This window comes from Strongylocentrotus purpuratus, unplaced genomic scaffold, assembly GCF_000002235.5.
Source record: "Strongylocentrotus purpuratus isolate Spur 01 unplaced genomic scaffold, Spur_5.0 spur5_scaffold_1, whole genome shotgun sequence".
In the NCBI taxonomy this organism is placed as follows: Eukaryota; Metazoa; Echinodermata; class Echinoidea; order Camarodonta; family Strongylocentrotidae; genus Strongylocentrotus; species Strongylocentrotus purpuratus.
The window spans coordinates 50,457,893-50,602,071 of NW_022145594.1; the positions used below are offsets into that span (position 1 = coordinate 50,457,893).

Genomic DNA, 144,179 nt, shown 5'->3' on the forward strand with positions numbered 1-144,179 from the left:
CCCATGCTGCGCCGCTGGTGACAGGATTAGAGATATGTGTATATTACATCCTTTAAAGAGAAGGTTGAGTTCTGGGAAGAGGTGAAAAATAATTTGTGAGCGTTATCATTCTTATTATGCAAGTGTGGAAGAACATCAGATAAGACATGTTCCCTGAAAAGCATGGCTCTTCAAATGCCTTTATATTCTAAATATGTCATGTAACTCGTAAAACTCGGGGGGTAGGTTTTTTTTACTCCACGTGTTCGTGTAGTCCCATATATATCTTTCTGTGTACAGTGTTTGTAACTTTACCTAGACTTGGCCAAATTTCTTGTCATTTTGATGATTCCAGAACCTTGCAATACACACACATTCTTATATGCTAGATGATCAACCTTTTCTGGTCGATTTCACACCGTTTCTTTCACAATGCAATCGCATGACCAGAACTCAACTTCATCTTTAATACCATGAGCACAGCGAGGGTTGAATATTAATCTTCCTTCATCTTCATCTGAACCTTGTCTTTTAGCCGAAGCAGAACCGTGTTTAGTATACAAACGACTTTAATCACAGCTAGCATGGTTATTATGAACATGAAAGACGATCGTTCCGGTCTCAAAAAGATAATTAAATGGCGGGGTACAGTGATTTCTAATCACAAAGGGACCATATTTTAGCAGTAAAACACATAAAAACCTATTTCTGCGGTCGTTATTCTAAGAATGGATATTACTCGATTATGACAAAAGTACGAGTTACGAATCGATAAGAGTGACAGGATTGACTCAAAATTAGCTGCTTTCTTCAAATATCAATAAAATATGTAGATTTTGTTGGCCAATCGCAGCAGACACAATGGTTTTATCTTCGGAAAACCTGTAATAGAACAAATTCGGTTTAGAGAAATAATATAGACTGACCACTATGTCGACGTGCGAATCTAAAAGTCCCTAATGACGCCGCATGTGCCATTGGCATACAAGAAACTTCAGTAAGGGACCCGTCATGCCTCAGGGCGCAAAAATGGCATGGTTAGGGTAAGTGTGTTTGTGCGCGCGCGCGTGTGTGTGTGTGTATAAGGGGGGGGGGGGAGCTTAATCACCGTGATCAAATCATTATCTTAGAATTTAATTTTTGTTTTGTTCCATTGCCTCCCCAGAAAAAGAAAAACGTACAGAAAGTAATAATATGTAAATAAGATGGACACTTCAACGGCTGAAGTAAAGATGAAAAAAGAGGTCGATGTATCTTCACGAGGGACTACTTTATGGCTTTGGGGCATAGTCGCTTTGGTAATTCAAAGTGACATGATCAGTATTAACAATGCATGTGTTTGTCATCATCCATTGCAAGCCGTGAAACACAGATGTGTTTCCGTCCCTTTTTTTGCGATGCGAATCACCCAGGGACGGATTAAAATTCCATTAGAGAATCGACTTGGGTAGAAGACACTTTTATGAGATAATAATGTATTAAAATGTCGTCTTAAAGAGATTGTCATTATGACATAATGTCCCGTGTGGAGCTGTTACTGAATTCGGTCATCGGGATGATATTACACTTATAACATATTTGCACTTAGGAAAGGGCTAGATAAAGAAGATATCGTTATCATTTTTAATCATGAGGATTATTATAATTTTTCATGACGCTGACTGACAGAAGATGTAGGTGCAGCTTTTCTTGATACCACCTTGTACACGGGTGCGACGTCAACAAATAAGTGTGCCTCTGAAGTCAGGTGCTTTGTCAGGATCACTAATAATTATATGCAAGAAAGCAGATGGGGTCCCAACTCCTACCCCTGGGGGACGCCTGATTTCACTGGGACAAAGGGTGAACTGCAGTAACGAATCCAGACAAGGTAGTGCCTGCCTCCCAGACAACTGAAGATCTATATCACAGGGGAACCATGCATGGACCCCTTAGCAGTGGGGCTAATTGTGACACGGTATTAAAGGTACCATGTCCAATTTGCTGGCCAAAACATAAAAGAGGTTAAATTCTAACGGCATTTGAAAGACAATACTAATTTGGAACTTCCCTCAAAACGAAAGGGCTTGAAAATGGCCTTTAGTGGCAAAATAACCACCTTAGGTTATCGTATTGACTTAAGTGATTGCAATCACCTAAGTAATAGTCTGATTCCGTTTCGTACTGCACAAAGATTCATTCAGTTTAATTTTGGCCCTTACAAGTAGTGGGTTATTGATGTAGACAAAATAATGTTCGTGTACCTTTCATATAGCTCATTTTATGTATGTTATTACCAAGGAAAAAAGATGTCAGTCAGTCACTCAATAGCATCTGACATTGAAGTCTACAAGGTAAATGGGTTTTCTTGCATACTCTAAATACTAGGACACTGCTGATGTTTAAGTTTCACATATATACACGACATATTCATAATTCCTGCAAAGTTCTACAGAATTTGACGGTGGCTGCAAAACGGACATAGTATCTTTAAAGAGATATGGTTCATCCGGTCAAAGGCCTCGATTAATTTAATTTACAGGATGTGTCTCTGAGCTCCTTCAGGAGTTATGTTAGTTCCACGATAAACTGAGTGCCACACGTATAATAATATTAATAATGATAATAGGATATGTTTTAGAGCTCATGTCTGTCAGACTTGACACTCCACAAACCCCTAGATTTAGAATGGCTGCCGATTTGCATGGCGCTTTAGCATGTCGCCGAATGCTCTTTATGAAATCCTGGATTGTTTCCTAGTGTCTATACACGGTAGGTAAATTAAACTACTGACTATTTGTTCATGTCTTAAGAATTTATAACTTGAAATGAATTTAAAACTTTATAAAAGCTATTTTTTCGTGACAGCTCATCAATTTTAAAAACTCATTTTGGAAAATAACAAAACGGGAATATGGACAAGAACGAGACAATTAAATATTTGTATTTTCGTACGTTAATCGTCAGTGTTCTCATTATCTGCGTTAATTTCTGAACTTTAAAACGCAATTCTCTTGGTATTTTTCTACAACTAGTAGGCCTACCCCCCAAAAAAGTTATGTGGGGTTTATTTTTTTAACTGTTATATTGATCAAGATCAAAATGGCTGTAATTTGGTTTTGCTTACTTACACAATTACATATCACTTTAGATTACGCTTCTCTTTTTGTTTTAACCTACCCTTTTTTGAAGTTTTTCTCTAATTTAGATCATAGGATATTGATCGAGCGGCTTTGCCATTTCATATTAAACACTTTAATATTAAATGAGATCACACAGTGTCGATAGGCTTTACTTACATATTAACCAGGCCTTTAGATTGGGGTTAACACCAGACTTTGGTTTGCTCCTGCTTGTTATACGAGCCCACACCACACCCACCACCTGTACATGTGTGTGGGTGAGATAAGGGAAGGGAGATTGGTGATCGGTGTCTCTTAACATATAACCAGGAAGCACGTAGAGCAACCCAAACTCAAGGTGAATCGTAGAGGAGGTCGTACGCTTAACCCGATATTGGAACATGCTGTGCTTTCGAGAAATTTTAATTACACTGAAAATCTAAGTTTAAAAAAGGTAATACAGCGGATGGCGAAGACAGGAAACAGGGTCACAATCGTGTCCAAAGATCTCCCCGGAAAATCAAGATAAATGATTGAAAAAAATCATTAGATCATTTTGTAAAATTAAACGAGAAATGTGCCAAGATATGGTGGTTACAGACGAGGCCGATTAGGTAAGTAACTACACGGAGGACAAACATAATAAAGCAAACACGAATTCAACTAACAAACAAAACCACAATAACGAAAGCTGTGGAAATGTACAAATTCCAAAAAAGTAATTGAAATATTATCGAATATAAACGTTATTAAGTATTTATAATATCTTCAAAAGCATTCAATTAGCATGAGCACTTGTATTATTCTCAAAAATCTGAAGATTTAAGTTATCTTTATTTTCGATGATGATATCTACAAGTAAAGCACTCCAAAACCGCGGTGTATCTCCGTAGCACTTTTGTCATCTACACGTGTATTGAGAGGAAAACATGAAAGGCAATACCCCCTAGGCCTCTCTGTAGCGTTGTAATTGAGGGTATGTAGGTTAAACTATACGTCAGGCAGTACCCCTCAAGCAAAACCAACTTCTATTTAGAACACCCCCGTCAACAATTTCACTCATTTGCCTAAATTTTCCCCATCGTTTGCTCTTATTTCGTGCCCATGTCCCAGAGCAAGATACAGATTTAACCTGCACTTGAAAACGGCAATGAGCTGATTGGCAAATATCTATGGCTGTATTTAGAGGTTTGATGGCGCATTATGAGAAGCAGACGTAACGGTTGAAGGTTCGGAACTAGATCAAAGCCCTAGAAATTGTTAAAAACGCAATAGACCTGAGTGACGATACTAGCCTATCTGCACTAGTTTGGCCAGGAGAGATTAGACCTCCCTGCATTGAATTTGCACTGATTGGAATTAAACTGAAGGACAATGGCAGTGGTAAAAATATGTAGGGAGACAGGATAGCATGATTCTTAACCAAACCACATTCCAGACTTTTGGCCCTCCAACAAAATATCAAAGCGGACATATCGAACAATTAATATCACTAGAATTTATCCGAAACATGATGGAAAACACCTGTTATTTGCAATAAAACACGATTATTGCAACCTATAGAAAGGCTTTTTCATCGTTCTCACTCATTTGAAGTCCATCGTCAATGGCCGAAGTTTTTAAACATACACAATGTATCCAAAATCATTCTAATTGTATGGTTACAATGTGAAGTCTCGCTTTTATTCTTTTTTTATTTTGCAGAAATTGAAAGTGATGCATCATAATAGAATAAAGCATTAATTACGTCAATCAGAATACGCTTGCCGTGTGTCTGCATAAAATATGTTCGTTTTAACTTTCAGGAGAAAACACACATCTAAATATTTCATCATTTTGTTTCGCTTTGTTTTGTATTGTTCTTATATGCATTGCGTTTTTCTGTTTTCGTAACGTATTTTTGTCATGACTTTGTAATCTGGTTCTTACATTTATATTTTGATTATACATGAATAGGGCGGCCACTAATATGGGTCACTTCCTGTCTTGCTGCCACCTACCAAACAACTCTTATATTGTTTCACAAATGTATATACATGTATTCTATTTTTGTAATGTAATAATGTATAATTCTATCTATGTTATTTTTTAATTGTTTTGGTGAAATAAAATTGAATTCAAATTCAAATTCAAATTGAAAGTGCTTGTTGCTGGTGATGGTGGTGAAACTTCAAATATAAAGCGCAGCCAAATGGCGTAAACAATGCCACCTGTTTATCCAAGCGTGAACACATTCCACACAAAAATGATACCAAATGATTTGGGATAAAACACTCTTTCATAAGATGTATAATAATTTACTAGTCATAGATGACTTTTAAAATACCTAGCAATTGTCTAGGTGTAACCTTTTTTGACTCACACGGTATATCTTCTTTAGGTCGGCCACTAATATGGGTTACTTCCTTTCTTGCTTCCACCTACCAAACAACTCTTAAATTGTTTCACAAATGTACAAACATGTATGCTACATGTATATTTGTAATGTAATAAAATATACTTCCATGTATGTATTATATTTTTTATTTGTGTTTCGTAAAATAAAATTGAATTCAAATTCAAATTGAAAGTTCTTGTTGATGGTGATGGTGGTGAAACTTCAAATATAGAGCGCAGGCCAATGGCGTAAAACCGCGCATGCAGTCACGGCACAAGACATACCTGTCTGCCCGTTCAGCGGATTCATACACGCTGACATTTGAAAAAAGGAAACGCATAGTTATCGGATATCACTGCTAAATATACGCATTCTCTATTGAAAGCCAGCCAAGCTCGCAAACCATCCAAATGTAAACTTATAACGTAATATATTCAGCGAACTCCACACCCGCCCTCCCCCACCCCACCCCCGGTTCTCTTCCGATCTTGATCTCATTCTCGCGCCTTTTTCATCATCCTTCTTCCCTTCCCCTACTCGCCTTCCTGTTCTATTTTCCACATTCTCTTCGCCTCTTTGCACCACTTTCTTTGATTCTTTATTTCTGTATGTACCCTAATATAACATGATCCAATAATACTATAATGTACCCTCATCTTAATTTTGTTGCGTTAGAGAAACACAAATGAGTATCATTTCTTAATTTCATCAGAAATGTTATCAGAAAGCATGTTCATGCAAAAGTGAAACATAAATCATGTTACAAATCGATATGAAAGTTGCCTCTTCGGAATTTGCGTGAAGTAGTGTCACGTTACATGATGCAATGCACTTCGGTTAGAATAGATAGCCTGCATGGTATTAATGGTTTGTTATTACATGCAATATGAATTAAACATTTTCTGAACTAAAGTACCTCCAATATCCCCTTATTATGAGTGATATCATATCGCGTGTCGGTGGGGGAGACTAGCCGTCGTGACCTTTATTGTTTAGAACCTGAAAAGAAACGCTCGTCACATCAATTTGATCCAATCTGTGATCATTATTCAATCCATTACCATGCCAATCCCACTCATATATCAAAATTAACCTATTGTTGATTATACTCGAGGCTCTAAAATTAGACCATTGTATTCATAACACGCGTCGCTATGATTACAATTATGTATTTATTCATATGTTTAGATGGACCCCTTCAGGCTTACCTGTCGTTTCATTTAGACCGTAATCAATAACGAAGCCTGCATCATATCTAATTGTCTATTCGGGAAAATGCCGAATGGGAATGGTCATTTTTGCTGTCTCCTACTTTATATTGGATTATTTGAGCCGTTTGTATAGGATGGGCCCTACTGTTGATCAAAGGTCAGAAGCGGGCAAAGCCATCCATATACAGAGTTTGGCCAACGCTGTTCTACATGTGGGTGGACACATACGGCGATTGTTGCTTTGTTGGGCAATACAAAATAAAAGAATATGCGCCATGCTGCGTCGAACTTATACCAAGTTGGCCAAACTTTGTGTAAACATAGCTCTAGAATAGGAGGGGGCGAGGCACCATTCTTCTTTCATGGAGAATGAAATGCAAAGGAGAAACCTTGGTAAGACTAGAGGGGTGAGGAATCGAAAGGGAGCACACATCCCCTTCTTATGTTGCCTTCCCTTTTTATCTCGTTTATTTTCATATTAATATTCATATTCATATATTTATTAATTATTATATTTTGATGGGGAGGGTATTATGCCCTTTCTCCTCATCATGTCTTCTGAAGCCACTTAATTGTTGCCAACCTGAAGCGTCATACCTATACATCATCTAACTCTGAGATGAAATCTTCTATCACTAATGAATGAAATAATATGCAACAGAGACTTGTTTGCTATATATAAAACTATTGATCCTGTATTATTGATCATGGAAGGGAAGACATCTTCAAATCCAATTTAATTGAGTGCATTGCAGCTGGATATTTATTATTTTAAAAATAGCTGTGGTGGTTTCCATTATCAAATGCCCTCTGGACGCGAGACATCACATTGGTTGCGTCATTACCAGCGCTATCATGCAGCCAATTTTGGCATTTAACCTTTGCACCCGTAATTTGTAGAAATTATGTATCCATCAGTTTGCATTCACCCTGTATGCGACGTCATACTTACAAGGAGCATCAGAGACCAGGCGCGCTACTGACGCAGTTTTACGCCAAACTAATGACGCGTTGAATGCAACAGGTACCACCGACAGTATAGAGAGCCGCAGTGTGTGCAACAGTTTTCCATAGTGCAATTACTCCTCGCGGACGCCCCCTCCATTTCAGAATCCTACAGCCGCAACCGAGTACATGGGGATATCATTTTGATATTGGTTGCTCAAAATGAAAAGAGCGTCATTACTCTCGAGTATAAGGTTACCGAGGAGCGCTATCGCCTGGGGCTAGATGTGTAGTTAGTATAGTTTCCCTTGCGACTAGACACCATATTATTTAAATAGCGGTCAATGACTCCGGTTAATCTTCCATTATGTCAATGTATGCACTGTAGCTTGAATCCAGTCTGTGACGTAGGGTGTGAGGTCACAATGAAGAGGTGTCGTTATTGAGTAGAATGGTTTGAACACTTGTCGCAGGTCATGGGTCCGAGACCTTTTAACAGGTCTATGACGTACAGTGTAAGGTCGTCTTTATAGGTGCTGTTATTGAGGCTAGTGGTTTGGACACTTGTCGCAGGTGATGGGTTCGATAAATTTAAGAGATATGTAATTAGGGTGTCATGTTATTCTCTGTACACACCTGAAGACTAAAGTACTCTATATAGTGCCAACATCCGTGCAGTTCCCGATATGCTTTTACAGAATAAAGAGTATTTACCTGTGAAACGAATCACCGTTTTATGTCAGCCATGAACAAAATAGTATACATAATCATTTCATTTCCCTATAATTCAAATTTCGATTAGCCATAATCAAACGAAGTTTTTTCAAGAGATCCAGCTGTTGATGTAGATTTTTCTGCTTCATGTTAAGCGATTGTATAAAACAATACTCTATATCACATCATAACGATTACCACAACCACAATAGCAAAAACATAGAATCTGTGGCTCACTAGCTTCTGAATAGCCAGGATAAGAAACTGTTTTTGCGGTTGGAAACCAATCGTGGTTTCGTGTGTTTCGATGAACAATAAACCGCAGGGATGATGTTATCTTCCTATAATAGTAATTTCGATTACTCAGAGCTCTATGAAATATGTCTGTGTATAATATGCAAGCTTTGGTTAATGATAATTGATATAATCATACATAACAGGAAGTCAATACAAACAGCAAGGGAAGCGTGAAAGCGTTTATCTCCAAGCAAAACATACATTATGTATGTTTGCTATTGCAGGCTTTATTTCTATGCTTTTTCTTGGGTGACATATTTTCATTCTATCAGGTTTAAAATACTCATTGCTTTACGTTTAATGCAGGAAGATGCCAAAGTATATCATAAAAAGTGTGTTCATTACTTAGTTCATAATAAAATTTAAACCCTAAGAAGTAATATTTATTTCATTATTACTTTAATTTTGTATTCAATAATCCATTGATTTTCCAAGTAAAAAGTATCAATACAAACATTGAATTGAAAATCTAACTGATTGAATTTTATGTTACATGTAGTTTTTTTTTACTTTTCGTTCTCTTAAACCAACAATTTGTACCAACTGACAAGATTTAATATTAATAAAATATTTTGGTTATGGTGATCGATGGCCTTTTAAATGTCTTTATTGCAACTGCACTGTAAGTCTTGTTATTACAAATCAAATAAGGAACTATAAGCGATCAGGTCGTTTTGGACGGACGTGACATTTTATTCAGTAAGGAAAGGGCACTCTCAGTTATCTACTCTTAAAGATATAGCTGAGTACTGGGACCCGTTTCACAAACCTTTTTTTTTTCAATGACAAATTACAAAAAATACGTGACAAATCTGCAGATAACCAATCAGAAACAAGGATTTCAGTAGCTTATAACAAATACTGGCATTTACTCATTGATGACAACTTTTGTAAAACGAGCCCCAGGTCGAGGCATATTTGATTTAGTGGACACTAAACAGAGAGGGTTTAGAATTAATTAGTAAAAAATAAGAAATCAACGCAGTTTTCCTGCGAGTATTGTACTGCATACAGACATACGTATGTGGGAGTATAGGCACACATGTGGCCGTTGTTTCTCGTCATAATATGACAGCATTTCAAGAGCAGTCCTTTTCATGGGATAAGATATCTAACAAATTATTTTATCTTTAATATAACTCAAATTTCTCTTAAATGCATCGCTTAACAATGTTAAATCTGAGATACACGGCCCTACGTTATCAGTTTATGTGATATGATGCAATATTGAAGCCCTAAAAAATTGCGCTTCGAAATAATCATGAAGTGCCTCACAAAACTAAAAAATGCTTGGGTGAACGGTTTTACTATACTCATTTTCCCCAGTAGACTGTAGTGTTATGAAAACCGTTAGGAAAACCGTTAGGAAAACGGAAAATGAAATTTCGATTTTCAATCATAAATATCTTGATAATCAGACAGGCGATCGGCTTGTTAATGGCATGGGATTCCTGATTGACCTAAAAGTTAATAATTATGATTGCAGCATGAGCTAAAAGCCAGGATTTTGTTTCAGAATCTGAGGCTATGTTACCGAGTCACTTTAAATCTCACGCTATTTTCCCTCTGGAGGTAGGGAGGGGTAGTTTTAAATACCCCTCATTCCTTTCCAGACGAAGCCATATCCACTTGTACGATCATGATATTTTCTAATCCCCCAAAATTGACAATCCTCTTTCAAAAGAGTGACCTTTAGAAAACGTCTTCATCCAATTATCGAAAATTTGTCAGCGAGGTAATTTCATTTTTCCAGATTCAATTTCGTTTCATGAACCTTTATGGTGCAGCGCAGATTTTACGACGATCTTTCTTCCGTGCAAGCTGTTCTAGCAGATATTGTTAACAAGTTTGAATGTGTTTTTGTATTTAGTAATGTTCTTATGACGTCATTATGTAAGTTGTTTCATTATGTCGTTTTGCACCTCTCTCGCACGATACGTCATTCCTCATTCTCACTTTCTATGCATCATACTTTGCCGCCTTAGCATATATATCCTTGATTGTGCGTACACATGCCACTCTTAGAACTTTAAAAATGATTTTTTTTTTTTTTTTTTTTTTTTTTTTTTTTTTGCTATCATCATTTTAACAATCAATATTGATGTTGCAAATATTACCAACACATCGCATATGAAATAATCAGTAGTATTACTATCAAAACGGCGCATATATATTCTGGGATATTTTCGTATATGTAAGTGTGACAGAGTGTCATAATCTTATCTTAGCCTTCTGCAGACGTCTCTATCTTTTTCTGTTCTTTCAAAGGGCAACCATCTGCATTGTACTGTTCATGTCAAGGAATGAAGATATTGACATAGCACAAAATATAAATATATAGTTCAGGTCTAGATCTAGTGTTGGGATTTCATTGTGGTAGATACAGTCTGGAAACGATTGGAACATATAGATAATGTTTTTGATTGTAGCATATTACGATAAAGAGTATTGTGTGAGGTTTTGGAGTCATGTACATGAGGAAGAAAATGAAATAAGTCTTTAAATATGTGTATATGGGACTACAGAGTTGAGTCCAAACACCTTATTTATTTCGTGTCATATATTGGGGCACTTGAAGAGCAATCCATTTCAGGAGACATTTTCAACGATTTTAGTTCACACCGACATAAGAGGAATAAAGTCGACAGTTTTCTTTCTATGATATTCAACGAAAATTCTAGAACATGTTATTTTCACCTGTCCCAGAACTCAACATTTTTCTTTAAAACATGCATATATGGAATATTCATATAGTTATCCAGAATAGACAGACTCACGAGTTGAGGACCAAATCAAGCGATCAATCCATCTAACAAAGTGTTCTCTTTCTTCGGCTGGTTGCAGAGCGGCAAACCGTAGATGAGAAATTGAATAAACCGGTATGGAGGAGCATCAAATATTCATGCAGAGTCATTAAGTTTTGGTCATGGAGTGATGCACCCTTTCATTCATCCGGTAAGATTAATGAGGGTTCCTCACGCACCCCATACCTGGACTGGTATGACCCAATTTCATTAGGTAGTTACAGAGAGAGAGAGGGGGAAGAGAAAGAGAGAGAGAAAGAGAGAGAGAGAGAGAGAGGGAGAAAGAAGAAGAAGAGAGAGATAAAGTGAGAGAAAGAGAGAGAGAGAGAGAAAGGAAGAGAGAGAGAGAGAGAGAGAGGGGGAGAGAGAGAGAGAGAGAGGGGGGGAGAAACAGACATACAGAGAGGCATAGAGTGAGTGGTGGGTGAGAGAGAATGTGTGGCAGACAGAGAGATATACGGAGAGTGGAGAGATACAGAGACAGTCGGTATGGGACGAAAGAGAGACAGAGAGAGAAAGAGATAGACAGAGAGGGAGAGAGCTGGTGCTTGTGACCATTTTTATACTTTCAAAAGGCTAGGCGCACCTGATTAATCTTTTGCAATGCTATGAACATGATGAAAAACGCTTTTTGATCCCATTACGTGAAGGACAAGTTTGTGAATATGTCATCTAACTTTCATTGTACATGTTGTACACGACACGCTATTCATTCGGGCTTGATTGCACCAAACAATTCAGTAATTATTAACAAAAGATCTAATAATGGTCGCTATAGAGAATATACACCTAGTTTGATGGTTAACCAACGAAGGTTGCTAGAATTAACAGTAATCATGCTTTATACATTCCGTACATGTATATGAACTTTGAGTGAAGCAGGTCATAAAGGTTTAGTGTCAAGTATTCTAAAAAGTCAGGCTTGTTCTTTTATTCTAATCGGCCCCTGTACCTTTACCATTTAAGTTTTCATTATCAATACGACAGTCCTAGATTTTGTACACGGTTATATCAGTGTTTTGTGAAATATGAAAATAGAAAAAGTGACTGCAGTTCTTTTTGCTTTAATTCAAATTGGATAAAGACTTCTCGCTCGGGTTATCATGATAAAGTGTCTATACTGTTTATTTTTTCTTCCATTAATTGGATCGTGGAGCGCCAGGAGTGTTACAATTGACAGACATGAGTGCTACGCAAGAACCCTCTTTTATAATTATTTTCATTATCGTTCTTTCTGTTTTGTTTTTAATGGGGGAATATGGCAAACCCCTATGTGAAACGAAATCCTTGGTAATTATGATGATAAAGATATCCAATCATAGTTGAAAGTAAATATCAACTTGACAACATTAAAGAACATAAACAAACTAGTACAACTTATTATTTCCCATCTGAGCCTGTCATGTACCGTTGCTCGTCATTATTGTTTTAGTATACTGAATTCGTGTATTTTATGATTGTTTTATTTCTTTATTTAGAATAGTACTAAATCGTGGGCGTATCCTCGTATGTAATGCATATTGCCGACCGGTCTGTTTCAATCTTAAGTGTTCGTTCCCCGAGGCGCACACACATCCGACGTGCATCCCCAGACGCACAGACATTCGTACTCTCTAAAAGCAGAGGGGTGCGAATCACCCCCCCCCCCCCCTCTCTCTCTCTCTCTCTCTCTCTCTCTTTCTCTCTCTTGTCTCTCTCTCTCTCTCTCTATGTCTCCCTCTCTCTCTCTCTCTCTTTCTCTCTCTCTCTCTCTCTCTATCTCTCTATCTCTCTCCCTCCCAGTAGATGAATGCATGGATACACTGGGTTCGTACACCATGTAAAATTACCCATGTGAGGGATTATTGGAATTTAAATATTTATGATTTAGCAATCGCATAGAAATTGGAAACCGAGAGATACAGTTTATGAGGAAGTTCAATTGATTAGATAAATGATAATATGAATACAACATCTAAAGCAGGGTAACAATTGGGAGCGCCAGGAGTGTCAACTCTGACGGATGTGAGCTTTATACAAGAACCCAATATTATTATTATTAACTTTTGATTCAAAGCCATAAAAAAGGACACCAAATGCATAAAATAAAGGGCAGAAATGTATTCACATATTGTATCTAATTTTTTTTTATAACCACAGTGCATTTGACGCCTGGTATCGTAAAAAGGAAAATAAGGCTTAAAATCCTTAAATTTGTGGTAAGACATTGAAAGCTTAAATTCGCTTTTTTTTTAATTAATATGATAAAATGTCTCTTTCTTGATGCTTGATGTGAAGTGGTCTAGTGGATAAATCAACGAACAGCGGTTCATGTGGTTCGCCCCTAATTCGCGCCATGACAAAATTATCATTTAGGAACGTATTAATATAAATTTGCCAGTCTCAAACTAGGTGAGGTAAATGGTACCTGGAAGAATTCAATTCCTTGAAATGCTAGAGCGCCAGGGTATTAATCAGGAGCTCCAGGAGTGTCAATTCTGACAGATATGAGCGTTGTGCAAGAAATCTCCATTATTATTATTTTGTTTAATTTTATAGTGCATTACGGAAGAGACCTATTGGTATCTCGTATTATTATATCAATGTTCTTTGGAAATTTGTTTTGTAATTCATGTTCATTTCAGTTTTTAACTGCCAGACACAAAGATCTTAATAAGATCCATTTATCTATTTATCTATCTATCTAAGATTTGTTTCTTTACTTCAAAATATTCTAAAAGCGCCTTTACTTAACAGCTTACTGTACCAACATTTCAACACATGCACGTATTTTTTCTCGAATTGCCTTTTCGGATATCTATTCCATAAAAGTAAATGTTTGTATAATGGTCTCCCATTTACGGATTCGTTGGTTCGCCGTTGGCATTGCCATTCGTGCAAAAGAGATGCACCAAACAACTATCTGTATTTGTGGGTCTGGCAACTACGGATTCTTGAATAGAAAATATCTGTTGGCACCATGTTGTTGTCTGACCTTAAAGCCCCTATAAGGGATTTGCAAGCCCTCAGATTGAATTTTTAAAATGTATCTATAGCAGCAGCATGAGTTTATGAAAATATTGAACAGTTATGTTTTAGACTCGGCTTGACTTTCAACCAAACGAGATAATGTATTTAGGACTTGCGTTTAATCTGTCATGTTGTATTGAGAAACGTCTCTCTAGGCAAGAGCCCTATTTGTTAGCGATGTGAAGGCTACTTAGTGATTGAAGTCTGAGTAGTATGTTTCTTTATTGATGGTTGGTAGTGATGAGATTTGCTCAGTAAAGTGAGATTGTTTGCTCAAGCTTGCACGGACCGGCAGGAATGCCCGGATGAAACCACCTCAGAGGAGATACCGGGACAAACATGTCAAACGAAATATAGACGTCATCAATGGCCGATCAGGGATTATCTTGGCTTGCAATTGGGGGAGAGGGGAGAGGGGGGGGGGGTTCCAAACTTACCTGACCTTACGAGGAATAAAATATGAATACAAATTTAAGTAAAAAAGATAGCGAAAGAAAGAAAATGATATAACGAGATTTTCCCGTGTGGTAAATATTAGTCAGGAGACAAGGAGGAGAAATCTACACGAATAATGGAACTTTTTACAGGCATGAGGGTACACCCAACAAGCTCCTCCCTTCCATACTAGACATAGAAAAGAAATGAGAAGGAGAAGAAAAATGCATCTCTCAACACAACACCCTCTTTAAACCCCCCCCCCCCCAAACAAAAACAAAAAGACAAAAAAAGGAAACAGAAGAAAGAGAATAGAATATTGAACAAATCCCCTTAAAGTGACTCGGTAACATTGTTGAAGGTTGAAGATAAACTATTATTGTGTCACTTTTGTATGAAATGTTTCTTATTATAGTCCTAATCCTTTAACTGTACCAACTCTCTTACATGCAAAAAATCCTTTAACATTCTGAAAACCACAAAGATATTCATAGTTTTCTTTGAAGGTGTCACTGTGCGTCACCCTCTAATTGTAATTCTCCCAACCATATTTAAATTCTCCCAACCGTTTTTTCATGAAAACAAGACATAGGCTTAGTCCTTTAAAAATCGTTCAACTCTTAAATATCTGGAATAATATATACAGCAAATTCATTGCTTTGTGTTAATTACATCTAAAATGTAATTTAATTGTAATAATATATTGGAAGAATTAAGGGATCGATCAGATGAGTTTTTTCCAATTTGTATCAATATATTAATATTCCGTTTTCACTCAATCTTTCAGATTATTTTTAATTGTACATTTAGCATTGAGGTCCAGCGCTCAAAATTCACGGGGGCGATGGGCGATTCGCCCCCGTGAGCTCCATAATCGCCCCCGTCAGGTTGCCGACGGGGGCGATTGCATAAAAAATCGCCCCGTGGAATTATACAAAAAAGATTATCTTTTCTTGTATAACTTTAACACAATATTGAGTATCAATTTTCAAACCTTATACCAATAAAATGGAACTTAGATAGCGCTTTCCCTCCCATCTCTATGAGTATTACCGATACAAACAACGGAAGCTCGCAGTGCACAGCTAATGCGGCCGTCATACTAAGCCGGTAGTAAGTACCGGTGTGCACGCTGACGCCCAATATCTGCTGGAGCTGGAGACGATCGCGCAAGGACTGAAACATGGAGAAGTTTTTCGTCGTGAAAAGTGTGAATCCTCTGAAATCTGGTTGTTCTAAAAGACCAGCAAATAATGTAACTCGACCAATAAATCAATATTGAGAAGAAGATCAGCAAAGATGTTGCAGGGGTGGATCTAGGCGGTTTAGGGGGTTTAATCCCCCGATCCCTCTTGGGCTGCCAAGTGAAAATGTGATGTGCATAGAAAAATGCTATCATGTGTCCAGACCTACACAGTAGTAGTAGATTTCAGTAGATGCCAGGAAAACATCACTAACGGGGGTTCAAAATAGCACCAAAAAATCGCCTCGCCGCTTCGCGGCTCGTGGACGATTCTCCACATCGTATCTGGTTTACCCCCCCCCCCCCACCCTTAGCAAAAAGCTAGATCCGCCCCTGTGTTTTGGAAGGATATGGTAAAGACTAAAAGTAAAGAAAGAATGTAAATACGGTTGCTCCGAATAATGAAGAGGACATTATGTGCAGAACGGGAAGAAATGGAGAGAATGTCATCACGGGCAGGCACGGATCCAGGATTTCTTAGGGGGGGGGGGCAAATTTGAAATTATGTGAGCCAAATATTGGTACGTAATGGTGACCAGCATTGACGTAATAGGGGGGGGGGGGTGCAGGGAGGGGCGATTTTCCCACTCCCTCCTCCGCAAAGCGCCAAAGCTTTGACGTTGCATTAAATCATTAGTGAAAGAAGGCGATTCGTTGCCCGTTCTCGAAAATAACCCTCGTCTGAATTCAGTTTACCCCCCCCTCTTGCACGAAGCGCGGAAGCTTTGACGTTTCATTACAGTATTAGAGAAAGAAGACGATTCGTTGTACCGTTCTCGAAAATAATCCTCGTCTGAATTCAGTTTACCCCCTGCCGCGCAAAGCGCGGAAGTTTTTACGTTTCATAAAATCATTAGAGAAAGAAGGCGATTCGTTGCCCGTTCTCGACTCATAAACTTCGTCTGAATTCAGTTTCCCCCTCTAGCGCGATATGCGGAAGCTTTGACGTTCCATTGAATTATTAGAGAAATAAGACGTTTCGTTGTACCGTTCTCGAAAATAATACTCGTCTGAACCCGTCCGCGCAAAGCGCGGAAGCTTTGACATTTCATTAAATCATTAGAGAAAGAAGACGATTCGATGTACCGTTCTCGACGGTATTTCCAGATGTCATTCCAGCATTATGTGTAAACCACCGTTATGGAATTAGAAGTAAACCACGTTTGAATTTTATTTCCCCCGAGCCCCCTCACCAATCAGTACGCCAGTGCCCCCCCCCCCCCTGATTTACACTTTGTTGGCAACTGATCTCCCCTGCGTTTTTTCTTTCTCTTTTTTTTTGTTCTTTCCCTTTCTCTCCTCTTTCCCTTTCCTTTCCCTTCCTTCTCTCCTTCTTTTAGGTTTTCTATCTCCCCTTCTTTTCACCCTTTTTTTCTTCTTCCTCTCTTTTGGTTCCTTTTAGCTCTCATTTTTCATTTTCCTTCCTTCTCTCTTTTTTTTTTAGCGGGGGCGGGGGGAGGTAAAGGCCTTTTGCCCCACCCCCATCCCGATCCGCAACTTGTTGGCGGGAAAATTGCAACTGATATCCCCTTTCTTTTATTTACTTCTTTCTCAATTTTCCTTCCCTTTATTTCCTCTTTAGTGACTGTTCCCTAGTGCTAAGCCAGTCACAGAGAATTCATGATTTCAACTGATGCCTGTCAGTACATTGTAAATTTGATTTTTCTTCAAATTTCATTTAAAAATCTTTTCATATTGAGAAATATGGTGCATTGGCGTATGGCCTATGGTTGGAGCGTTGGATGCGTTGAACAGCGTTGGTGTATTTTGAGGATTTATCATATTCATATTCTGAATATTTTCAGCGAATTGAATAATATTGAAAAGGATGCAATTCATAGTTGTACTCGATAATTCTCACTTAACATATTCTCTCTCTCTCTCTCTCTCTTCCTGTCTTGCATAAAGAAAATATGAAAATAATATTTTGCCTTGATTAAGAAAAATTGAAATGTTATCAGTATTAAACAGGGAAAAGGAAAGGGGAGAAAATTAATCAAAACAAACATTGAAGAATCCAATTCAGTGTTCTTTCGTGATTCATAAGAATGAAAGTACATTAAAAGGTGAAATAATAAATTGAAGAGCGATTATATGATAATATAATATTTAGGAACCCGCATTGACAAGGATTTCAGTTGGAACACCAATACTCAAACCATTGTGTCAAAAGTTAACCAAAGGTTATACCTCCTAAGGAAATTGAAAACATTCAATATCAGAAGGGAGACTCTTCTCTTCTTCTATGATAGCATCATCAAACCAATTATCTCCTTCTCCTGTCTTGTCTGGTTCTTTGGTCTTACTTCTCAAAATAAAATGAAACTGATGAAGGTAATGAAAATTGCAAGTAAGGCAATTGGCTTACCGGTTAAACAACTCGAAGAGATAGCTGAATCAGCTGTAATCGATAAGTTCAATTGTATCGTTGAGGATGAAACCCATCCTCTACATAGACATATTTTGTTCAATAAATCAGGACGGGTCAGGCTTCCAAAAGTAAAAACAAATAGATTTAGGGTGTCATTCCTCATACGTGCCATGACACTACACAACGACAGGTTCAGGAGGTAATTGTTAATTATTTATTTATTATTTATTATTAGTTACAGAATCAGTTATTAAGGATATATGGATGTACTGCAGATTTATTTAAACTCTTGTAATTTGCCCATAACTGTATAATGATATCACCAGTTGTAATTTGTGTGTAATTATGTTTCTATACCAAAGCTTACACTGTATACCAGTCTGTACTCATATTCTATTGTGTGTTATATTTTTTCCTGGTTTTGTACTTTGTATAAATTGATAGTACATGTATGTTAATTGATGTTATATAAATTGAGAAACAGCCGGAAAATGATTTCTATGCCATGTAAATGTGCATGATCAATAAAATTGAACTTGAACTTGAACTTGAACTTAAATAAAAAAAATAATGAAACAATATGGTCTGAAGGTCATATATCTTCGAATATTAGAAAGTTTCATCCACCATCGTGTTGTTGAACACTATTTGCAATTTAATTTTAATGCGGTGACTTGTCGGTTACGAGCAGAAGGTCATTTCAGGCTTCTATATTCTAATACTATCAACAGATATCTGGATAGAGACATCTCGTCACATCAAGCTACGAGAAAGTATATCATCATCTTACAGAATTCTACTCGAACACCGCATCGAAATTCTTTTTACCCTTTTTTTCTTCTTCCTCTTTTTTGGTCCCTTTTAGCTCTCCTTTTTTCCTTTTCCTTCCTTCTCTCTCTTTTTTTTAGCGGGGGGCGGGGGGAGGCAACAGCCTGGGAGGCAAGGCCCTTTCGCACCCCCGATCTCCTTCTTCCCCCTTTTCTTTTCTTCTTCCTCTTCTTTCTTTCCCTTTCTCTGCTCTTTCCCTTTCCCTTCTTTTCCTTCTCTCTCTCTCTCTCTCTCTCTCTGTCTTTTGCGGAAAGGGGGGGGGGGGGGGGCAAGGCCCGCTCACCCCCGCTGGATCCGCGCCTGCATCTACATTATATCTACTAACGTTAGACCCTAATAATAGATCTAGAAGATTGATTGACCTGGTCTCAGTGACGGGTAAACTTTTTTTCTCACTTACTAGGTCTATAACCATGAAAACCGTCTAATTTTACTTTAGATTTTTAAACAGTAACAGTTACGACCTAAATTAGGCCTAAGGCCAAGGGCTGTACTCTACATTTTAATAACAAATTTAACTTTAACGTTAGACTTAACTTAAACTGTTGTTTCTCTGTGATACAAGTGGGATGGGAACCCTTTTTTTTTCAACAGCAAAAAAAAAAAAAATATTTCCCCCTTTTTTTTTTCCTTCTTTTTTCCCCTTCTTTTTTCCCCTGGATCCGCCACTGATCACGGGGATAAAAGTATTCAGCTATGTAACAAGTAAATTTCTAAGAGGGAAAATGCCGACTTAAATAAATGATAATGATAAAATACTAAGGAATTTTGGAGTTTCATGGGTACCAATTCAATGGAAATTTGTATTAAAATAAGAGCCCCCGTGGACAAAAAATTAATTTGAGCCCTGTTGGAGTCACTTCCTAAGCACAATTTCCTCTCATCTGAATAATGTTACCAAGTCCCTTTAAGGTGCCTTTCTGTTCTTGTTTCTTTTACCCTGGATGAAGCGGGGACAGGAGATATATGCACACATATCTAAGCACAGTTTTCGTTGTATATTTAAGGCTGAGATTATTCGGGAAGCCCATGCTGCCATGTTCAGAATGTATAAACACCCCCTCCAACCCGCCACTTGCCGTTCTGAATGTTTGTGAAGCGCCACGAGTGTCGAGTCTGACAGACATGAGCGCTTTACAAGAACCCACTATTATCATTAATATTTTCTACACACCATCATAAATAAGATGATGAGCTATTTCAAAAGTTCTTAGACAAACAATACTGACAATCCCGAATCGTTATTCATGTTAGGTGAAACAGCAATCCCTTTTTAATAGTACGTACTTTTTTTCTTTTTTTAAATATTATACGACTATTTTTCCGATATGCGACAGGACGACATATAATTATGTAAAAGCTGCTTTTTAACCAAACTTTAAGATGGTAAATTGAAATGTAAACACGTCAGCTTTGGTTGAAGGCCTCAAGAAACGACATGTTTCAGGCAACCCTTGTTGATCTAATTCAAATGTTCTCCTTATGTCTTTTAAAGACGTTTTAAACAAACATGTATAGTATACAGGTTCGTATATACGTTATGTAATTGATTGTCGCCATTAATGGAATCCTTTGGGAATTTCACGATGATGACTAAAAGGGTCACGGAAGACTCAATTTCATCAAATAAATTGATTTACTAAGCTGGTTGAGTTATCTTGGGATTACATATGGCCAATCCAACTCGTAAATTTATTCCGTTTTTATTGGAAAAGGATCTTGATCTAGTTATTTAGTATGCCTAGCAAGCTGAGGGGAAGCAGATCGTGCTTCCCCCCCCCCCCCATTCCTTGAAGAAAGTGCGACGATAATCATAAAAGTGAATTGAAAAATCAAACAAACATTAGTTTTAAGAAATACAACAGCAAGAACTAATGCAAACACAGTTCAAATGATAAATATCTCGTATTCACGCGTGCTGATTTTTAAATTTGGCGTATTATTTTCGTTACTGTAACAAATTAACTAATTTCCTTCTTTAGATAGATTTTCAAATAGATTGGCATTTACGAAGAAAGGGTGCGTTAAAAAAATGGTATGTATGTGACTGTTCATAAATAGAGAGATTGAGAGAAAGGGAGGGAGAGAGATACAGAGAGAGAGAGAGAGAGAGAGAGAGAAAAAGGGAGAAGATGGGGCTTTTTCGCAATCGTTGGATCGATGTATTGAGCGCTATATAAACACGGAATATTATTATTAATATAACACTATATACCGATACAAAACATTCAAATTGACAGACAGAACTGATTAGAACAAATCGGCGAAAAGTCAAAAATATTTGAGTAGGCATTTAAATACCATCTGTAGAAAAAATACCAAGTGGGAAAATATTTAATCCTAACAAAATCGATCCGTCTGTGGTATTGATGTCCGTATTCGCTTTTTAAAGAGCTATTCAGGCCCAGTGTTTCTTTTACTTCGATGGAAGCTGAAACAGAAACCTCGCGAATTACTTTTAATGCTTACTAGTACTCTTTACAGTCCTTTGTTAAGGTTAAGTTTCATTTGTTTTACATTAATATCATATGTAGCAGCCAGGATATTCTAATTTCTGAATTATGTATTGATTAATTGTGGAAACGGGACTTGACAGTGTTTGATTGCCATCATTTACAGCTTACTAAGTCAACAATTGGACGTTTCGCGATGTGACGTCATTCTCAATATGACGTCACACGGTTGCCCCATATTTCTGTTATGTTCGATTGAGATTTCAAAGGAGGAAGTAAGAAAAAAAGTGAGAGGCGGACGGAGACAAAGTTATAGCGAAAAGGTGTTAATACCTTATTGTATGTTGATAATCAAAGTGCTCATTGTTAAATACAATGTCATTTCAATACATGACGTTTGCGTTATGTGCAAAATAATTTTTATAAAATGAGGGCTTCATTTTATTATCTATCTATTTTTCTCTCACTCTCATTTTTTTTTCTCTCTCTCTCAATCTCTCTCTCCCTCTCTTTATCTTTCTTTTTCTCTTTTTCCCTTCTCTCCCTCACTTTCTCTCTTAATCTCTCTCTCTCTCCCTCTCTTTCTCTTTCTCTCTCTGTCTTCTCTCTCTCTCTCTCTAATTCCTTTTCTCTCTGTCTGTCGCTCAGTATCTGTCTCAATAGTCCATCCACCTTACTCTGTATACCACCCCCATGCATGCATGTTCCTTTTGTCCAGTAAATCCTTCAAATAATCCATCATACGTTGTTTAATATTTCCTTGCCATATTCGTCAAAAACATCAATTTTCTATGTTCTATCAACATTCACAACCCGCCTTCCAATTCCAATTACACCTTTAGTGTGTATTTACATCTTGCGTCGAGAATATACAATTGCGTGGGTCATATGCGACCTAACAGCTAGGTGAAAAGGATATGATGTCCCTTGTTTATTATCCTGTTATGGAATGGAATTAAGTAAAAGAGGGAGAGTAATAGAGAGAGAAAGAGAGAGAGAGAGAGAGAGAGAGTGATACTTTTTTTCCTGGCGACATTTGCTCTTGGCTTTATTGCTTTAGGGCTTAGGTTGCGATTGGGTTTTGCATGGGCTAGGGTTGATCATCGAAATTGCTAAGTTCAACTAGCGTTTAGACTGCCAAACAATCTTCTTTAAAATCGAAGGAAGACGGTAAAGGTATGTTATCATAGTATTTTTCAAGATGAGTATGAAATTTGAAGCTTAGGTCAACTCCTTATAAATTTAACACGTGCATAAAGCAATGATAGAGCTGGCACTCTGAGTGTGATTAACGACATATTTTAATCCATGGATGTATATTGTGTGTATTAAGTAATGAATAAGCACGTGTGGGTGCGTGAGAGAGGGAAATAGAGAGATAGGGGAGGTCTGGGGAGGGGGAGGGGGGAAGTGTGATGAAGATTTTAAAAACGGTAATGTTAGGCCTATATAAGAAAGGGGGAAGTTGTGCTTCTAATGTAAATGCACGAGGTTCTAATATAATGGCAATGAACTAACAACGTGTCAGACTTAAACCCAATGACGTCACGCAACAACACTTGAACATTTATGACGTCACAGTGACAGTGCGCTTGTGTAATGCTGATGGACATGCGATTGCGATCGATGGCAACTTTTCGAAGGTTTTAATTTAATCAGTGAAAAAGCGTCGCCCTCCATCTACACCAAGTAATAATAACAATCCTCTTTTCAATTAGAGAGTCATGTAAATAAGCACTATTGATTTCCACCCGTGCTGCTAGTGAAAGGGTGTGGAGTAGACGCGTGGTTATTTATCAGAGGCGATGAATTGAATTGCTATATTTAATCCTATCAAATCTCTCTCACTTAGTTATCAACGCAATTTGATTTCTATTGTTACCTGAGACGGTTTAAACTCTGCAAACACATTAGCAGTATGAAAATTCGGCATTATTTCAAAGCAGAAATTGACGGTACTAATTACGTTCTTGTACGCTGTGTTAAAACAAAGTCAATGACAAAATGATCCTATTGATGGAGACAGCTCTCGTTAATTTGCTTCTTGCTTTCCCACCTACATGTATTTGCTTTGACACGTCGTCTGTTTTCGAGACAAAGTGGCCTATTAAGTCTGTGCTAAAGCGTACATGTATGTACATTGTACATGCATTAATAGAGAACAGTGTCCTTTAGACTCGTTAAGGGGATCTATAAAACACAATACCGATTTGAATGTGATATCAATCATTCATGAAAATATTCATATCGTTCCACATAAAGTCCTTTCAAAATGTATTAAAATGATATTAAGTATATTTTACTTTTAATTAATTTTACATGTTTTTTAATTATTTTTTTTGTGGGGAGAGGGGGGGGGGGTGGTGGTTGTGGTAATACTATTAGCATCGAACGAGGATTCACTATTTGTGCCATCTCATTAACAGTTGATATAGACCTTAATTTTAGACCGCCGTCAATCAACAATTTTACGCCATAATGAAATAAGTAGGAGAAAAAATGTTAAAACAAGGACAACAAAAAGGAGAAAATGGTATGGTATTTATTGAATCATACTGTACATCGCAGTTACATATACTGAATTGCACATGGATATACATTGCATTTTTAAAACAAGTGTACAATTTAAAACAGTATTATTTACATAATTATAAGTACACGTATATGTCACATGTTTATTCTTAATTGTGTACCAAATGTCAATAATATATCCACAGTTCAGTTCCAAAAGTAAGATTTAAGAAAAAAAATGCATGTAAAGTTCAGTAATAAGAAGTTGATGCTTGATGCTAAACAACGCCCTCGTACGGTGTTTGAAAAAATACCAGCCTTCATGAGAAATGGGAAGATAATGTCGTTGCCACAGTTACAACTCTAGGAACAAGAGCTTTGTCAGAAATATCAATACGGTATAAAGTTGTTGAATTATAGTGTGCATTTCGCACGAGCTAGATGACTATCCAACGCCAATCATGCGTGTATAAGATATATGGAAATCAGTATCAATTCGTTTATAGGCATGTTGTTACATATTGTTTTCATATTAAAATATTCGATTGCTTCTTGATTTAGCAAGGGAAGCAAGGGTCATGTGCAGGATGACCAGCCGAGTTCAATGACTGAAAATTATTATTTGTGAAGTAAAGTAGAAGCGGCATGAAACGGACAAACAGATGAGCAAATTACAATAGCCTGATTAAAGGAACAGAAGAGAGGGGAGGGAAGGAATGAGTAAGAGGGAGAGAGAGAGAGAGAGAGATAAAAAAAAAAAAAGAAACACACAATGAATATAAACTTGAAAGGGATAAACAAGAGAGAGAGAGGAGGAAATGGAAGGATACAGAAAGAGGGGAGAAGATATTACAGAGAGAAAAAGAGAGAGAGGAGGGAGGGAGCGATAAAGAGGAAGAGTGAGAGAAAGAGAGAGAGAGAGAGTGAGAGAGAGAGAGAGAGAGAGAGACAGACAGAGAGGGGGTGAAAAGACAGGAATGGAGAGATATAAGGAGAAATAGAAAATGGAAGGTAGCGAGAGAGCGAGAAGGGGATTAAGGGAAAAAAAGGTCCAGGGGAGAAATTAAGAGAAAGAGAGAGAGAGAGAGAGAAAGAAAAGAAGGGCATGGATAGCAAATGAGATAGGAAAAGGCAAAGCGATGGGTAGAGGGAGAGAGAGAGAGAGAGAGAGAGGGAGAGGAATAGACGGACAGACAGACAAAAGTGAGAAAAATTTAGAGGCAGATTATAAAGAGATAGAGAGAGGGAGGATAAGGTAAGAACTCTAGATGGAGATTGTATTTAGGGATATGACAGGAGAGCCCGCAAATACGATCATATATACGGAAAGAGAAAGAGAGAGAGAGAAAGAGAGGGAGAGAACTGCGATGTAATGAATCCTCACCACTTACTGCATCGTAATGGAATTTGAGCGTAGTAGAATTAGATTCCGGGACAAGGCACGCGAGTTATTGGATCCATAACAACCTGCTTCAAAAAGACCAAGAACAGGATTTATTTCATTCACTCAATGTTGATTAGAGACAAGCACACGGACAATTGATCTCATTGTCTGTCAGTTGTCAATCTGAACTTGTATGACCCTTTTTGAAGGCCTGTTCAGATATGGCGCGGTTAACCGGCGCCGCAAACAACCCGCCGCGTTTTTTTTTTCTTCGCGTTAATAAATGGCAACCGCGCGCAACGTCGGCGTACTTGCGCGTATTCAATAAGTGCTGTGTTATAATGTACAGGCAATCGAACCGCTGTTTTACGTGTTTTGTACGTCGTGAAAGAGTTATAAAAAGAAAACTTCCCGGTTTTGACTGCGTTATATCCAAACGAGCCTTTAAAGGAAAATCAGACATTGAAAGAAAGACTGTGATAACAGTGACAAAACAAGCAATAAAAATATTGAGCATGCCAAGTGACACATTTTTCTTTGAAGCTTAATGAACCTCAAAGGCAGGCTACCATTGCTATTGTTTCTAAAAATATTTCCCTTGTGTTTACCTTACCTCACTATTCTATTTACTATTTATTTTTATTGGCAGTTGTGATCATTTGTGTTTATTAACTTATTCCAATTTCAATTTCACTACATATTTTATTTTGTTGCTTATTTTTGAGTTTGAAAATTGAAAGATCAAAATTTTTTCGGGAATTTCTCCCATTCCTCTCCATAATAATAACTGCCACTCAATAATGTATTCAATATTAGTGTATAGAGTGAACCAGATGTAGGCTTTGATAAAACAAAAATGTTATTTAGATTATTGACAGTACCACCTCTAGCTCATTATTATTAAGTTGTTCTGGTTTATCTCACTGTCCATTTATTTCTTCATTAGGCATATTAAAAAAAGATGTTGTATTGCCCTTTGCGACCGACCCAAAAATATTGAAATCTACCGTCGGCTAAATTTTTAAAAACCGTTTTGTGGTGAAAACAAATATTAAAGCATTCAAAACTAAGAAATATCAGAATTTTTTTCTCCAAAAGTAAAAGAAGTTCCGATCGACCGACCCATGTTTTGGCACCTAAAGGGCATTACAACATTTGTTTTGTTGGGCCTTAGGTACATGTAATATACACTGACCTTTGTAGCGCGTCTTATCGCTAATTCATTCAAATCCGTTTAAATCCGTTCGAACCGATCTGAAAATCTTTCTTGGAAACCCTGGTTCGAATCGAAAAATGAAAATAAACACTTTAAAGTAAATCTCAAAATTCAATTTTCTTTACATTTAATTTGATATTCATGAAAAGTATAAATTTACATTAAAAATGTCATTACAATACAATTTGTATGTTTGCATGATAACTTGAACATGGCAGTGAATGATATATGCCCCCTTCTCCCTCTCTTCCCCTCTCTCTCTCTCTCTCTCTCTCTCTCTCTCTTTCTCTCTCTCTTTCACCATTAACAGAAAAGGATGATTAAGAATATATTCCTACAATACGATGTCTTTTGTATACATCCGTTTCTGTTTTCGCTGTTGTTGTTTTTGTGTTGCAATTGGTAATTCGTACAATTTCCGGTTGGAGTATTTTGGTTGCAGTGAAAATACAGCAATTGGCACAAAACTATTTTGGAATAAATCATGTTTACGTCAAATAACAGGGATCTAGGAGTTTAGGAATAATTAAATGATGCAAGTTTGCATTCGTTTATCAAACGATCTATCCTTACTCGAATTGACTATATATAGAATACAAAATGAATGAACTCATTCGTATGCATCATTTGTATACTTTGTAACATCACACTTCGATTCTTCCATGTAAATAGCTCCACGAGGTGAAATTCCAAGTCCGTTTTCCGAACTACAAGTTCAATATCAATGTGTCTCAAGGGGCATATCCTGTATTCCTGGAAATCTGGGGGCGGGGGAAGATCTTTTTCTTTTCCGGGCATGTCCCCCTCGCAATGTATCCGGGATGTTAAGAAATTAGAGGCGGAAAACTAGGGTTGGAGCAGACTCTTCTTCCTTGATGATTCCCCAAACTTGTCAATTTTCAACAACAAAGCGTTCTCAAAACATATTAATGATGCTATTGGTAGTTATTTTTGAAGATGACGACGATAATAATGATAATGATAGGCTAATAATAATGCTAATAATAATATGGATAATAACGGTAATAATGATGAGAATTATGATAATGATAATCATGACAATGATGATAATCATGAGAATTATGATAAGCACAATAATGATGATAATGATAATGATGATAATAATCATAAAAATAATGATAATAATGATACCAATGAAGTAAAGATGATGGAGCTGATGATAACAAAATACTGTTCTCACCCACGAACTGATATTCAGATTCAGATTCGGATTCAGATTCAGATTCAGATTTTATTGTCCACGTTAAAAAAAAAAAAAAAATTGGCCTTCATTGGCAGGAGATAACAATGAATACCAGTATGAGATTGGGGTGGCCCCTTCGACCCTTGTTCTACCAATGTGCATCTCCATTCCATCTCCTCCACCAAGTCACCTCCGTAGCCTAGGGATCGCCTCCTGGTAGAGCTTCGGTTACCCCTCTCAATCCTCAAGACTGTCAATGTTTCTGTAATTCTAGTCCGAGTGACTAACATCCACGGGTTTAAATGACTGTGGTGATACGACCTCTGTCTACTTTCTATCTTTGACAGGGAAGGTAGTATTGTTTAAAGCGAACCACCATCCGAAACAGACAACATTGTATGCTTATCATGAATACATTATGATCGTTCCCGTAAGATTCTAACGAATTCATGTATGATCTAACATTAAAAGTAAATTTAATAGGTTTGGAAAGAAAATTAAACTGGAGCATAAGAAAATGTGGACCAGTAAAATGTCTGTCTCAACCGGATGTTGTTTAAAAGTGTACCCCATGTCTGAAATGAACGCTAACGTAAACAGAGAGTTATGTTACCATATGTTCTTGTACACAAATGATGAATAATAAATCCTAAATGCTTTTAGAGTATAAAGTTGGTTAGTTAGAAAAGAATAAAGTTTATACCATTACTAGATCCAAAAGGATCATTGTAAGATGATAAGGCATGAGTTTAGTGAGGTAAATGAATATCTCTCCTTTGCCACCCCCGCAAAATAAAATTGTCGACCCAAGTATAACTCATAGATGCCTGAATAAATAATATGCAACAAAACACAAGCAAACTTGTCTTTGAAAAATACAATTACTATGTGATTGGGTATTCTGACTATTACGTCACAATGGACTCCTCGCTTACGTCATCGATGTTACTTCTATGAAAAAACAAACACAAACACATATCGGGTGACTGTTTGTTTCTATTTTAGGACACATATTAGGCAAGCTGTAACTTAGGAACGGAAGTATGACGAAAGGACTGCTTACACAAAACTTTTAAAACCACTAAGATGTTGATGCAATTAAGTTTCGTCTTGAGTAATCTTTTGAAATACGTTTGATTGATGAGGTTGAAATTATTTCAGACAGAAGAAATGTAACGAAATTTCACATTATTCTGTTAGAGCGAGTGAGTGAGGAAGATAAACAGAGAGAGAAAGACTAAAAAAAAGGACACGCAGACGAGAGCTACAGGAATAGAAACGATTAGTATGGTTATGATCATATAATGAACGAAAAGAAGGTATTGACTTTCTTGAAGAAGAAAACAATTCAAATTTGAAGAAAAAAATCAATGTTTTCCTTATTTCACTGGTGAAGTATAACTGTTTTGCCAAGCACATTCATTATTAAACACGATAGATAGGTTTCGGCTCTTTTTTCTAAGTTTTCCTTGTTTTAAATATTAGGTCTTCAGTATGGGGACGTAACCAACCATTGTATCGTTAAAAATAAAGTTGAGTTCAGGTCATGCGGTTGCATTGTGAAATCGATCAGAAAATTTTGATCATCTAGCATATAAGTATTAATGTGTACTGCAAGGTTCTGGAATCATCAAAATGATAAGAAATTTGGCCCAGTCTTTGTTAAGTTACAAGCACTATACACAGAAAGATGTATATGGGACTACTCGAACATGTGGTATAAAAATCCGTCCCGAATGTTATGATGTTCCATGCGATATATAGAATATTATTAAAGGCATTTGAAGAGCCATGTTTTTTCAGGGATCATTTTGTTATTTGATGTTCTTCCACACTTGCATTTACAATGATAACGCTTTAATACAAATTATGTTTCACCTCTTCCAAGAACTCAACCTTCTCTTTAAAGCTAGGCCTGAAATCAATTGAATTCATTAAGTCTGCATGACAGCCAGGCATGGAAAGTGCAGTGTTGTTGCTCAGTTCATACCATGACCACATTTGTGTTAGCACTCAGTGATTTATTACAACTGAACAAGCGCAAGCAAGTCATAAATCATATAACAGTTATAATTAAATCTCTTGATAAACATGGTATTATTCGTGAAGCAGATTTTGATTGGAAAGCTAGAAGGGTCTAGTTCATTGTAAAGCATCCAATGAATTATGATTATTATTGTATCATCTTATTGTATTATTATATGTTGATGACCACCTACTCCCTTTCTTCTTTCTTTTCCTCGCCTCTATTTTTATATTTCCCTCTCTCCTTCCCTCTCTACCTCTCTTACTCTCCTATATCTAACCCCTTCTCTATCTCTGCCAATCCATCTCTCTCTCTCCTATATATATCTCTCTCTCTCTCTCTCCCTCTCTCTATCCTATCTCTCTCTCTCTCTCTCTCTCCTCTCTCTCTCTCTCTCTCAGTCTCTCTGTCCTATCTCTCTCTCTCTCTCCTATCTCTCTCTCTCTCTCTCTCAGTCTCTCTCTCCTCTCTCTCTCTCTCTCTCCTATCTCTCTCTCTCTCCCCTCTCTCTCTCTCAGTCTCTCTCTCTCTCCCTCTCTCTCTCTCTCTCTCTCTCTCTATCCTATCTCTCTCTCTCTCTCTCTCTCTCTCTCTCTCTCTCTCTCTCTCTCTCTCTCTCTCTCTCTCTCTCTCTCTCTCTCTCTCAGTCTCTCTCTCTCCTATCTCTCTCTCTCTCTCCTATCTCTCTCTCTCTTCTCACTCTCTCCCGCTCTCTCTCTCTCTCTCCCTCTCTCTCTCTCCCTCTCCTATCTCTCTCTCTCTCTCTCTCTCTCTCTCTCTCTCTCTCTCCTATCTCTCTCTCTCTCTCTCTCTCTCTATCTCTCTCTCCATCCACTCCCCTGCCTTACTTGCAGTCTTTACTTCCATCACACTATATTATTTTGAGCCTTCATCTTTACACCCAATTGTACTTCTAATTTAATAGTAGACTCACATGTGCTCCTTAATATTATATGAATGAATAATCTACGATTGCATACTGTTTACTTGTATTATAATGATTTATAGTGTATTTTTAACATGTATTACTAAATACTTTTGCAAAAAATATTGTACAAATTCAGCCCCTGGGCCGTGCTGCGATGCATATTCCTTGAATAAATTAACCCTTATTATTATGACGAACAGTGTAGATGAAACTGGTGACGTTGTATTCAAATAACTCAAAATATTACTATTACTATTACTATTACTGTTATGATTACTATTATTATTACTATTTTTTTTAAACTTTATTTATCGATATTACTATTACTATTATTTTACCATTTAATAATGATAATAATATTTAGCTTTTATATAGCGCTTAATACAAATTTCTCTAAGCGTTTTACATTACTTTATATTACTAGTATGATTAATATATACTAGTTTTACTATTATTACCATCATTACCAATATTACTAGTACTTGTACTAGTAATAGTACACTTATTTTGACTTTTAATATTACCATTTGTTATTCTTACTACTATTAGTGTCATTATTATCATAATTTTATTGTAATGATTATAATTATCATTTTTTTGTATCCATATCTTTTCAGTGTAAAGTGAAGGCATACACGCAGTGTTCAGGTGGCAAGGCTCGCAGCAGGGGACGGTGGTTGTGCGATTGCCCCGAGGGATATAGTTGTGACTATTCACCAGAGAATCGAGCGTTCCTCTGCATGCCTGACGACCCAACCAGGTACACAAGACGCATCATATGGTCTCGAGGAGTGCTATAATGAGGGTACGACCTGCTAACAAAAAGGGAAACCCGCTTTTAAAAAACGACCTGCTACCAAAAAGGGAAACCCGCTTTTAAAAAAACGACCTGCTACCAAAAAGGGAAATCGCTTTTAAAAAGTTAAACCACTTTATAAGAAACTCGTTAAAGAAAACTACATTTCAAATACTCAAACACTTGGAAAGTACAAACTTTTAATTAACTTTTTGGTAATCTCATAATGGTCTTGAAGAATTGTATTAAAAAAGGTACGACCTAGTACACAAATTGTAAAATTAGAAGGTTACGGCACTCAGTTAAAAGTTCCCTTCTTTTTCTTGCTAGCTCTTAACGAATATAAGTAAATATTCAATAGTAAGGTCATTAAGTAAATAAGATAACACTTGTAGAAGTTTTTTTATTCAGATTAAAAGTTGTAACATATCAGTTTATCTTCCATAATAGAGTATCACATGTAGCAAGACAGGTTTCACACTTTTAAAACTCTCTCAAGTACTTGTTATCGAAGTACTTTCCGAGTGTTCTCGCAGCATGTTGCATTTTATACCTTCAACCAAAATTAAAATGTTTGTGCGGATCAAGAAAGTTTGCTTCATGCAGAAATATCCCAGATATATATTTATATATATTCAATTCCAAGGGTTTCTTTATAAAGAGGGGGAATTGACTTATCTACTTTTTAGAAAGATTCAGTTTAACTGAAAGATTTTGCATTATGTTGACACACACATTATGAAATTCAAAAAGCGTTTTAGAAAGTATTGTAGTGAAATCAAACACAAGTCTTATCTAGTTTTGTACATCATTAACAAATCAATACGTTTTTAAATGATAATAATGTTTCTGACATTCCTTTCTTGTTATGTTTGCATTATTATTTTGCAGCGATTACGATTCGGTTATTAACCGGATTGCCTGAACCCACCAATCTAAGATGACGGGTAACCGTACTTTCAACATTCGATGGATCCGTTAGGTCATTTATTCATCATATCTTCATTATTATTCCACTTGGTATACCTTCGCCTGAACTGTCGACCTTTGACCTTTGACATCTGTATGTGTTACATTAAAAATATACTAATATTTGTGTTCAAACACGGTTGTTCAATTAATGGACTCATGGCATAGTATAAATTCAGTTGATTCTTTTTACGGAATGTGGTCATCTCCCAAAGTCCCCAAAATAAAATTGTATTAACAAACTTGTTGTATTTGCACGTATATGAAATTATATTGCCTCTACATTAGAAGCAGAGGAAGGGGGAGGGGGGGGGGGGGGCAACAGTCAGTTTTTTGGAAAACTCCTTGATCCCATATGTTCTGTTTATTTTCCTATTTTGTAACTAAAACAAATTTCCTTTTGATTTTGACCAAAATATGATGCCCAGAAATCCTTATTCATTTCAAATGTATGATTTTCTTGTATATAATTCCATGATATTTCTTGGCACTTTGCCAATTATTGCAAATTATGTAAATAATCAAGATGTTTACGTTTTGTCAAGCACGCATTTAGTTGAGCTATTAATCAAATTCATGGTTAGGAGAGTAGGCTAACAAAGCACCTATTTAATTTACTAAAAATATATTTGTTCTTCAGTACTAAAATGGCATTGGATATGAAGTAGAGTGTTATAGTATAGTCAATGGCAAATAACACTTTTAGTTATTAAAGCGTCTATTAAAGTTGTTGTGTTTTTGTTCTTTGTTTTTATTTTAACTGTTTAATATGTTGTTGCAATCTATTTAATCGAAAGCTAATATTGTATATCATTCATTATGTCTGTTACCATTTAATAGCTCGGCCATATTTGTGTTAAGCAAGCCATTTTGTGAAGAATCTAAACTACTAAACCTATGGAAGTTAAACGTCATTGATATGTTTCCAAACGTGCAGTATGCATAAGATCTTATAACCCGCTACATGGTGTGACGTCATTTCGAAGGCATTGTTGCTTATCAAGTCACTAACGCATTCTTACTAGCGCGTAAATAACAGCGCAAGTCACTGACGCAGTCTTGCTAGCGCGTAAATAACAGCGCAAGTCACTAACGCAGTCTTGCTAGCGCGTAAATAACAGCGCAAGTCATTGACGCAGTCTCTTTTGTAGCGCCTAAATAACAGCGCAAGTCACGGACGCAGTCTCTTTTGTAGTGCGTAAATAACAGCGCACGTCACTGACGTAGTCTCTTTTGCAGCGCGTAAATAACATCGCAAGTCACTGACGCAGTCTCTATTGTAGCGCGTAAATAATAGCACACGTCACTGACGCAGTCTTGAGTTAGGTACATGACGCCTCGTGTGCAGTGGATGCATTAGTTAGAAATGGCTCGATGGCTTGTTTATAATATCATATTCCAAGCAACGTCGATGAACAAGATATGAAAGGATGATTGTGTAAAATGAAAAAGTCAAATGGTTTTAATCATTTTAGCGAAGATACAAGGGATCTCATTGGTTCGAGCCCCGGCATGACATACGTGTACTGAACGTGCATGTCATTTATACTCACAACCAAGAAGATTGGAAATGTGGGATTGACAAGATTCCAAAAGCGATCCTAAACATGCTAAATGAATAACTTACATCATCATGGTATGGTGTGTACAATGTGTATTGTATTTAAAGCGCTTTGGAGACATTAGTATCAAGCGTAATATCATATACCCTCCAAGGCGTTAATTATACGATCTTATCGCGGTTAACTATTAAACAAGGCAATAACATTACTAGTTCTGACCGTTCAATTCAATTAATGTGTGGTATCTTTTTCGAGAAATTTATCCTAAAGATTAGAGAAGGCCTTCTATTATTTATTAAATATCGATGATTTAAACTTCCAAAACACAAATAAAAAAATAGCTCACTCAACATGGTCAGTCGAGCTTTAGTCCATACGTTGATTTAGATTTTCTAATAAAAATGCATTTTAATGTTGTGTATTATCATACATGGTGTATCTTAGGTTTGACATTGTTTGTGACGTAAGCATTCTTCATTTGTTTGCTCTTTGTTCATGGTGGTTCATTATATTTCAAAGAAATAAATGTTATTTGAAAATAAACAATTTTAAACTTTCAGACCTTTCCTGTTGTTTTTCCCCATCAGGTGATTTCTGTCCGTCCGTCTCTCTGTCTCTCTGTCTCTCCCTCTCTCTGTCTCTTTCTCTCTACCTCGATCTCTCGCTCACACACACAAACACACACACACACACAAACACACACTATCTCTCTTTCTCTCTTGGGTTCTCCTACTCTCTCTCTCTCTCTCTCTCTCTCTCTTCCCCAATCTATCCCAATTTCTCTTGACGACTATCTATCTAACTCTACCCCATCTCATTTTTTTCCTCTCTCTTCATCACTTCATCCCTCCCCCTCATCTCTCTCTCTCTCTCTCTCTCTCTCTCTCTCTTACTGCGATTAAGATGTGTTCTCAATAAACTCAAGAAAACCTTCCAATTCAAATTTTAAACTCTCTCATTCTTTCTCTTTTTTCTTCTTCTCTCTCTCTCTCTAATTGCAATTATGGGATGTTCTCAAAAAACTCAATAAAACCTTCCAATTAAATTTTCAACCTTTCACTTTCCCTCTTTTGTTTTCTTCTCTCTCTCTCTCTCTCTCTCTCCATTTAAACTCAGAAGACATACTTAAACTACTTTTCCCTCATCATCAGGGTCAACGAAAATTATTAAAATGAACAATAATTATATTGACTTTCTAACTACATTTATTTCTGGAGTACTAATTCAAAGTGGCATATATACTAATTGACACCTTTTCCGTAATAACCCCGTGGTGTAGTAGTATTAGACAGGTGTCAAATCGTCTTGCTGTTTAGATTCCATCCGCTCCGCCTTGTCCTGTTAGGTGATGAAGAAGAAAAAAATATATATATTTTACTTCATTCAAATAAAAATTAATTAATTTCTACGACAACTCCCAATATATGTAACATATATAAGGGGAATGGCAAGGCCAAAGACGTATGTGAGGTACCGGTTTTGTGGCGTAGTGGTTCGATCACTAGTGCTATGGTCACATTACCCAAAAGTAGCCTGCTCGGCGGCCGAGCGGCGAGTTTTTAACCAATTCTGCCAGGCGGCTGCCCGGCCACCGAGCGGCGGCCGCCCAGGCACCGCTCGTTTTTAGGGCATCGCTCGGTCGCCGCTGAAGTTTTAGCGCGGAGTTAAAATTTGGGCGGCGCCTGCTCACTTTTCACTCGCCGCCCAAAATACGCTCGGTGCCTGGGCGGTCGCCGCCCGGCACCGACCTAATTGCTGGGCGATGCCTAATTTCCAGCAGCGACCGAGCAGGCTACTGATCGGTCGGTCGCTGCTCAGATTTGTGACCATTGATTGATTGAAAAGGTTTTATTGATTGCACTTCGCAGCCAGATGGCTGAATTATGAACAATTTACATTGGCAATGAATTATAATACATACAAATGTGGTTGACATTGTCACAAAGTATAATATACAGTATATAACAAAATTCATAACAAAGTTCATAACTAATATGACTAAGGCAATAACAGGCAAATTAATTCACGTTTAAAATATATTTTGTGAGGTGACACAAGAGTAGGTCAAAGGATGAGCAAGCAGGCCCTTTGCTCTTCAATACACGCTCTCATTCCTATACACGCTCCTATTCTCACTCCTGTACCTTGGACACTCTCATAAAAACTCACATTTACACTCTTATACACACTCCCATTCACACTCTCATATACACTAGCTAACGGTCTGCTCGCTCATCCCTGGACCTCTCGTGTCAAGGAGTGTCGGGTATTTAAAAAAAATATAAACAACAAAACAAGTAAGCTCCTTCCCGACTTTCGTAAATTGGGGATAAATAAGCAAATGAATTAAAAACTTGAACACCATTTGATCTGAATTGCCATGTCATGATTGCTACAAAACCTTATCACTATTCAATGTACATTTTAAAAAGATGTTACAAGTAATTATGGAAGCATAGAATTTAAAATTTAAAATGCGGAATGTAAAATGTAAAAATGTAAAAATGTAAAAATGTATGCAGACAATGAGACACCGGACCATTCAACAGGTAGACAATTAAGATTCATTCATGCATTCAACAGGTCTATTAGGTAGGGAATTGAGCTATTTCTATAGCGGTTCGTTTTACAATGAAATTGACGATACTTGGTCCTTCTTCGCAGTGAATAATCTACATTATTGTTAACAGGTAACCAATGTTTACAAAGTGGGTTGTTGACAAGAGATGAAGCAAAATTAGTGCATAATTGTTTGCGTCTATCTGACAGGGTCTGCAAAGAACACACTTCAAGAGCTTTGTCATAATTAATATATTGATCACCTAGTATGGTCCTACATGCTCTTTTCTGGATTCGTTCCAAACTTAAGATATGACTTTGGGTGAGGTTTCCGTTAAAAACAGGTACTCCATAATCCAATATTGGGCGAATATATCCCTTGTAAATTGTTACTAGATCACAGAAAGGCAATCTGTATGTTTTGAGAATACGAAGCATGAAAAGTTTTTTATTAGCACGGCATAAAAGGTCTGAGATATGACTGTCCCATTTCAAATCGGACTGCACAGTTATTCCTAAAATTTTTGCTTTTTGTACACTGTTTAAGCACTCATCCCCAATAAACAAAGGTCTCTGATCAGCTATATTCTTAGAAAAAGAGATAAACATACAATGACATTTCGATGGATTAAGAGTCATGTTATTACGAAGAGACCATTGATAAAAATCAGATAAAGTATTTGGTAATTTAGACGGTTGTGATAATGTACGACTTTCAACTAATGTCAGATCGTCTACATACTTGAAGTAGCCTATGGTACTTCTGAGTTAAAACAAGCATCATTTATCATTATTAGGAAAATAATTGGTCCTAATTTTGTACCCTGTGCTACACCGGCATGAGACGTTGACCAGTTTGAAAAATGACCAAGATATTTCACACGTTGTTGACGGTGTTCAATAAAATCTAAGATCCATGAAATAATACAAGGCCGAACATGAAGGTGGATTAACTTATTGGCAAGTATATTATGGTCTATACGATCAAAAGCTTTTGAAAAGTCTGTAAAGATAAGTGTAGATATGGACCGAGAATTTTCTGCATTTTTATAAATCTGGTGAAGCAAACGAATTAAGTAATGATTAGTTGACAGACCTTGACGGTTTCCGTATTGATTAATATCAATTTGAATTGAAATGTCTTCGAGTAACCATTTACATATATAAGACTCAGCTATTTTCGCAAAATAACTAGTTAGTGCTATAGGTCTTAAATTCTGAGGTATTACAGGCTTACATTTAGGAATTGGTGTGATCTCACATCGTTTCCACTGATATGGTACCACTGACAACTGGAAAGATGTGTTTAAGATATCAGTAAGAGGTGTACAAAATTCCAGTGCAAACTCTCTAAGAATTCGCACTGGTAAGTCTCCACTTATAACAGACTTTTGTTGGTTTAACGAACTCAATTGTTTAAAAACTTCATAAGGTCGTACAATCGGACATGTTTCCTGAGCTGGTAAGTAAGCAGGTAAATTATTCCTACTAAGACCTGGTAGATCGGATGCCACCGCTAAAAAATGCTCGTTTATATAATTAGCAATATGTTTGAATTTGTCTGGGTCATTCGGGTCAATATTTGGTACTACAATTGGAGTATGTTTCTTTTCAGTATTTGTTAAAATCCGAATCTGCTTTAATATACCAAGCTGCTGGGCTGTCACTTTTTAAGTTGCGAACTCTGGTGTTATAATATGAAATCTTCTGTCGTTTTATCAACCGTTTAACTTTGTTTCTAAGATGATGCCACAAACTTTTTGATTTGTTATTAAAAGCTTGCTGTCTTTGGCGGATAACATCTTTAACTTCAGCATTTATCCAAGGCTTATCTCTACAATGCAAACGAATCTCCTTAGTAGGAACATGTATATCCAACTGAGACTGAATTGTATCCAAAAACATTTTACATTTCATAGATGGGTCTTTTACACTGAACATCTCTTCCCAAGTATACTGAGTTAACCAACTACCAAATGACCATAGCTTTAGCTCTCCAATCCAAGGGTTAAGGGTTCGAATCTCAGCCCCGCACAACCGTCTTTTGGCATGCCATTAATCCACATTTCCCACTCTCCACCAAGGTGTTACATGGGTACCCTGGCTGATACGAAAGTCGTTGTAGTTGGCTCAGAATTGTGAGCGTCTTAAAAATGGCGCCTGACTTGAATGCTCCCAAGGGAGTGGGGAATGTTCATAGATTTATGCCTAGGAAAGCTTTAATCCAATGACCGGGGCAATTATATACACACATAGCGCTCTATAGAGGTGTATTAAGCGCTTTATAAACCCACACTATTATTTTAATATCATCATATGAAGGACTATTCCGCCATTTTATTTAAGTAGAAATTATTATTTATATAACAACTTAATTATTCAAATACCTTGTACATTTGAAATGTGTGTGTTCATAGTAACTTAAAGCCCCTTTAAAGTGTTGGGAGCCCCACAAATTTGATGCAACATTTCAATTGAATTGTATCATAAATGTGAAAGAGGTTGTCATTTAAGACACAGTGTTTGAAGTCGAATATTGATGAAAGAGTACAGCATTTAGGATGTCTGCGTACAACAGAAAACCCAAATTATGTATTCTTTTATCAATATTTGTCTTCAAACATATTTTGGGGGAGGAAATCTTTAAAGAAGTGTGTCTTAAATAAAATTCTCTCTCACATTATGATACAATTTAAGTTAAATTTTACCATCAAATTTTGGGCACATTTTGGGCTCCCAACACTTTAGGGGAGCTTAACAAATTATAGGTGAGCTTGTTGAATTCAGGCCTCTAACATGGAAGCTCTAATATGCGACATTCTCGAAAACATTAATCGGGACCAACACATTTCCATATACTTAAACAAAGACAAAAACTCGGTTATGGTTTGAATGATTTAGTTGTTAACTGTATAGCAACAAACAGAAAAGTAAGTTGATATGGGAATGGATGATAACAAATGAAATCCAATTTGGATTCTGAATGTGTAAGAGACGGAATAAGATATGAGACGGGTACACAATAGGTGGAAAGTGAGAGGAAATAAAAAAGACATGATAGAGACAAACATTGAAGGAGATAACAAAGACAAACGAATTCAGAGAGAGAAAGAGAGAGAGAGAGAGGGGGGAGGGGGAGACAGAGAGATAAAAACAGAGAGACAGAGAGACAGAGAGATAAAAACAGAGAGACAGAGAGACGGAGAGGCAGAGAGAGAGAGAGAGAGAGAGAGAGAGAAGGGGCAGACAAAGACATACATATAGATAGACAGAAGGACAGGGAGGCAGAGACAGAGAGACAGAGAGACGGAGAGGCAGAGAGTGAGAAAGGAAAAGGGGAAGAGACAGATATAAACAGACATATGAGAAATACATAGAGAGAGAGGGAGAGAGAGAGAGAGAGAGAGGCATAGGGAGAGATAGAAACAGAGAGAGAGACAGTGAGAGACAGAGAGAGAGAGAAAGAGAGAGAGAGTGGGGGAGAGAGAGGCAGAGCTATTAGGGATGGGGTGGGGAAAAGAAGACAGAAACAGGTTTAAGATGGACGCAAAGCCTGGAATCAGGAATAGCACACACATTAATGAGGTGATCGCAAAACGATAGAGGGCGGACTACAGTGATAGGGGAAAAGTCACATGGCATTTGCATTCGTTGATTCATGAAATGAAATCTGAAAAGTACAAATCTGATATTATACCTATCATGGAGAAGAAGAAAAAGAAGAAGAAGAATAAGAACAACAACAACAACTACAACAAGAACAAGGACAACAAGAACAAAACAAGGAATAGAAAGAAAGAAAGAAAGTATGAAAAAGAAAAAGGGGAGGGTGAAGAGGTGCAACTTCTCGGGATGCATGAATACAAAATGTGAATAATACGGTAAAGATAGTTATGAGGGGGGGGGGGGTTGCCCCCTATAGTTCCCCTGGATACAGCACTGATATATAATTCTCACCTTGGCAGAACGCGACATCACCAGAACGACGGAAACAAAGGCAACCTGGAGCTGTTTCACATGCTGTAAAAAAAAAATGATTGCACCCTCGAGTAAATAATTTAGTTTTCATTTTACTTTATAAAATAAGAACAATAAGAAATCCGAAGCGACACAAACATACGATTTACAATTGATGAATTGTTTTTATTTTTTTTAATTATTAAATAATTTACTAATTTTTTGTTTAAAGAAAATTGTTAATGAAAATAATTATGATAATTAATAATAAAGCTAAAAATGTTTCAAGGTGTTTTATATCACTTTGTCTCTCAAACGTATCTGACATATATATCGAAATTAACGACTTAATACAATAATAAAATTATAAAACACAAAATACAAAGTACCACAAGTTAGCAGAACTGGAACTACTTTAAAATAAACTTACTAGTATGTATTTTCAATGGCCTCGTTAGTTACTGGTAATGTGTGAACATGACCATGAGGTATTACGTAATCCGAACGTATATGATTTATATCGGGTATACAATAGGGCAGGCCTTCTCAAAGTCAAAACCGCGGGGCAGGCAGGCCTGTCAATCCGGATCGCCCGCCGGGAAGGCTTTTTTTTTAAAAACCCTAGAAGGGTCTGGGGGGGGGGGGGATTAGACCACCCTGTAAAGTCACTGACAGGTGGTTACCTCATCAAATCAGCTCTCAATTAACATAAGAAAAGGGGATCATGGGGGACCAACAGGCCCCAATTAGGCATTGTTTGCTATATAGAGGGCGCAAGTAGCTTTAAGTAGTACAATGGGGCTTTAATGAAAGCCACGTCCTATGCAAACATTTCCTAACTTTCGGATTTAACGTAATGTGTATGCAGAGCATAAACGCATGGTACTAGCGTGTATACCAGTAAGGGCGAAATAATGATTATCCTGATGAAAATATTCATGGTAGACATGAGATAGGAACCCATTGACTTACCCTTGAACTTCTTCATGTTAGCCCCTCTTTTCTCAGCGAGTAACAGGTCCTGCATGACTGGATCTCTCTTGAGAAACATCAAGGCCTCAGCGTCCTGATCGTCGTCGAGCTCGTAAGGGAATGCCGTGGTCATTCCTACGACCATCAGGGCGATGAGACAGATGAGGAAGAATCGAGAAGCCATGGTGTCTGGAAACGAAAGCACGAGATTCCTGGTTATAGTAATGACATTTTATATAGCTTATTGAGCTATAGCCGAAAATGGAAATATAATTCGTTTAACACCAATTGAAGGGCCGTCTTGTAAATTAAAATGGCCGTCAAGTTAGATAAATGATGTCAGTCTCTCATCTTTATTTTTTCATAACTCATCTTATTATACATTCAAAGTCACCTACCGTTAGCAGATTTATAAGTGTTAATTTTCCTCTTAAAAATAATCGTTGTGACAGATTAATTTCTGTTATCAACGTACCAGCTTGATACTACATTACAATTGTATGTACACTTTATTAGCAGCGGCTTTTAATGCCCCTTGTAAAAATAGATTGGTAACCATTACATACACGTGCCCGTAATATTGGTCTTCATTTTCAGAATTGTCTACACCCCATTTTGTGTAATCATGCACCCACTCCTTTTTAACGTGATCATGTATTTATGTTAAAGGATTAGAACCTGAATTCTTAAAAATATAATACACCTCTGCCAACTTCAAAGAAATATAAAGATGCTACAGCTCAGAGTCCAATGGATGAATAGCATGCATTTGTTAGAACTATTATGTCCCTTACTATTATAGCACTGCACAAACATCTATTTAGGAATGAACACGATCGCAAAGACTTTCGAAAAATAACTCGAAGGCAACTTCTGTAGAACTTCTGTACTCCTATAGAAATAGTGATCGGATTACGTCATGCGTCATTATAATGTTCGCATACTTCTAAAGGTGGCAAACTATTTAAACTGCCTTACTCACTAGGTTGATTTTTCCAAGTAGTAATTATGTCACCTCCCTGACTTTTCAATTTCAAAACTCTTTCCGATCGTGTTACGTCCTACCATACTGTCTACTTACCGAGATTGATGTAGGGTATCCTTGATAGCTTGTTCTTCTGAGACCTTCTGGTAGTGTTCCTAGACGAGTTGTGTTGTTCACTGTTAACATTCAGCGTATTTATACAAACTTTCAAGACGTCCATAGTCATGGATGGACAATTAAGAAAACACTAATTAACCGACCTCCCATGAACCTGATGAACAAAGATTTTAGAAGAAATGTTTCTTGAGTTGTCATGAAAGATTGATTGGAATATGAAAACAAACTATGTTTACAGCCATAAACCACGGGCCACCTCATACCGGTTGTTAGATCAATAAAATGCCAAATCTAGTCTCGATATTTGTATTTAGTCAGCAGGGGTGCTAACCGTTATTAGAATATATACATTCTAAAGGTTTTTAGTAGGTAACGTACGGCTGGCAAAATGGAGTAGGCACGCCAGCATGCCATATTTACAGCAAAGTTTATGGTACTTAGGAACTTAGGTTTTGACTGCTATGTTTCATGTTTATGAATTTTGTTTTACATGAAAGGGATTGTCCTCTTTATCGACTAATAAAGAGGTTAAATGGATAATAACTACCTGACTTTAGTAATTTGCTATCAAAATATGAACATAATTTGGAAGTTACGAGCTTTTTTAATGCCAACGGCCTAGTCTGCTGAACGCAATAATGTCCGTCTGCGTTCAGCGGAACGGCGCAACGCGCTTAGTCTGCAAGCACAAACCCTGGTCAGTCGTAAAAGTGAGTCTGCACTATAAGACTACCATAGGCCAAGTACTGTAGCTGCTCCTGACACGAGCACAAACCCTGGTCAGTCGTAAAAGTGAGTCTGCACTATAAGACTACCTTAGGCCAAGTACTGTAGCTGCTCCTGACACTGACACAGCCAGTAGGTAGCTGGGCTAGACTTCTCTCAAGGCACAATGATTTTTTTTAAAGTGTCAAGTTAGGGTCTGTGCCTGCAGACTACAACGCGCTTACGCTATAACTGTAATACGACTCATATCCTAAAGATACGTTTATTGGGAATCAGCAGGGGGTCGCAAAGTTATTGTCATAGCTTTTCCTAGGTTTCACGCACTGAATAGCTTTAATTAACATCTCAGCAGGAATATGTAATACCAAGGAGCTTAGCTCCTTGATAAAACAAACTGCGCAATGGGTCGTTTCGTTATCAGCTTTAACTAGACCTATAAACAAGTGACAAATATGACTGAAAAGTTACTTCCGGACAAAATGTTGTAACGGCCAATTATAGAAATGTTTATATGAAGTAAGAATAGTTTTACAACTGACTCCGATGATGTTTTTCTTCTCACAATTTGTTTGATAGATTCAATTACGTTGTATCTACGAGTTTGATATTAAATGTATACTGTTGTTAGTACATGATGGTATGTTGGGTAATATGTGTACATAAGTCGAAATTGTAATCGTATGTGCTACGTCATGCATGCTGGTCTAAAGGCATGTTCTTGTTTGTATGATAATAATGTGATTACGATATTGTTGTTATTATTATTTGGTTTCAAAAGCGCTTTTAACAAAGTGTATCACAGCGCTTATAAATCATTTGAATAATAATATTCTCCTCTCATTTTCAACTCTCTGTGTTACTTTTCTGCCTCTTCGTTCCCGTATTCCTACTAAAATCTATGATTACTTTTAAAATTGATGATCTCAAGAATATTTTTGTCCGTTCGCCTATGACCACTTCCAAGAAGAAGAAAAAAGTCGAGCAACAGATGAAATACGTTACACTGGTATTATATTAATTGTTAATTTATTGTCATTTTGTTATCTATCCTGATGTAACTAAAATAAACATTTTGAAACATTATAGGCAAAAATTCACTCAATTATATGTATGGCTCATACAGCTTAAATTATTAATCAGAATACCTTTGTTTACATCGGTACATTTACGTGCATTAATGTATTATCCTCTTGCTGTGCCAGCGTCGGATCTATGTGGCAAGCATTGATGGTAATCTGAAAACAGTGTTATATTTCTTGCTAGTAAAACTATGTCAATTGTCATAACAAATCAGACTTAGGACAAGTTATTGGTTAAAGGTAATACAACATTTTGGTATGGGGTCATGAATTTGGTTCAAATGAATGCATTAGATTTATCAATATTCAATGATTGCTGTCGCGGTTGAAATCAAGTCCAAAGTGATGAAATTGTAAAATAATAAACTCTTTATCTTGTATAGCTCCATCTCAAGACTGATATTACTTTAGCCTTAAAACAATGTTTTGTTTACTACAATCGACCGATTTGCTATTCCCGTTTGGAAATTATATATCGGAACTGCATATTCTTTGAAAAAAATCATGTTCGTAGCTACCATGGAATGGCCTTAGACGCTATTTGAAATATTTGAAATTTACCGGGAGCAGCGATAAATTTTGATTATTCAATTTCTCTAAAGCAGAAGTGTTTTAGGGGTTAATTTTTCCAGTGCGTATAATACATCCACAGGGGCATCCAAATATATCAAAATTTTAAAGAATTACTATCCAACCAATTTTCTAAATTTCCCAACACTTTGCATTACCTTTAATGTTTGCACAAAGCTTATTGCGTGCGCAAAAAGTTAAAGACCATATCCGATGAAATTACATCAAAGTATCAAATGTGAACCTGAATGAATGTTGAATACAAATGTAATGGATTAAACAATTATTGTCCCTGTCAGTATTGCACACAAGCAAATCAAAACCTCATTTTCCGCATCCCTCTACATCGACATAATAACTTCAAAGGTAAAGACCAGTTTTGGAAACGCCCCCTCTCAAAAAATGAAATGGAAGCTCTTATTACCAACCATGTGAAAGAATATGTTTTGACTACTAGTAATATGTGATGATACAAATTTTTCCTGGAAACCGTCTACTAATTGATATATTTGGTAAATTATTATATCTATCCGGATTGGATAGATAAAGGTTAGTCCCTTATGCATCTTTCTGTGTACAGTGCTTATAACTTTACCAAGACTGGGCCAAATTTCTTATCATTTTGATGATTCCAGAACCTTGCAGTAGGCCTACACACCAATACTATGCTAGATGATCAACCTTTTCTGATCGATTCCACAGCGTTTCTTTCACAATGCAATCGCATGGCCAGAAGTGGTCTATACCTTTAAAGTGCATCGGTCAAGTATTATATAATAAGAACCATGACGTGGTGCCATACACATTAACATGTAGATTGTGTACAGGATTTTTGTTCTCGCTCTTTATTTTAACAATGTAAAAGCAGAGATAATACAGAGACACATAATGTAAAACTCTTTAAAAACTTTTGTTCATTCAAAAAATAACATTGATAAGTATTGTAATTGTAGTTTAATTGTAAATGAGCTGGGAAATAGCTTCATTACATGATCTTGATGGTAACCTGCATGAACAGAAATGTGAAACTCTAACTTCTTTTGTGCATATTATTAGGTTATTACAAGACATGGTTAAAAAGGTTCCAGTGTTTTAAAAAGTAAACATCTTTCACTTTTCGGTCAAATCTCAAAATCAGTAACATTTTGAGGCATAAAAATATATCATTAACAAATCATGTTATCATTTATAGTGATTAGAATGTCGTAATCATTTTTACTGAAACTTTATTTCCTCTCCATTAATACACATCGTGAGCTTTATTCGATCGAAAAAGTTACCGTTCGTACGTTGATTTCATTATTTTCTTTCTCATCATACACTGTCGCTCATATAGTTGGAATATATTTGTTTTACCCCAATTTATGGAATTATTTTAAAAATAATTTAAAAATGATAGATCTAGATAATAGTATACATTTTCAGATTTTATTGAATAATAATTTGACAATGTGTGTTTTGCGTGACTGCAAAAGCATGTGTATACTACTTTGCTTATCAACTAGGGGACCTACGCCTTTAAGTCATAAATGACAGTGATGAGGATTAATTTTGGTAAAATACAGTGATTTCATTTAGATCTAAACGAATGTGAAATAGATTAAAGGTGGGATATTTGGAACAAACATTTCATTGTACAGAAAATGTTTAAAGATGCCTGCACAAAATAATGTACAATATCTGAGATGCTTTAGCGTAATTTGTGGCGTCTGTAATGTTTTTTATTGGTTTGTAACACTTTTCAACATGCTTTCATCTAGCTGCACTCATTTAAAGCACAATGCATAATGCTGAAGAGGTTCTTCTCTCGGTAACATCGGACGATGGTGGTGTAGATGTAGATGCCTGGGTCTCGACTCTAGAGGGCACTGTTTCGCCTGCTCTGATCGTAGTGATGTCGTCTTTATTCGTAGTCTGTTCGTGGTGCGGTTCGTTGATGATGACAGGGGCTCTGACTTCGTTACCATCAGGACACGTGAGGGCGTTATCCCCTAAATAGACGTAAAATGGTGTGTAGGGACCAATATGGAGCATTGTAAGCATGAATCATTCCTGTATTATTCTGTTTTCTTTCCCTGCCGATAAATGATATAGCTCATATACATGTATCTTAATGTAAAGAAAAACTATAATACTACGAAATAGATAAAGTTGAGCAAAAATCATGAAAATATATAGTAAAAGACATTAAATGATTAATATTGTGAAGTTTGGGAATGATCCAAACAAAAGAAATCCTCTCAATCTTGCTGAAGGCTACATTTACTGCCCTCAGTAATGAGTATAATGGGAATACACAAAATAATTTGGAGCTAACTTTTCAGCTATATCTTGTTATTAATATTAAGCCATATAAGGTACTTGGGATTGCAATCGTTTTCATGAGACGTTTCTTATATAACGTTCTCGTGTTCTTAAAAACTGATAGACAGAGAATGATAAATGTCACAAATTATTTTTCAACTTTGCCACTGCAGAACTCATTCTATCATAATGAAGACGGACAAAAGATTTGGGTCATGCATGCTGAATACACCCTTCACGGTTACAAGAGTGCGCATGCGCCGACATGGATCGCGAGTAAATAATGGGCGCCATTTTAAATTGCGAGTAACTTTCATTTTATGCATTATGCAAAGCGCATGTGTCGATATGATGTGAGCACGCAGCGCAGGCAGTGACGCAACAATGCATGCGCGTCTGAAAGCATTGATGACGCAATGTTTACTCGCAAATTAAAATGGCGGCCTTCACCGTAAAGGGGTGTATTAGACATGTTACAGTAAGAGGTAAAATGAATAGAATTTTAAGCAAAATGATAAATAAGATATATCCAAACAGTTACTAAACAGATGCTATGTATAAAGCACAGTCCTGATTATATGCATATTCAAGGTTCAGGGTTCAAGGTTCAAGGTTCAAAGGTCTAGATCACATACCTTCATCTGAATCTGAGTCCGAAGCTGAGTCTGTGTCGTCATCATTGGTCTGGTTTGATCGAGCAATCACAAAGTGTGTCATCATCCTACCCTTACCTTTGATCTCCATCCCACCCCGGGCCTCGCATTCAAACCCTTTACCCTTGATCGCTCTAGAAACCAAGAAAAAATATAACAATCAAGCTTAGTATTATACAAAGATTAAACATGTTTGCAACTACTCTCGAAATTCAATTAAACGTCATTTTCAATTCCCTTATTTATTATATCCGATATAAATCATGTACGGATTACGTAATACGTCTCTGTCATATTCGCGCATTTTAATAGGTGGTATTGTAGGCCATTGAAATTACCTTAGGTTGATTTCTCGAAAGTAGTTGCGATCGTCATGAATCTTGTATTTAAGATTTATTTTCCTCATGTATATTTTAAACAAACCCCTCACATTAACATATTTCGTTTGTAAATTGCGCGCTTATTATTAAACAACCTAAATGGAACACAAAGGGGAAATATTCTGGGTAATTTTACTATGCGGAAAAGTGGTATTTTAAAATAAAAAATCACTTGACGTATAACGTACAGTGACGTATACGGCAGCATCGTCAAAGGGAGATATCCCGTTTAGTATGTTAGTGATATCTTTGACGAATTAAATCCGGGAGCAAATATCGCGTATTTTAATATCGACTCACTGTCCCAGCCTAGTGCCAGTGTGAAGAGGCCTCTAACGCCTAATTACCTGTAGGTAGAAGGGCTAATGTGAACTCACCTGTAGGTAGAAGGGCTAATGTGAACCTTCCCCGGTAAACTGTGGCTCTCCATTCTCGATGCCGTGTTCACAGTATCACCAAACAAACAGTATCTAGGCATCTTAACACCCAACACCAGCTACTACAAAACGAATGTGAACTCACCTGTAGGTAGAAGGGCTAATGTGAACCTTCCCAGGTAAACTGTGGCTCTCCATTCTCGATGCCGTGTTCACAGTATCACCAAACAAACAGTATCTAGGCATCTTAACACCCACAACACCAGCTACTACAGAACGAATGTGAACTCACCTGTAGGTAGAAGGGCTAATGTGAACCTTCCCAGGTAAACTGTGGCTCTCCATTCTCGATGCCGTGTTCACAGTATCACCAAACAAACAGTATCTAGGCATCTTAACACCCACAACACCAGCTACTACAGCTCCGGTGTGAATACCGACTCGAATCTATGTTGATGAGAAAAACAAGGAAACAAGTTAAAGATCTTAGCCTTTAAAATATCTGTTTGCCAAAAGGCTTTGAAATCCAGCAATAGCGAAGGGAATAGTGAGAAAGAGAGAAAGAAACACACACAGAGAGAGAAGAAAAAGAGGAGGGGAGTGAACGTAACGGATACAAAGAAAGAGACAACTAGAGGGAGAAAGAGACAGGGAGAGAGAAAGGGAGAGAAAGAGAGAGAGAGAGGGGGTGGGAAGAAGAGAGATAGAAAGAGGAGGGAGAGGAGAGATGAGGAAAGAGAGATGGGGCAAACGGGAAGGGGCGCAAAGCTTATAAGACATTGTTAACAACCGTACTTCTTGGTGATACAAATTAAATACAGACAAGTTTATTAAAATCAACATCTAAAGTGACGAAGAGTGATATCATCTTCAGGATAGCAGAAAGACACTTTATCATTCTGGTTGCATTGTATCATGTTTTAGCCAGTGATTTGTAGAGAGAGATACAACTTGCACAAAATAAATATACCTCGGGCTCTTCCCTAACAGTTATTTGTTTAACCTCCCTGTAATAACTAAGTTTTGAAACCAATTGATGTTGGAGGATTGTATTGCTTGACTGTTAATAAAGCAGGTATTATGCTTGTAAGTATAAGCAGCCAGGGAACCAACGCCTTTAAGTCCTTTCAGATGGACTTGGGTAATGACGGTTAATACCTTACCGAAGGGCAGGAGCGCATTGACTTGGTTTCGAACCCGGGACCTCCCGGTTATGAGACCAACTCTCTACAACTGAGCCATCGCGCCTCCTATAACCGTCTGAACTACACCGTTACTATATTCTAGGAGCATTATCCTACCTGTATTATCTCTCCTGTGACGGGCGATGAGATGCTCTTAACCCCTTCAACCTGCCCGAGACCAAAGCATGCCACCTGTTCAGCATGAGTTTCATTAGGGATTGGCAAACCGCCTACCGTCATGTAGGCATCCCCGATGGTTTCAACCTTAAATAAATGCAATTTGTTAAAGTGTTAATACCGTAAAATAGTGAGCATTAACACAAAATGTTATAACCTCTTCTATCGTCTTTTTTTTCTCCAAGGAATGCAAGTATTGTTTTTTTATTTTTACTCATGAACTCGTTTACTTGTAATACTCAACAACCTAAGGGAAAATGGTGTAATAGGAAAGCGCTAAAAAGATAAGGCATTTTCAATTAGAAATTCGACTATTTATTAAAGCTGACAAATATCCAACATATGAGATAATGTACAAATAGCTGAATATCGTGAAAGTACAAATACAAATTGTAAATATACGGGAGAGCATTGCAAGTTAACGAATCTATCTCGAAGCTAGTTCTAATTGACTTAGTTTTTCCTATCTTTGTATTATTGGTTGATGCAATGATAATATTAAAGAAGATTCGTTTAATATATTTTTGTAACACCGTGTCGAATCTCCTTGACAAGATACGCAACTTATTCCATTGTTAACGGGGTTGGGGGGGGGGGGGACTCCTGCATTTCTCTAAAAAAATGTAATGTTTCCTTTCCTGCATACCTTATACACATTGTGTACGCTGGTGAGCTCATCGAAGACAACATACATCTCATTGAGAAGATGAACAATCTGAATAGGATCACACTGAGAACACATGTCGGTGAAGCGAACTATATCACTGAAGGAAATAGTCACCTGCTGAAACTCACCTAGAGAAAGAAAAGGAGGGTGAGAGAGGGAGAGAGAAAAAGAGAAAGAGAGAGAGAAAGAGGGGGAGAGAGAGAGAGAAAGAGAGAGAGATGGATAAAGAGAGAGAAGGAAAGAGAGAAAGAGAGAGAGGGAGAAATAGAGAAGGAGAGAGAGTAAGAGAGAGGGATGGAGAGAGAGAGAGAGAGAGAGAGGAAGAGAGAGAGAAAGAGAGAGAGAAAAAAAGAAGGGGTAGAAGATGTTGGAATCCATGTGAAGCAAACCACATTGTATAATGATAATGTAAAAAATAGTCACTTACTAGAAATTTAACTACAGAGAGAAAAAGAGAGGAGAGAGAAATGTTCATATACAGAAAGAGAGGCGACCATACTCATAACTGTTTGTGATAAAATAAAATTCCTTTATTTCGACCCCGGGCTCCTTGATCCTTCTCGAGCCATCTTGGATAATTTTCTTTACGGCAACGCCAACCCCAAAATATACTTTAATAATGATTATTAATTTGATTAATCGTCACGTAGCCTTAAAGGTAATACAAAGTTTTGGGAAATTTTGAAATTGGGTGGATAGTGATTCTTTACAATTTTGATATATTTGGATGCCCCTGTGGATGTTTTATAAGCGCTAAAAAATTTAGCCCCTCTACTCAAAACCTATCTTTTCAAATTGTAAATTGCAGTTGTGCGTCGGTCAATGGAGGTGCGCACCATATTTGTCTTTATTTAGTTGATTGCCACTGTTTTTCTTACCTTATCTATGTTACTTTTGTATTTTTGCTTTTTCTTCTAATTTGATTCTACGGGTTATAGTCTTCTCTTAATCAGAACACTGTGCGCTTAGAAACATCAGTATTAAGCGCCTAATAAATGTTATGTATTATTATTATTATTAACAATTCTGCTTTCAAGAAAAATTGAATATAACAATTTACCGGTGCTCCCGGTAAATTTTGATAAATTTTTAAATAGCGCCTACGGCCGTAATATGGTAGCTGCAATCATGAAAATCTCAGACTATGTAGTTGTGATATATCATTTCTAAACGGGAATAGCTAATCGGTCGATTTTGGTCAAGAAACATTGTTTCATAGCTTGATTGATACCTTGACCTTGAGAGGGAGCTATACAACATAAAGAGTTAATTATTTACAATTCCATAACTTTAGACTCGATTTCAACCCCGACAACGATCACTGAATATTGTAAGATTGCTTATGCTTCAAACATGTCCATTTGAACCAAATTCATAACCCCATACCAAAACTTTGTATTACCTTTAACAATAGGTGTTATTTATTTAGTTCAATTATGTATTTATTATGATTTCATCTGGGACCCGTTTGACAAAGCCTTCTTTCAATGACAAATTTCAGTAGCTTAAACAAAAACTGTCATTTATTACTGATGACAAGTTTTTGTGAAATGGGGCCATGACCATTGATTGACTTATCATACCTGCCTCAACCTTCTTCCCATCTCGGAGATCATTAGCGACCTCTTTCGGCAGCATTGAGTACAGTAGTGTATCGGTTTTCTTCTTCTCTAGTTCTAGGTCTCTCATGAGCGTGCGCAGTTCTTCTTTCTTCTGCTCCAACTGCTTCGCCAACTCAACCTAAAAACAATGCATTAAATAGAAATCGTTTGCCTTTTGTTGATTCGATGAAAGTGATATTATGATTATTACAAACACGAAGCGCAACACGTGGTTCAAAAAGAGGGCTCGCCCATTACATTTTAGTATTACTTAAAACAATTATTGTAACTTTTTATTGATACAAGCTTTTATAGAGCAGGACACAGGATTTCTTGTCTAGAACCTACGTTGCTGATCCAGTCTGTATATAGAGTAATTTAAAGGTACTATGTCCCTTTTGCAGGCCAAAAAAATTGAAAGATAATACTAATTTAGAACTTCCCATAAAAAGAGAGGGGGCTTGAAAATGTCTTTAAGTGGTAAAATAACGACAATTAGTTGTCGAATCGACTTAGGAGCTATAGAGCCAGTAAGTAATAGTCTGATTTTCAGACCATTGTACCGAATGGTCGTACGTGTTATGCTGCACAAAGATTCAATCAGTTTAATTTTGGCCATTACAAGAAGTGGGTTATTGATGTAGACAAATGCTCATGTACCCTTTACAGCTCATTTGTATGTATGTTATTACCAAAGAAGAAAAAAAGCCAGCCAGTCACTGAATAGTGTCTGACAGTGAAATCTAGCAAGTAAACGAGTTTCCTTGCATAATATTAATATTAGGACAGTGCTAATGTTTAAATTTCACAGATAGGACATACATGACATATTTTTAATTCCTGCAAAGTTCTACAGAATCTGATGTTGGCTGCAAAAGGGACATAGTATCTTTAATACAATAAATATCAATTTCAATTTCTAAAATTTAATAGGCGAGGCCTCTTTTTAAACCACGTGTTGCGCTTCGTGTGTGCCGTTGTCCACTAATAGATTGTACAAACCCAGTCCGCCAATTGTTGGGCTAATTGAACTTGAGGACCGGTTGGCTTCGTTGATTTTATTACAAAACATCCATGAAACATACTTGACATGTAATTATTTGATTATTATAATCATAAGGCTTTGAGTGATGCCTTTGAAGCCCGGGGGGGGGGGGGGGGGGGGGGGGGGTTACTCACATATTAGGACATCTGGGGGTTTGCCGCTCTAATGGGTCACTTCGAAGCAACTCCCATAATTTAAAGGTGAATTTCATTGTGAAACTTCGTATTTGGAAATATTCATGACGATGACATCATTTTAACATTGATGTTGCCATTAACATTTTCCTGTTTAGAATAATAAAAAACACCATAATTAAATGTGACATATTTAGTAACCTCCGCGATTCTTTGTTGATTGAAAAGGATGAGGTCACGTGTTAGATCATGTGATGCGATGTCTGAAAAGTGCATCTTCCTATCGCGTAGGTCATTCAGTGACGTCAGCTGGGGTGAACAGAGGAACACATAGAGATGTGAATCAGGCATCCACACCATCTGACCTGGGATTGATGACAAGGAGAAGAAATGAGGAATTTATTAAAAACAATTATTTTGATTTGATTTTATTTCTGCATTTTTGTCCAAAGAAAATATAACTGAATAACAAAGAACATATAAATGTAAGGTATAATGTCAACAAAAATTGTTACATAATATATGTACATATCATAACGAAACTTAATATTTCCATAACAAATTATCATGAATTTAAAGTATTATACGAACCGGAGTGTTGGCTCAGTCAGTAGAGCGTCCGCCTCACAGCCGGGAGGTCGTGGGTTCGAACCCCGGCCGCGTCATACCAAAAGACGTTAAAAGATGGGAGTTGTTGCTACCTTGTTTGGCGTTCAACAATAAGGGTTAGAGCAACGTCGATCTGGCGCTGCTCAGTGGCTGCCGGGCTCACGATCAATTGGGCAAAAAGAATTTCCGTTTCGGTTTAATAAAATTTGGAGTGGACTATTAGGCTATTATTATTATTATTATTATTATTATTATTATGTTGGGAAAGTGCAGGAGACCGCAATCATAAGCAAAGCTTGACAAGGATGGCGGCCTCAAAAAACACAATTATAACGGGAGCCTGTAAAGAGGAGTGCATCCTGATATTAAGTCGGTGATAATAGAAGCAGAAAAATGAGAGAAATAGGTCAGTGAAAGATTGAGTAAAACCCGATTAGAAATAAGAAAGTCATGAATATTTGAAGGTACAATCAATCATACAGAAATTGGCAGCTCCGTGATGTATCTTGGGCGGTCCCCCGCCATTACCCCTGGACTAAAAAAAAACTCAATCACAAAATTTCCCTTTAAATAATTTCCAATCATGCACTTACCCTGAATATGATTATTGCAAATATATTTTGTATACAACCCCGGGTACGGAAAAATAATATTTCGTTATCAGTAACGATAAATAAATGGAAATTTATTATTCTTCTTTACAGAGCAAATTTCAGAGGACCTTGCAATGTGTCACTGATGAAAATTGTTCCTCTTTTTGATCGGATATTGCTCAAAATTTCACTAAGATGTTTCTCTAATTTTCTGCTTTTATTAAGAAGCACACATTCAAACTTGTTTCGTTTTCGAAATAAGGCATTATGGTCCACATCGATAACCCCCGATATAAGGTCTGATGGTGGAAAACATTTGATAATTGTATGATGGGCAATTTCATATTGTACGATGGTCTCTTTCTTTCTGTTCTTCTACCCTTCATCCTTCATTCCGTTACTTCTCTATCTGTCTTTCTCTCTCCCAATCTCTCTATCTCTCCCTTCTCTCTCATTCACACCCCTCCCTCATTCTCTCTCTCTCTCTCTCTCTCTCTCTTTATATTTATATATATATATATATATCTATCTCTCTCTCTTATCCTTTTTAATTATCCTTTCAGTAAAAATTCAAAATTCTACCTAACAAATTCCACCCTTTCAATGATTATTTAATGCAATTTGGCCTACATACCAATTTTTATTCAATACGTAATTGAGTTAACAAAAGGGCGGTTACCCATATACGATCGTTGCTTTTCATAAAGCTCATCGCTTTCAAGTGTTGAACGTATCATTAAATTTGCCTTTCCGTACTGCAATATAATTATTGTCATTTCCATTCAGCTTGCAATTTGTAGAAGAAAATAACTCGATTATAATTCGATTTTTATTCGCTATTTTCTTTTCGATGGAATTCATACAATGATATAGAAGTGAAAAAAATAATTCAACATGGGTGCACAAATGTCAATGGCAGAGAAAATGCGCGCTGACGTGTAATTCCTTTTTATCAGGGGCATAATTAATTTACATGAAATGAATCTAATCATGCATTACCTCTGAGAGAGACGACCGGCATGTTGGGAGCCATGGCTTCTTTCTTCAGCGTCGCCATGAAGATCATATTGAGAAAGAGAAAGATATTCTCCGACGTCAACTCAATCTCTGGGTGGTCAAGGAATAATATATCCTTGAGTGTAGCGCCCTCATCATTGATCAACGGACAGAACTGTTGCAGCTTTGATCCAGAGTGCATGATCACCAGGTCATCGTTGAAGAGGATGTGGTAGGGGAAGGTCTTGCAGAATGTCTCAGGATCTAGGAGAATCCTAGCGGGGATCTTCGGTTTGAAGTGACTGATCGGGAGGACACGTTTCTCAGAGATCTCGGGGAGACATTGGTCTCTTGCCACTTTTCCTTCGGCCAGACTTTCTTCAATCCCGTTGATATCCATTCCTGAGAAAGGACATCGTTTAGCGGATCCGTTCCGAGCGAGAACCAGATTATTCTTCACAGATTCGTTGCTTGGTGGCCGATAGTCACCCCCACCGATGAGATGCGAGGTCCCATCAACAATGGAGGTCCATTCCTAAAAATCCCAAAGAATATACCCTGATGATAAATTTCCTCAAAAGATCCATGTTGTTGCCCCCCCCCCTCTCCACCCTTACCTTTATGTCAATGTTATATAATTTAGCAACAATTCTTGGAGCCCACTTCACTTAAAAAAAAAAAGATTGTCGTTACTCTCTTCACATATTCAAAAACAAAAGTATATTAAGGGATATCCATTTCCAGGATTGAGTTCATATGGAATTGTAATAACGTAGTCGGGAAAACAAAATGTTTGATTTGAGTTATTAATGTATCGTGCGCGCACACCCACCACACATACACACGCACTCACCAACACACGCACACACAAAAACACACAAACCCACGCGTGCGCACACCTACAGAAAACAAATAGGTTAACCAGGATATTAAGAGAAAACAGTTTGCACTCCAAAGCAAAATGGTTAAAAATAATTCGAGACTCAATTTTTACCTCTTCAGTTACAATGCCACTAGTTCCCATCGGAGCTAGATCAAACTTGACGAAACACACGTGAAACTTGTAATGGTCCTTTAGTATCCCACAATACTCTGCCTGGTCATGTGATAACAGCTCGATGTCCACTTCCGTGTTGAAGATGATTCGCCCGACCGCTTTCACGCATCCTTTTAATGAAATTCAAAATAAAAATCAATGTAAATAATAATGAAGGTACAGCATTTCCATGAGGATTAAAGAGGATACTATTAGTATAATTATACGTAAGCTAACAATATAAATATAAAGGAAGCATATTAAAGATTGATAAACTGATATTCGGGGCATATATATGTTCTTAACAAAGAATAAAAAGGGGGAGAGGTACACAATAACGAAACAAAATGCATTCGAACTGTTTACATGGCAGACTACTATATGAATGTCTGCTTGAAGAAGAAAACAAAATATCCTGGGTATTATCATAATCCTTCAAAGTTTACTTTTTGGCCCCTGAGAAATATCAAGAAAGGCCAAGGTAGAATCATCAAGTCTACACAAAAGTGTGTATCTTCCATGATGTTAATTCAAAGGCACGGATACAGAAAGAGTTTTAAAAACAAATGCAATTGAAGTATTGATCGCCAATGTAATAGTGTGACTGTATCCTCATTCGGATATTACCGTAGACAATGCTTCCGAGGCCGCGACGATTTGAGTAGTAGTGAAGGATCATTTCATCATTCTCCAGCTCCTCGACTCTGAACGACGGGACGGTCATCTTAGGGTAGAGGGTCTTCATGTACACACTGTGTAAGAAGTCCAGGTTAGCCATGAAGTCTGAGAGGGTACCACCCAGAGCCCGAAAGAGGGCGTCGTAACCACATCGCATACACCATACCACCCAATACACACCGAACGTCTCCAGGACAACGTTACCGTCGACACCTACGACATGAAATATGAGTTATAAAATATTATAAAATGATGACGTAGATCCTAATTAAAACGCATTAGTTATTTAATTTAGATCTAGATCAGTCATAGATGTAGACCTAGAATTAGCAATGAACGGACGGACTTTGAGATGAGGGTGATTTATCAAATAACAAGGATCCACGTCATAATTTTATAAAACAAATAATACACAGCATTTTGTTCGGGCATTCGTAATTTTACCCACACTCGGTACCTTCTAAACAGTCCAAACACACTTGGCTATTGCCTCGGGCGTGTTAAACTGTTCCAGAGGTACCCTGTGCGGGTAATTCTTACTAATGCCCTCACTGCTGTGTATTATTTTTATATTAATCATTTCTGGTCATCACTCTATTTATACAGGGGTTCTCAAAGTATGGACCGCTATTTTAAAGGAAATTTAAAGAAAAATCTAAAAAATCAAAAGGGATGTAAAAATCCTGAAAAGTGAACATTATTTGTTAAAGGTAATACACAGTTTTGGTATGGGGTCATGAATTTGGTTCAAATGAAAATATTGGAAGCATAATGCGATCCTACAATTTTCAGTGATCGTTGTCGCGGTTGAAATCGAGTCTAAAGTTATGAAATTGTAAATAATACACTCTTTATGTTGTATAGCTCCCTCTCAAGGTCAAGATATTAATTAAGCTATAAAACAATGTTTCTTGACTAAAATCGACCAACTAGCTATTCCGGTTTTGAAGTTATGTATCACAACTACATATTCTGAGATTTTCATGGTCGCAACTACAATTGTACAACATTTTATATTCAATTTTTCTCGAAAGCAGAAGCGTTTTAGGGGCTAACTTTTTGTGGTTATAATACATTCACAGGGGCATCCAAATATATCCACCCAATTTTCAAAATTTCCCAAAACTTTGTATTACCTTTAAGCTTTAGAAACATCCAGATGGATAATTCATTAATGTGGGCATCATACCATTGAATGTTTTCCAGTTGAAGTTTCAAGTTTAAAGGGCGTGTTCTGCTATTGTTGAATGAGATGGAATGTTCAACCTGAGGGCTTGTTGTTCTCTTTGAAAGGAACACACAATGTGGGTAATGCAATTTGAATTTTAACGGATGGATTAGAGTTTTTATCGCTCACGACGGCTATACGGGAACCCTAAGGCGGACCCCTGGACCCCATTATTGAAGATATAAATGATTCCCAAGACAACCCGCTGTTGTATAAAATGATATTAATAGTCCCATATTTATGAAATCATGAATTCAAAATGGGAGAATTCTAATGGGGTTTATGTTAACGAGACGGATCTTTAAAAGGAAAAGGGGGAACGAACGTATTTTAGTTCTCTCGTGCAAACCCGTTCGCTTTATTCTCGATACTGTACAATTACACTATGATGATGGGGGTAGCTGACGGCTGCACTTTCCTTTGCCACTACACCACCCTCTTCTGTTTGATTTGATCACAGAGGCAATTAAAATTAACGAGCATCGAATACAATTTGAGGAGTAAACAAGAAAAGGAGAGGAAGATGGAAAGGAATATAAAAAATGAAATAATTTGTAATTTGATTATTCGACCCTTTCGACAGCCGTAACTACTAAACACTGCCCACTTGCATTTTGTTCAATCTATTCAGACTGGTGCCGGCTGAACGTTTCCAATCAAGCTAGAGCAATCAATGCTGTGTACATTTATAATATTATTTGCTCGCTTGTGTTATGTTTACATAACGAAATGGATGTAAAAAGAGGGTCTCTACCTTACTTTATATTTTATTTCATATCCCCTCTACCTAACTTGACTTTTACGACTTTTATTTGTACCTTTAAATGTGTTATTTTTTTATAATGACGGTTCTTGGAATTTATTGCTATATAGGGATAGTGATGTTTAGATAATTACTCCACTGATAGACTCGCAGGTCCATTATAGTACACCAAGGTCTTTCCAATATAAAAGTATTTTCTATCTTAAATTTCTGACTCGCCCAAAACACACCCAGTAATTGATTTGCAGGCGATGTGGTCAAGCATCAATAATTTATTTACAAAATGGACAGTCCTCTTTTTAACTGTACAATTAAGTTAGTTTATCAAGTCGTGTCAGGAAAATTACAAGGACGGTGTAATGAGAAACTACTGAGAGAAGACAAATACAAATTGAAAGCGCATCATTTAATGGTGGATTGCAATCATTTGACGCTTGATCATTATTATGCGAAATTTGCTAAGGAGTGTATTATCATGTATTGGTTAAAAGGCTAACACATGTGACATTCAGTAAGTTGTTTAGTGCACGAGCATGCAATTCCATTTAGGTTTGACCCACCTAAACCATTTGATTTATACGACTGTGATGAAAGCTGGTCGGCCTAAAAGTGGCCGACGCTTCTAGCTCCCGGAAACCCAGAGCACCAGAAACATACCCAGTTTTACACATTCTAACCTTGCTGCAAACCTATGAAAATGGAAAATAAAAAGGGGATATTTACTGAATTTCTATCGCGAAAAGTCTGGTCACGTATACGGCCGTAGACCGTCAAACAATCATGAGAAAAAGAGTGGCAATTCCTCATCTCTAACGATGTATTGATTCCCGTGGAAAATTAAAACGAATTCTGATAAAACTTATGTGAGCTCTGCATGTCCGATTACAAATGGCTCATTGTGATTATGGAACCCTTATTTCCAGCTTATCTACCTTCGTATATCACTCAAAATTACAACATGTTACAGCACATGACTGACTCGAGCATGTCTATCATCAAGATTTCACCTTGCAAAATAATTAATATTACATCAAGACTCAAGGTCGCAGCCTAATGCAATTGCAAGTGACATCATTTTGAGCATGGTATAACAATGCTTTGTAGGGTATTCCAATGAGAAACCCTTTTAGTAGCTACCTTTTAGTAGCCTGCGAAATTGCGAATTAAGCCGAGACATTGCATAGATTTATGACTAGTTTTTAATAATATTTTTCATAAAAATGTCGCCATATATTATATAAGTTGCAAAACGTGCACAATAGCATGACCAAAAATATTGCACCACAATGAACTGATACAGCAGACTCTCACCGAGAGCTCTAGTGGGCCAATCAAGCGGTTCACTGCATCTCAGAATGAATAATACACAGCAACAAACTTAAAGGTACTTTGTCCCTTTTGCAGCCAACCTCAAATTCTGTAGAACTTTGCAGGAATTATGAATATGTCAAGTATGTCCTATCTGTGAAATTTAAATGTTAGTAGTGTCCCAATATTCAAATTATTGCAAGGAAACCTGTTTACTTGCTAGACTTCACTGTCACTGACACTATTGAGTGACTGACTGGCTTTTTTTCTTCTTTGATAATAACATACATAAAATGAGCTGTAAAGGGTACATGAGCATTTGTCTACATCAATAACCCACTTCTTGTGATGGCCAAAATTAAACTAATTGAATCTTTGCGCAGCATAAAACGTATGACCATTCAGTACAATGGTCTGAAAATCAAGACTATTACTTATTGGCTCTATAGCTCCTAAGTCGATTTGAAAACTAATAGTCGTTATTTTCCCACTTGAAGACATTTACGAGCCCCACCTTTTTTAGAGAAAGTTCTAAATTAGTATTATCTTTCAAATGCTGTAGGAATTTAACCTTTTAATTTTGTTGGCCTGCAAATGGGACATAGTACCTTTAAACACGAAATGAGAGTCTAAAACAAAATGACGTCACTTCAAGGAGGTCTCGTAACTCTTGGGCAGTCATCAATAATTTATGTATCGCTTAAAAGACTTAACCTTTTAATAAAAATGGACGTTGCTCGTGGGTTCAAGTTCATTAAAAAATCGCATTATTATATTGCTGCGAATGGCAAGAAAATGGTCATTGTTATTTTTAAAAAACGTGCATATATTTTGTTGACGCATTCTAAAGAACTTGCTCATTTCTACTTACCTAAACCTCAAATGCGTTGCACCCTGACAAAAGCTCGCACAAACTCGGTTCCTAATGTTTTGCTTTGCTTTGCGTTGCTTTGCGTTGCTTTGCGTTGCTTTGCGTTGCTTTGCGTTGCTTTGCTTTGCTTTGCTTTGTCTTGCCTTGCTTAGCTTTGCTTTGCGTTGCCCTGCGTTGTTTTGCGTTGTTTTGCGTTGTTTTGCGTTGATTTGCGTTGCTTTGCTTTGCTCCTGCGCGGGATTATGTCCCCTTGCTTTAAATTAATAGGGCACGATCGTTCAGTCCATGAATTTACTAGCAATAATCAAGATATCGAGTACATTGATACCACGTAAATTGAGGTTCGTCTGAATCCACTTCTTTCTAGCAGAGAGTCTGAATCGTATATGGATTCAAATCTTGAAGTGAATTGGACTGCAAACTAAATCTTTTTGATTGACGGGACTCTCTTACTTTAGACATTACGATATACCTAGTTCAAGGGCAACCTTCATGTCCATTTTCAACTAGAGGAGCTTGTCACTCTAGCGAGGGGACCATGAAAACGTACACAAGGAAACTAAGATCTTTATCCTTACTATATACATGACCTTGTTATGACAAGTACTTCGGGATTAGTATGTGGCAGGTGAATAGCGTTACGAGTGTTCTCTTGGGAATGTTTTGATCATATGCTTTTATACATGTATGCATTAACTATGACCTTCTCTCCTCAGAATGCACATTTTGAAGAAGAGAGAATGAAAGATGTAAGTGTCATTGACAATGAAGCAATGCCTTTAGTTTATTTATCATCGTTATTATTGTTTTTATCATTATTGTTAGTAGTAGTTGAAATCATTATCATTATTATTATTAATATACTCATTATTACTGTTAGTATTATTGTTATCATTATCATAATAGTTGTTTTTATCATCATTATAAGTTTGTTGTAGTAGTAGTAGTAGCAGTAGTAGTATAAGTAGTAGTAGGTGTAGTAGTATCAGTATTACTATTCTTATTGCTGTTGTTGTCATATACTGTCATTGTTATTGTTATCATTATCTATAATAATTAATGATATTCTTTATTTGTATTTTTGCTAGTCGGTGAACCTAACAACGTTGACTTGGACTTTACATACGCGTTCATGAGATATGATTGCTTTTAACAAGCAAGCGTCTTTTTATTTCTTTATATAATAGGTGTTCGTCAAATAGCAAGTCCCTGGTATGACAGACAAAACAAAACCAACCATGATTGATCTTATAACAATAATTAAACAAATTCAAGGGGAAATTTAAAACAGGCGGAACAAAGAAAAGAACCCCTGTTGCTATTTGCAGGTTAATTTAATCAAACTCTCTACTGTTAAGGATTGTCCTTGACTTGACCTTCTACTTTCACTGTCACCATCCCGAGACATTGTTTTAAATGACCCTCACAATATTCAAAAGCCAGATCTGATTATAGCATAGTTCTTATCAAGCATCGGGTTGTAAAATAAAGTTATATCGTAATTGTTACTCGGTTTCTCTTTTACTGAAGAAAACTTAACATACGTAAGCGATAAAAGAAAAATCGTCGAGTAAAACAAGATCTGACGTAGGAAACATATTATATTGCTTCGGAGTATTGTCTTATAAGAGATAACTCTCTTTCGCGAAAATATCTTACAGCTTGGTTTATAGATTCGAAGTAGCTCACAATATCCTATTCATGTTAGATACTTGATTTTGTTTGTAGCCATGTTGTTTTTCTTGTTATTTACTATGAGATGATTTTTGGAAATAATATTTAGCCCTCCACAGCTACTTTATTAGATAAGGTCACGATAACAAATGAACAATCATAAAGTTACACATCTTTGACTCACTTGGTTTCAAGGTGGTTCTCTCTTTTTTGTATACAAATACAAATGGAATTTACTACCACTCAATAACAAATGTTCTATACATACCACACAAATTATAAATATATCTGCATTATCATGATATCGACGCCCTTATCTCCTTTCCATTATATCAAATACAAAAACCCAGCATCTCAGTTTTTCTGAGAAAATTTGTTGCTTTATCAATGCTTTTATGCAGCTGAGTGCACCATGTCTCCTTTAATAGTAATAAAAGTGGATTCTTGTGTAGCGGGTATGTCTGTCAAACTTGACACTCCTGGCGCTCCACATCATTCTTTCTTTAAAACGAAATATGGTATCTTCTCTTGTTAACATGTACGTTCATATAGCAATTATCATGCTGTTTCATTATCTTGTTTTCTATGAGGAAATGGGCTACAACCATCATATTCCTTTTCATTCCTGACCTTTATTTTCTATTCAGGAATAATAAATGAGATCTTCAGAAATCGGCTTGGCTTTTCATATCTTGCATTAATGCACAAATTTCACATCGCTAGGCCACAATTGTGATGGATATTATTATTATATCTTGTGTATTTGTGGAATACATCTCCTCAAGATAATATCTCTATGAAGGGTTATATTGTGAATTTAAAAGCTTCTGTCGACAGCGCCATTATGGCAAAATCTTAAGATAAGCCGTAGCAAGTATACTTCAAAGTGATACTGTCATTAAAAAGACGCATTGAGAGTTTTCTTTTCTTCTTCTTCTTCTTCTTCTTCTTCTTCTTCTTCTTCTTCTTCTTCTTCTTCTTCTTCTTTGTTCTACTCCTCTTTCTTTTTGCTCTTTTTCTTCTTTTTCTCCTTCTTCTTCTTTTTCGTCTTCTGTTTCTTTTTCTTTTTCTTCTTCTTCTCTTTGTTCTTCTTCTTCTTCTCCTACTTCTTCTTCGTCTTCTTTTGCGTCTTCTTCTTCTTCTTCTTCTTCTTCTTCTTCTTGCAAACATACGAGATATGACGATTGCAATCAGTGCAACATACTATTTGTGAATTTTTCCCAAATTACCTAAATTACTAATCTGATATATTTGGAATTGATAGCGTTGAATATAATTGATCTACTGGAAGTAAATCACATAATTATCAATATATCAAACAGTTTGTTTCATCCTCCCGATAGTCAATTATCTATATCATAATGATGAATTAATAACAAAGTTCCGTTCTCGAGCTTTTTAATTGGCTTAATTTCAGTGATGGAATCCTGCTCCCATCCCTGATGAATGTCCACCTCTCATTACGTGCTAATTGACTTGTTAAAGCGAAGGTGATTTACTGGGTAGGCGTATCCCTTGTTGATTACTAGACGTAGAGGTGACTTCGTGATCCTCTTCGCGCTAATTACTCACTCCGGCTTGGGGGGGGGGGGGGGGGGGGAGGGTGGAAGGACAGAGTGCTTATACCTCTGCTTTTACCTGATCATGACAATAATTTTGTGTGAATAGCAGGTCATATCACACAATAGTTATAGATATAGTAATCTCCTGTTGTAATTTATATGTAAAGGGATAGTTGAGTCCTGTTGCAGAGGGCGCTACACAAAATATTTTGTGAGATAATGAAAAAGTGAGTGTTAAATTTGAAAGAACATACAATTTAAATGACATAATCATCTTTGTTTGATAAAATTTGAAAAATCGCGCCGACCGATATTTCGCTCAGTTTGGGGGGGGGGGGGGGGGGGGGGGGGGGGGGGGGTATCGGGGTCAGTGAGCACTACATTTTTTTTTCATTTGAAAAAAGTGCCGACAAATATTTATTCGTTTATTTATTTATTTATTTTTTATTTTATTTATTTATTTATTTTTTTGTATTATTATTATTATTATTATATTATTATTATTATATTATTATTATTATTTTATTTTTTTTTTATTTTTTTTTTTGGGGGGGGGGGGGGGAGAAAGCACCCCAACAAAAGTTTTCCTTTTGTTTTCTTCTTTTTGGCCAGCCCAAGGCCCCCTCCGTTCCCCCTAAATTCGCCCCTGATGCGAACGGCTCTTAGGTGAGTTGTTTTTCTTCCGATTATTGCTTCTGAATTATATATCAACATGAATATGGATATAACATGAATTGTTTTAAAACTTGATGATAAATTGTTGAAATTTTATAAATAGCCGTTTTGTGGCTTGGTCTAGACAAGTTGTGCTAGTCGTGTAGTCCCGTCTGTACTGTATTGCCTGGCAGGGAATAGGCTATTTTCGTAATGTAATCAATTTTAATACATAAGTCTTTGTGAAGTTCCTCAATAGAAATTATTTCATTCACCTGTCTAGTATTATACAAAATGCCCAAACAATTGAAACTTTTAAATTGATTTATAAGAAGTTTTATTTTTAATTTAATTTTTGTAAATATTTATATCTATTGTACCTTTTTGTATATATATATATTTTTTTTTAATGTATTTTATTAAAATGTATAATACAATAGCATGTTATTTCTAATGATGCTTACATTTCTGAGATTTTACTTTGTTGTTTTAACTTTATGTCAACATATGCAGTTAAATTATTTGAAACGTTGTTAAATATTTCACATGTGATTTGCTTTTTAATGTTAACAGGACCATGTTGAAAAACAGTATACCTGAACATATTATCCTGTATAAAGATGTTTTAATAAATAAATAAATAAATAAAATAAATAAATATTCGCAATAGTCAGAATGCAAACTGTATTAAGTGTGGCAAGAACTAATGTATGCAGATTGGATTCTGTCTATTTAAATACTATTATTTTTATCAGGTGAATGAAATAGTTTGGATCGAGGCGTCATTGAGAACACCCGTTCTGGATTTTAGTACCTCAGCGGTCACCCCGCTGTTAATATAGTAGCCTCGCGATTTTGCACACGAACCGCAGATTCTCCGTCTAAATTGAGTTTGCGAAAACTCTCTACTTTTGAACTTACCCAGGACCTCTGAAGCGGCTCCAACTATCTGGTATGTGATGGAGTCCGGGTACATATCGAACTTGACAAACCGATCATCCACACCGGCTTTTATCCTAGTAATATCAAGAAATTGGGATATAAACTCAGAGATTAGATAAACTCAGAGTTCGGATGGACACACGCCAAATGTATTTCTCAGTGTATTAAATAGAAGTAGACCACATTATGAGTTCAAGCAACATGTTTTCGTCTGTTAAATTAAATCTTTGTTTTTCATGATGAAGAAGCTTCCGATAGAAATCAACTAAACCATTAAAGTCATTCTGAATTTTGTACATCCTGCAAATATATCGACGGGTCGGATCAAAAAAGTGTAATCAAACGGAAACTTAAGGAATACTTGCTTGACATAATATTTTACTGTAGGCATTTTATTAGCTTGAGACGGAGTCAGAACGTTAGAATTCGCTTCTTCGATTTTGTTGTTCTTTACTCACATATTAAACAATTATTCTTCGCAGCCAGCTCGTTCGACAGAATTTCATTGTATTTATCAGTCTATGCGTTAAAGTCTGGCTTAAAGATATCATGACAGTGAATTTCGTTTTGCGTCATTACTATAAAGTTAGATATAAGCTGAGACTCGTTTCCTTAAAACGAGTCAGAACGTTAGAATTCGCTTCTTCAATTTTGTTGTTCTTTACTCACATATTAAACAATTCTTCGCAGCCAGCTCGTTCGACAGAATTTCATTGTATTTATCAGTCTATGCGTTAAAGTCTGGCTTAAAGATATCATGACAGTGAATTTCGTTTTGCGTCATTACTATAAAGTTAGATATAAGCTGAGACTCGTTTCCTTAAAACAGTAGTCTGCTTTTATCCTATGCAACATACTCTGTACCTTCATTTCAATGATTGTCCAGCTTCTTCCCTAGGGCATCAAAATCATCACACTTATACCTATAGCCTAGCTCATCGATCAGTATATATTGATTTTTTGATTTGCAGGAGAAGTCTACCTTGACAACTTGGGTTTATTAAAAGCAGAAAAATTAGAAAAACGACGGGGCACTTCGGGCACTTACCTTATTTTCTCCCATGTTTCGTTGCCCCATTTCTCCGTAACGAGATCTTTGATGCTTACGTTCACACTCCCATACTGTAAAGATATAAAACAATATTTTATATTAGTGTTTGCTTTTCAAAATAAGATTTAGATAACATTTCATATCTAAGAAAGAAGTACATCACCAGTATAACCCCCAACTTAAGACGGCCGAACGAGTGGAGGGGGGGGGGGGGGATTTGAAATTGCAGCCCCTCATGATGTAGACCTATGACAAGTTGTACTTACCTCCCCCCCCCCCTTTTTTTTTTTTACATCGCTGATCCATTATAATGGAAGCGAGAAGGGTTAACATATCAGAAAGTTGGATGTGCCAATAGTAAAACATTTAAATGATGTTAACCTCCGTGCTGATTTACACTTTAACCAAAAAATAAATCATGATACATTCTTCAACGGACATCTACAAGCTAAGCATAATAACTTGTTATTAACACGAATGCAAGGACTTTACAAAATCATCGTGATGCAATTTCAGCAGCCTTACGGTCTTCTATTTCAAATTGTTATACAAACAAGACGAAACGAAATCCGAAGACAATTTTTCCTGGACATACATTATGGTACTGTAATTGGCTTCACGTTGATTTTTGATGGTATTTGCGATGATCGTGTTAGTTCAGAATGTAATAAATATACGTAATGTAGTTTTCAGCATCCGATATTTGTCTTGCTTCTTTCTCTCTCACGTAAAGCTTCGTTTTAATCGCGTTACAAACAGAGAGAAAAATAAGTACATGAATAAAATGACTTAAAGGGAGGCTTAACTACTTCAGCCAGAAGGGATTAGACCACCCAGCGAGCCAGCGAGGTCACTGTGACAGGGGCCATCTCATTAACTCAGCTCTCATTTAACATAAGAAAAAAGGGATCATGGGGGACCAACAGGCACCGATTTGGGAAGTTTTCTATATAGAGGGAGCAAGTAGCCACAAGTAGGACAGCGTGCCTTTAAAAGGACAAATAAATACAAAGTTAATGAGTAAAACTAATTTTTAATAATATAAAATGAATATAACAAATTTCTTCAGAACAGATGACCGTTCTCCACTTTTATTGTATTCAATCTTTGTCGTTGTTGATTTATGCAAAATTGTTAGTGTTCATTAGTTCGCATATTCCAATTTGCTTTATCCCATCCCTAGCCCTATCTTGAAATACAGCAAACTAAAAGAAAAGCCCAAATCAAGAACAAAATTAACCCGTTGACTACTGAATGTTATAATTCCCATAGGCTTAACACAAGGACCATTAGGTTCCCGTAACCAAAGGGTTAACAAACAAACACACAAAAGATAAAATATGAATAAACAAACAGCCATGGTAGATAGGTATACGCCTGTTCAATACATCGTTGTCTTCCGTTTTTTTAAAGCAAAATGATGTAAAATCCATTGTCAATATTGAAACCTCTTCCTCTGTAAGAAACGGAGATGATATATAACTCCTTAAGAGCATACAGCTGTCAGGAGAAGATAGGATTATATGTTGTCGGAAGCAATACATGATCCTTGCCCAAATTGCTACGGCAAGTAATACAAAATTTGCTGTTAAAAAAAAGAAGACGGATTTTTGTTTCGGGGGGGGGGGGGGGGGAATATTTTTGCTGAGACAATTGACATTGAAATTTTAAAAAAAAAGTGTTCTTTCCTTGTCTGTCCACTACCAAGCAACAAGCGGGATTTCCAGGATTAAAGAAAAAGTTGTTTCTTGAAAACAGCAAACTAAAAAAAAGGGCCAAAATTCAAAATTAACAAAGAAACAAAAAGAAGCAAACACTATCATCCCTGGGAGATAGGTAGTTTGTCCAATTCCTCGTTGTCTTTTTTGAAATATTTTTAAGCAGAATGATGTAAAGAAAAACATTTGTTATATTGTCATTTCTTCGTCTGTAAGAAACGAAGGTGATATATAACTCCTTAAGAGCATACAGCTGTCAGGAGAAGATAGGATTATATGTTGTCGGAAGCAATACATGATCCTTGCCCAAATTGCTACGGTAATTAAGTAAAACAAAATTTGCTGTTACAAAAAAAAAAAAAAATCTTTTCGGGGGAAATATTTTTGATAAGTTTGCCTACGTATCAAGTGATCTTGGACTTATATTGTACTTTTCTATTGCCTTCCTCTATTTCCTAGGCAAGCAATCACATTATAGGACTTTTAGATTGAGTTGACGAGAACGGCGTGAACGTCCACTGATCATGTTTGTATATGACAAGCTTTCTTTAAAACACTTATTCATTTTTCTTGATATCAAGGATTACCATTGCTTTACAACAGGAAATAATTTCTTGATATAAAGAATTAAATTGTTGATATTAAGAAAAAAGAGTAATGTTGAAACGGCTTGCCATGGACACACATGATCAGTAAACGTTCACGCCATTCTCGTCCACTCAATCTAAAAGTCCCTATTGTACTTTACCATGCTTATCTGATACAGACTATTTCCATGTTCCCTATTTACGTTTGAATTGCGAGGTCCCTGGATGTGGGACGTCGCCCGTATCGTAATGCCATTAATGTTATGCTGTTATTGTGTTTTATAATTTGTTTAATTGAGTACTTTGTTTGTAATACACATGTTCCAGAGAGCAACAAATTTCCATTTTTATGGACAATAAATCAATGTAATTCAATTCAATATTTTGATTCCTTCGTTCAATAAAACATAAGGGTATTGGAAATAAGGGAACTGTAAACTATTTTCGTTTGATGGGTTTTATTTGTTATTTACAAGAAACCAAGGAGGAAACTGCTTGATCACGTTTTGTGATTTTAAATTACAAGAAAAATGCACAGATACTGCTAATATAAATATTTATGTGGATGAAATCTTATTGATTTCTTCCTAGAATGCAATTTCTGTAACGATGATATTTCTTTTGCATAATCTTGTCTGTTCAACTGAACGTTTCAATTTAGTTTAAAAGATATTTCGACTTACCATAGCTGAAAGTCTGTTTATCTCTTTTCACTCGAAACAAATCGACATCGATGATCTGCGAAAAGTGTTCGATCTTTGGGCCTGAAAGCAACTGATATAGTCGATAGTGGATGAGGAGCGTAGCTAGCTACCTACCGATCGCATTATACCAATGAGCGATATCTCATGATAACGGCATTAGGAACACAGCGTGTGTTACCATGGTAAGTGATGTAAGTATCACCATGGAAACAAGCAAAGTGGAGATTGGTTTGTTCGGCAGGATGTAAACTAGCATTCCCGGTGTGCTAATCATCCTTAGGTAATTGTTGGGGTTGGGGATTTCGTCCAGAAACTATTTGATTATTTAGTAACAATGTCAAGGTTAACCCAAGGGAATAAAACTAGGAAGGTTGCAAACCTTTCTCATCCATTTACATTAGGTATCAATAATGGAAACAAATTTTAAAAAGAAAAAGAGAATACAATATTCATAAATGGGTGTAAATCCACCACAATAACCTTTTTTTTGGTATAATTTCTATTAATTTAGAATACAGTAGAATAAAAATATTTTGTACCCCCTGCTTTCGAAGAAAAGAATTGTACTTGCAACAAGTAATACACAAAGTTTGACTACTCTAAAGCATTCGACAAAATTTACCACGATAAATTAATTGAAGGCTTACAAAAAATTAATGTCGATGGTAAGAACATACGTCTCATATCTAAACTTTACTGGGAGCAGACAGCTGCCATAAAAATTAACAATGACATCACAGGTTACACAAAAATCAAAAGAGGAGTACGTCAGGGATGCGTAATGTCCCCATCTCTGTTCAACTTGTGCACAGAGTTGGTATTCAGGGAAATTTCAGATATGAAAGGTGTTAGTATTGGGAGTGTAAATATTAATAATTTACGTTATGCTGATGACACTATACTTTGCGCAGAGAATGAAGCAGATATACAACATGTATTGGATATTGTCAATGAAGAGTGTGGTCTAAGCATGAATGTCAAGAAAACTAAGTCAATGATTGTTAGTAAAACAGAGAATAAGCCTACAATATGGTTGAAACTCGATGGACATATCATTGAACAGGTCAGTAATTACATCTACTTTGAACAAAGTATCACAGATGATGCCAGATGCGAAGCAGAAATAAAAAGAAGAATAGAAATTGTTCGGAATACATTTCTGGCAATGAAAGGAGTATTAACAAATAGAAAGGTGGCATTTGCGCTTAGGTTGAGACTAGTAAACTGCTATGTATGGTCTGTCCTATTGTATGGAGCCGAAACATGGACAATAAACAAGGCCATGGAAAATAGAATAACATCTTTTGAAATGTGGATCTACAGACGAATGATGAAAATATCCTGGAAACGAATGATAACCAACAAAGAGATAGTGCACATGGCAGGGCGTAAAAAAATTGCACTAGTATTAAGGAGAGAAAAATCAAATACTTTGGTCATGTTAAAAGGCCCCAAAGCCTCTTAAAGGTAAAGACCATTTATGGTCATGCGATTGCATTGTAAAAGAAACGTTGTGGAATCGATCAGAAAGGGTTGATCATCTAGCATGTAGAAGTAGACCTAGAGGGAGACCCAGAATCAACTGAGAAGAGAATGTCAAGAACTGGAGTAGACTAAAACTGCAAGAGTGCACCAGAATGGCAGAAGATAGAGTGAAAGTGAGAGATGTTGCAGCCAACCTCCGAACCGAAAGAAGATACTCAGATAAATAGAATTAGACATGGTAGTCGAATGTTGGAATTAAGCGTACTCATCAAAACGCTGTATTTTTCATTCAGATACTTACACCAGAAATTCAAAATGATACTCAATACTGATGCTCAATGAGAAATATTGAATATTGAAATAATAAGTGGAACATCCACTGATGCTTGTTTAGAAACTGGAATCGTGTCAGGGGTTGATTAAAGTCCTGTGAGTATCGGGAAGAAAAAGTGGAATTAATTATTTGACCGCTGATACTAGGTCATCGTGAATGGAAACTGTTTCAAGGACAAAATGCCGGCCTTTTTAACTTGTAATAATAATAGTTGTAACGCAATTAACTTTTAAAATAAGATAATTACCTTTCTCCGTTTAAAAGGGCAACCTGTGGCGCCTTTGTGAGGTCGCTCTGATAATTAGTTATTGTTAAACAACACCGAGAGACAAACAACTTCCACATGTCGGTACGAACCTTGCTCCTGTAACAACAGCTCCGCAGTCACACCAAACATGGACAACTTTAAACTTCAACCCTGTTGTACCCAGCAGGTACCCCTTTTCACACCTCCGAAAATGGCCCATATTAAAATCTGATAGGAGCGCCGTTTCCTTCGACAAGTGCCCAATTCTCTTCGTAACAATTTGGCCTTCTTCATTTTCGTAAGAACCCCAATTCATCCCAGGCGAGTTCCCCCTCTTCAGGTACAAGAAGTGCTCCTAACCACCTCTTATAAGTACCCCCTTTACCCTAGCTGATAATTGGCCCTTTTCAAATCTGGGAGGCGCCCCTTTTCTGACAAGGGCCCCTTTTCCTTTGTAGTAAGTGCCCCTTATTCATTCTTATAACTCTCTCTTGTAGTATTTGTCGAGTGATCCTATTCAATCAATGACGTGACCCTTTAACTTAGACAATTGCTAAGTATGATTTTTATCAGTATCTTGGGCCCTGTAAAGAGAAAAATAATATACTATTAAAATCTTCCCAGATTGTGTATTTATCACAATGTAGGGTATATACCAATGATTAAAAGTATTACATTATTTTTCCAATACGTGCCCTTTTTTGTTAGTGCCTCCCCTTATTTTGTAAAACGCGTCGCCGCCCTTGCACCTATCGCTAAGGTTTAGGATGCAGTGATTGAATTGAACAAAAAATATTCTAAAGTCAAAATAATATAATTGCTAACTACAAAGTATTTTTCGATACTTACTCGTAGACCTTCACGTTAACAAAATAAAATGTCTTGTATTCCGTTGTAGTTGAATTATAATTTGATTTTGATAAATAACTTCCACATGTATCAAAGCAGTAACGGGGCGTGACGTATTCTTTTCCTGTGTCAGACTTAAAAACCATTCAAGGAACCTGGCTAAAGGTTCGCAGACGGTTTTTATTCGGAGTATTTCAAGAAGAAGAAGAACAAGAAGGACAGGAAGAAGAAAGAGAACAACAACAACAACAACAACAACATCGACAGGGAACCCAGGTTCTAGTAAAAATATATTTAAAATCTTGCACGGAAGTGGAAAACTGCTATTGCGAATTAGAATTCTCGCCTTTAGACTAGGTTTTTTGTTGTTGTTGTGTGTGTGTGAGTGGGTGTGTTTGTGTGTGTATTTCATGATTCTTTCTTTTTAAAAGGTCGTTAAGGGGAGAGATATTTAACCAGGATAGGCATGGCATTGTGTGCTTACTCTTATTCACTCTCTTTCTTAGGCACAACTGTGATTGCTTGAAGAAGTTCAAGTCGAGATAAAAACGTTCCTACGCTGGAGCGGAAAACACGGCTAAATTATTTCCAACCTTTTTAGTTCACGTTTGCATAAAAAGCAGAATAATCGATAGCATCCTCCGAATCAATAATCCCTCTACTGGAAAAAGGGTTCATTCAAATATATAGAGTAAATTTAACCTAAGATATATGCAAGCAGAGGGAAAGAGTATTAAAGTAAATTGTATGCGGCGAGTCGCTTTTACATTTGTATTATAAATTAAATTATCTTATTTTAGTTGTGTGTTGTTCTATTGTCTTCGATGAGTGGCATTAACGCAGTATACTCGCGCTCTCTCTCCCCCTCTCTCTCTCTCTCCTCTCTCTCTTTCTCTCTCCTCTCTTTTTCTCTCTCCCTTTCCCTCCTCTATCTGTCTTCTCTCTCTCTCTCTCCTTTGGGTTCCTCTCTCTCCACTCTCTCTCTCTCTCTCTCTCTCTATCTCTCTCTCTCTCTCTCTCTCTCCCTCTCTCTCTCTCTCTCTCTCTCTCTCTCTGTGCATGCGAATAAGTGCACGTTAACTTACTAATGATAAACGATTAACTTAAATAGCATCTTTAGAGTCGAAGATCCGGAAGAAATAGGCAAGATTAATGGGATGTACCCATCGATGTAAAGTGACTCTCACACTCTGCCGTGTAGGCCTACCGTGTGCCACCGTGCGCGGAAATGTCTGCGGACGGTGGAGAACGGCGAGGGCACACGGTGGTTTGTTATTAAAGCGGGCAACACGTTAATAGGGCGTTGGCGCTTATTTACACCCGGTGGGACCCGGCGAAAGTTTTGGGCATGTTCAAAACTTTGGCCGGCTGGCACCGGCCGCAAGTAAGCGACAAGAGGATGGTGTTGAACGGTATGAGGACGGTATGAATACGTTATGGAGCTCTCACACTCTGCCGTGTAGGCCTACCGTCCACCTGCCGGGCTATTAAAAAACAACAGAGTCCAGAACGTTAGGTTTTGAGCGAACTTGTCCCCTGCCGCAAAAAAAAAAAAATCATAAAATTAATCTTTTCACCGTTTCGTTGCCATCTTCTGACCGTTCTCACCGGGCGCATACCGGGTGTTGAACGTGCTTCTACCGTCTTCACCGCCCTGATTGACTTTTGTTGAAAATTTTGGCCGTTTCCATACCGGGTATCGAACGTGTGCACCGGGTTTGTAGCAGCCACCTACCAGTCACTTAGCGTCCCCTCACCGCTCGGAGCGTCCTGTGAGCGAGTCCCGGACTGCTGACGTCATGACACAACTGCCAAACATCCCTCTCACACGGTGCGTCAAACATTACGCTTATCACTGACGCTGCCTTGCGTCTGACAAATTGACGTTTCATGTGAAACGGTCTTTACACATAAATCGCTAATTAATGCCGTTGTTATATACAAGTACGCTAAATGATTATATACAGTGCGTCCAAAAAAAAGTTATACACTTTTGAAATGGCTGCCGTATAAAAAATATAATATTCTTTGGGGGAAAGTTGTATTTGTATGGAAAGCTCATAAACCCAACTTTCATATGACACCAAAAAGTTCGAAAATAATTCATGCTTGGGTGAGCACTGCTCACTTTTATAGAGGGTATGAAAATTAGTTCGCGCAGGAATTAGCCTTCCAATTTGTGAGAGGTAAATCCTTTGGAGCTTATGAAATTGAGAATAATATGACCAATTTATGATCAATTGTGATGAGTTTGGGTTTACTAAGTGAAATTTGTGGTTCATGGGATTAAAATTGTATGCATGAGTGAACAGGAATTGCATTTGTTATTACCGTATAGCAATGTAACTTTCCATGGTAGACTCAGTGGTGTGTTCATGGGAGTCAGGACGGGGTGATGGTACATGGTACAGGGGAGGTGAAATGTAGGGTAGGACTTTGTTGGGTAGATTGGATAAGGGTCAAGAGGACATTTATGCCCTCCCCCTTCTCTCTTTCTCCCTCTCTCTCTCTCTCTCTCTGCCCGGGTATGCTTGTGCATATCTTGACAATTCATTAGACAATCAACATTCAGCTATCAATCACTTAATCAACAATGTATCAGTCAATCGGTCAATCAATTAATCAATCAAGCATTCAATCACCATTCAGTATTGAAATCAATTGAATCATTCAATAAATCCATCACAATTAATCAATAAGTCAGTCAATCACTCAATCTATCAACCAACCAACCAGTCATTTTAGCACTTGAGTTTCGCACAAGAAATACGGTACAGTTAAACACAAATTCACAAGTTTGTAAAATAAACATGTCAGTTGTCAATTTTACAACTGTTTCGTCCATCTTGTAAGAGAAAAAAGGGGAGAAAATATCTGAAATTGGAAACAATGGCCCATATGTCCACCACCTCTTTCGATGCACAATCTTGGTGAAGGTTTTTATTCACAGTCACAGATGTAAAAAAAGAAATAACAGTTTGTAACACGGAAATTACAACATGTACCATCACTCCATCCTGACTCCCATGAACACACCACTGAGTCTACCAGGGAAATTTACAATGCTACAATAAAAAATGCAATTCCTGTTCACTCATGCATAAAAGTTTGGTTTAATAGACCATGAAATGCACTCAGCAAATCATGAATGTATCATATCACCCTCAATTTTGTAAGCTCCAAAGGATTTACCTCTCACAAATTGGAAGGCTAATTCCTGCGCAACCTAATTTCCATACCCTGTACAAAAGTGAGCAGTGCTCACCCAAGCATGAATTATTTTCGGACCTTTTGGTGTCATATGAACGTTGGGTTTATGAGCTTTCCATACATATACACCTTTTCCCCAAGAATCATATATTTTTTTATTTGGCAGCCATTTCAAAAGTGTATAGATTTTTTTGGGGGACGCACTGTATAAATACCAAAAGTGAATGCGCCGGTTAATCTAATCTACATTTGCACTGTTTACTTTACATTCATTTTCTGTAAGTTATTACTCTCGGGTGATGCGTCAAAAACGTCGCCAGGTGCTGACGCATTTCTGTGTCGGAAAATGAAGTCATGCATGCATTGGCGTATGACGGAGATAAAAGCCAGAATTTAAAAAAGGAGGTTTGTCGACAAAACTAGTTTTATGTGCGTCATATGACCTCCTTTGTAAATTCGGGCCAAAAGGTTTGCCGGTCAGTTTGTTTTACATGGCTTCTAAGGAAGCATGTACCATTATGCTTGAAGGTAAGCAATCAGAGGACCTCTTCGAAGGACTTGGTTATGAGGATTAAGGCATGACTAAAGCAGGGGGCGTCAATCCTTTTTTTGGGGGGGGGGGGGTGGAGACACTTAAATCTGAGTGTCCAAGTAGAGCGTAGCGAGCGGAGTATTATACGGCGTGGGGTCCATATTAAAGATAAACTTGAGTTCTGGTAAAAAAAGAAAATGAATTCTCACAGAATATAACGAAACTTACACTGAATGTTCAAGATTACAAATAAATTTCATGTGCCAAACTATTTTGGAAGAAAATGTATACTGGCTGAGTAATGAGCATAGAAAGATAAGGAAATCAGGGTAGTACTAGCCCCGACACCATGTGTGTTGTCCCATATACATCTTTCTGTGTAAGTGATTGTTACTTTACCAAGACTCTGCCAAATTTATGATGATTTTGATGACTCCAGAACCTTGCATTACACACCATTACTTACATGCTATATGATCAACTTTTCTGATCCATTCCACACCTTTCTTTCATAATGCAATCGCATTACCAGAACTCAAGTTTATCTTTAAGTAAAACGTTTGGAGCTCGGGCATATAGATATATACAACAATAACAACAATAGTTGTTTCCTGGTTATTTATTACATAATTGTTAATTGATATAAAGGGATAGTTTAGTTCTATTTTCAGACCGCAAATGCCTTCAAAGTGCATGGTTATTACTCTTATTCTTATCTATGACATTTATAGTGCACTTTTAGAACCTAAAATTGCTATGAGATAATGTTAGATCCCAAAATGTGTAAAATTTAGCCAATACGATCATACCAGTTCAGCTCCACTTTTAAAAAAAACACGGTGACCGTTAATTAATTATTTAATTAAAAATAACAAAACATAAGCCGGCTAATTGTGGGTAATATAAGCAACACGAAAATGCCAACAAAAAAGCAAACATCGGCATTGGCAGAAATACGACGTAAAAGCCGTTATTTCTTTTTTTCAACGGTTTTTTCATTTTTTTCAAAATATCTAATAGTTGTGGTGGAACACAAGTATTAGAAATCGTTATATTTCAGCCGTCTTTGAACCGATTTTGATGAAATAAAGATGATTTCGTCATTTAAATATTACGTTCTTATCTCACAAAAAATTATTGTGTGTAGCGCCCTCTGCAACTCAACTATCCTTTTAACTTGTATCAACTAGTCTAATGGTCCACTTTGGTTTTATGGGTTTTAAACTAGAATCAACTAGTTATGTTGTGTTTAACTGGTATTAATTAGTGTAACAATTTAATACCAGTATGTTTAATTGGTTTCAACTGGAATCAACTGGCCGTTTTACCTAGTGGGAAGAAATCAATGTGTGTCATACAATGGGCATTAGAAGTGATTTCCTTCCAGTTCATTCTGGGGTACCGCAGGGTTCAATTTTGGGCCCGCTACTATTTTGTATGTACATTAATGACATATGTGATTTAGCCGTGCATTCAACTACTAATATTTCTTTGTACGCAGATGACACTGCCATTTTCTCATCTGGTTATGGAGTACAAGCTGTTCAAACCCAGTTACAAAATGACATACTAGTTTTATGTGAATGGATGAATGAAAATGGACTAGTTGTTAACACAGAAAAAACTAAAGTTATGTTATTTAGGGTTACAAATTACAAATAAAAATGGATGGTTAACTTATAGAAAATGTAACAAAATTTAAATATCTGGGTGTTAATGTAAATCAGAACTTAGATTGGTCTCCCCATGTCAATAATGTTGTCAAGAGGATTATGAACTCGCTTATATGTATGCGAAGGATTAAGCACTGTTTGACAAAACGTTTATTTACTCATTTATACTATTTTTTTAATTCTTCCTCACATTGATTATTGTTCAACTGTTTGGGGATCACTGAAAATGAAAGATTTAAAGCGACTACAGAAATGTCAAACCAAATATTGACGTTTAGTATTAGATGCACATTATTATACGCCTGTACAATTTATGTTAAATGCTTTAAGGTTGCAATCCGTCAAACATAGATTGGAATATAACTATCAAGTACTTATGTCTAAAATCCTGAATAATCTTGCTCCTGTTTATCTAATACAAGCTCTACCTCAAAGTGCTAACCCGTATCCCACGAGATCAATTTCAATGCATCAATTGTACCTTGCCAAACCCAGAACCGATTAAAAAAACAGACCTTCACGTACACAGCAGCAAAATTATTCAACTCACTACTTACCAAATGTTCCGCCTCGCTACCCATTTTTTAACGAAATGTCCGTGAAATTCAATTCAAGTGAGTTGATTTTGCGATCGCTCACATGAAGTATTGCTAGCACCCTCTCTCTCTCTCTCTCTCTCTCCCTCTCTCTCTCTCTCTCCCCTCTCTCTCTTTCGTTTACTCTCTCTCCTATTCCATTTTCATCTAATCTCCTATTTGTAAAAAATGTTTTATAGTTAGTTTATATTATGTTGTTTTTAATTATTGTATATTTTGTATATTTTTATGTGTATTGTAAGATATTTGAAATGTAATTTGTTTGTGTACAGCAGGGCCCCCTTTGAATGCAGGGCTCCCTCGTAAAGCAGGCCTTGTGGCTTGAATGAGACTACCCTGCTTTTTATAAAGAAAACATGAATAAATATTTGTTTTTAGCATGTGCCAGTAGAGTCAATGGGTCAACTGGTAAACCAGCTGCATGAATCTAGTTAAAACCAGTTGAATAAACTGGCACATATTCCAGTTCCTTCAAATGGATTCAACTGGTACATATGGTGGATCCTAAGGGACACGTAAAAGTTTGACGTATACCTATGCAACAATTTTTCCTTTTTTTACGTCCAAGACGTGAAAATCAAAATAGTTGACGTATACCTATGCAACAAATTTTTCGTTTTTTTTTTTCGTCCAAGACGAACAAATAAAAAAAAATTGACGTATATACATTTGCTTCGTAATTTTTCGTTTTTCTGTACTCATTGGCCCTGAAGGAACACGCAGACGGGAAAATCTGCTGGAAAATCTGCGACCAATATTCACGTCTGAATAAACGTCAAATATTTGCGTTTGCTTGTCCCGTAGGAGCCACCATAGGTACCAGCTGATTCCACTTGATACCAGATGAACATCTAACTGGTTTCAACTGGTTTACCTGGGGAAGAAGAAGACAAAAAGCACGCACAGCCTAGCCGGGGAGCGCATATTTATTTTACACAACTGTTTAGCCAGTTTAGTCAAACATACTGTGCCAACGACTTGAGACAGAGTGTAACCTTACCCTAAGCAGTATATTTGGATTGCTGGAGCTGTACATGCGTAGGCCTATAGGCCCTACTCGTTGCATGTCTTTGTTTCTCGTTAAATTAATCCACTTTTCTTTCGTTATGTATTTCTTTGTTTTTCCTTCTCTATCCTTCAGTTCTCCTTCGTTATGTATTTCTTTGTTTTTCCTTATAGTCTATACCCGAATCTATAATCCTCTTAGCTCTTCCGTTATGTATTTCTATGTTCTGCCTTTAACTTTAATATCTTCTTCTCTTTCCTTATGTATTTCCTTGTTTTTCCTTCTCCATATCCTCTCCACTATCCTTCATTCCCTTTTTATCATCTTCCCTTCCCTTGGTGTACGTGCTTTGCGCTGACGACTTAGACTCTTTCACTAGAACACTTCTAGGATTTTTTTCGCGAATATTGCTAAACAGTTGTGTAACCAAAGAAATTCGATCATACACAGTATGTCCTCCAAAATCTCCCCATGGCTAGACAGATGCAGAAGCGGAGTTGAGACACCCTGTGTGTAATAAAAATATGCGCCACCAGCGCCACCAGCCCAGCCTTTGCCGGGCGGCGTTATTTTTTTATGCGGCACAGATTGGGGCGTGGTGCGTGTTGAGCCTATGGAAAGTACGTTCTTTCCCTTCTGAATAGTGTCTGCACGTACGTGAGACTAGGCATGTTCGCTAGCGCATTAGCGCTGCTAAGAAGTGTGAATATCCATCGCGAACTATGTGTTTAGATAACATTCCTCTTCGTTTAAGTTAATTAAGTTTTATTGACTAATCATTGTAATGTTCTCCTTATTGACGTGCTGCCTCCTCTTCAGATTTCCAATTGCATTTGATTTGTTGATGTAACACTATTAAAAATAGACCTCTACTACTAGTACGCACACGACCACTATTAGTCTGTAAATCAAGACCCCTTTAAAAAAAAAAAACCCAATCTGTGCCGCATAAAAGAATAACGCCGCCGGGCGTCGTAGTTTCAGGATCATGACATCATCGGCTGGCAGCAAGTAAGTAGGTGGAGGCGTGGAGGTCGCACTGCTTTGGTTTGGTGGAGATAAAAATCAAATAGGCCAGATTCTGGACTAAGATGTATACACAACACACAAATCGTAAATAAAGTGTGCATGGTGCAGTGGTTGTATGTATACAATTCATTCTGTATTATGTAGCCTACTCATAGAGTTGGCAAGTCCACACCGTTAGGGGCGCACTTTGAACGGGCTAATGACCTTCTGCACGCGCGAGTTGGTTCAATCTTTTTTCTACCCCCGCTTTTGCTCTGGTTTTTCCCAATTTCATGTAACGTCAGGCGCGGATCCACAGGGGGGGGGGGGGGATGGGCCTGCCCCCCCCCCCCCCCCGGACAAAAAAACAAAAAACAAATTCTCACGAATTAGACTCCAAAAAAAAACAAAACAAAAAAAACAGTGCTCTAACCCCGTACATAATACACCATGCAGTAATATATGAAACACCATAGTTCCCTCTCCTCGATGTTTATGGTTAATTTAGTCGACTATGATGCATAAAAATGATTGAAACCTCAAGAATAGCCATATCTATATCAAAGGTTTTATTATGATGATGTTAGGCTCAAACATTGTAATGATGGATAGAAACTAGCGTGGAATATTGTGCTTCCACCATTAACATGGAGAGAACTATTGTAACATTTGCGCCTGAGCATGAAGGCAGTGCATGGGCAGATGCATGGGCAGATTACTGTATGTGATTCAAATTCTAATTCATATTTCATACCACAGGTCAAAGGTCGGTTGATCATTCATTAAAATCCCTCATCCGTTTCTCCTGTTGTACATGATACGTGCCTAGCTTATAACGAACTTCCTACACCTAGTAATAACTAGACCTACTATGTAACATGCTTATCTAGCCATACGACAAATCTGTATGCTATTGAGCGTGTAACGTGTCTGTGTGCGTATTCAGGGCGAAATCTGTACAAAGATGGCTACTTCCAGCTCGGTGATTAGGAAAGGGAAGCTAGATGAATTAAGACATGAAATATTGTCGTACAAACCAGGCAAGGCTGTACCTTGTGATGATGAACGAGTGGTGTTTCCTGATAAGCTTGTTATTGGTACGATAGGTCTACCCGGGTATGCGTACAGCATAGTCCGTTTCCTGAGAAGCGCTCTTTGTGGAGACGTAGAGCCACGCAAGCTTGCTGATGAACGTCAAACATCTACTGAAGATCAGGAGGAATATCTCACCGATTCTATATACGTCATCGCAAAATATGGCTTAGGTTTGTATATTGAAAAAAGGACTATGTTATTTTGTTTGTGTTTGTTGTAAGTCCGAAATGAACATGTATCGTTGGAATAAAAGCTATTTCATTAACCTTAACCCTAATAAGGCCCCCTCCCCCTCCACGATTTTTCTGATTGTTCGGGAACGCATATGGATGACTTTTTTCTGTTTGAGTCTTGCGCAACTTTTCAAAGATTTTTTTTGAAAATCGGACCTACGGTTACAAGGTCACATGACCTTTTGTCTATGCATGTCAGCCCGAATGTGTATAAAACATATGGAAAAGTCATTTTTCCTAAAAATAGATCAAACATGAGTTATTGGGTCTTGTTTAAAGTTTAGGTGGTTGTTTTGGGAGTCAAAATGGTTGAATTGTAGTTAGAAATGAAATAAAACAACAACCACATTAAAATACATAAGTAAAAAAAAAACAGGAAATTATCAAAACAAGAGATAACATAAGGAATAAGCTGGCTCTTCCAACTTCTTTTCTCGTATTATTATTCCGAATGGTCTAATGAATATATATATAGTGAAAAAGAATGCTTAAATATGAATAATATATGATTTATGGGTAAAAATGTGATTGTTATGACCTTATTTGCATAAGTTACCATAAATATGCAAATTAGTGAATTTTTCAAAAAATTGAAATTATCATAGTATTTTATACACTTCACTTGACATGCGTGCACATTTTCACGGAGATCGGCCGTTTCACGGCCGAGATCTTATGGGGGGCCATAATGGCCCCCTCCCCTCCCCGGCCGTAGGTTTGTGGTAAAATAATGCATTGTATGGGCAAAATATGTTTTTGATATTACTTAACCGACGGAATGCTCGTTGTCCTATTAAACTAGCATTGTAAAGAATGTCTAAAAAATCTAAATATGTCGGGCAAAATATGTTTTTGATATTACTTAACCGACGGAATGCTCATTGTCCTATTAAACTAGCATTTTTAAGAATGTCTAAAAAATCTAAATATGTCGGGTAAAACAAAATATTTATCTTTATTTCTTATTTTGTTTTTTATTGTCTATAGACAAATATAATTCACACGTGCCCAGAATGAGAGAATGTAAACCCAACTGCCCAATCTGTAGTAAACTATTGATAGATTTGTATGTTTTGCAGAGGAAAATAAACTAAATTCAATTCAACTATGGAGGTTTGATAAAACCGCGTGATGATCCTATTTAGGCGTGAAATTAACTTCATGTTTTTTAAAAATATTTATAAGGTGTTTTATTTTCTCAATACCAGAGGCAGTACATATATTCGAAATCATGCAATTTAAATCTTACTGACTTGACATCACATTCAGAATAATCAAAATACAATTCAAAAATATAATTTTTAACTAACAGAAATTGCTAAACAAAACAACTCTTTCATACATTTCTTTATTCTTTTAAAACAATAATAGTAATAATAATAATGATAACATTCTTAGTCATTTCATGTTCAATTTTTTGCTTCTTTAAAAAACGCTGTATCTGTTGAATTAAACAAAAATTAATAAATGCTTGAACATGAAATATTATAGTCTGTCAAAATATTGTTTTAAAAAAAAAATTAAAAAATACAGTACTACCTCTGAAAAGAGAAAAACTCGCTCAGAGAGAGAGAGAGAGAGATTTTGGTAGATTCTACACTACATCGCAATCGTACGTTATTCATCAATGTCCTAGCTATACTCTGTCTCTTGAACTGTATTGTCGTAGTACGTATGATACGATTAGTGGCGGATCCAGGAATTTCTTACCGGGGGGCACGTAGGAGAACATAATATATATTTTGTTTAGTCCCCCCCCCCCCAAAAAAAAAGAAGATCGCAACGACTCAGCCGACGGCTGAATAAGCGGGGGGGGGGGGGGGGGGGGGGGGGGGTAGCGGACACTTTTTTTTTTTGGTGACGAAATTTTAAAATTTGACATTTTGCTTCGTTGGGGGGGGGGGGGGGGGGAGTAGGGTCACTTTTTTAGGTCAGCCATTGGCATTTTTTTAATTTTATTTTTTTGGCCGGGGGGGGGGGGGGGGGGGGGGCACGTTCCTGTTTTTCAGTACATTTTGGGCGAATTTAGGGCTGATTTTAACATATTTTGTTTGGCCGGGGGGGAGGGGGGCACATGCCCCCCTCCCTGGATCCGCCACTGACGATGAATGAAACTCAGGAGACGTGTGTTAGCATAACCGGTGCTCTAATTCATAAACCGTTGATTCTCGGTGATTCATGCACGCAGAAACGGGAAAAAACCCTGCAATTGGCAGAATAATAAAAACAAAACATTTCTTAATAGTTCAAACAATTACAAATGTCAGCTTCAAAAATACAGGATTATATTAATGAAATAAAACAAACAAGTAATTACTAAACAGAGATATTGATATTCTCTTGATTAAGTATCATTTAAGTAGTTACAAATTGCTTTCCAAATCAAATATATTTCATCTTGATTTTCTTGTAAAATCACTGAAATCAAATATTAGTCATTTACTTACTAAGAATGACATAATACAATCTAAACATCAAATTAGCTGTAAGAATCTTATCAAACAGTAATATAAATCTAGCAATCAGAGCATCATACTTGCATCAGACAAACAAGAATACATACATTAATCTGTAAGTATTCATAATACGCTGGAACAAATACCAAATTGTCCCACAACATCAGTATATACATATAAACTGTTAAACACACTGCAATATTAGACTCAGTAAAGTTACATAAAGTCTGTTGCAAACTTTACCAGAATACCATTAAAACGTACCCAAGGTCTTCAGCAATAAACCACTGAAGCTCTCAAGTACAGTGGAGAAGGGGGAAAAGGGAGACATCAACACCAGAGGCGACGGACCAGGGAGGCAGGGGGGCACAGTGCCCCCCCCCCCCCACTTTTTCAAGTACCCAAAAAGTGCCCCTTTTTCCATAGGAAAAGTGCCCCTTTAACTTTGTAAGAAGCGCCCCTTTTTACATCAAAAGTGCCCCTATTACTTTGATATGTGCCCCTATTAATTTTTAAAAGTGCCCCTCCCCTTTCCACCTCTGATATGTGCCCCTTTTATTATGACACGTACCTCTTTTCCCTGACAAGTTCCCAGTTTCCTTTGCAATAAGTGTCTATTTTCCATTCTCATAAGTGCCCCTTTTTGGGTACGAGAAGCGCCCTTTTTCACTTTTGCTAAGCGCCTCCTTCACCTCTGATAATTGCCCTATTCAAATCTTAGAGGTGCTCCTTTTACTTTGACAATTGCCCCTTTTCCTTTGTAAGAAGTGCCCCTTTCCCTTTTAATAACTACCTCTTTTTAACTCGGATAAGCGCACCTTATATTTTCACATGTGCCTCCTTTCCTTTCTAATAAGTGCCCCTTTTCCGTATGATAAGTACCCCCATTTAACAAAGAGCCCTTCGCCTTTTCATAAATGCCCCTTTTCACCTATGAAAATAGTCCTTTTTCATTCTCCTACTAGTGCCCCTTTTCATGTCTGGTAAATTACCCTATTCAATTCTAAGAGATACTCGTTTTATTTAGACACGTGCCCCTTTTCCTTCCTTAATAAATGCTCTTTTCATCTCTAATATCCGCTATTCATAAAAGCACCCTTTCACCTCCAATAAATGACCCTATCAAAATCTGATCGGTGCTCCTTTTCTTTCAACAAATGAACATTTCCCTTTATTATTAGTGCCCCGTTTTCATTTTCATAAGTGCCTCTTTCATATATGATGTGTGCCCCTTTTCACCTTTGATGATTAACCTTTTTAACAATGATACGTGCCCCTTTTCCTTTCTTATGAGGAACCTATCCCTTTTTCATAAATGCCCCTTTCAAAATCTGATGGTTACCACTTTTCCGTCGACAAATGCCCAATTTCCATTCTCATAAGTGCCTTTTCATCCCTGGTGAGTGCCCCATTTTCACCTCTGATAATAACCCTCTGTACTTTGACACGTACTCCTTTTATTTTCTAATAAGTGTCTTGTCCCTTCGATAAGTGTCCCCTTTTCCTCTCATCATTAAACGTGCCCCTAATTTCAAGCGACTAAGAGCAATATCTCCCGAAGCTCGCTCGCTACGCTCGCTAATATATATCTTATAATTGTTACTTATCAAAGGTCTTTTCAGTTTGCTGTTATGAGAATGTGCTTATTTATAACCCGATGAGGATTGTTTTTTTCCTCTTTATAAGATGTAGTTTTCGCACTGCGACCTCACAAATCTTTTTTTTCCTCGCTTGCTTTGCTCTCTCGCAAATGATTTTTGTCGACCTCCACACCCAACTGCAAGGTATGATGCTTAAGCAATATTTTATACGATTTATAAAGAGAAACAAATATTGAAATCATCCCTTATAAAGTAATCACATTAAAGGGGTATATACCAATGTCTAAAAATGGTATATTTTCGCTTTGAGATTTCCCTTTGTAGGTGCCCTTTTTTCCTAGAAAGTGCCCTTTTTTGTTGGCCCCCCCCCCCACTTTGGAAGTCGCTCCGCCGCCTCTGATCAACACCAAGAAGCCATCAAACTACTTAGTGTTGTGTATGCAATCCAAACTGTATACCTCATGCCGACTGAGGGCGTAGTCCCCTGTTTGTAGATTGGAGCCGCCATATTGAACATACAACTGAAACTTAAACTTCTGTCTTAGTTTGCATTATTTCGGATTTAAACACAATACTCAGCTTAGCTCAGCAACAGAAACTGCAACATGCAAGTCCTCTGATCTTGCCCCTAAAATAATGTAACAACAATAACAGTTACAAGTATTTGCTTTCTAAATCACACCAATGTAAATTCTCTTATCGTCTACAGCTAATGATAAATAGCTAGACATAAACATCACAGGAAAATATCAACAATATTCTTGATATCATACGCTTGCTGAAACAATCATTGTGTTAACAGTAAAAAGTAATGGCACAAATCAAATACATGGAGCGCAAGATATCATATTTCTTTGAAAAAATAATCGAATAAAAACAAACGATTATGTGTAAGGCGAGGCGTCAAAAATAAATATACCAGCCAGCGGCAGCTAACTGCACTTGTGCGTCTAAGCTGCATTTTTTAAATTAGCTCAGCCGGCTACCGCTGGCGGTAGGAAATGGCATTCAAAAGCATGCGCCGGCTGCCGCCTTTCGAATGGAAACCGAGCCTCAGATCCCAGCCTGGCGCAAGCCGGCTGGGCTAATAAAAGAAAAATAATAGCCCCAGCCAGGCTTCGGCCGTAATTGCAGCCTCGATGCGCCAATACATGAGGCGGCAGCCTGCTGGTATCGATATTGTTGACGCCTCGCCTAAGCCATTGATTAATTTAACATGTCAACTATCTGAAACAATTCTTGGTTAGAAAATTCAACGACTTTCAAACTCATGTAAGATTCTCTTTATGAAACGCACTCAGTTCACTGTTTATATTTTCACAAAATATTATTTTGTGTGGGTTCATTAATTGCACAAACAATTCATTCATTTGTTTTATTCTACCCTGCCCCCGCCGCTTATTCAGCAGCTGGCTGAGTCGTTGCGAAATTTTCGGGCGCGATTTTCAGATTTACCCCCCCCCCCCCCCTTGAAAAATCCTGCGTACGCTACTGATGTAGGCTAAATATCATGTTCATAGTATCCAAAAGGTTCATCATGCAAAATGTATCAAATATTTCAGACAAAGAAACTGTACGACACCTTGCCGGTAAGGTTGGATGTATGGTGCTGTTACTAAGGTGAGTATTAATCTTCTCGCTCTCCATATTCACTTGGGCAATACATATTTGAATGATATAGACTACCATTTTTGGTAATCGCATTGTAATGCTGTTACGCTGCAGTAGATGGTGCCTTTGGAATATTTATATGGGTAAAAGAAATTATGTTTTTGGAGATTGAAGTCAATATAATACTGCCGATTCGCTTGTATATTAATGCAGAAGCGTTTGGGCGGGGGGGGGGGGGGGGGGGCAATGTCATGGTTTGCCCCTAGCGAAATAAAACTTAGATTCGCCACTGTTTATCACTTTCGTCCATTCAAACATGATTTTATAATGTTTCCCCTAACTTCTGTTAACCGAATTCGACAGCAAGGTGCCCGAATATGTTCGATATATTTACATCTTTAATATCGAAATTATGAAGGATTTACGGTCATAAATTACGGCGCTTGAGGGCGCGTGACATCGTTCTGATACCACGGACCGAAATAAACACATTTTTCGGGGCAATGTGGCAAGGAAAATCGGCAACAATTTCTTTTCGTTGAGGTGGCCTTCGGTAAGGGCGGGTTGAGTATCAAATTGTGTGCATTTTATTATCATTACCTATTTAATTATCACCACGTACTGATAATGACGATTTTGAATGTGTGCATTATTCTCATTTTTATCAGACCGTCTACCTTCGACAATTACCAACAATGGATCAAGATAATAAAGAAGATTACAGGTGAGTTTTCCCATAATCCTTTACGCTATAGGTAGGACGAGTATCTTTAAACAATTGAAAATTTAAAAAAACAATTGCTCTGTTGATACACACAATGCAGTGATATAAACCACCGTATTGCTTACAAGAATGGTCGAATGAAGATATGAATAAATAAATAACATTACAAGCCATATTATTTTCACACATGAAACTTTTGAATATGAAGGTTGGTAATTTTTATTTACGTATAAAGATTTATGTTATTGACCATGCTATTAAATATGTAGGTACGTGTATCTAACGATAATGACACCTGTTATAGATCTTTTTTCAACAGTTATGACTAGGACATAAAACAATCGAGGAAACAATATGACCCTGAAATCAAATACTTATCTTAGTTTTCTATATCATCCATTATGTATTCAAGCCCTTAAATGCACCTTATCAATTCCGTTCGTCAGTTCAATTTGTAAAATGAAATACCTTTTCTTTTGTGTAGGTCTGTATTATGATTATAATAGGCCCATGTGACAAATTTTCATTTTCATAGTTGTAAATGTATAATTATCTCATGACTATGGCTATGTTTACTCCCTTTTATGTTTTTTTTCTTTATCAATTTTGTCTCCCCCCCCCCCCTCTCTCTCTCCATCGATCCTTCTCTCACACGCCAGTTCTATTTACAACCCTATACAATGGTGGTATACTCTATGCACGTATACAGCACGTTTAATGGCAATATTTAAAAGCACGGATGTGAATGAAAAATAAACAGATTCGATCCTTACTCTGGTGTAAAAATATGCCCCCCCCCCCCTCTAAAAGAAGGCATTAGGTGACAAATGTGGGTTACATAGAGGTCATGAGACGATTAAATGACTTCTTCGATTGAACTGATTTGTTTTCTTTTGGATAGGTCACGTCCCTATATGTGCCATGGAAACTACAGGGCTAATTGAAGTCATCGAGAAGGCAAAAAATAAACTAAAAAAACTCGGGGTCACTGACATCTATGATGTACCTCCCACTAATGCCTATCTCTCAAATGAGAAACGGTTGCAGTGGCTTCACCTCCTCCATGGATGCCTGAAGAAGGGTGACGAAAGGATATCTGCAGACCTAATACAGCTGTATTCTTTACCCAGCGTTGAGCGGTTATGGAACCAAGGGAAAAAGGTTGTCACAGAAACACAGAAGAGACACGGAGAAGACATTAGAGAAGCAGAAGAAGCAAAGAAGTTACTCCGAGGTAGGATTACAGACTTAGAGCAGGAACTCAACGAGTCCCGTGCAAGTCGCGCAAGCATAGTCAGAGAAAAAGGGAAGACTACAAGATACCATGAAGGTTGAACAAGAAAGGGCAATGATGGAAAACGAGAAAAGAGCAACACAGATAATGGAGACGTACAAGCAGAGGGAGATGGAATTTGAAAAGAAACTACAATCAAAGGATCTGCGTATCGAAACAATGGCTGAAAATTTACAGGTGACAGAAGAGAAGGCAAGACGTCAGGTTGAACAACTTAAGCGTGAGACCTTGAAGCTGAGAACCAAAATTCAACTAGAAAGTGAGATACGATCAGCAGAGCAGAAGAAGAAAGCAGAGACATATCAATGGAGTTTCATTCCCTGGATGGCTTCTGGAACACAAGCTCAGAGTGGTGAGACTTAATTTTTCCAATCTCAATTTCCTGTAAAAGTTTTAAAAATAAACATTATACTATATAAGTCCAATCCAAATTGTTGCTACTTTTTAAAAGATGTATAGTGTGAAGCTTTTCAAATCCAATATGGTCTTTAAAGCTCCCTATCCCATTTTTGAAACTTTGAAATTACTTAGAATACCGATAAAGTGAACGATAGAGAACATTCGAAATTTGTATCTTAAATTCTTTTTTTAATCCTTCTCATTCACACTAACTTCATTCCTTCATGACAGGCACATCATCATCTGAGCATAATTCAACCGGAGGACTGGGGAGTGATACAATACAAGCAGGGTGAGATGAAATATCTTTACTCTTTACATAGCATTTTGACAATAAACGCATTATTTCTCTTACAGTGAAAAGACTACTACGGAATGTACTTTGGTGTGTAAAATGAGAGGTGCTAGAATGTCAATAGCAGTGGTAAAAAGACAAAACTTATGTTCTATAAATCCCAAATCATGTTTTGAAATTTCGTAACCACCTGTGATAATGTAAACGCAGAAGTGAATAAAAGATCGAAACTCATTAATAAAGAAATAAAAATCTGAGCTACATTCCAGTCTACAGGGATTTGAGTTGAAAGTGAAGTCTTTGAATGAATTTAAATAAAATGTAATAATTCGAGCATGTTGAGCATGGTAATGAAATCGCTGTCTATTTTTGTCATTCACCTGCAAAAGGTTGACTTTTACAATGAACACGTTCTGTAATGAAACAAATAGAAGATGATACTCTTGATTAGAGTTATAATATAACATAATCCTCTATAGTCTCATTACGGGAAGAACTTATTTTCCCTTTACCTAAGTAAAGATTATTTTGTATTAATTTAAAGTTGATTCGTCATACCTACGTTCTCTGACCGCCCCCATGTTTGTCTTTGTTACCATTCTCGGGACCATTCTAGAGAGGAGCCCCCAGATGATGAGTTTGCAGGCATATTACAGCAGATAGCTGACGACCTTTACGATGAAGCCAAGATCGACAGCCTTGCTGGTCAGCTGGGAATCCTACATGGTGATATACAGAGAGCGCTCATGACCAATGTGAAGTTCAACCGTGTTACCAGTGATGGAACTCGTCATATGCTGAAACAATGGAGAGAAGGTGTGTCCAGGGAAGATGAACGGATTGAGCTCACGAAGGCACTGCAAGCTGCCAAGTTGGTCAACCTTGCAGACCTGTATCTCAGCGGAGGTAACGTATATTTTCATTAAGAACAATTGTAGTTTCGTAATCGAGGACCCCATTCAACACTTCAGCAACATGCTGTTCTATTCGGTATACAATACGGCCCATGTGTTTAGAGTCAGATTAACGATATTTTCTGGAGCAGATTCGTTTTCCACATTTTTACACTGTTGATATAAATACTAAGGTGACGTAATGCAGAGAGAAGGAGCCTAGGTACAACTTTCAGATAGCATTTTCCTCACGAAAAAAGGCCAAACAGGGACCCCTTTCACAAAGCCTTTTTCCAATGACATATAATAAAAACCAGGAACAAATCTACTGTTAACCGATCAGAAGCAAGGATTTCAGTAGCTTATAACAAAAACTGTCATGTGTCACGGATGACAAGTTTTGTGAAACAGGGCCCTGATGCTTACTACCAACTTCAAGTTCTCATCTACTACCTGGTCAACATAAACATAACTTGAAAGAAATTTGAAATTCACTGTGAAAAGTTCTACACAATCTTAATAATTCAATTCGATGTGTTTTGAGAAATAAACCAATTATCTGTTTTCTTTCTTACTGTCGGTTAGGTGGAGTAAAAGAACAGATCGATGCTGGATATGATAAAGAAGACGTCAGTGATGAGCAGCTCCCTACTAAAGATGAGGTCTCTCTAGAAGAGGACCAGACCAAAGGACAGACCGACACCCAGGTACTTCAGGAATCTACAACAAGCAATGACCACACTCCTCGAGATGGGCATACGGGAAACATGGCTTCCAAAACCCAGAATGACTTGACAGATATAAGTAGCAGTCAACATCCTGACAACTCATCGGAGAGGAGTACACAGAACTTGGATGCATCTGAAGTGACTTCTGAAGACGTGTCCTCTGAAGAAGTTCATGCTGGTGATGATATGACCAATGTAAGTAGCATTCAACCTGCTGACCAATCGTCCATACATGAAATGCAAGACGTACCTGAAGATATGTCTTCTGGTGGAAAACCCGACGAGGAATCCACCATCTTGGAAGAAGAAGAGGATCTGATTTCTCAACTCGTTCTTATTAATACATCCCCGGAGAAAATAATGCTCCTTTTTCTCCTAAGAATAATAATGGATGTTCCCCAGAGAGCATTCAGTTTATAAGGAATCACTAGAGAACCTTCATCAAGCCAAGTTTACTAACAAAAATCCAAGCTTGCGACGATACCAGGTTTACTCCTGGATGCTTCATCGGGCCGACCGGTCTCTAATGCCATATGATTCTTGACCCGTGAACTTGGTGTTCCGGTCAGGGAACGTCAGGAAAGAACTGCCCTTCTCTGATAAACCATTCAAAGACCCGTCGGTATATAGTCGGCCTAATGAAGCGTCCCACAGTAGACGTATGGCGTCGTAAGCGGGAAAAATTCAGTTGATTTCTTTATTAAATTTGATAATACATGTATTTCTTAGCATACTTCGTTCATGTTATATTGTAAAAACAGCATGTGAGAAACTAACACTTTAACAAGCTCTACTTAGTTCCTCTTTTCTCGTGCTTTTTCCATTATATTTGTCGTTTCATTGCATAGTTGTTGTGATATAATTAATCTTGTATTATGTTTTGCATGAGAAATAAAATCATTTGAATTATTGAATTATTAATCAATTACCTGAATGGTTGAGAGCAGTAATTGTGTATATTGCAATGTTAAAACTTGTATCCAAACACCGCATACATAATTTCAACTATGTTTTTTTTTTAATATGACAAGAATGGCATGCAGGGCGTGATTTTTTTCAAGGAGTAGATTTTGATTTCTCTTTTGGATAGTTACATGATATAGAACTTCTATTATTGTTAGCAATTATAACAATAGACACTTATTACAGCCGGAGCAAAGTTTATATATTTTTTAACTTTTTTCTCTCCAAAAAATATTAGTTATGGTCAATCATTTAATGTTCGAATTTCACATTTAATTTTATTGCTTAAAAAAATATTTCGAAGCAGAAGAATCGAACTTTTTCAATTACATAAGTTGGAACGCTCGTTTTAATTTTTGTACCTACCGCCAATTTGAGTAGATAGAAGTAAATGAGTATATGAAACAATAACGAAAAACATGACTGAATGATGAATATTAAAATATCGATCAAACAGATGTACAAAATATAAACGAAGAATGTATAATACCCAACAAACTGCACATAAGTGTCATAAATTTAATTTTCATTGCTTATTTAAAATGCTTTAATTCATTAAAAAAACATTCGTGGCCCGAGAGCAAAATTTCAGTTTAAAAAACAAAAACAAAGTATACATCAGTGGAAAAAGTAAAATTACACGTAATACATTTGCGTAATAACATTATGGTAGTACAATTTCAATTCGTTTTGTACATATAACGTATAATTGTGCTTCTTTGACACCTGCTCCGACTACAAATACTCCGTGTGGCAATTCAGTACATGGATCAAACTCCCGATCCCAACCCTGGTCAGGAAATTACCTACACCGCACCTAATACCAACACCAAGCACAGACCCAGCCCCCAACCCAAATGTAAACTCAACCCCACATCCCTGATGAATAAAGCATGGAGTAACCGCCGCCGGAGCATGTTTCATGTCGCCATCGCTGTACATTGTGGCAGATTACTTGGTACATACAGAAATCTGAATATTATAACCATATTTGCATTAAAATTATATGTTGAGCTTATACAATATATGAATATAAATATATTTGTTTGAAATTCGAATGAATAAAATGTTGTGGTGGAAATTGCACAGCCAGATGGGTAGTGTATTTGTTTTAATAACATAAATATAGACAATAACAGAAACCAATAAAAATAATACTCAGCTTTTACACAATTAAGTTTTATCACAATTAAGTCTCTAAGCGCTTCTAAACTTGGAGATTAGTAAACGCGGTTTTAGCTGTGCTGCCATTACAGCGCTCTAGCATTTCAAGGAATCGATTCCTGCCAGGTACCCATTTACATCCCCTGGGTTGAGTGTGGCAAATGTAGATCAATGTCTTGCCAAAGGACATTAGTGCCGCGGCGGGACTCGAACCCCCCAACTTGTGATCAACAGTTCGGCGACGTAACCACTCAACCACGACCCCAAATCTGGGAATTATATAATCAAATAGATGCTACAATGAATTAAACAAATTATACTTTGTAGGTAAAATGCAGATTTTGTTTCGTCTTTGGACCAATTAAGTATTAAAAGGTACGGTGGTGTATACAAATGATTTTCAAATAAAAACATGGATCGCATAAAAACATGGTTAAAAGCTGGCATGGTAAGGATCGATATATCAATAAAGAAGCAAACAAGATTTTGCACAATTAAATCAGATTCAGTTGCTCCAATGATTGTTATTATTCACAAATTACATTTCAAATTATACATTTAAGGCTTTGGCAATTTGCAAGATTGTGAAAACATCAGTATGATATATAAGGGAGAGACAGAGAGAGAGAGAGAGTAGAAGGAGGAAGAGGAAGTAAAGGGTAGAAGGTGGAAGAGGAAGAAAGGATAGGAAAAGGTAATAGTGAGACTGAGAAAAGATTAGCAATCACATATTTGTTCCCATGAGGAGAGAGAGAGAGATAGAGAGGGAGAGAGAGAGTGAGAGAGAGGGAGGGAGAGTGAGAGAGAGAGGGAGATAGTGAGAGGTAGTGAGAAAGAGAGAGAGAGAGAGAGGGGGAGAGAGAGGGGGAGAGGAGAGTAGAGGCAGAGGAAGTAAAGGGTAGGAGGTGGACACTATGAATATGACAGACAAAGAAAGCGGACAAAATATACAGTTCCTCAGGTAGATAAAGGAACATCCCTTCACTGCTATTATGTGAAAAGGTGAATATGCATGTGACACCTGTTCTACACATTTTTACATAATAGCAGTGAAGGGATGTTCCTTTGTCTACCTGAGGAACTGTATATTTTGTCCGCTTTCTTTGTCAGTCATATTCATAGTGGGAAGAGGAAGAAAGATTAGCGATCACATGTTTGTTCCCATGAGAAGAGAGCTTTAAATGCTATTTTCTGGTCCTATTTATCCTTTCAATGTTAAACGTTCACAACTGATTGTTATATTAATGTGCTTTTTGTTTAAATATTCAAGCTTCAAACTCAAACTCAGATAGAAATGTAGATAGAAAGATAAATAAATAATACGATAGATAAAGAGATCAACTGAAAGAGAGGGATCGATAGATAAAATAGTTGGATACACAAACCCTCACGCAATTTACGGTCTTCTTCACAATTAAACCTCGTATCTACTTCTGTGTCAACTCTCTCTTATGGTAATCGCTCCTTTCGCAAAGCTTCTGCTGAACTTTGGAACAGATTACCTTTAAATGTAAAAAACTGTCAAACCGTTAACCTATTCAAAACTAGTCTCAAGACACATTTATTCAAAATTGCGTTCGATGATTAATTAACTCTGTTCACTTTGATGTGTATTCCATATGTATTGTAATTTGTAGGTTTATTTGCATTTTTAGTTTTGTATAAGATGTAATTGTATATCAGTCTATTTTGTGTGTATAGCGCTTAGAGACTTCGGTGGTAAGCGCTTTATAAGTAACGTTTTTATTATTATTATTATTATATCGAGATAGATGGATGGAAAGATAGAAAGAGGGATATACAGATAGATAGATAGATAGATTTGATGTATAGATATATAAATAGATAAATAGATGAACACATAAATAGTTAAGTTAGGAAGAAATAATGAAATATTCGTTGGAAAAACAAAACATTAATATTCTGCTTAGATCTTTTGTCCAGTAAAGCAAATTTATTAAAAACCAGCGTTCTTGGAAACCTGACAAAGGGGTACAAGAGTTGCTAAGAGCAAACGTAAAACAACAAGGATAAGCGTGCTATAAAAGATGACGGAGCAATGTAAAGACTGGGTATTGCAAATGAAAAGGGAGGTAGAAGTACTAGAACGACAAAAACAAAGAAAACGCCTAAAAAGGCGTGGAAGAAAGAGAAAAAAAGAACGGAAAATGGAACGCGAGAGAGAAGAGACTAGATTAGAGAGAAAGAAAGAGAGAGAGAGAGAGAGAGAGAAAGTGATAATTAGTAAATACACTGTATACGTACAATGCTTATAATGCTGTTATGCATTTGTAATAGTTTGAGATGTAAAAATGGAAAGTTGAGATTTGTTATTATATATTAATTTCATGTTAAAGTAATGTAACTCCAATATCTTGAAATATTATGACAAAATATTTATATAAAATCATTCTGTTATTATTTTGTGTGCATTGGATGAACATTAAAATAACTTTTAAAATAAAAATAAAATTTCCAGAATCTGGCCGGTTCCTTATCCTTATAATTATTCCCTACAATTGAACATTTTCTTTTTCTATTGCGACTAATACGGAAGTGAGTCCTGGGCCATGACAAAGAATGACAGAAAGATGGTTGATGCCTTTAAACCGTGGTGGTACAGGAGGCTGTTGCAGGTGTCATGGAAAGATAAACAGACAAATATGTGGGTCCTGGACAAGATTAAAACAGACTTGACCATCAGAAGGGGAATCATGGAAAGAGAACTAAACTATTTGGGGCACATTGTTAGGAGATCTGAAGTTGTTGAGAAGCAAATACTGCAAGGAGCAGTCGAAGGAAAACGGGGTAGAGGTCGTCCACCAATATTTTGGACTGATGATATCAAGAAAGTGTCTGGACAAGGAATGAAAGGTGCAACACAAATGGCAGGTGAAAGAGTTGCATGGGGTTGCATGGCGTGCTCTCGTGAAGACCATAGCAGCGCTTTACAGCGCCACCTGAAGTTGATGATGATGATGATGATGACAATTGATTCAAGCCGCCGAAGATGGCGCTATCAACGAACAATTACGCTCACCAGCTCAGCCTTCGCCTGGCGTCGTAATGATTCCATGACATTTGCTCCGGCGACAATTGCTCCGCTGTAAATTTCATACACTAATCGAATGGCTAACTTCAACCCTGGATTCAACACTATACCCTACCCTAAACCTAACCCTAAACCTAACATAAAACCCTATTGAAACCCTAACCCTAACCCTACATCTTAGACGAAATAAAGCCCGGAGCAATTGTCGCAGGAGCAAATGTCGTGTCACCGTCGTAATAGTCCTGCGTACGCGCCTGCGTGGACTGATACGTGTGACGTCCATTCATGGCAGTACATTAAAGGGAAGTCGATCGTAGCAATCCACATTGTCGTTGTGCAAATCTAAAAGTCCCTAATAAGGTTCATGACATCTTCGGGTGGCAGCAAGTGGAGATCGCATTGCTTTGGTTTGGTAGAGATGATCAAAATCGAATAGTCCAGATTCTGTAACACAAATCGTAAATAACGTGTGCATGGTACAGTCACACACAGGCGCGCCGGAAGCAGTTTGAGATGGGGGGGGGGGCATACAATCCAAGGGGCTCACCAGGGGCAGTGACGTAATGAGCAAAAACGTTTGGAAGGGGGAGGGGGGCAGAAGAAAAATCTCTTACACGTTACATGCCTGCCTCGCGTAACGTTTTTCAAAGTATTCAGAGTAACGGGAAATTTAATTCCCGTTAACTTTCCTTTTCTTTGAATGGAATTTTGTGTGTGATTTAATTCAGGTTTTTATTATTGTAATGTTCTTTTGGGTTAACAAAATACAAACTATCTTTACTCCTTTACTGCTTTTGTTTTTGGATGGGGTGGGGGCATTTTTTTTTGTGGGGAGGGGGGGGGGGCAAAAATGCTTAACTATCCTGGCTGTGTTTTAAAAGCTGTGCTATTGATTCTCAACATTCAAACACCACTGTACAAAACCCAACTAATTTCACTAAAAATCCGTACTTTAGTGACAATTCATGACACCTAAATAGCAGTAAAATACAATTTGTTCAGATGTTAGATAGAATAATTTTAAAATGCAAATTGTGTGTCTACTACAAACTTGCCACTTGCCGATCAACCGCATCGGCATGATTGTGTGCATCTGTGTGTTATGAGTGTATTTACTATTCATGTATTTAAATGCTGCCTATTTACACGTAGTGCAGTGTTAACGGTCAATACGCATTAGCGTTGCCTTTCTATGTGGGTACAGTGGTTGTAATTGTATACAATGCAATCTGTATGTAGCCTACTCATAGAATTGGCAAATCCACACCTGTAAGGGCGGCACTTTGAACGGTGTACCTTCTGCACGCGCGAGTTGGTTCAATTGTTTTTCTACCCCCGCTCTGGGTTTTCCCAATTTCATGTAATGTGACAATGGTTTGTCTTTGTTTGCCATTACTTGTAATGTTTTCCGCCTCCACATAAAAAGGCTAATGATGATTCACTGCAAAATGTGACATTTAGCCTATATTAGCCTATCATAATATGCTGTCAATGAAAGGTATAGCCACTCGCTAATATAAGAAGTGAACCTAATAGTATGTTGGGTTTTCTTTTTAAAGCAAAAACTTAGGGACATGCATGTCTTTTGAGTGAAAAGAAAAACATTAATTACCTTTTAACCCAACCCTATTTGAAAGGTATAGATTGTAATATATATTTTGTTTTAAATATCAATATTTAGTAAATTCGATTCAATTCCTCAATATGCCGAGCAAAATATAGTCTCAGGTATAGAGACCAAACCGTACATAAGACATCATACAGTAATATATGAAACATCATAGTCCCCTCTCCTCGATGTTGATGGTTAATTTGGTCTGACTATGATGCATAAGAATGATTGAAACCTCAAAAATAGCCATATCTATATCATAGGGTTTAATATGATGATGGTAGGCTCAAACATTGTAATGATGGATATAAACTAGCGTGGAATATTGTGCTTCCACCATTAACATGGGGAGAACTATTGCAACATGTGCGCGTGAGCATGAAGGCAGTGTATAGGCAGATTACTGTACGCGATTCAAATACAAATTTTATATTTCATACCACAAGTCAAAGGTCCTTTGGTCATTCATTAAAATCGCTCATCCGTTTCTCCTGTTAGGCATGATACGTGCCTTATAAAGAACTTCCTGCACCAAGTAATAACTAACTAGACCTACTATGTAACATACTTACGATAAATCTGTATACCATTGAGCGTGTAACGTGTTTGTGCGCGTATTCAGAGCGAAATCTGTACAAAGATGGCTACTTCCAGCTCGGTGATTAGGAAAGGGAAGCTAGATGAATTACGACATGAAATCTTGTCGTACAAACCAGGCAAGGCTGTACCTTGTGATGATGAACGAGTGGTGTTTCCTGATAAGCTTGTTATTGGTACAATAGGTGTGTCCAGGTATGCGTACAACATAGTCCCTGCCCTGAGACACGCTCTTTATGGAGACGTAGAGCCACGCAAGCTTGCTGATGAACGTCAAACATCTACTGAGGATCAGGAGGAATATCTCACCGATTCTATATACGTCATCCAGACTTTTGGCTTAGGTTTGTATATTGAAAAAAGGGATATGTTGTTTTGTTTGTGTTTGTTGTAAGTCCGAAATGATACTACGCCTCAACTATGAACATGTATCGTTGGAATAAAAGCTATTTCATTAACCCTTAAGGCCGTTTTACACTTTCACGGATCGCATCACGGATCATCCCGGATCTTAATCCGGGGTTTTCCGGCGTGCGACACCACGATTTCTTCTCGATGCCGGTGTGGATACGTTCCGAACTGGGTGTATACACGGGCAAGTACGGTGTCTCCAAGGACAGACAAGGTAGCAACGCGGACCACGCCGGAAACACATACGGAGCTAACACAGATTTCAAGGAAGAGCACGGAGGCTACTGGGTACTTTTACGGTCCTTACACGGAGGTGTACTTTGTCTATTGGGATATCTCCGGAATGTTGACGGGTGACTTGAGCTTGTAGGCGCTCATTTGATATACGGAATTTCAAACCCGGATGAAACCGGTGTTAATACCGACCTCCCGGTGTCTACACGGACTGTCCCGGATGTATTCGGCGGCTACAAGGAGGTACACGGTGTCTACAGGGAAGAGGACGGATTGTTTCATCCGTGAACTCCGGGATGAAAAATTAAGCAAGCTTAATTTTTTCCCCGGATATGCCGGTACGCCAAGGATCACGCCTGATGCCTCCCTGGTGTATACACGGTAATGCCGGAGATAACACGGATAATCCCGGAGCGACGATCCGGGATGATCCGTGATGCGATCCTTGAAAGTGTAAAAGGGCTTAGGTAGGTTTTCGGTAAAATAATGAATTGCATTGGCAAATTACCCTTTGTCCTTAATAAACTAGCATTGCAAAGAATGTTTAAACTCTCTAAATATGTCGGATGAAACAAAATCTGTATTTCTTATTTTGTTCTTCAATGCCTCTAGATAACACTCATGCCCACGTGCCCAAAATGACAGAATGTATACCCAGCTGCGTGTTTGTGAAGTTGTAGTAAACAATAATTGATTTGTTTGTTTTGTAGAAGAAAATAAATTCAATTCAATTCAATTATGGCGGTTTTACAAAACCCCGCGATGATCCTATTTTTGGCGTGAAATTAACTTCATGTCTGATATATTTAATTAGGATGCTACCTAGCAGGGTAGTTTTCACGAGCATACAAGTGTGTATTGAAATTGCAGAAATATGTCTTTGGACACAGTCATATCTTCAAATACGACATTAACATTATCAAAAGGAACTGAGAAAAATTAAATCATTTTTTCTTTCTAAAAAAAACATAGGGATTAAAGGCGCCATATAACAAGCTTTTCTCAAATACGATTTCAATTTCATGAAGCTCAACAAGTGATAATATATGGATGCATCATTTCATTTTGTTGATGTCGTTATGGATTTTTTATTCAGGGTTTTAGAATTGTACCATTATTGTCCGCACTGCAATTCTTACAAAATTCCCACATATTTTGTATGGTTTCATTAAATGTTATTGTACAAACAATTCATTAATTTGTGTTATTCTGGCATATTGCATGCACACGCTTGTCTACTTATGTTCTTTCTCTACTTCTGAATGTAGGCTAAATATCATGTTCATAGTATCAAAAAGGTTCATCATGCACAATGTATCAAATACGTTCTCTTTTACCATTCTACCAGGTTTAGACGAAGAGAATATACGAGACCTTGCCGGGAAGGTCGGATGTGTGGTGCTGTTAGTTCCGTGAGTATTAATCTTCTCGCTCTCCATATTCACACGGGCAATACATATTTGACTGAAATCGACTACCATTTTTGTAATCGCAGGGTAATGCTGGAACGCTTATGGCTGCAGTAGATGGTGCCTTTGAAATATTTATATGGGTAAAATAAATTGTGTTTTTGGAGATTGAAATCAATATATATACTGCTCATTCGCTTGTATAGTAATGCGGATTCGTTTTGGAAGGGGGGGGGGGCAATGTCTTTGTTTGCCCCTAGCAGAATAATACCTAGATACGCCACTGTTTATCACTTTCGTCCATTCAAACATGATTTTATAATGTTTCTCCTTATTTCTGTTACCCGAATTTCACAGCATTTTGCCCGAATATGTTTGATATCTTTACATCTATAATATCGAAATTATGAAGGATTCACGGTCATTAATTACGGCGCTTGAGGGCGCGTGACATCGTTCTGATACCGCGGACCGAAATAAACACATTCTCGGGGCAATGTGGCAAGGAAAATCAGCAACAATGTCTTTTCTTTGAGGTGGCCCTAGGTAGGGGTGGGTTGAAAATCAAATTGTGTGCATTTTATTATCATTACCTCTTTAATTATCACCACGAGATAATGACGATTTTGAATCTGTTCATTTTATCTTTTTTATTAGACCGTCTCTTTTCGCCTTGTACCAACAAAGGATCAAGACAATAAAGAGCATTACAGGTGAGTTTAATAAATTTTAATACTAATAACAACAACATTTATAATGCGCACATATCCACCCCAAGAGATGCTCAATGCGCCTAACAAGGTAAATACATTCAACTTAAGAAATTACATGAGAAGATACAGAGAACGACAATAATTTAACATAATTAAATATAATTAAACATCGTTAATTAAATCAGATTGTGAAATACACTACTAAGGAATTCAGACATTAGATTGGTTTTCAAGTTTTTTTGGAACAAATTTTGATTGGCTGACATTTTTATTGAATGGGGTAGGGAGTTCCATAACCGGGGTGCAGTAGCTATAAAACCTCTGTCACCCAACTCCTCTTTGTTCTTAATTGTATTACATTTGTTGAATTGGAGGAACGAAGACCTGCACGAGAACTTGAAGAGATATTAAGAAGAGAGGAAATATATTCAGGGACAGATCCATTTAGTGAACGGTAGATGAGTTGTAGAATTTTATATTTGAAACGCTGTTCTATTGGAAGCCAGTGAAGGTTCTTGAGTATTTGAGTAGTATGGGTCGAACGTTTAGATTTAGTGACAAGGCGGGCAGCTGCGTTTTGAACCCTTCGTAGTTTGTGAATTAGGTATTTAGGAAGTCCATAACGGAGAGAGTTACAGTTATCGAGATGAGATGTTACAAAAGCATGAATCAATTGTTGAGTGGTTTGGGGGTTAAAAATTTCCTTATAGCACGAAGATTACGAAGATGATAATAGGCAGCTTTCACACATGTTGAAACATTTGCATCAAGAGACATGCTTGTATCGAAAATGACACCAACATTTCTTGCCTTATCTGAAGGAGCAATGTGCACAGAACCAACACCTATATGAGTTATAACAATCTTGGAAAGTTGTTGTCTGGAGCCTAAAAAGAGAAATTCTGTTTTATCGTCATTTAGTTTGAGATAGCAATCATTCATCCATTTCTGTATATCACGAATACAACTTTAAAGATCTTCAACACGTTTTTATACCCATTTGCCCATAATCCTTTACACTATAGGTAGGACGAGTATCTTTAAACAATTGTAAATTAATAAACAATTGCACTGTTGATACACACAATGCAGTGATATAAACCACCGTATTTATTACAAAAATGGACGAATGGTTTTTCAACAGTTATGACTAGGACATAAAACAATCGAGGAAACAACCATAATTCATGCAATATGAACCTAAAATCAAGTACTTATCATATTTTTTTTATATTATCCATTATGTATTCAAGCCCTTAATTGCACCTCATCAATTTCGATCATGATGATATCGTGGACTCTAACACGCCCTTCGTCGGTTCAATTTGTAAATTAAATACCTTTTCTTTCCTTGTGCATGCATGCTGACTCTTTCCTCTTTTTGTGTAGGCCTGTATTATTATATAATAGGCCCATGTGATTACAACTTTATCTCCTGACTACGGCTATGTTTACTCCCTTTTCCGGTTCTTCTGCAGTTTTTTTTCTTTATCACTTTTCTCTTTCCCCCCTCTGTCTTCGTCGATCCTTCTCTCGCTCGCCAGTTCTATTTACAACCCTTGGAAATGGTGGTATACTCTATGCACATACATCACGTTTAATGGCAATATTTTAAAGCACAGATGTGAATGAAAAATGAACAGATTGGATCCTTACTCTGGTGTAAAAATACCCCCCCCCCCTTCTAAAAAAGGGATTAGGTGACAAATGTGTGGTACATAGAAGTCATGAGACGATTAAATGACTACTTTCGATTGAACTGATTTGTTTTCGTTTGGATAGGTCACGTCCCTATATGTGCCATGGAAACTACCTGGCAAAGTGAAGACATGGAGAAGGCAAAAAAACAACTAAAAAAGCTCGGAATCACTGACATCTATGACGTACCTCCCCTTGGTGGCAATCGCTTTGATGAGAAACCGTTGCAGTCGCTTCTCCTCCTCCATGGATGCCTGAAACAAGGTGACGAATGGATATCTGCTGATTTAATACAACTTTATTCTTTTCCCCGCTTTGAGTGGTTATTGAAACAAGGGAGAAAGGATGTCACAGAAGCCCAGAAGAGACACAGAGAAGACATTAGAGAAGAAGAAGAAGCAAAGAAGTTACTCCGAGGTAGGATTACAGACTTAGAGCAGGAACTCAACGAGTCCCGTGCAAGTCGCGCAAGCATAGTCAGTGAAAAAGAAAGACTACAAGGCACCATGAAGGTTGAACGAGAAAGGCATGAACATAGTGAAAGGGCAGTGATGGAAAACGAGAAAAGAGCGAAACAGATGATGGAGACGTACAAGCATAGGGAGATGGAATATGAAAAGAAACTACAATCAAAGGATCTGCGTATCGAAACAATGGCTGAACATTTACAGGGAATAGAAGAGAAGGCAAGACGTCAGGTTGACCGATTAGAGACCGACAACGAAGAAATGATGACGAAATTCGAGGAGAAAGAGCGAAACGAGACGACTCTAAGACAGCAAGTTGAAGAATTAAAGAAAGCAAGAGAGGGAGATAAAGAAAATCGGTCAATAGAATTAAGCTGGAAGAAGGAGCATGACTTTAAGGAAGGGCTTTTGGAGCAACTTAAGCGTGAGGCCTGGAAGCTGAGAACCAAAATTCAACTAGAAAGTGAGATACGATCAGCAGAGCAGAAGAAGAAAGCAGAGACACATCAATGGAGTTTCATTCCCTGGGGCTGGGGGGCTTCTGGAAAACAAGCTCAGAGTGGTAAGACTTTATTTTCCGATCTCAATTTCCTTTAAAAGTTTAAGAAAAAAACCCATTATACTATATACGTCCAAGCCAATTTGTTGCTACTTTTTTTAAATATGTATAATGTGAAGCTAATCAAATCCAATATGGTCTTTATAGCTCCCTTCCCCATTTTTGCTATCTTTTTAAAGTTTGAAATTACTTAGAATACCGATACAGTGAACGATAGAGAACATTCCAAATTTGTATATTAATTTTTGTTTTAATCCTTCTCATTCAAACTGACTTCATTCCTTCATGACAGGCACATCATCATTTGAGGATAATTCAACCGGAGGACTGGGGAGTGATACAATCCAAGAAGGGTAAGATGAAATATCTTTTCTCTTTACATGAAAAATTGACAATGAACGCATTATTTCTCTTATAGTGACTGCAACACTACTACGGAATGTACTTGGTTGAGTAAAATAAGTGGTGCTAGACGGTCAGTAACAGTGATAAAAGTACGGCAGCACTTATGTTCTATGAATTCAAAATCATGTTTAGAAATTCCGTGACCACCTGTGATTATGTAAAAGCAGAAGTGAATAAAAGATTGAAACTCATTAACAAAGAAATGAAAATCTTAGCTGCATTAAATAAACTGTAATAATTCGAGCATGTCGAGCATTGTCTCTTAATGGGCTCGCTGTTCAGGCACAGCGGAGCACCCCAATTACCGTGCGATCGACTCTCGTCCGTGTAAACATCATTTGCATAAAATCAACAATTGTGTACCGATCGATGCGAAAAAAAGTAAACAAATTTCGAAGACAAATTCTTCATTAATGTGATGAATATCACCAATCAAAGCTACTAAATCGAGTATTTAATAAATTTGCAAGACACTCGTGTGTATAAAAAGAGTTATTGATGCACAGAAAATGTGAAATTTAAGGGATAGTTTTGACGAACAAAAACGAAAAAAATGAGATACAAAATCACCGTAAAATTCACCATTTCTTTTAGAGCGAGAAAGAATTGCCTCGTATGAACAGAAAGAAAATTTAATAATCTCAATCCTTGTGAAATATCTCTTTTCATAGTTGCTTGATAGGGTCGTCTCAGAGAAAAACATACCCCAATGTCCGAATCTCATCGAACAAAAATAATCCTTCGTTGTCGCAAAATTGTTAGACCAGTCCCATACATTCAAATGTGTGTCATGTCTGAACCTCGCGTGTGCGTTGGCTATACATGTCTTGCCAGCCGACTGCACACGTGCACGCTAATGGCTCAGCTGTTTCGATCTGGCATGCACTGGGCCTAAGACGCATGCGCAGTACATCGCTGAGATCGATGACGTCATGTTCAATGAGTTCGCTGACTACAACTTTTAAAAATGAAGCCCCATGAAAAAGAACGTTATAACCAAAAAAAATACAGCGGAGAAGCGAAAATTTCGCCCATGTATGGATTTAACCCTAATGAATATTCATACCAAGTCTCTACTTCGTGCATTGCTTGATAGGGTCATCGCATTATAAAGTAGACGTCGTGTTTTTCGAGGGGCGAAGCTCAAAACACATTAATATCTCGAGTTTTATTCCATGGAATTTCGTATTTATTTCACTGACATAAAATTCATAATAATTTTAGTTAGTATGGAAAGTTTCATAGCGATATTGGCAGTAATAAAGGCGCAACGCGAATTTTAAGATTTGACATTCTAGCACACACATGTTCGGATTCACGCAGATGTCCGTTGGTTATTCAAATAGAACGGGCCGCTAATGATATGCAAATCGGGGTGCTCCGCTGTGCCTGTGTTTATTTGTGTCAGTCAACTGCTTTAGGTTGACTTTAACAATAAAAACGTTCTGTAATAAAATAAATAGAAGATGTTACTCTTGATTAGAGTTATAATATAACATAATCCTTTATAGTCTCATTACCGAAAGAACTTATTTTGACGTTTTTTTTCTTCACCTAAGTAAAGATTCGTGTTAATTTTAAAGTTGATCCATCATAACTACGTTCTCTGACCGCCACGTGTTTGTCTTTTTTACCATTCTAGAGAGGAGCCCCCAGATGATGAGTTTGCGGACATCTTAACAAAGATAGCTGACGATCTTTACGATGAAGCCAAGATCGACAGCCTTGCTGGTCAGCTGGGAATCCTACATGGTGATATACAGAGAGCGCTCATGACCAATGTGAAGTTCAACCGTGTTACAAGTGATGGAACACGTCATATGCTGAAACAATGGAGAGAAGGTGTGTCCAGGGAAGATGAACGGATTGAGCTAACGAAGGCACTGCAAGCTGCCAAGTTGGTCAACCTTGTAGACCTGTATCTCAGCGAAGGTAACGTATATTTTAATTAAGAACAATTGTAGTTTTCTAATAGAGGACCCCATTCAACACTTCAGCAACATGCTGTTCTATTCGGTATACAATACGGCCAATGTGATTAAAGTCAGATTGACGGAATTTTCTGAAGCAGATTCGTTTTCCAGATTTTTACACTGTTGATATAAATACTAAGGTGACGTAATGCAGAGAGAAGATACTTAAAAAGAGCTTAGGTACAACTTTCAGTTAGCATTTTCCTCACGAATAAAAAGCTTAACAGATGCTTGCTACTAACTTCAAGTTCTCATCTACTACCTGGTGAACATAAAAATAAAAGAAATTTGAAATTCACTGCGATAAGTTCTACACAACCATAATAAATCAATTCGATGTGTTTTGAGAAATAAACCAATTACCTGTTTTCTTTCTTACTGCCGGTTAGGTGTAGTAGAAGAACAGATCGATGCTGAATATGATAAAGAAGATGTCAATGATGAGCAGCTCTCTGCTAGAGATGAGACCTCTCTAAAAGAGGACCAGACCAAAGGACACACTGACACCCAGGTCCTTCAGGAAGCTACAGCAAGTAACGACCACACTCCTCGAGATGGGCATACAGGAGACATGGCTTCCAAAACCCAGGATGACTTGACAGATGGAAGTAGGAGTCAACATCCCGACAAATCACCGGAGAGCAGTAGACAGAACTTGGATGCATCTGAAGTGACTTCTGAAGACATGTCCACTGAAGAAATTCACGCTGGTGATGATATGACCAATGTAAGTAGCATTCAACCTGCTGACCAATCGTCCAGTCATGACATGCAAGTCCTACCTGAAGATTTATCTGAGATAGCCCCTCTGGTATCTTCTGGTGGAAAACCCGACGAGGAATCCACCATCTTGGAAGAAGAAGATCTGATTTCTCAACTCGTTCTCATTGATCCATTCCCGGAGAAAATAATGCTCCTTTTCCTCCTAAAGATCATAATGGATGTTCCCCAGACAGCATTCAGCTTATAAGGAATAACTAGAGAACCTTCATCAAGCCAAGTTTACTACCAACAAACTAATAGCTTGCGACGTTCCAGGTTCGCTCATGGATGCTTCATCGGGCCGACCGGTCTCTGTTGGTATAGTCGGCCTGATGAAGCATCCCGCAGTGGACGTAAGGCGTCGTAAGCGGGAAATTTAGTTGATTTATTTATATTGCATTTTACATTTGATGATACATGTATTTCTAAACATACTTTGTTCATATTTTATTGTAAAACAGCATTTGAGGAACTAAACACTTTAACAAGCTCTACTTCAAGTTAATTCCTCTTTTCTTGTGTTTTTTTTACATTATATTTGTAGTTTCATTGTATAGTTTTTGTGATTTTATTATTCTTGTATTATGTTTTGCATGAGAAATAAAGTTATTTGAATTATTGAATTATTAATCAATTACCTGAATGGTTGAGAACAGTAATAGACATAACCTTCATTATCATTATCCGAACCATATTGTGTATATTGCAATGTTAAAACTTGTATTCAAACACCGCATACATAATTTCAACTATGTTTTTTAAAATAATAATTATGACAAGAATTGCATGCAGAGCGTGATTTCTTTCAAAGAGTAGATTTTGATTTCTGTTTTGGTAAGTTACATGATATAGAACTTCAATTAATGTTAGCAATTATAACAAAGTCCATTTATTACAGCCGGAGCAAATGTTATACATTATAAAACTGTAATCTCTCCAAAAATATTAGTTATGGTCAATCATTTAATGTCCAAATTTCATATTTCATTTTATTGCTTAAAAAATAATTCGAAGCAGAAGAATCGAACTATTTCAATTAAACAAGTTGCAACCCTCGTTTTTATTGTTGTACCTACCGCAAGTTTGAGTAGATAAAAGTCAATGAATACCTGAAACAATAACGAAAAACATGAATGAATAATAAATATTAAAGTAATGAACAAACAGATGTACAAAATATAAACTTTGAATGTATAATACCCAACAGACTGTACATAAGTGTCATAAATTGAATTGTCATTGTTTATTTAAAATGCTTTAATTCATTCAAAAAACATTCGCGGCTTGAGAGCTGAATTGCAGTTTAAAAAACAAAAACAAAGTATACATCAGTGAAAAAGTTAAATTTCACGTAATACATTTGCGTAATAACATTTTGGTAGTAAATTTCAATTCGTTTTGTACATAGAACGTATATTTGTGCTTCTATGACACCTACTCCGGCTACTCCGTGGGGCAATTCAATACATTAATTAAACTCCCGATCACAACCCCGGACAAGAAACCTACACCGCACCTAACACCAACACCAAGCACAAACCCAGCCCCCAAACCAAATGCAACCCCAACCTCACATCCCTGATGAAATAAAGCCTAGAGCAACCGCCGACGGAGCATTTGTCGTGTTGCCATCTTTGTACATTATGACACATAACTTGGTACATATTCAGAAATCTGAATATTATAACCATATTTGTAATAAAATTATGTTGAACTTATACATTATATGAATATAAATAAATTTGTTTGAATTTCGAATGAATTACATGTTGCGGATGGAAATTGTATAGCCAGATGGGTAGTGTATCTTCCTCAATAACAAAAACAGAGACAATAACAGAAACCAATTATAATAATAATAATACTCATTTTTTGTATAGCGCAAATTACAATTAAGTCTCTACGCGATTCCGAACTTGGAGATTATTACCCCTGTTTTAGCTGTGCTGCAATTACAGCGCTTTAGCATTTCAAGGTACCCATTTACATCACCTGGGTTGATTGTGGCAAATATAGATCAATGTCTTGCCAAAGGACATTAGTGCCGCGGCGGGACTCGAACCCCGACTTGTGATCAACAGTCCGGCGACGTAACCACTCGACCACGACCCCAAATCTGGGAATTATATAATCAAATAGATGCTACAATGAATTAAACAAAATATACTTTGTAGGTAAAATGCAGATTTTGTTTTGTCTTTGGACCAATTTAGTATTAAAAGGTATGGTAGTGTATACAAATGATTTTCGCATAAAAACATGGTTAAAATGTTGCATGGTAATGATCGATTATATCAATAAAGAAGCAAACAAGATTTTGCACAATTAAATCTGATTCAGTTGCTCCCATGATTGGTATCATTCACATATCACATTTCAAATTATACATTTAAGGCTTTGGCAATTTGCAAGATTGTGAAAGCATCAGTATGAAATATGAGGGAGAAAGAGAGAGAGAGAGAGAGAGAGAGAGAGAGAGAGAGAGAGAGAGGAGAGGAGAGAAAGAGACAGAGAGAGAGGGGAGAGGCAGAGGAAGTAAAGGGTAGGAGGAGGAAGAGGAAGAAAGGGTAGGAAAGGAAATAGTGAGAGAGAGGGGGGGGGGGGGAGAGATGGGGGGGCATTAAGTGACAACAAAATTATTGTCTTGTTTGGAGCCAAAAGGGCATTTACCACTAAGTAATTTTTTTCCTCTGGCTCTAAACAGGCAGTTCATATTTTTAAAGAGAGCTGTACATACGATATATATGTAAATAGAGAGAGAGGGGGGGGGGGGGGAAGCGTGTGACTAGCTGGTAGGAACAGATGGAGAGGAAGAAAGATGTAGAGGGAAGGGGGTATGGAGAGAGAGAGGGAGAGAGAGAGTTAGGGGAGGGAGAGAGAGGGTTGTCGACAAGTTGAAATTCCGCATTTTCACGATTTTATATTAGTAATCATGGGCAGGGGTAAGTTGGTTGCAGAACATTGAAGAGTCGTCAATGAAAAAAAAAGCCTACAGGTGGCGCTCTTCCTATTGAACAGTTTTTCAGCAAGAGTCGCGTAGTGTCGCATCAGATAAATGAATGTTGGTCTAGCCTCAAACATGTTCTCTCACTCTCGAGAAATAGATTACTCAGATGAACCCCTCTCTGTTTAAAAAGATGTTTTTTAATAGATGAGATGTTGCTCTCTCCGAGAATAAATAAGGTTTCCGATAATTCATTTACTCCAAGTCTTTGATGATATAACATTAAGAGAAAAAACAACAACAAAGAACAATCCATATTGCAAATGTGGTGCGATATCATGTATTTTGAAATACATTATTGAGCTCAAGGATTACACCAGGTCATGCTGACTTCTGAATATTATTTGTGTGTATAATGTGCGTACGTTTGCGTACTGGAAGGCCTGAAAATCATTTGCGAGCGAGCATAGTGAGTGAACATGTAATATTGTGAAGAAAGAAATAGGGGGGGGGGGTCGCGCGAACCCCCCCCCCCCCCGAACCCCTAGTTTGTACGGGGTGCAAAATGTTTGTTCCACCTTTACGTATGCAGGTAAAAGGTGAATGAAATAATTTGTAACGACTTACGCACTGTCTTAAAGAGAAGGTTGAGTTCTGGGAAGAGGTGAAAAATAATTTGTGAGCATTACTCATTCTTATTATGCAAGCGTGGAAGAACATCAGTTAAGACATGTTCCCTGAAAAGCATGGCTCTTCAAATGCCTTCATATTCTAAATATGCATGTAACATCGTAAAAATCGGGGGCCGGTTTTTTACGCCACATGTTCGTGTAGTCCCATATACATCTTTCAGTGCAAGTGTTTGTAACTTTACCAAGAATTGGCCAAATTTCTTATCATTTTGATGATTCCAGAACCTTGCAATACACACAAATTCTTATATGCTAGATGATCAACCTTTTCTGGTCGGTTCCACACCGTTTCTTTAACAATGCAATCGCATGACCATAACTCAACTTTATCTTTAACAACGATTTATGCATTAAATGTGATTATATTATGAAAATGGTTATGCATTTTGTTTGCGTATTTATCTTTGTGAGACATGGAAGATTTCAATTGGCAGGGCTCCTTGATATGGAAAATAACTCAGTGTATAGTTTTAGAAATGGTATTGTGCCTAAGCTTTGTGCAGTCTCTAATAAAAGTCAAATTTAACACAAACACACATAAATTTTGCTCTCTTTTTATCAGTTTCAATTACTAGGTAAACACAGAATTCAAGTTCTAAGAATATTTGTTATACGAATTAAAACACATTTTTATTAATTCACGACAATTTGAACTCCTACCTTGCGTCACAAAATAAGTGGTCCTCGAAACAAAAAGCCTCTTAACTAAATTTGGGAAAATTTGATAAAATTTTCTTCGATAAAGATTCCCTAATTGATGATACCGGTACAAGTTGCCCCGTGTATGCTAGTATTTTTTTTTAATGGGCCACATCCATGTGTTAGTTTGCTAGGACAAACTCTTCTCAGTCGCTGTGCGTAACAGTGTCTGCACGATGAGACCAAGGAGCTGTGTGGTTGAAGCTCCTTATTGAGGCTAGGATGACATCATACTACATAGGGTCTGTAATATATGGCATTGTCAGAGACTGACAGAATTAGCCTAATTAGGCTTTGCTAAAGGCTTGAGTTTATGAATTTTAGTCAAGTTTGAAATCAAAACTCTGTGCGTGCCTGCAGGCTGCAGACTACGGATGGTGAATGACTGGGAGATGTCAGTGTCTTGCTTTCGTAGAACTCTAATATCACAAATGTTAATAGAATAATCGTGTTTAACTTTGAACCGAGGTTCTTGCCTTTTTGTAAATATTATGTTACATGTATATACTTCTTTATATCTTTTTATTTAGTGTAAAATATCAAAGCTGTGTATTTAATCACATGACATATTTTAGCCAAGATGTAGAATAGCTTGTAGCTTAAGTATGTATTCAATAGTTATTCATACTTATTCATTACATTCTCATTCAATGCTGTGATACTTTTGTGTGTTAGTGGTACCAGACACGATCAGCATTAAATGCTATTTTCTGGTCCCATTTATCATTTCAATGTTAAACGTTCACAATTGATTGTTATATTAATGTGCTTTTTGTTTGGATGATAAAGCTTCAAACTCAAACTCAAACTCAGATAGAAATGTAGATAGAAAGATAAATGAATAATACGATAGATAAAGGAATGAACTGAAAGAGAGGGATAGATAGATAAATAGTTGGATACACAGATATATAGATAGATGGATGGAAAGATAGAAAGAGGGATATACAGATAAATAGATGGATATGTGGGACGCGTGGTCCACGGTTTAAATTATAGCCAACAAAAATGAAGAAGTTGAGACGCCATGGTGAAGTGCAAATGAAGTTTATTTCGTTTATAAATAAAAACGGAAAACAGAAATCCCTGCATTGTACAGAAAAATAAAACAAAAGCATCATAAGTACAATAATCACATAATTAAATCATGCAAGTCATCATTTGGATTAAATTTCTGTAGACAAAATGCAGTACAGTTCAGTTCAGTTCATATACATTGAAATGCAATTAAGAAACCAAGAAATAAAATACATAGTATTCAATATTATTTGTAAATGCATGTATAGATATCAAATAGTCTTAACTACAATAAATTGCATACACAACATAAATAATCCTACGCAACTCACCCTAGACTAAATGTCACACGGGTAAGAAAAAATCATACGTCATCGTCAATTGTAGCTTTGTAGCGTAGTTTGTAACCTCAGTAACCTCAAATTACGCCTCAGCGGCTGTTTAAATGGTGCAACACAAACAGGCTACATTGACGGCAAAACTTAAGCGTGTCGGAGTAAATGGAGACAGACCAGCATCGCTTAAAACAAGTGAACGAATGTCCGCTATATAAAATACCCATCAGGGCCTTGCCTGACATAGCGCGCATTCGTAAGGACTACTTTTCGAGCATGAATGCACATCCTTCTGAACTAAGTATAATAATCAAGTTTAGGATAGAACAATAAAACATACATGAGAAAATATCATAATTTCATTACGGTCCATTTAACTTTACCTACAAACAATTTATAGATAAATAATCAAGGGACTACTTTGTCCTTAACGTAAGTACACAGACCCACGTGACCATTAAAGTAATGAGGCTTCGGGTCTGACACGTATGTTTTAAATTAGACACACCCAATATGCTGTACGGTGTTCTTAAATAAAAAACCAAGTTTTGAAATGGTAAAAACGAGTTTGGTCACTACAGATAGATAGATTTAATGTAGAGATATATAAATAAATAAATAAATGGATGGATACATAAATAGTAAAGTTAAGAAGAAATAATGAAATATTTGTTGGAAAAACAAAACATTCATTTTCGGCTTAAATCTTTTGTCCAGTAAAGACACATTTATTAAATCCAATGTTCTTCGAAACCTGACAAAGGGGTACAAGAGTTGCTAAGAGCACACGGAAAACAACAAGGATAAGCGTGTTATAAAAGATGACGAAGCAATGTATAGCCTGGGTATTGCAAATGAAAAGGGAGGGATAAGTACTAGAACGACAAAACAAAGCAAACGCCTAGAAAGGCGTGGAAGAAATAGAAAAGAAGAACGGAAAATGGAACGCGAGAGAGAAGAGACTATAATAGAGAGGAAAAAAGAGAGAGAGAGAGAGAGAGAGAAAGAGAGAGAGAGAGGGGGGAAGGGAGGGGGAGAAAAAGAAAACGAGAAAAAATATTCTTAGATATATATATATATATATATATATATATATATAGGACACAAGGTAGATAAATAAAAACACCGGAGAAGTGAATATTCCACTTAGATAGAGAGAAAAATAGATAGATAAATATATAAAATGGATATATAATACGGATGAAGAGTTGGAGACGGAACTTTAAGATAATTCAAAATAATGTTGCCTTTTCTTCAATGTAATCATATTTCAATATTATGTTTTTGTAGTAATTAAGTTGTAATTGTTAATTGACAGCTGAGATATCCACCTGTTAGTGACCGCCCTGGGTGGTCTAGTTTATCATAGCCAAACTAGTACAGACGGGCTTTAACAAAATATGATTACATAATCTAGAGAACATAAAGGAGTTCAAACACAATGATATATTAGATAAAGAATATTTAAGGATTTCGATTCTTTTCTTGGTATTGATAACAATAGTCCATGAAGTGGAGAAATTGTATTATGTTTTTGTAGTAAGTTGTAAAGCGGGATAGATGTATTCTTTCACATTTTCCATTGACTCAACATGGCGATGGGTGTTGAAACTTATTTGAGGTAAATTCTCAAAGGTTTTATTGTGAAAATCTCAGAATCGCAGTGCTTTCATTTCCATAATTTTATTTAAACGAATTCGTTTTCGCTGGCTGCCTGCCGTAGCAACAAACGGAATGAACAAAAGACTGAACTCCGTTTCGTTGACAATCAGCCATAGACGAACAAATTCATGTATGGCAATTCTTCTTGTTGCTACGGGAGGCAGCCAGTGAAAAACGACTCGTTTGATAAAATAATGGAAATGCAAGCAGTACTTTAAACAAACAGAACTTTGTCATTTCTTGTTCATTTCTCCTGATTGAGGTGACATATGAAAGGGCAGAAACTCAATTTTCTAGAAATGTGATTTCTCTTTGAAATTCAGATACCGTCCGCCAAATGACTTTTTTGTTTCCTCTCTTCAAATTCATTTTAATATCTCATGCGTGAAATATGCGTTATATGAGTTACTTCAAATGAAAGAAGAAGATCTAAGCTTTCCAAATAAGTGTCATTCATTATTTATAAATGTGACTAAATTATGACCCCCCCCCCCCCCCCCCCCCAAAAAAAAAAAAAAATCGATAATCCTCGGTTTCGTTTTTTCTGGGACGCGCTGTATATGTAACATAATTATAATAACTAAAATGCTAGCGGGCGTAGCGAGCGAGCTCTTATCTTGAGAAAAATAAAGAAAAAGGAGCTCTAAGTCGCATTGAATGAAGGGTGCATGTTTAATATGAAAAAAAAGGAAAAGTAGGCACTTATCTGCAAAAGGGAAAAAGACAGTTATTAAAAATGAAAAGGGGCACAAGTCAAAATTTAAAAAAAGGACAAGAATGTCAGAGGTGAAAAGGAGAATTTCTCGCACCTGAAAAAAGGCATTCACCAGAGATGAAAAGGGGCACTTATGAGAATGTAAAAGAGCTTATCAAAAAGGAAAAGGGGTACCTGTCATTTTTTGATAGTTGCAATTATTAGGGGTGAAAAGGGACATTTATAAGAAGGAAAAGGTGCACTTATCAGAAGGAAAAGAGGCACGTGTCAAAATAAAAGGGTTGTTTATCAAAGGTGAACAGGGACACTCATCAAAAAAGAAAAAGAGTACTTATCAGAAAGAGAAGGCGGCAATTATTACAAAGGAAAAGGGGCACTAGTAAAGGTAAAACGTGTACCTGTCAGATTTGAATAGGGGCAATAATCAGAGGTGGTAAGGGGTACTTCTCGTACCTGAAAGGGCACTTACCAGAGATGAAAAAGGCTACTTATGAGAATGGAAAGGGAAACTTATTGCAAAGGAAAAGGGGCACTTATCAAATTTTAATAGGGGCATTTATCAGAGGTGAAACGGGGCATTTGTGAGAAAAGGAAGGGGATCTTATGAAAATATGGGGGTGTACGTATCACAAGGAGAAGAAGCATTTATTATAAGAGGAAGTGGCGGTCCTTACAAGGGGCACTTGGCCCATACACGTAAAAAAGGGTCACTTTGGGGCTACCTCAGAAGCTGTGCTACCCTGACAAAGAATGAGAGAAAGAGAGATGATGCCTTTGTAACGTGGTGCTACATGAGGCTGTTGCAGGTGTCATGGAAAGATAAAAAGACAAATATGTGGGTCCTGGAAAAGATTGAAACAGACTTGACCATCAGAAGGGGAATCATGGAAAGAAAACCTAACTACGTTGGGCATATTGTTAGGAGATCTGAAGGTGTTGAGAAGCAAATACTGCAACGAGCAGTCGAAGGAAAACGGGGTCGTCCACCAATATCTTGGACTGATGATATCAAGAAAGTGTCTGGACAAGAAATGAAATGTGCAACACAAATGGCAGGTGAAAGAGTTGCATGGCGTGCTCTCGTGAAGACCACAGCAGCGCTTTACAGCGCCACCTGAAGTTGATGATGATGATGATGACAATTGATTCAAGCCGCCGAAGATGGCGCTATCATTAACGACCTCATTACGCTCACCAGCTCAGCCTTCGCCGGGCGGCGCATATTTTTTTTACACAACTGTTTAGCCATTTTCGCGAAAAAATTCCAAAAAGTGCTCTGGTAAAAGAGTCTAAGTCGTCAGCGCACTTATGTGCAGGTACACGCCCAGGGAAGGGAAGATGATAGAAAGGGGAAAACAAGGATAGTGGAGAGGATATGGAGGAGGAAAAACAAGGAAATACATAAGGAAAGAGAAGAGGATAAGTCAAAGGAAACACATAGAAATACACAATTGAAGAGCTAAGAGGATCATAGATCTAGACTAAGGAAAAACAGGGAATACATAGAAGGAGATAGATGACGAAGGAGAAAAGGATAGATTGAAGGAAAATCAAAGAAATAACGAAGGAGAAAAAAGGATAGATTGAAGAAAAAGAAGAAATACATGACAAAAGAGAAGAGGATAGATTGAAGGAGAACACAGAAATACATAATGAAAGAGAAGAGAGGATAGATTTAACCCGAAACAAATATCGAGTATATGTACACATGTACAGCTCCAGCAATCCAACAAAACTGCTAAGTAATGCTAGACTCTATCTCTAGTCGTTTGCACAGTATATTTGACTGAAGTGGCTAAACAGTTGTGTAAAAAAAATATGCGCCGCCGGGCGTCGTAATTTCAGGATTATGACATATTCGGTGGCAGCAAGTGGAGATGGCATTGCTTTGGTTTGGTGGAGATCAAAATCAAATAGGCCAGATTCTAGACTAAGATGTATACACAACACATAAATAACGTGTGCATGGTACAGTGGTTGTTTACTTAAAATGCAATCTGTATGTAGCATACTCATCAAATTGGCAAATCCACACCGTTAGTGCACTTTGAACGGGCTAATGACCTTCTGCACGCGCGAGTTGGTTCAATCTTTTTCCTACCCCGCTTTTGCTCTGGGTTTCCCCAATTTCATGTAACGTGACAATGGCTTGTTTTTGTTTGCCATTGCTTATAATGGTTTCATCAAAAGGCAAATGATGATTCACTGCAAAATATATAAGCGTTGGTCACTATATACAGCAAGTTCCTGCAACAAAAAAACGACAGGGCCGTAACACTAGAACTTCTTGGCAAATTGTTTTAACCGCTAGTATTACAGGAGTGCTCTATTCACGTGTTGTTGCTGTTGTTACTGTCAATATGGACCAATGCATTTCTTTCAGCAACAACAACAAAAAATCGCATGTTCTTTATACACAACAAGATTTAACAAGAAATATATACATGTATAAAATAGAAAAATTTAACATCAGACAAATTTTGCAATATAGACACGTATTCGGAAAGCTTGTCTGAAAGCGATACATTTAAACAGCAATTTTGAGTTTTGACATCACAATATGCTGCCAATGAAAGGTATAGCCACTCGCTAATATAAGAAGTGTGCCTAGTATTATGTTGGGTTTTCTTTTCAAAGCAAAAACTTAGGAACATGCATGTCTTTAGAGTGAAATGAAAAACATTAATGACCTTTGACCCAACTCTATATGAAAGGTATAGATTGTAATATATTTTGTTTTAAACATCAATATTTAGTAAATTCGATTCAATTCCTCGATATGGCAAGACAAAGATAGTCTCAGGTATAGAGACCTAACCGTACGTAAGACATCATACAGTAATATATGAAACATTATAGTCCCCTCCCCTCTCCTCGATGTTGATGGTTAATTTGGTCGACTATGATGCATAAGAATGATTGAAACCTCAAGAATAGCCATATCTATATCATAGGGTTTAATATGATGATGGTAGGCTCAAACATTGTAATGATGGATAGAAACTCGCGTAAATCAGAGCACATAACTCCAATATTGAACTCACTACATTGGCTTAAAATTCACCACCGCATATCCTTCAAAATTCTTCTCCTGTGCTACAAAGCTATCAATGGCTTAGCCCCCTCTTACCTTTCCGATCTCATATCCTTACGTTCCCGTACGTCGTCACGAACACTTCGTTCATCTTCCACATTACTGTTAACACCTGGACCCCGCACTAACACCCGGTATGGTGACCGCGCCTTTTCAGTTATTGCCCCCGCTCTCTAGAACAAACTGCCCGCCTTTATTCACTGCGCCCCCTCTGTATCTCAATTCAAATCTCTACTCAAAACCTATCTTTTCAAATTGTAAATTGCAGTTGTGCGTCGGTCAATGGAGGTGCGCACCATATTTGTCTTTATTTAGTTGATTGCCACTGTTTTTCTTACCTTATCTATGTTACTTTTGTATTTTTGCTTTTTTTTCTTCTAATTTAATTCTACGGGTTATAGTCTTCTCTTAATCAGAACACTGTGCGCTTAGAAACATCAGTATTAAGCGCCTAATAAATGTTATGTATTATTATTATTATTATAGAAACTAGCGTGGAATATTGTGCTTCCACCATTAACATGGAGAGAACTATTGTAACATTTGCACGTGAGCATGAAGGCAGTGGGCAGATTGCTGTATGTGATTCAAATAATAATGTCATATTTTCATACCACAAGTCAAAGGTCGGTTGATCATTCATTAAAATCGCTCATCCGTTACTCCTGTTGCACATGATACGTGCCTAGCTTATAAAGAACTTCCTACACCCAGTAATAACTAGACCTACTATGTAACATGCTTATCTAGCCATACGACAAATCTGTATGCTATTGAGCGTGTAACGTGTTTGTTCGCGTATTCAGGGCGAAATCTGTACAAAGATGGCTACTTCTAGCTCGGTGATTAGGAAAGGGAAGTTAGATGAATTACGACATGAAATCTTGTCGTACAAACCAGGCAAGGCTGTACCTTGTGATGATGACCGAGTGGTGTTTCCTGATAAGCTTGTTATTGGTATAATTGATCTGTCCCTGTATGTGAATAGAATGGTCCCTGCCTTGAGAAGCGCTCTTTATGGAGACGTAGAGCCACGCAAGCTTGCTGATGAACATCAAACATCTACTGAGAATCAGGAATATCTCACCGATTCTATATACGTCATCACAAAATCTGACTTAGGTTTGTATATTGAAAAAAGGGCTATGTTGTTTTGTTTGTGTTTGTTTTAAGTCAGAAATGATACAACGCCTCCACGATGAACATATATCGTTGAAAAAAAAGTTATTTCATTGACCCTAAGGTAGGTCTTTGGTAAAATAAAGAATTGCATGGGAAAGTTATGTTTTTTTTTAATATTACTTAAAGGTATTATAAAGTTTTGGGAAATTTTGAAAAATGGGTGGATAGTGATTCTTTACAATTTGGATATATTTGGATGCCCCTGTGAATGAATTAAAAACACCAGAAATTTTAGCCCCTAAAACGTTTCTGCTTTCGAGAAAAATTGAATATAAAGATTTACCGGTGCTCCCGGTAAATTTTGATAAATTTCAAATAGCTCCTACGGCCGTACAATGGTGCTGCGACCATGAACATCTCAGAGTATGTAGTTGTGTTATATAATTTCCGAACGAGAATAGCTTATCGGTCGATTTTAGTCAATAAACATTGTTTTATAGCTTAATTGATATCTTGACCTTGAGAGGGAGCTATTCAACATAAAGTGTTTATTATTTAAAATTTCATAACTTTAGAGTCGATTTCGACCGCGACAACGATCACTGAATATTGTAGGATCGTATATGCTTCCAATATGTTCATATGAACCAAATTCATGACCCAATACCAAAACTTTGTATTACCTTTAACCAACGGAATGCCCTTTTGTCCTACTAGTAGGTAAACTAGCATTGTGAAGAATGTCTAAACTCTCTAAAAATGTCGGGCTAAAAAAAAAGACAAAAGAAAGAAAATGTTTTGTTTTTCATTGTCTCTAGTAAACAACAAAGTAAATGTCCACGTGCCCGAAATGAGACAATGTATACCCAACTGCGTGTTTGCATATTTGTAGTAGACAGTTGATTGATTTGCTTGTTTTGTAGAAGAAATAAATTCAATTTAATTCAATTATGGAGGTTTGACAAAACCACGCGATGATCCTATTTGAGCGTGAAATTAACTTCATATTGGTAAGATACTACACTACATCGCAATCCATATTTGAAAATGTCATAGCTATACTCAGTCGCTTGAATTGTATAATTTTATTTGCTAAATATCAGTCGTCCTTAACATTTTAAATATTTGTATATTGAGGGTATGAACCATGACTACGCCTGAGTAACCAATCACCTATTGATAAAGAATGGGAGAAATATGTGAAAACTTGCGTGATCTTAAAAAGTCATTGTTTAAACAGTAAAAAGTAACTCTTAGAATTCTTATTACATGGTACACATCAAATACATGGAGCGCAATATATCATATTTCTTTATAAAAAGAATCGAAAAAAATTCAAACGATTATGTGTTAGCCATTGATTAATTTAACATGTCAACTATCTGAAACAATTATTGGTAATGATGTGTATGTTTCACTATGACCATATACCTGACCTGCCTGATGTATTTAATTAGAAGGCTACCTAGCAGGGTAGTTTTCACGAGCATAAAAATGTGTATTGAAATCGCAGAAATAGGTATTTGGACACAGTCAATCTTCAAATACGACATTAAGATTATCAAAAGGAACTGCGAAAAATTAAATCTTTTTTTTTCTTCCTCAAAAGCACATAGGGATTAAAAGCGCTATAACAAGCTTTATTTAAATTCACTTTCAATTTCATGAAGCTCAAAAAGTGATAATATATAGGTGCATTATTTCATTGAAGAGAATGATGTATTAGGCTTTTCAAACATCCTCGTTTTGTTGATGTCGTAATGGGTGTTTTATTCAGGGTTTTGGAATTGTACCATTATTGCCAGCACTGCAATTCTTACAAAATTCCCACATGACATTGTACTTATATATGACAACATAGATTCATGGATTCATCATTATTTTGGCAACCCCTTCTTAGTATAATTTCACGACTTTCAAACTCATGTAAGATTCTCTTTATGAAACGCATTAAGTTCACTGTTTATATCTTCACAAAATATTATTGTGTGGATTCATTAAATGTTATTGCACAAACAATCATTCATTTGTGTTATTCTGGCATATTGCATGCAATTTATAGAACTAAACAAGCTTGTTTATTTTGTTCTTTTTCTACTTCTGCATGTAGGCTAAATATCATGTTCTTATTATCCAAAAGGTTCATCATGCACAATGTATCAAATGCGTTCTCTTTTACCATCTTACCAGTTTTAAACGAAGAAATTGTACGAGACTTTGCTAGGAAGGTCGGATGTATGGTGCTGTTACTAACGTGAGTATTAATCTTCTCGCTCTCCATATTCACACGGGCAATACATATTTGAATGAAATCGACTACCATTTTTTGTAATCGCATGGTAATGCTGGTACGCTTTAATAGGGCTCCAGTAGATGGTGCCTTGGGAATATTTATATGGGTAAAAGAAATGTGTGTTTTTTGGAGATTGATATCAATATATAAACTGTTTATTCGCTTGTATAATAATACGGATACGTTTGGGCAGGGGGAGGGGGGGGGGGGCAATGTGTTTGCCCCTAGCGGAATAATACTTAGATACGCCACTGTTAATCACTTTCGTCCATTCAAAAATGATTTTATAATGTTTTCCCCTACTTTTGTTAACCGAATTTGTCAGCAAGGTGCCCGAATATGTTTGATATTTTTACATCTTTAATATCGAAATTATGAAGGATTCGCGGTCATAAATTACGGCGCTTGTAGGCGCGTGACATCGATATGACACCGCGGACCGAAATAAACACATTTTTTCGGTGCAATGTGGCAAGGAAAATCGGTAACATTTGTTTTCTTCTTTGAGGTGGTCTTCGTTAGGGGGCGGGTTGAGAATAAAATTGTGTTTATTTTATTATCATTACCTCTTTAATTATTACCACGTGATAATGACGATTTTGAATCTGTGCATTTTCTCATTTTTATTAGACCGTCTACTTTCGACATCTACCAAAAATGGATCAAGATAATAAAGAGCGTTATAGGTGAGTTTGCACATAATCTTTTACGCTATATAGGTAGAACGAGTATCTTTAAACAATTTTGAATAACTAAACTATTGCACTATTGACACATATGCAGTGATATAAACCACCGTATTGATTACAAGAATGGACGAATGGAGATATGAATAAATGAAAAGCATTACGAGCCAGATTATTTTCACACATGAAACTTTTGAATATAAAGGCTGGTAATTTGTATTTACATACAGTATAAAGATTTATGTTATTTGCCATGCTATTAAACGGGTAGGTACGTGTATCTAACAACAATGACACCTCCTATAGAATGTGTTTTCAACAGTTATGACTAGGATATAAAACAATTGATGAAACAATCATAAGTCATGCAATATGACCCTAAAATCAAGTACTTGTCTTAGTTTTCTATATTATCCATTATGCATTCAAGCCCTTAATTGCACCATATCAATTTCGATCATGATGATATCGTGAACTCTATTAACACGCCCTTCGTCAGTTCAATTTGTAAATTGAATACCCTTTTCTTTCTTTGTGCATGCATGCTGATTCTTTCCTCTGTTTGTGTAGGCCTGTATTATTATATAATAGGCCCATGTGATTAAAAAATTTCATTTTCATAGTTGTAAATGTATAATATTTGAGCGCAGATGTGAATGAAAAATATACAGATTCGATCCTTACTCTGGTGTAAAAAAATATACACCCCCCCCCCCCTCTAAAAAAGGGATGATGTGACAAATGTGTGGTATATTGATGTCATGAGACGATTAAATGACTTCTTCGATTGAACTGATTTGTTTTCTGTTGGATAGGTCACGTCCCTATATGTGTTTTGGAAACTACCGGGCAAATTGAAGTCACCGAAAAGGCAAAGAATAAACTAAAAAAGCTCGGGGTCACTGACATCTATGACATACCTCAAATTGGTGGCGGTCTCTCAGATGAGAAACGGTTGCAGTGGCTTGACCTCCTCCATGGATGCATGAAGAAAGGTGACGAAGGGATATCTGCTGACCTAATACAGCTTTATTCTTTACCCAGCTTTGAGCGGTTACGGAACCAATGGAGAAAGGATGTCACAGAAGCACAGAAGAGGCACGGAGAAGACATTAGAGAAGCAGAAGAAGCAAAGAAGTTACTCCGAGGTAGGATTACAGACTTAGAGCAGGAACTCAACGAGTCCCGTGCAAGACGCGCAAGCATAGTCAGTGAAAAGGGAAGACTACAATATACCATGAAGGTTGAACAAGAAAGGCATGAACATAGTGAAAGGGCAATGATGGAAAACGAGAAAAGAGTAACACAGATAATGGAGACGTACAAGCAGAGGGAGATGGAATTTGAAAAGAAAGTACAATCACAGGGTCTGCGTATCGAAACAATGGCTGAAAATTTACAGGGGACAGAAGAGAAGGCAAGACGTCAGGTTGAGCAACTTAAGCGTGAGACCTTGAAGCTGAGAACCAAAATTCAACAAGAAAGTGAGATACGATCAGCAGAGCAGAAGAAGAAAGCAGAGACATATCAATGGAGTTTCATTCCCTGGGTGGCTTCTGGAACACAAGCTCAGAGTGGTAAGACTTTATTTTCCAATCTCAATTTCCTTTAAAAGTTTAAAAAATAAACATTATATTATATAAGTCCAATCCAATTTGTTGCTACTTTTTAAAAGATGTATAGTGTGAAGCTTATGAAATCCAATATGGTCTTTAAAGCTCCCTACCCCATTTTTGAAACTTTGAAATTACTTAGAATACCGATACAGTGAACGATAGAGAACATTCCAAATTTGTATCTTAAATTCTTTTTTTAACCCTTCTCATTCAAACTGACTTCATTCCTTCATGACAGGCACATCATCATCTGGGGATAATTCAACCGGACGACTGGGGAGTGATACAATACAAGCAGGGTGAGATGAAATATCTTTACTCTTTACATGGCAAATTGACAATAAACGCATTATTTCTCTTATAGTGACAACACTACTACGGAATGTACTTTGGTGTGTAAAATGAGTGGTGCTAGACTGTCAATAGCAGTGGTAAAAAGACAAAACTTATGTTCTATAAATCCCAAATCATGTTTTGAAATTTCGTGACCACCTGTGATAATGTAAACGCAGAAGTGAATAAAAGATCGAAACTTATTAATAAAGAAATGAAAATCTTAGCTACATTCCAGTCTACAGTGATTTGAGTTGAAAGTGAAGTCTTTGAATGAATTTAAATAAAATATAATAATTCGAGCATGTTGAGCATGGTAATGAGATCGCTGTCTATTTGTGTCATTCAACCGCTATAGGTTGACTTTTACAATGAACACATACTTTAATGAAACAAATAGAAGATGATACTCTTGATTAGAGTTATAATATAACATAATCCTCTATAGTCTCATTACGGGAAGAACTTACTTTGACTTTTTTTTCCCTTTACCTAAGCAAAGATTTGTACTAATTTTAAAGTTGATTCGTCATACCTACGTTCTCTGACCGCCCCCATGTTTGTCGTTTTACCATTCTAGAGACGAGCCTCCAGATGATGAGTTTGCAGGCATATTACAGCAGATAGCTGACGATCTTTACGATGAAGCCAAGATCGACAGCCTTGGTGGTCAGCTGGGAATCCTACATGGTGATATACAGAGAGCGCTCATGACCAATGTGAAGTTCAACCGTGTTACCAGTGATGGAACTCGTCATATGCTGAAACAATGGAGAGAAGGTTTGTCAAGGGAAGATGAACGGATTGAGCTCAGGAAGGCACTGCAAGCTGCCAAGTTGGTCAGCCTTGCAGACCTGTATCTCAGCGAAGGTAACGTATAAGAACAATTGTAGTTTCGTAATCGAGGACCCCATTCAACACTTCAGCAACATACTGTTCTATTCGGTATACAATACGGCCCATGTGTTTAGAGTCAGATTAACGGTATTTTCTGAAGCAGATTCGTTTCCACATTTTGACACTGTTGATATAAATACTAAGGTGACGTAATGCTTGGAGAAGGTACTTAAAAAGAGCTTAGGTACTACTTTCAGTTATTATTTTCCTCGTGAATAAAAAGCCAAACAGGGACCCCTTTCACAAAGTCTTTTTCCAATGACAAATGACAAAAATCAGGGACAAATCTGCTGTTAACCAATCAGAAGCAAGGATTTCAGTAGCTTATAACAAAAACTGTCATGTGTCACTGATGACAAGTTTTGTGAAACAGGGCCCTGATGCTTACTACCAACTTCAAGTTCTCATCTACTACCTGGTGAACATAACAATAACTTGAAAGAAATTTGAAATTCACTGTGATAAGTTCTACACAATCTTAACAATTCAATTCGATGTGTTTTGAGAAATAAACCAATTATCTGTTTTCTTTCTTACTGCCGATTAGGTGTAGTAGAAGAACAGATCGATGCTGAATATGATAAAGAAGGCGTCAATGATGAGCAGCTCTCTGCTAGAGATGAGACCTCTCTAGAAGAGGACCAGACAAAAGGACAGACCGACACCCAGGTACTTCAGGAAGCTACGGCAAGCAATGACCACACTACTCGAGATGGGCATACAGGAGACATGGCTTCCAAAACCCAGGAGGACTTGACAGATAGAAGTAAGAGTCAACATCTTGACAAATCACCAGGGAGCATTACACAGAACTTGGATGCATCTGAAGTGACTTCTGAAGACGTGTCCTCTAAAGAAGTTCATGCTGGTGATGATATGACCGATGTAAGTAGCATTCAACCTGCTGACCAATCGTCCGTACATAAAATGCAAGTCTTACCTGAAGAAACATGTATGTCTGAGATAGCCCCTCTGGTATCTTCTGGTGGAAAACCCGACGAGGAATCCACCATCTTGGAAGAAGAAGATCTGATTTCTCAACTCTTTCTTATTGATACATCCCCGGAGAAAATAATGCTACTTTTCCTCCTAAAGATAATAATGGATGTTCCTCAGAGAGCATTCAGATTATAAAGAATCACTAAAGAACCTTCATCAAGCCAAGTTACAACAAACTTAGCTTGCGACGTTTCAGGTTAACTCCTGGATGCTTCATCGGGCTGATCGGTCTATAATGCCATATGATTCTTGACCCGTGAACATGGTGTTCCGGTCAGGGAACGTCAGGATAGAACTGCCCTTCTCTGATAAACCTTTCAAATACCCGTCGGCCTGATGAAGAGTCCCACAGTGGACGTAAGGCGTCGTAAGCGGGAAATTTAGTTGATTTCTTTATAACATTTGATATTACATGTATTTCTAAGCATACTTTGTTCATGTTATATTGTAAAACAGCATCTGAGGAACTAACACTTCAACAATCTCTACTTCAAATTAGGTTCCTCTTTTCTCGTGCTTTTTCCATTATATTTGTCGTTTCATTGCATAGTTTTTGTGATATAATTATTCTTGTATTATGTTTTGCATGAGAAATAAGATCATTTAAATTATTGAATTATTAATCAATGGTTGAGAACATTAATAGACATAACCTTCATTGTCATTATCCGAACCATATTGTGTATATTGCAATGTTAAAACTTGTATCCAAACACCGCATACATAATTTCTACTATGCTTTTTTTAATAATATGACAAAAACAAAGTATACATCAGTGACAAAGTAATATTACACGTAATACATACGCGTATTAACATTATTGTAGTAAAATTGTAATTCGTTTTGTACATATAACGTATTGTGCTTCTATGACACCTGCTCCGGCTACAATTACTCCGTGTGGCAATTCAGTACATTATTCAAACTCCCGATCCCAACCCCGGTCAGGAATTTACCTACACCGCACCTAACACCAACACCAAGCACAAACCCAGCCCCCAATCCAAATGCAACCCCAACCCCATATCCCTGATGAAATAAAGCATTGAGCAACCGCCGCCGGAGCATGTGTCGTGTCGCCATCGTTGTACATTGTGGCAGATTACTTGGTACATATACAGAAATCTGAATATTATAACCATATTTGCATGAACATTAACTGTTGAACTTATACAATATATGAATATAAATATATTTGTTTGAAATTCGAATGAATTAAATGTTGTGGTGGAAATTGCATAGCCAGATGTGTAGTGTATTTTCTTTAATAAAAGAAATAGAGACAATAACAGAAACCAATAATAATAATACTCAGCTTTTATATAGCGCGAATTACAATTAAGTCTTTAAGCGCTTCAAAACTTGGAAATTATTACCCCTGTTTAAGCTGTGCTGCCATTACCGATTTAGCATTTCAAGCCAGGTACCCATTTACATCACCTGGGTTGAGTGTGGCAAAGGTAGATCAATGTCTTGCCAAAGGACATTAGTGCCGGGGCGGGACTCGAACCCCGACTTGTGATCAACTGTACAGTCCGGCGACGTAACCACTCGACCACGACCCCACATCTGGGAATTATATAATCAAATAGATGCTACAATGAATTAAACAATTTATACTTTGTAGGTAAAATGCAGCTTTGGATTTGTCTTTGGACCAATTTAGTAAAAGGTAGGGTAGTGTATACAAATGTTTTCGTATAAAAACATGGTTAAGAGATTGCCATGGTAATGATCGATATATCAATAAAGAAGCAAACAAGATTTTGCACAATTAAATCCGAATCAGTTGCTACCATGATTGGGATCATTCACATATCACATTTCAAATTATACATTTAAGGCTTTGGCAATTTGCAAGATTGGGAAAGCATCAATATGAAATATGAGGGAGAAAGAGAGAGAGAGAGAGGAAAAAAAGAGAGAAAGAGAAAGAGAGAGTAGAGAGGAGAGGCAGAGAAAGTTGATACCAGATTTGGCTGCCCGATTCTGCCCGTTATTATGTTAGAGCCGTTTTCCTTGCAACATTGCCCCGAAAAATGTGTTTATTTTGGTCCGCGGTGTCAGAACAAGTGTCACGCGCCCTCTCGCGCCGTGATTTATGACCACGAACCCTTCATGATTCAGCCGCGGACCCCAAAAACCCACATTTTTCGGGGCAATGTGGCAAGGGAAATCGGCTCTAACATAACAACGGGCAAGATCGGGCAGCCAAATTTGGTATCAACTTGAAGCTTAGACATCAGAGAAAATGGTGGAATTAAAATGTAAGCGGTACACCGGGGAGATCTAAACATTTCTTCTGGATTTATAAAAAACATGGATAATTAGTCCATTTCTCAGTGAATTACCCTATAATATATCATGAAGATTGTGTTTCTATTAATTTTAACCCATTCATTCAACGAAATGAACTATAAGGAATATGTGAGAGCAATTTCATATCAATAACTTAAAAACTTCATGTTGAATTGAAAGATTTATAAAATGAGTCACTTTTGCACTAAAACTGTGAATATGTAGGATTTTGCTGTTTGAAATTGTGCATACCGGAATTAAATATTTCACTGAGGTATTCCTCTATGTATTACCTTTCAACTGGGCAAGTAAAAAAATTGAAAAAAATAAATCACCCAAAATTTTGGCGCACTTTGGTTCCTCCCTGGCCCACTGTGCCCCGTGGCTACGTGCCTGAGTAAATAGAGGCGTGGAGATCGCATTGCGTTGGTTTGGTGGAGATCAAAATCAAATAGGCCAGATTCTGGACTAAGATGTATACATAACACACAAATTGTAAATAGCGTGTGCATGGTACAGTGGTTGTATGTATACAATGCAAATGGGCGGATCTAGCTTTTTGCCCCGACCGGGTGGGGGGGGGGCAGGCGCGGATCCAGGGGGGCCGAGCGTGCCTTGCCCCCCCCCCCCCCCCCCCGCAAAAAAAAAAAAAAAAAAAAAAAAAGAGAGAGAGAGAAGAAAGGAAAAGAAGGGAAAGGGAAAGAGGAGAGAAAGGGAAAAAGAGAAGAGGAAGAAGAAAAGAAAAGGGGGAAGAAAAAGATCGGGGGGCCGAAAGGGCCTTGCCTCCCAGGCTGTTGCCCCCCCCCCCCCAATCACAAAAATAAGAGAGAAGGAAGGAAACGGAAAGAAAAAAGAAAAAGGGGAGATACTGGCGAACTGATAGGGGGTAGGGGGCTTGTGGGAAATCAAATTTAAACGTGGTTTATTTCTAATTCCATAACAGTAGATTACAAAAATTATATAATTTCAGAGATTTTTCCTCACTTTTTAGTAAATTATACGTTTTTATGTGACAAATTCCTAAATTTACAGCCAGGCAAGAAATGTGATTTTTGAGATTCCTACATGTCAGGGCCCGAGGAACGGCGGGGATCGAGAGCCTCGAGCCCCCCTCCCCCCCCCCCCCCCCCCTTTTTTTAAAGGTATATTAAAGAAAAAGAAAAAAAGAAAGAGAGCAAGAAAGAAAAAAGAGTTAACTGCCAGTTTCAAAAAATAATGAGGCATCAAAATATGCTCATCTGACCGTGATTAAATGCCTAAAGCCCCCAAGCTTCCGGGGGCTCTGCTGGCCCCTGGATTCCACCTAGGGCCCTAAGGCGGGCCCTTAGATGCTCATTTGACGGTAATTTAATGTCTAAAACTCCTGAGCCTCCGGGGGCTCCACCGCCGCGACCCCACCAGGGCCCTAAGGTGGGCCCCTGAATGCTTATCTGACCGTAATTTATAGCCCCTGTGCTTCTGGGGTCGGACAAGTTATCAAAATGTGTTTATCTGACCGCAGGCGCGTAGCCAGGGGGGGGGGGCTGTGGGGGCGGTCCCCGAACATCGCCGCCAAAATAAAAAAAAAAGAGAGGAGAGAAAAGAAAGAGGGCGTAGGAATAAAAAGGAGCAGACAAAGAACATCTTTGAAATTCAGACAAGGATTAAGAGTAGAGAACGGTACAACGCATCGCCTTCTTTCTCTAATGATTTAATAAAACGTCAAAGCTTCCGCGCTTCGCGCAGGAGGGGAGGGGGGGGGGGACTGAATTCAGACAAGGATTAAGAGTCGAGAACGGTACAGCGAATCGTCTTCTTTCTCTCACAATCTTATGAAACGTCCAAAATTCCCCGCTTTGCGCGGTAGGGGAAAAACTGAATTCAGACGAGGATTATTATCGAGAACAGTATAACGGATCGTCTTCTTTCTCTAATGATTTTAATAAAACCTAAAAGCTTCCGCGCTTCGCGCGGGAGGGGGGGAAAAACTAAATTCAGACGAGAATTATTTTCGAGAACGGTACAACGAATCGTCTTCTTTCTCTAATGATTTAAATGAAACTTAAAGCTTCCGCGCTTCGCGCGGGAGGGGTAGGGACGAATTTAGACAAGGATCAAGAGTCGAGAGCGGTACAACGAATCGTCTTCTTTCTCTTATGATTTAATGAAACTTAAAAGCTTCCGCGCTTCGCGCGGGAGGAGGGAGCCTGAATTCAGACGAGGATTAAGAGTCGAGAACTCTACAGCGAATCGTCTTGTTTCTCTAATGATTTAATGAAACGTTAAAGCTTCCGCGCTTCGCGCAGGAGGGGAGGGAGGAACTGAATTCAGACAAGGATTAAGAGTCGAGAACGGTTCAGCGGATCATCTTCTTTCTCTCATAATCATCTGAATGGTTGAGAACAGTAATAGACATAACCTTCATTATCATTAACCGAACCATATTGTGTATATTGCAATGTTAAAACTTGTATCCAAACACCGCATACATAATTTCAACTATATGCTTTTTTAAAATAGTATGACAAGAATTGCATGCAGAGCGTGATTTTTTTTAAAGAGTAGATTTGGATTTCTCTTTTGGTAAGTTACATGATATAGAACTTTAATTAATGTTAGCAATTATAACAATAACCACTTATTACAGCCGGAGCAATTTTGATATATTATTAATCTCTCCAAAAAATATAATTATGGTCAATCATTTAATGTTCGAATTTCACATGTCATTTTATTGCTTAAAAAAATAATTCGAAGCAGAAAAATCGAACTATTTCAATTGAAAAGTTGCAACGCTCGTTTTTATTTTTGTACCTACCGCCAGTTTGAGTAGATAGAAGTAAATGAATATATGAAATAATAACGAAAAACATGAATGAATAAAGAATACTAAAGTAATGAACAAACAGAAATACAAAATATAAAACTTCGAATGTATAATACCCAACAACCTGTACATAAGTGTCATGAATTGAATTGTCATTGCCTTACTTGAAATGCTTTAATTCATTAAAAAACATTCGCGGCCCGAGAGCTGAATTGCAGTTTTTTTGTGTACATAGTATATATTAGTGACAAAGTAATATTACACGTAATACATATGCGTATTACAATTTTTGTGGTAAAATTTCAATTCGTTTTGTACATATAATATATAATTGTGCTTCTACGAAACCTGCTCCGGCTACAATTACTACTACTACTAATAATAATATCGAATATTTAGGAGCGCTAAAAACAATAAGTACCATAGCGCTTACAAATACAAATATATGTAAAGAGGACAAGAAAGTACAGTACAGGAAGTATATCGCATAGATCATTGGGGGAAAAGGTGAGTTTTGAGGGATCTTTTGAAGGTGGCAAGACAGGTAATTTTCCTTTTGGAAAGAGGGATGCTGTTCCATGTCTTTGATGCAGCTACTGCAAAGCGTTTTTCAGCTGCTGAGAGTCTAGATTTGGGAATGTTAAGTTTACATGTGTCGGTTGCTGAACGAAGATTACGAGTGGGTGTATATATTTGGAGGGTGTCATTAAGATATTGAGGTGCCAGATGATTGAGTATTTTAAAAGCATACAAACAGAATTTAAACAGAACACGTTGGTGGAGAGGTAACCAGTGGAGCTCCTTAAGTAAAGGTGAAGTATGAGTTCTTGATCCAAGGCCAAAGATTAATCTAGCGGCACGATTCTGGACAGTTTCAAGTTTCCTTCTATCTTTAGCAGATAAAACAGTATAAAGACTATTGCAGTAATCCAATCTAGAAAGAATAAGAGCTCGGACAGCATGGTGACATGTCTTTAAATCAATAAATCTGCGAATCCTCCATAAATTGCGGAGATGAAAATTACTATTACGGACTACTTGGTTTACATAAGAGGTCAATTTGAACATATTATCGATGCATACATTTTAGGAGAGAGAGAGGAATGAATTGATTATTTACTTTAAGCTGTACATCTGATATATATTGCAGATGGTGAGCAGAAGAACAGAAGGCCATGAATTCAGTTTTGTTATTATTAAGTTGGAGATAGTTCGACGACATCCAAGTGCTGATCTCTGCAATGCACAGTGAGATTTGGTGGAGTGTTTCGTTAATGTTTTCCAAAGAGCGTGGATCAAAAGAAGTAAATAACTGAATATCATCAGCGTAGCAAATATACTGTAAACCATATTTATTAGTAATATCAGATATTGGGGTGATATATAAACTAAAAAGGATCGGTCCGAGAACTGACCCTTGAGGAACTCCAAAATCAGATACCCATGGGTCAGATAATTCCCCAGCTATATTTACCCTGGATGACCAACCAGTTAGGTATGACTTCATCCAACTAAGAACTACACCGGATATATGAAAACGAAACTCTAAACGAGTAATATCACATGATCGACCGTATCAAAAGCTGCACTGAGGTTTAATAAGACTAAGAAAACTGACCTTCGTTGATCACAAAATGTTAAAACGTCATTCTGTAGCTTCAAAAGAGCTGTTTCAGTGCTGAAATTGGACCTGTAAGCTGATTGCATTGGATCATATAAGCTGTTATCGTTTAAGTGGTCTGTGAGTTGAATAGCTACTACCTTTTCTATCAGTTTGGCAACATGTGAAAGATTACTAACAGGCCTGTAGTTACGTAAAGTATCCTTATCTAAGTTGAGTTTCTTGATGATAGGTACAACTACAGCCTCGTGAGCAGCTTCTGGGAAAATACCAGATGCTAAAGAACTGTTTACAATACAAGTTAAGGCAGGAACATTACAATTGATAAGTTTCTTCAAAAGCCAAGTAGGTTGAGCATCTAACATAGAAGTAGCTTTAGACATATGGATTATAATGCGTTTGATATTATCTTCGCTGACAGTTTCAAACTCATTCCAATCATTCTCATAAACAGTATTGCACATCGTACAGCCTTCACTACTTCGTGGAGGTGTGCCTGTGACATTGTTGTGAATATCACTTATTTTATTGACAAAGAACAAAGCAAAATGGTTTGCTAAGTCAGTAGGATTGTCATACATAGGGAGAACTTTTACATTCTTGTGGAGCAGATTATTAACCGTTTGAAAAACAGTTTTGGCACTAGCTTTACAGAGTAATTCCATTATGTATTTTTGCTTGGTCTTAACAATGATCTCATTAACATGCCTGTTAGATAGCTTAAAAGCTGTGTGATCTGTCTCAGAAAAGCTTTTGATCCATTTCCGTTCAGCCCGTCTTCTTACACGGCGTGCAACAAGGATCTCTTCATTGAACCAAGGATTACGAACCCTAGTGGAGCGAAGAATTGATTTCTGTGGGACAAACTCGTCGACACAGGTTGCCACGGCTGTGGTATAGGCAGCAAGAAGTGAATTGACATCTCCAGTCATAGAAAGCGGGTTGTTGACTCTAACAACCAGTGCTTCTTTGAAGCCTTCGACGTCCATCTCTTTGAAGTTCCGAAAACATCTGCTTTACTTTGCACATCACTGGCTTGGGACACTTCAGTACAAAGCGTATACAGTAATGATCAGACATAAGGTTGCGGTGTATGACAATGTCCTCTATGACGCAGTCATGGATATAATTAATGTCTGTAGAGGATTGTCCCTGTAGATTACTCTCATTCCTGGTCATGACAAGGTCCAAACTGTGACCCATGTTATGGGTAGCATCATGGACGTGTTGAGACAGGTTTGCTGATTCTATGATGGAAAGGAACTGGGCTACCTCAGACTTTGAAGGCATATCGACTTGGATGTTAAAGTGTCCTAGGAGAAGAACTCGTCCAGATAGCCGTGATATATCTCAGCGGTAAGATCATCAAGTTCTTGAAGAAAGTCTGCAGTACGAAACCGGTTTCGTGAAGAAGGTGGGGGTCGATAAACTACCAGGAAATGAATCGAACCTGCATTACTAACAACGTGTGCGAGTTCAAAAGCGGAGAAAGTCACATATTCACAAACCTTCAGATGTAGTTGAAGTGGAGACTTGAAAATGACTGCAATGCCTCCATGAGGATCGGTCGGCCTTGGAACATTCATAAACGTGTACCCAGGTGGAGAGCATTCGGCGATGACGACTGGATCTTCTGCTCTAAGCCACGTCTCAGTTATAAACATTATATCAATATCATGTTCAGAAATGAAATCATGGAGTAGGAAGGTCTTATTACATACAGAGTGAGCATTCCACAAACACATCTTTAAACAAGACCCATATATCTTTTCGGTATTGGTATTAATAACAATTAAGTTATCGTGATTGATTCCTCTAACAGAAGTTTTATCGTTTAGACCAAACTGAGAAACAAGCACATGGATTTTATGTTGTTTTCTTCTGAGTTTGGGGTTACGACTTATTCCTAGGCTAATGATTTTTCTCATAACATCGGGATGAAGGAAATGCCATTGTTGGTTAATGGGCAAAGCATTTAATTGCAAAAGATCAAGTCTAGTGTAAGATTTATCATTTACATTATGAACCAAGGTTCTTCCAGCTGGGAGTGTTTGTCTATACTCCTCAGATGTAACGGGTCCAGGATTGGGACTGACATCACCCGACATAAGTAGTTGTAATCTAAAAGTTGCATCAGTATTGGAATAATACAAGATACACGATCCAATGACTTTCACCTTAGATGGTGACATTAGACTACAATTTCTATACTTTACCACCACATGGCAATTTGCAACAGATGTACTGGCCCGCCCCCCCCCCCCCCCCACTCAGGTTTCAAAATGACCGCATGCGTGTTGCCAAAATGTCCTTTTCGTAACAAAAGAAAAAGATCGAGCCGTATTGACTTTACACACCGGACTTTTGCTGAAAAGGGGGGATGCTGAAAAAGGCTCGTATACAAAAGAAAAAGGTCGAGCCGTATTGACTTTACACACCGGACTTTTGCTGAAAAAGGGGGGGGGGGTCGGTTGGAACACGCATATGCGTACCCTAAATAACACTGAGTGGGGGGGCCGGGTGTACTGGTCAATGCAGCAATCAGAACAAAGGTGACATATCTGGCTATCTCCATTGTTAATAATAGTACATTTATAAAGCGCAGAAACTATCCAACATTAGGTATATATTCTACTGCGCTACAAGAGCTCCTGATATGCTTAGATTTACGGTACAGTTAATTAAAAAGAAGTGTTTTCAGTTTTGACTTAAAGACGTTTACAGATGGTGATTTCCTGACTTCAAATGGCAAGTTATTCCAGAGTTTTGGGGCTGCACAAGCAAATGCTCGATCACCTAGCGTTATTTTTGTTTTGATAGATGGGATCTGTAGCAACAAAGTATCTCGGGAACTGCGCAAGTTGCGATTGTGTTGATTAGGTTTGAAATTCAACAGTTCTTTGATATAAGTGGGAGCTTGACCAAGAAGTGCTTTATATACAATCAGCAAGATTTTGAATGTTATTCTCTGGCGTACTGGTAACCAATATAGATTTCTTAAAATTGGGGTGATCCGTGTGAATTTAGAACAACCACAGATCAGCCTTGCACAGGTGTTTTGAACCCGTTGCAATCTCACTATTTGACAGTCAGGGATCCCATACAGTAGACCATTACAATAGTCCAGCCTATTGGTGATACATGCATGTACAATATCTTTCGTAATGTCCTTATCTAAATATTTACGAATACGTCTGAGATTATAGATCATGTAGTATGCTGATTTACAGACATTTGTGATGTGCTCTCTCATATTCAAATTCGAATCGAACTGTACTCCAAGATTTCTTGCACTAACAGATGGTTCTATTACAGAGTCTCCAATTGATACACTGTTTAAGTTGATTTTGGATGTCTGTTTAGGTGTGCCAATGATCATTAATTCAGTTTTACCATCATTAAGCATGAGCCTATTTTGCAACATCCATCCACGTACATAGTCAACACATGTTTCTAGGAGTGAGACACATCGCTCTTTAGCATGTCCATCAGGTCTGAATGATACATACAGCTGTGTGTCATCTGCATAGCAGTGGCATGATATCTCGGGGAAATTTGTTCGAACATTTGAAATGAGATTAGCAGTGTACAGAGTAAATAACAAAGGACCCAGCCGAGAACCTTGTGGAACTCCGAAAGGCACTGGCAAATCATCAGAGATCACATCGTCTATTTTGACCTTCTGATATCTATTCGCCAAATACGACTCTATCCATTCAAGAACACTACCATCTATGCCAAAACAGGTCTTTAAAGTTTCTAATAAGCAAGAATGATCTATGGTGTCGAATGCACTACTTAGATCTAATAACAGTAAAAGATTGACTTTCTGGGAATCCATAGCCATCAATAGATCACTCTTTATTCTTAGCAGTGCAGTTTCAGTACTATGGAATTGTCTATATGCAGACTGAGTACATGGCAAAAGTGAGTTGTTATTGAGGTGATCTATAATTTGCTGGGTAGCAGCACCCTCAACCAACTTCGATATATATTTCAGATTGCTGATAGGTCTTAAGTTCTTAAAATCTGCGTCAAGACCAGGTTTTTTCAATAAAAGTGTGATGAGGGCATTTTTCCATTGCATGGGAAAATGACCAGTCGAGAGAGAAAGATTAATCAATGATGTGAACACAGGAATTAATATGTCGATACATTGTAGAAGAAGTTTCGTGGGCATAGGATCTAAAGAGCATGACTTCTTACTGAGGTTAAGTATAAGTTTTTCAACTTGGTGCTTAGAAAGAGGTTTGAAATTGCTCAAAACATCGACATCATGGTAAGTTGCTAATGGAGAATAGGTCCTGGGTTCATTCATTGCATCTAATCTAGTTTCAATATTCTTGTGGATTTTCACGACTTTGTCACGAAAATAATCACCTAGGTCATTCGCAAACTTATGTTTATCAGTACTACAAGGTATCAGGGGTTGTTTATTAGACATGTTCAATAGAGACTTGACAACATTGAATAACTTGTTTTGATTATCCTTATTTTCCATGATCATATCTCTGTGATATTTTCCACGAGCTTTGTTCAAAAGTTTCAGTGTTGCATTTCGAACAGACTTATAGTTGTCCCAATCACTATCGGCCCTAGTTTTCAACCAGCGCTTTTCAGCCTTTCTCTTTTTCCTTTTTTCTGTCCTGACACAGTCAGTATACCACGGTACTTGGGGACGTAACACTATCTGTTTAGTAACAACAGGGGCATGTTTCTCTAAGATATCACTAAGCGTAGTATCATACAACAAAGCTAGTTCAGTGAGGGTACTAGGTGTGTGCATACAGAGCTCGCTTTCAGCGATGTCTAACTTCAATCTATTCACATCAATAGCAGACAGCTTTCGAAATGATATCAGTTTAGAAGGCAATGGAGGTTTAGAAGAGTTTAGAAAACACATGACTGGAATGTGATCAGATAATATAGAACTATGTGGCCATGGTGACCCAAATACGATATCATCAGAGATCAGACTGACGACATATCATGAGGTCAAGGGTGTGACCGTGTACATGTGTAGAGAAATTAACCAATTGTTTACAACAGAGCGATTCGAGAAGATCTACAAAGAGTCTAGCATCTGCATTGGCAGTATCCACATGAATATTGAAATCTCCTATGATTAATAAAGGCGTGTTTGACAACAAATGACATTGAATGTAGTCATTAAATTCTGATACAAAAGATGTAACCGTCACTGGATGTGATTCAGAATAGGGCGGTCTATAGATATTAATTAGTTGCAAGCGAAATGATTTACATGAGATAGAATATTCTGCAAACTCAAAGGAGTCCTTTTCACCTGCAGCAACTTGATGGACGTTGATTGTCTCTTTATAAGCGAGACCGGTTCCACCACCACGACGGCCCATCCGTGGTTGGTGAACAAAACGATATCCAGTAGGGATGAGTTCACGCAGAACCGTTGCATCATTGTCCGTCAGCCAGGTTTCTGTCATGGCAATCAGGTCCGCGTATATCACATATGAAATCATGTATCAGAGCAGTCTTGTTACAGACAGACCGTACATTTACAGAGCAAAGTTGAAAGTTCGAAGATGGATTACCATGGCTCTTCCGTCTGATACTGTTCTTTCTTTGGCCACCCCGAGATCCTCTGCGTGTTCTCCTTCGATGAATTCCAAGTGACTGAATGATATCATTGACGTCCTGGGGAAGCTGAAACCTTGGATGTCTCCATTGCAAGAGTTCGGCTGGGGGATACTTAGTCGCATGTTGAAAATGATGATCAGTATGATGTCTCACTGATGACGAGAGTGTATCACCATCTTCCCTATCCGGCCCTGGATTGGGATGAACATCTCCAGCATGCAGGAGTTCTAGTTGGAAGGAAGCTGTACAGTTTGGATGGTAGGAAATTCTTCTCTTTAGAAAGTGCTTTCTAGTGAGAAAGTGCTTTCTAGTGAGAGGACCATATTGAATGGGCTGTACAAAAGATTCTTCACTACATTGCACAAAGTAAATCACTGAGGCACCTAAACATAGTGCAACAAAGACACTGAGATGAATAGACTTCATTGTGTTTTGATCTGTAATCCCTACATTCAAGTTCAATAAAGCAGGCTATGTACAATAGCTAATGGTACTTACATAGAAATACACAGGAATACATGGCTACCAAACTACTGGAGATACAACCAAATCCAAAAACTGATACATCAGAATATGACATAAAAACAACACTTCATGAACTCCAACTTGTCTAGTAGTTTCCAGGTTACTAATACAAAAAGATGGTAACATAAAATTGTACAATACATAAGAATAACAAGCAATCAGGAGCTCTTTTTGGAGAGCAAGCAAAGGACATGTGCAAATGCCTATGCGCTCATCCAAAAAAAAAGAAAAAAAAAAAAAAAAAAAAAGAATATCGAATATCAAAAGAAACAATGACATGGATGGGTGACTTTGAATAGTCAACTACACTGTACAGCAACATACACAGGTCACACAGTATGGCAGCATGTAAAAACTCACCTACAGTTTTGTAAAGTGTGAAGCACAGGTAAAAATACAAATTCTGAGAACATTACAAATCTATATCACTCAGCAGTTGTCTAGCAGCTTCCATCTCATATACAGATACATATATTAACAAAATTATTGGTTAACAGTAACATAGAACACAAGTAACTTAAAGTAAGAGAGAGAGAGAGGTAGAGAGAGTCGCCTGTCAAGCGCGCACCTCCATTACCTTGCGGTAGTTCAGTACATCAATCAAAATCCCAATCCCAACCCTGGACAAGAAACATTCACCGCATCCAACGCCAAGACCAAGCACAAACGCAGCCCCAAAACAAACAACAAACTCAACCCCAATGAACCCCACATCCCTGATGAAATAAAGCCTGGAGCATTTGTCGTATCGCCTTCGTTGTAAATTATGGCACATTACTAGGTACATATTCAGAAATCTGAATATTATAACCATATTTGTAATAACATTTTGTTGAGCTTATACAATATATGAATATAAATAAATTTGTTTGAATTTCGAATGAATTACATGTTGCGATTGGAAATTGCATAGCCAGATGCGTAGTGTATTTTCTTCAATAACAGAAACAGAGACAATAACAGAAACCAATAATAATAATACTCAGCTTTTATAAAGCGCGAATTACAATTAGGTCTCTAAGCGCTTCCAAACTTGGAGATTATTATCACTATGTTAGCTGTGCTGCCATAACAGCGCTTTAGCATTTCAAGGTACCCATTTACATCACCTGGGTTGAGTTTGGCAAATGTAGATCAATGTCTTGCCAAAGGACATTAGTGCCGCGGCGGGACTCGAACCCCGACTTGTGATCAACATTCCGGCGATGTAACAACTCGACCACGACCCTAAATCTGGGAATTATATAATCAAATAGATGCTCATTGAATTAATACCCTTTGTAGGTACAATGCAGATTTTGGTTTGTCTTTGGGCCAATTTAGTATTAAAAGGTAGGGTAGTGCATAAAAATGATTTTCGCATAAAAACATACTAAAAAGATTGCCATGGTAATGATCGATATATCAATAAAGAAGCAAACAAGATTTTGCACATTTAAATCTAATTCAGTTGCTCCTATGATTGGTATTATTCACAAATCACATTTCAAATTATACATTTAAGGCTTAGACAATTTGAAAGATTGTGAAAGCATCAGTATGAAATAAAAGAGAGAGTAGAGAGTAGAGAGAGAGAGAGAGAGAGAGAGGGAGAGAGAGGGGTTTCAACGGAATTAAATTCCGCATTTTCACGATTTTAAATTAGTAATAATAATTTAAAAGCAAGGCAAAGTGGGGGTGAGTTGGTTGCAGAACATTTGAAGAGTCGTCAAGGAAAAAAGCCTACAGGTGGCGCTCTTCCTATTGAAGAGTTTTTCCAGCAAGAGTCGGATAAATCAGATAAATGAATGTTGGCCTATCCTCAAACATGTTCTCTTCCTCTCGAGAAATAGATGACTCAGATGACCCCATCTCTGTTTAAACGGATGTTTTTTTTTTTTTAAGATGAGATTTTCTTCTCTCCGAGAATAAATAAGGTTCCCGAGATTCATTTACTCCAAGTCTTATATGATATAAAATTAAGAAAAAAAACAACAACAATGAACAATCCATATTGCAAATGTGCGATATCACGTATTTCAAAATAATGCACATTATTGGGCTCAAGGATTACACCAGGTCATGCTGACTTCTGAATATTATTTGTGTGTATAATGTGCGTACGTTTGCGTACTGAAAGGCCTGACAATCATTTGCGAGCGAGCATAGTGCAGTGAACATTATTATTATTATTATTATTATTATTATTATTATTATTATTATTATTATTATTATTATTATTATTATTATTATTATTATTATTATTATTATTATTATTATTATTATTATTATTATTAATATTATACCGCGCTTTTCCCGTAAGGCCCAAAGCGCTTACAGTGAATGAAAAAATACGAAAGCATTCTTAAAGGCCACTTTGTATATTGCATTAGGAAAACAACGGGCATTCAACTTTGTAAAGACAACGGCACCGGTCAATACATATTTTTATAGCATGGCCTGTTTTCTCGTTCAATGTTATCCTTATGTAGAACATGTAGATAGCCTGTCAATTACTTAGGTTCCAATGCATAAGTCTTTGAAGAGGTGCACTTGCACAGCCCCCTTGAGCACTAATGTTGTTTTGGTTCTTGCTCAAGGGGGTGGGGTCGCGCGAACCCCCGAACCCCCAGTTTGTACGTGGGGTGCAAAATGTTTGTTCCACCTTTAAGTATGCAGGTAAAAGATGAATGAAATAAATTGTAACGAGGCACTGTCTTAACAACGATTTACCCATATACATGTAATTTAATTATATTACGAAAATGGTTATGTATTTTGTATGCGTATTAATTTTTGTGAACATTGTGGAAGATTTCCACTAGCAGTGCTCATTTTGGAGAATAATCAGTGTGTAGTTTCAGAAATGGTTAGTGCCTAAGCTTTAGGCAAGCTCTAATAAAAGTCAAATTAAATACAAACACCCACACATTTCGCTCTCTTTTTAGCCGTTCTTGATTACTTGTTAAACACAGTATTCAAGTTTTATTAATACACGACAAATTTGAACTCCTACATGTACCTTGTGTCACAAAATAAATGTTCCCCGAAACTAAAAGCCCCTCAACTAATTTGGGAAAATTTGATAACCATTTCTTCGATAAAGATTCCCTATTT

The 144,179-nt window shown here is 37.2% G+C and overlaps 4 protein-coding genes and 1 long non-coding RNA gene across 5 annotated transcripts; 2 read left to right on the forward strand and 3 right to left on the reverse strand.

The window, feature by feature from the left end:
- Window positions 1-31,657: 31,657 nt before the first annotated feature.
- On the forward strand, window positions 31,658-34,909 carry LOC105437719. Its single transcript, XR_970693.2, has 2 exons — window positions 31,658-31,796; window positions 32,724-34,909. It is a non-coding gene; the product is annotated as an uncharacterized LOC105437719 (long non-coding RNA).
- A 641-nt stretch (window positions 34,910-35,550) lies between these two features.
- LOC115921203 lies at window positions 35,551-43,114 on the reverse strand. The gene is made up of 4 exons (XM_030978435.1): window positions 42,933-43,114; window positions 41,852-42,040; window positions 40,880-40,942; window positions 35,551-35,701 (listed from the first exon to the last, which is right to left on the reverse strand). Exons 1-4 carry the CDS (start codon window positions 43,060-43,062, stop codon window positions 35,676-35,678), a joined length of 408 nt encoding a protein of 135 aa, XP_030834295.1. The 5' UTR covers window positions 43,063-43,114; the 3' UTR covers window positions 35,551-35,675.
- A 3,984-nt stretch (window positions 43,115-47,098) lies between these two features.
- Window positions 47,099-49,148, reverse strand: LOC115921428 (guanylate cyclase soluble subunit beta-2-like). The gene is made up of 3 exons (XM_030978909.1): window positions 49,043-49,148; window positions 48,268-48,419; window positions 47,099-47,319 (listed from the first exon to the last, which is right to left on the reverse strand). The coding sequence occupies exons 1-3, from the start codon at window positions 49,141-49,143 to the stop codon at window positions 47,099-47,101; spliced, it is 474 nt and encodes a 157-aa protein (XP_030834769.1). The 5' UTR covers window positions 49,144-49,148.
- Window positions 49,149-49,189: 41 nt separating this feature from the next.
- On the reverse strand, window positions 49,190-79,735 carry LOC115921429 (guanylate cyclase soluble subunit beta-2-like). The gene is made up of 11 exons (XM_030978911.1): window positions 79,712-79,735; window positions 67,813-67,886; window positions 66,744-66,838; window positions 57,712-57,975; window positions 57,043-57,215; window positions 56,052-56,583; window positions 54,052-54,215; window positions 52,654-52,810; window positions 51,050-51,198; window positions 50,344-50,490; window positions 49,190-49,489 (listed from the first exon to the last, which is right to left on the reverse strand). The coding sequence occupies exons 1-11, from the start codon at window positions 79,733-79,735 to the stop codon at window positions 49,331-49,333; spliced, it is 1,938 nt and encodes a 645-aa protein (XP_030834771.1). The 3' UTR covers window positions 49,190-49,330.
- Window positions 79,736-90,865: 11,130 nt separating this feature from the next.
- LOC105438183 lies at window positions 90,866-109,619 on the forward strand. The gene is made up of 4 exons (XM_030978912.1): window positions 90,866-91,130; window positions 91,409-91,469; window positions 92,089-92,378; window positions 108,740-109,619. The coding sequence occupies exons 1-4, from the start codon at window positions 90,866-90,868 to the stop codon at window positions 109,318-109,320; spliced, it is 1,197 nt and encodes a 398-aa protein (XP_030834772.1). The 3' UTR covers window positions 109,321-109,619.
- The last annotated feature ends 34,560 nt before the right edge of the window (window positions 109,620-144,179 follow it).

Excerpts from the sequence above, each read along its gene's own strand:
- LOC115921429 (XM_030978911.1), bottom strand. The coding sequence starts at position 79,735 with ATGGGTAGCGAGGCGGAACATTTG. Across the intron at positions 56,584-57,042 it reads GTGGCATTGTAACTGAAGAG|GAATGGACCTCCATTGTTGA; the intron begins GTAAAAATTGAG and ends TGGGATTTTTAG. Across the intron at positions 49,490-50,343 it reads TCACAGGAGAGATAATACAG|ATTCGAGTCGGTATTCACAC; the intron begins GTAGGATAATGC and ends TCATCAACATAG.
- LOC115921203 (XM_030978435.1), bottom strand. The coding sequence starts at position 43,062 with ATGACTATGGACGTCTTGAAAGTTTGTATAAATACGCTGAATGTTAAC. Across the intron at positions 40,943-41,851 it reads TAACATGAAGAAGTTCAAGG|CATGTGAAACAGCTCCAGGT; the intron begins GTAAGTCAATGG and ends TTTTTTTTACAG. Across the intron at positions 35,702-40,879 it reads TGATGTCGCGTTCTGCCAAG|GACAAGGCGGAGCGGATGGA; the intron begins GTGAGAATTATA and ends ATCACCTAACAG.
- LOC105438183 (XM_030978912.1), top strand. The coding sequence starts at position 90,866 with ATGGAGACGTACAAGCAGAGGGAGATGGAATTTGAAAAGAAACTACAA. Across the intron at positions 91,131-91,408 it reads TGGAACACAAGCTCAGAGTG|GCACATCATCATCTGAGCAT; the intron begins GTGAGACTTAAT and ends CCTTCATGACAG. Across the intron at positions 91,470-92,088 it reads AGTGATACAATACAAGCAGG|AGAGGAGCCCCCAGATGATG; the intron begins GTGAGATGAAAT and ends GGACCATTCTAG.
- LOC115921428 (XM_030978909.1), bottom strand. The coding sequence starts at position 49,143 with ATGCCTAGATACTGTTTGTTTGGTGATACTGTGAACACGGCATCGAGA. Across the intron at positions 48,420-49,042 it reads ATTAGCCCTTCTACCTACAG|AGCGATCAAGGGTAAAGGGT; the intron begins GTGAGTTCACAT and ends CTTGGTTTCTAG. Across the intron at positions 47,320-48,267 it reads GGACTCAGATTCAGATGAAG|GGGATAACGCCCTCACGTGT; the intron begins GTATGTGATCTA and ends ACGTCTATTTAG.